The 133,455-nt window shown below is 39.9% G+C and overlaps 5 protein-coding genes and 1 pseudogene across 9 annotated transcripts; all 6 read left to right on the plus strand.

Moving 5' to 3' along the window:
- Window positions 1-7,809: 7,809 nt before the first annotated feature.
- LOC115665582 (uncharacterized) lies at window positions 7,810-20,579 on the plus strand. Its single transcript, XM_056313123.1, has 19 exons — window positions 7,810-8,416; window positions 8,816-8,926; window positions 9,085-9,141; window positions 9,294-9,370; window positions 9,470-9,569; window positions 9,823-9,896; window positions 11,076-11,176; window positions 11,245-11,348; window positions 12,771-12,824; window positions 12,916-12,971; window positions 13,065-13,103; window positions 14,909-15,050; window positions 15,240-15,424; window positions 15,786-15,853; window positions 16,084-16,156; window positions 17,442-17,503; window positions 17,639-18,899; window positions 19,963-20,344; window positions 20,397-20,579. The coding sequence occupies exons 1-18, from the start codon at window positions 8,336-8,338 to the stop codon at window positions 20,222-20,224; spliced, it is 2,907 nt and encodes a 968-aa protein (XP_056169098.1). The 5' UTR covers window positions 7,810-8,335; the 3' UTR covers window positions 20,225-20,344; window positions 20,397-20,579.
- Window positions 20,580-26,326: 5,747 nt separating this feature from the next.
- Window positions 26,327-41,299, plus strand: LOC115680928 (glutathione reductase, cytosolic). Its single transcript, XM_030604773.2, has 17 exons — window positions 26,327-26,460; window positions 26,764-26,902; window positions 27,719-27,783; window positions 28,692-28,761; window positions 29,801-29,872; window positions 31,616-31,819; window positions 32,424-32,497; window positions 32,589-32,672; window positions 32,964-33,051; window positions 33,177-33,258; window positions 34,516-34,589; window positions 35,261-35,368; window positions 35,520-35,584; window positions 38,134-38,247; window positions 39,185-39,284; window positions 40,463-40,516; window positions 40,937-41,299. The coding sequence occupies exons 2-17, from the start codon at window positions 26,771-26,773 to the stop codon at window positions 41,024-41,026; spliced, it is 1,476 nt and encodes a 491-aa protein (XP_030460633.1). The 5' UTR covers window positions 26,327-26,460; window positions 26,764-26,770; the 3' UTR covers window positions 41,027-41,299.
- A 23,273-nt stretch (window positions 41,300-64,572) lies between these two features.
- On the plus strand, window positions 64,573-71,394 carry LOC115683114 (uncharacterized WD repeat-containing protein C17D11.16-like; annotated as a pseudogene).
- Window positions 71,395-73,780: 2,386 nt separating this feature from the next.
- On the plus strand, window positions 73,781-82,685 carry LOC115679078 (beta-glucosidase 18-like). Its single transcript, XM_030602631.2, has 12 exons — window positions 73,781-73,992; window positions 78,039-78,105; window positions 79,304-79,362; window positions 79,627-79,702; window positions 79,814-79,888; window positions 80,084-80,171; window positions 80,272-80,524; window positions 80,907-81,022; window positions 81,163-81,412; window positions 81,718-81,820; window positions 81,944-82,043; window positions 82,254-82,685. The coding sequence occupies exons 1-12, from the start codon at window positions 73,840-73,842 to the stop codon at window positions 82,462-82,464; spliced, it is 1,551 nt and encodes a 516-aa protein (XP_030458491.1). The 5' UTR covers window positions 73,781-73,839; the 3' UTR covers window positions 82,465-82,685.
- Window positions 82,686-106,588: 23,903 nt separating this feature from the next.
- Window positions 106,589-115,087, plus strand: LOC115680054 (glutathione gamma-glutamylcysteinyltransferase 1-like). Of its 3 annotated transcripts, none has more exons than XM_056319115.1 (9): window positions 106,589-106,729; window positions 107,658-107,814; window positions 108,646-108,884; window positions 110,744-110,907; window positions 111,392-111,443; window positions 113,184-113,411; window positions 113,519-114,025; window positions 114,482-114,594; window positions 114,664-115,087. In XM_056319115.1, exons 1-8 carry the CDS (start codon window positions 106,655-106,657, stop codon window positions 114,566-114,568), a joined length of 1,509 nt encoding a protein of 502 aa, XP_056175090.1. In that variant the 5' UTR covers window positions 106,589-106,654; the 3' UTR covers window positions 114,569-114,594; window positions 114,664-115,087. The 3 variants fall into 3 exon arrangements, with proteins under 3 accessions (XP_056175090.1, XP_056175100.1, XP_056175087.1); XM_056319125.1 differs by having other exon boundaries at window positions 114,482-114,535; XM_056319112.1 differs by having other exon boundaries at window positions 114,482-115,087.
- A 2,605-nt stretch (window positions 115,088-117,692) lies between these two features.
- LOC115680074 (glutathione gamma-glutamylcysteinyltransferase 1-like) lies at window positions 117,693-125,984 on the plus strand. Of its 3 annotated transcripts, none has more exons than XM_030603822.2 (9): window positions 117,693-117,958; window positions 118,374-118,530; window positions 119,436-119,674; window positions 121,642-121,805; window positions 122,327-122,378; window positions 124,111-124,338; window positions 124,437-124,943; window positions 125,405-125,458; window positions 125,576-125,984. In XM_030603822.2, exons 1-9 carry the CDS (start codon window positions 117,884-117,886, stop codon window positions 125,615-125,617), a joined length of 1,518 nt encoding a protein of 505 aa, XP_030459682.1. In that variant the 5' UTR covers window positions 117,693-117,883; the 3' UTR covers window positions 125,618-125,984. The 3 variants fall into 3 exon arrangements, with proteins under 3 accessions (XP_030459682.1, XP_056170369.1, XP_056170374.1); XM_056314394.1 differs by having other exon boundaries at window positions 125,586-125,984; XM_056314399.1 differs by having other exon boundaries at window positions 125,405-125,984.
- Window positions 125,985-133,455: the final 7,471 nt, after the last annotated feature.

The raw sequence follows: 133,455 nt of genomic DNA on the forward strand, positions 1-133,455 counted from the left end.
CGAGTCTGTGATCTGGTTGTCGCCCAAGTGGCATTTGACGGAATCCCAATGGCGAGTTAACTCACACCGCTCGAGGGCGGGCCGATGACAGGGATGATGCAGAATGGTATAGGCATTTTGGAGGGAAGAGGAGAGTCCAAGAGCTTCCATCTTTCATATTTTTGGATTGAAGAAAGGGGGAGAGATGCTTAGAGAGAGTTGACGCAAGGAAGAATGAGAACGGTTAATTACTAATTTTGTTGGGGGCGAAGAATGCGCACAATGCATGAAACTCAAAGCTTGGAAATATAAAGGAAATTGTGAAGAGTAAGTTACGTTTGACGATCATTTCTTTAGAAGCTCCTCATGGACCGACACATGGCTTCATAAATTAATTCAATACAGGCCAATCTTAATATACTTAGCACTATTCTTATCGGTTAATCTCATACAGATGATCTCTCTCAAGTTGCTCTAGATTTTGTAGCAAGTTATAAATATCGTCGAGTTCATGCGAAGTGAATAATTTATTTCTCTAATTGCATTTGTGATATCAATGAGGTACACGGTTTTCATTGATGCCTTTATTATTTTTCCTCAACGCTCGCACACGGTTGAGCCACATTACTCAACCACTTGCAAGTAATACCTCTCTTTTTTTTATAAGGGTTAATACCACGAAAAACCTCAAACTGGTACACCTGTGACAATTTTACCTTAAACTATTTTTTTTATCACAAAAAATCCCAAACCAGTACACCTGTGACAAATTTACCCCAAACTAATATTTTGACCACTAAAAACCCAAAACTGGTACATTTGTGACAAATCTACCCTCCTTTAGTTTCCGTTAAATTGAATTAATACCATAAAAAATCACAAACTAGTACACATATAACTAATGAAGGGTAAAACATAAAACTGATACATCAGTTAACTGTCGCGTATCATTTAACAAAGCAATTTGACAGTAAAATTTAACGGAAACAAATTGAGGGTAAATTTGTCACAAGTATACCGGTTTGGGGTTTTTGGTGGTAAAAAAATTAGTTTTGGGTAAAATTGTCATAAGTGTACTAGTTTGGTGTTTTTCGTGGTATTAACCCTTTTTATAATATAGTTGTTTTATCGATAGTGTCGGGCCAAATACCAATATGAATAAAACGTAAGTGCTTTTTCAATTGACTAATATACTAGGAATCAAACTTGCAAAAAACATTTTGTAATAGATCCTCTACTTCGCATGGTGCATCCCTTGATGTTTCCATAAATCTAGTTGGCATAAATCAACAGTCGAGATTTATTGAGACATCAAAGAAAGTACTGTCCTAAATAGAGAATTCCCGTTAGATATGAATGGACATTTAGTATATGTTCAGCTATAATTAGGAAAATAGAGTTTAAGAGTAGAGAAGGACATAAAAAGGAGAGAAATGAGGGGAGGGTGTGATCTGGAACTAACAAAGAATAAAAATGGAATTAAATAAAAAGGCATTTGTTGCTCAAGATATAGCTAAGAGTTGTCATCGTACATGGCACATGTAATATTTGTGTATTATTAGGCGGATTCATTTATAACTCATACACGATTAAATATAACCATGAGCATTCTTAACCGCATGTCCGGTAAGTGGGGAAAATTACCCAGTTGGTCATAAAATTTTAATTTTGCTAATTTAGTCCTAAAATTTTGCGCGAAATTCCAATGCAATCCTTCCAATCAATTTTTACCGAAAATTGCTGATGTGAGACGGTTCAGTAATTGCCAGCCACGTTAGTTATTTTCGACAAAATTGACTGAAAGGACTATATTAGGATTTCACGCAAATATTTAGGATCAAATTGATAAAATTGAAAATTTTATAACTGAAATAGCATCCGTACAATATGTTTAGAACTGATTGGATAATTTTCCCCGGTAAGCGCCTCATAAATAGTCATTTATATGAAGCAATTATATGAAACACAGTTAAAAGTTCGTAATGTACTGAGTGGCTTGAGAGAGAGACTATTTGACTAATTTTCGGTATAAAACTGCCAAAGGAATCAATCAGGCTTACCGGAGACAATGCACATTCAAGATGAGCAAATAGCTCAGCATTCCTCACAATTGTATATCCATTGATTTGGGTTCCTTCTCCGCTCACATATGTCCACCTTTGCTCTGATGGAGGTTGAATGGATGACGGTGATTCTTGTTTGCAACAGTTGGTGGTAGCTGAGAACAACAAAAATGAAGATTGAAGTCGCACCTGCACACAACGGCAGAGATCGACATTGCAATGGCTAGCACAAGCGTTGCACTTCAAACCCTTGGTTTGCTCGAAGTAATCAAGGCAGTGCTCGTGGAATGGATTCTTTATGGTTGGTTTCCGCGAGACACAGGAAGAGTGCGATCTGAATTCACATTTCCGGCACGCGAACATCGGGGTTTCACCACTTCTCTTTGACAGGCACCGCGAGCTTCGCCGGTGTGACGTCCAAAACAAAGAATGAGAGGGTGTTGGGCCTGCATTTGGATCGCTTCAAGAAATGAGTCAATGGAGAATATTTCTATATTCAACGAAAAACCTATATTAAACTAGACTACAGAACTCGGGCTTGGGTCGACCGAAGCCGGGATAGGGATCTCGGCGCCATGCCCCGAACCCAATTGTCGGGACCAGGTGCCTGGCTCGTGCGTGCTCACTTAGTCCTCCAAGGCTGGGTCGAGGCGCTCAGAGCCCAAGTTCGGGTTCTGGGGTTGTGCTTGTGACTTTTTCTTAAACATATGTTTCTTAATTTTTGCTACGACACACATTAGATAATAACTTCCATATTTTTTTACAGAATACAGCCAAACATATTCATTTGAAAATATTTTCCAACAAGCTCCACATTTGCATTTTTATGGAGCTTATGGGTTTGTTTGCGAGGCCAGGAAGTTCTTTGAGGATATGCCCTACCGGAATTTCGTTTCCTGGACTTCTTCGATGGTTGGTTATCTGAACAAGTGGGGAAAATTACCAAAAAAGTCCTAAACCTTTTGTAGTTGTGCCAATTCAGTCCTAAACCTTTTTTTTTTTTGTCAATTCAGTTCTAAACCTTTTGCAATTATGCCAATTCAGTCCATCTGGCCACTTTTGGCTGGCCGGCACTGACGTGGACGCCGGCCGGCTGACGTGGCAAATTTTAATAATTTTTTTTTATATTTTCTCTTTCTTTTTTTTTTCACCTATCTTCTTCCCCGGTCGCCGGTTCGGCTACCGGCGAGAGGCTGAGGCCAGCGAGGTCCACATCACCGGCCATGGGCGAGGTTGACCTTGCCTAGCGACGGCGAGGCCTTGCCCAGTCATGGCGAGGTCGGCCTCGCCCGGCGATGGCGAGGCCGCCCAGATCTGGCGAGACCTCGCCGTCACCATGGCCGGGCGAGGTCGAGCTCGCCAGGCCACGGCGACGGCGAGGTCTCGCCAGATCTGGGCAGCCTCGCTGTCGCTGGGCTCGGCCTCGCCCCGATCTGGCGAGGTCGACCTCGCCGTCGCCGGGCGAGGTTGACCTCGCCATGGCCGGGCGAGGTCGACCTCGCCATCGCCAGGGCGAGGTCGACCTCGCCCGGCGATGGCGAGGCCTTGCCCACATCTGGCGAGGCTGGCCCTCGCCAGTGCCGACAAGGGCCAGACCGGCGACCAGAGAAGAAGATAGGCAAAAAAAAAAAAGAAATCGAAAAAAATTATTAAAAATTGTCACGTCAGTCGGCCGGTGCCGGCCGGCGTCCACGTCAGTGCCGGCCGGCCAAAAGTGGCCGGATAGATTGAATTGACACAATTACAAAAGGTTTAGAACTGAATTGGCAAAAAAAAAGGTTTATGACTGAATTGGCACAATTGCAAAAAGGTTTAGGACTTTTTTGGTAATTTTCCCGAATAAGTGTGATATGTTGAAATAGTGATCCAATTTCTAGAAGTTTCCAGCATGCTCAAGATCCTTGGAGAATAGATACTTAGATGAATAGTCTAGAAAGTTGTGAGAAATATCTTAGATATTTCTAGAAGAGTACTAATGTGATATGTGTAGAAAACTCGAGAGAAATATCTATGTAACTTGCTCTAAATTTTTCCTTAATGGCGGTGAAAGAGCGCTACAAATAGCCAACCCCTCTCCACTTGAAGTATACGCCTACACCCATAAGAAGAAAAACCAAGTCCCGTGTACAAATCTTCTTGATATAAAACTTCTCGTCTTCTTTGCTCCCTACTTGTCTTCTACTATCAAAAGTTCTTGTTCTATTGTTGCTCCAAGTCCACGTACCAACACTTGCACTCACTGAATCACTCACTGACTTACAAAACCAACTCACGCTTCTTCCGCAAACCCCAATCAGTGGTATCAGAGCCACGTTTTTGGTTGGTATTGGGTGTTTGTCCGACCCACCCGCTCCTAAAACTACCCATTCAACTATCCAACAAATAAACTATGGCCAACTCTACATCATCCTCATTTCCCATTCCTATTTTCGATGGGAATAACTGCGACTATTGGAGCATTAAAATGACTACTTTCTTGATAGCCCGAGATTTATGGGACATCGTAGAAAAGGGTTATGAGGCTCCACAAGAATATGAGGCTCCACAAGAAGGTGCAAGCGTTCCAAAAGATCAACTACAAAAGGATGCATGGGCACTATGTGTTATTTAGCAAGCACTCTCGGAAACCGTATTTCCGAGGATAATTGGATCGAAGACGACAAAGAAGGCATGTGAAACACTACGAGAAGAATTCCAAGGATAAAAAAAGGTATGCACTATTCGGCTTCAAATTCTGAGAAGAGAATTTCAGAATTCTAAAATGAAAGTAAATGAGACCGTTCAAGAATACTGTGGAAAATTAAAAGAACTAGTTAATCAAATGAGAGCCTATGGACATGAAATCACTGATCAAAGGGGCGTAGGAAAAATACTAATGTCACTTACTAGAAAGTACAATCCTATTGTGATAACTATAGAAGCAACTAAAGATTTAACGACCTGTCAATAAGTAAATTAATTGGCTCTCTAGAAGCACGTGAGAAAAGACTCATGGCATAGGATGAATATCAGTTGAAAGTTCCTTTCAGGGCCCGTTTGGTAACGTGCCAAATAGTGAAAATTTCTGTTCTTTTGTTTCCATAAATAGTTTGGGAACAGAAATGCGTTTGGTAAACTTTTTGTTCTCGGGCACATTTTTGCAATAATTTGTGCTCAGAAACAGTTTTGGAAGAGAAACGAGAAGTAAAAAAAAGTTGCTTCTTGTTTCTCGGCACAATTTTGAGAATGAGTTCTTTTTCTTTTTCTTCTTTTCTTCTTTGTGTTGTTCTTCCCTAGGCTGTGGCCGGTCGCCGGCGACCGGCCATAGCCCAGGGCCGACGAGGGCGTCACGGCCCTCGCCGGCCGTCGGCGGAGGCGAGGGCCGGACCCTCGCCGCCTGGGCGAGGCGGCTCGCCGTCGATCAGATCGAGCGAGGCCGGCGGTGAGGCAGGCGGCTAGGGCGGCAGCGAGGGCTGCGACGCCCTGGCCTGTGGCCGGTCGCCGGCGCCGGCGACCAGCCATGGCCAAAGAAGGGAAGGGTAGAAAGAAAAAAAAAAGAAAAAAAATATTAAACAATTTAAAATATTATTAAAATATTATTAATAAAAAGAAATTTTGTGTAGTTACCAAACATATTTCTATTCTTTTCTATCCTAGGAATAGAAATTTTAGACGGTTACCAAACGCCTTCAAATGCTCAAAAATTATTTCCGAGCACAGAATAAAAAAGAATCATTTCTAAGTAGAAATAGTTCCCGGGCACAGAATGATTGTCATGCACACTCTCAGTCTAAAACGAACATACGGTCTCATCAATTTAAAAATGGTGGAAGGAGCTCATGGAAAAGTAAAAGAGGAGGAGAAACTATCCGAAAGGAAAAATATCCACCTTGTGGTATTTGCAAGAATACTAATCATATGGAGAAAGATTGCTGGTTTAGAAATAAACCACAATGCCGTTTTTGTAAAAGATATGGCCACATAGAAAATTATTGTCGCTTGAAAACAAATAATCGAGCAAACTATATTGAAGAAAAAGAAACTAAAGACAACACATTCTATGCAAGCCAAGCGACAAATGATAAGAAAAATGATACATGGTACATTAATAGTGGGTCTAGCAATCATATGACGGGGGATGAATCCATATTCACCGATATTGATACATCGATGAAATCCCTAGTGAAATTGAGCAACGACACATTGGTCGAAGTGAAAGGAAAAGGCACTATTGCTGTTGAAACAAATAAAGGCCCAAAACATATTCATAATGTATATCTAGTCCCTAGTCTTGCTCAAAATCTATTCAACGTGAGCCAAATAATACAAAGTGGTTATTCTCTATACTTTAGAGAAGATGCCTGCATTATCCATGATAAATATAAAAATATCATTGCCTCTGTGAAAATGGAGAATAAGAATTATCCTATTCGATGGAAATATATTAGAGATATAGCCATGAAGGCTCAACTTGATGATTCATGGCTTTGGCATCGAAGATTTGGCCACTTTAACTACGCTGGGTTAAAAGTTCTCCATCAAAAAAATATGATGAGAGATTTTCCAGCTATTTCAGAAATTTCAAATGTTTGTGAATGCTGTCTGCTTGGAAAACAACAAAGACAGTCGGTCCCATCTGGAGGTACGTGGAGAGCTAAGAAGCCATTGGAGCTAGTGCATATGGATTTGTGTGGTCCAATGAGGACCCCCACACCCAGTTAGAATAAATATTTCATCCTATTCATCGATGACTACACAAGAATGATGTGGGTCTACTTTCTTCGAGAAAGATCAAAGGTCTTCTCTATTTTCAGAAAATTCAAGAACCACATCGAAAATCAAAGTGGCTGTAGAATCAAAGTCCTAAGGAGCGACATAGGCACAAAATACAACTCAAGGGAGTTCAATAAATTCTGTGAAGACGAAGGAGTCCATCATCAACTAATTGTTGGCTACGCCCCAGAGCAAAATGGAGTAGCAGAAAGGAAGAATAGAACCGTCATAGAAATGGTAAGGTCTATGCTAAAGGAGAAAGGCCTTCTCAACACGTTTTGGGCATAAACAGTCTATACGGCGGTATACATCTTAAACTGATGTCCAACAAAAGCAATCCAAAATAAAACTCTGGTTGAAGCATGGAGTGGATGGAAGCCTTCAGCGAAGCATCTCAAGGTGTTTGGCTGCATATGTTACGTCCACATTCCTGCTCAAAAGAGGAGCAAGCTCGATGAGAAGACAGAAAAGGGAATCTTCCTCGGCTACAGTGACCAAGCTATTACGTCTACAACCTAAGAACTAGGAAGCTCATGATCAGTCGAGAAGTCAAGTTTGATGAGAATGCCGCCCGGAACTAGGAGGACGAGAAGATCGAGAAGAAGTATGCCACCTTGCCGGACATACCACCTGCTCGAGAGGATTCAACAACACAAGAAGAAGGTAAAGTGCCAGGCTTTTGATATCACAACAAAAAATTCATGATAAATGTGTTAACGTGAAGCAGAATTCGGGGTTTTTTTTTTGGTCGCTTTATCTCAAATTATTTTGTCCGAGATTAGTTCAAAGATCACACGCATTGCAACTTGGGAACGAAATTGAGCACGGGGGCAAAATCATTTCTTGCAACCTCATCAATAAAAAAAAAAAAAACTCACAATAAAAAAAGATAAAATCATTTTCGTAATCCTCAATTTTTCCAAAGTGGAAAAAGAATATTCTTGCCATTTAAATCATCTTCCCACTCGAGTCTCTTCACCACCTGGCAACGATTTGCGTAACATCTTGTCACACGAGACACCTCCACAGAGAGAGAGAGAGAGAGAGAGAGAGAGAGAGACCCCACCGCTCTTCGGGTGGTGACGGGCGATCCTCCGCTGGCGATACCGCCGTAGCGCCTCCGCGAAGCCGCCACCTCCCTCTCGATTCCAGCGACGCGACCACCGTCACTGTTCTCGATTCGCTCGAATTTCAACACCCCCTTTTCTCCCCCATCGAATTTCCTTTCCGAGGATAGTGGCTTGGAGTGGGGGACACGTGTAGCGGGAGTTTGATTGCGGTTCAACGTCCTTCGAGACCCCGATTGTTCATGTGGAGTGGACGTCTCTGGTCGCTTCGCTTTCGTTGCACGCGCTAGCTTGGGATGCGGAGGATGCTGCGCGTGACGAAATTTGAGGGTCTGGGCTCTCCTGCTGCTGCTGCTGCTGCTGCTTCATCGATTCGTGGGCGTGTCGCGGGGGAGGAGCGCTCAGCGGGTTCGTTTTGCTTTGGTTGTTGCGTGGTGAGGTCGCCGTTGAAGTGAGAGAGATAGCTTAGTCGGGATGGTGGGGAGCAATTTGTTCCAGCGGAGGAAGCATTCGTGGCCACCTGAGGAATATATCAGCAGGGCTACTTTGCAGCTGGTGGGTTTTCTCGTTTGATCTTGCGGGTGTTGGTTCTCTCGTGAAATTGGGGTTTGCTATTGATTGCTGAGCTGGGGCTGACGATGTTTTGTTTGTTATTCCTCCATTGGAGCTGAATTCTTTTCGATGTCTTCGTTAGGTATTCGATTCTTGCTGTCTAGTTTCTGATCGATTTATACGCCAAAGGCCTGTTTACTTCTATATGTGAAGAGAAAAGTTTGAAACTTTTCTCATCACCAGCTATTCTTGCTAATGAAGTTGTCAATTCAGCGGCTTATTCCTTCAAATTATAACATTGCTAAACTAACGTGTTTGTAGCTTTGAGTTGGTGTCCTCATCGAAGTAGCTTGCTGGTTTTTGAATGTTCATCTTAGACTGATTACCCTGACTTTTATGCAGTTTGATTTTGATAGTGCCGCGCCACCAGAATACGCATGGAGAAGAAGACTAGACAGTCATGCAAATATTCTCAAGGAATTCAGTGTAACATTTAGGGAGGCAATAAAGATGGTATGACTTTTGTTGTGTTCATATGTACCTTCAAGTAATCATAAGTACCTTCAAGTAAACTTTAAGGGAAAGCCATGCACATCCTTGACAATTCCTTTTGTTTTCTATTCTTTTGGTGACTATTCTTGTTCTTACGATTTAAAGTTTCAAATTTCTAGGTTCGACTAGGTATTCGCCTATGGTCTTACATCAGGAAGGAGGCAGCTTATGGGAGGGTATCTCTCTGTCTCTCTCACTAACTTCCCTTAGCATGCTACCGGCTGCCTAGACCTTCAGAGCTCATATGAAGGAAAATACAAATTTTTCTGGATACTTTTAACATCAAAGCTTCTGCAACTTTCTCACTATACTTCTGCTGTATATGTAGAAAGCACCTATCGATCCTTTTACTCGAGAAAGTTGCAAACCATCAGCATCTCAAGGTGTTCCTCTTGGAGGGATGGGGTAAGTTTGGGTCAATGCACCTGCGCCCTCCCTTCCTTAAGATTATGATATGATGCACCTTTTCATGCAAAATGGAGTAAACTCATGTAAATGCCACAGAAGCGGCAGTATATCGAGAGGATTCAGAGGGGAGTTCAGGCAATGGCAAATTATTCCCAGTATACGCGAAGCCTCACCTGTCATGGCTAATCAATTCTCTGTAAAGCTCTTCCCTTAACGTTATGGTGTAATTGCTACAGGATTTTGATTTATTACTTGACAGTAGCAAATTTACCCTGTTTATAGTGTTCTTCTAATTGTCATATTGTTGGCATCTGGACGTATCTTTAAATGATACTTCCAGGAACACAGTGAAGGTTGATTGAAGGATGCCTTAGATTGAATGAGTTTCATTTGTGTAGAACTTGCAATTTGAATGTTTCCGGTATTCTGACGATTAGTTGATCGTGCAGATTTTTGTATCTCGCGATGGGGGAAACAAAAAATATGCATCAGTTTTGGCTCCAGGCCAACATGAAGGATTAGGGTAAGACCTTAGAGTGCCTTCTAATTGTATTTGTGCTGGAAATTATACTTTACTTTTGTAGTTCAGCTGAAATGTTGGAATAGCACAATGAGACAGTGAGGAATATTGTAAACAGCAGTGGTTTATAGTTACTTCATCTTGTTAACAATCTTCATATCATTGATAGTACGGGAGATGAGGAAGTAGAATCTTTGAGGAATTGTGAGCATAACTTGTGGGTGGCATTTGGTTACCCATTTATGGATTTATATCAAAGTGGTTTAATAGTTGAATCTTATTTGACACTGGTTGACCGACTGTTTTTGGGGTTTTAAATCCATGTAGAGAATAAGATTGGCCGGACAAGTCCAGGTAGAATAGGATAAAAGGGGAAACGGGAAAAGACAAGGGAAAAGAGAGCGGGTGGTGGGGGGGCAGATAATGGTAGATCAATGAGAGAGAAGTCGAGGAGGGAGAAAGGAGCTGTCATAGTGAGAGATGTCAGTATTTTAATGGATGTTGTTGGCCATCATCATTATTTGTCGGTGATGTTCACCAACCGCGCCTCCCTCCCTCTCCTCCTCTCAGCTCATGACCCACTATGGCCACCTGTTGGCCGCCGATTAACCACTTGTCAATAACCAGCGATAATGATCCTAGGGACGGCTTCCTTAAAAGATCTATCATAGCTGTCTATTACCTTCTTCAATTTCTTTTTCTTTTTTCTGCAACTTGCAAGGAAAGTTGTTCCCACATAACCATACTCCTGTGGTCCTAAAGGTTACCTAGGCCTTTTGGAACTGGCGTCTGGGCTTTATAAATGAGCTTCTCTATCTTTTCTATTGTCGTGCGTTAGCAAGAAATAGGAAAAAAAAAAAAGCTTCCTGTCCTTGCATATAAAAAACCGAATCATGTTAGTATACATATTCAATTGTAGATTCAATTGTTGTGCAAACAGGATGAATGGTCTAGGAGTAGCTCCATATTCATTGAAGAACTGAAATTTATCTTGGCTGATTTTATGCAAGCAACTTAAAGATCTGTTAATTTCCTGTCTTTTGGATCTTCTTGGAAACTTGAATGACATGGACTTAAGATGTCGTTATTGAAAGTATGGTATAGCTTTTTGGTGCTTCCAAGTTTGGATCCTTATTGGAGGTACTCAAATTGTTATTTTTACTTTTGTTTTTAATCTCGCAGGAAACAAGACGATTATGGAATATCATCTTGGGGTTGGAACCTCAGTGGCCAGAATTCTACATATCATGCTTTATTTCCAAGGGCGTGGACAATTTATGATGGTACTTATGTTTTGGAATCTTCATTCGACTTTTCGTAACTTGTTACACTGACAATAGTCAATTGTCAGGCGAACCGGATCCAGATCTGAAGGTGTCTTGTCGTCAGATATCACCTTTTATACCACATAATTACAAAGATAGCAGTCTCCCTACAGCAGTTTTTGTTTACACGGTATTTCTCTTGTGAACTCATTACCATCACACATCGAATTTTTTAGCAATGTAGTTTTTGGGATATCCAATCCAACGGCTTAAACATTTGGGTGGAGAAAGACTACACATACAAGGCCCAGTCAAACTTCATAGACAAGTGATGGGGAATAATCCTTTGACACCTCTTCTCACATGAAAATTGGACTAAGCACAGCACTTGAATTGATGAATGGGGGTATAGGAAAAACAAGAACCACACCCGAAATAATATATTTAATACAGGTGTGAAGAATGACTCTGATATAATGATGGCATACCCAACTCAAAAGCTTAAGCCATTGGGTGCAGGGAGGCGATTTATAAATTGAAATTTCACGGTCAAGGGATAGGAGATATTTTAACATCTCTTCACGTGAGTAAACTAGACTGAGAACATGTGAAATTGACGAAGGGGTAGCTGCAAAACTTGGGGTTGAACTTGGGTCTGGTATCATTAAGTTCAATTTAAAAGCTTAGGCTATTTGGTAGGGGATGACTACATACATTTAAGGGCCAAACAAACTTAATAGAAAAGCAATGTGGGATAATACTTCCACAGTAGTCATCATGCATACTTACTCTCTTAAAGCATCTAAGGTTGAGATTATTGATTGCTTGAGTGGACTAGATTGGTGTGCATTTTTGGAATAGCTTCTTTATAGCAGTTCCTAGGTTCGTAGCCACCTCTAAAACGACATTGATTTCGATTTTTGTTGATTTAACAAATGTGCTGTTAGAGGGATACAAGACACTTACCGTATTTTTTTGTGACTTATTGTTGCAATTGATTCTCACTTCATCTATAGGAAGTGTTTAGGTTGCTTGCAGAGGATCGCAACTCTGTAGTGTCTCTTCACTTGAACCCTCAAAAGCTGTTACCTCCGGATTGTGAGTTATTAGTTATACTGCAAATACTGGTGTCACTTCCACGAGGAGTTCTTATCGTTTTTCCGTTTTGGTCGAGCAGAGAATTATTTGGTTCACTTACACTTTCTATATACCCTGTTTTATTATGTTGAAGTTGTAACGAATTAATCATCCAATCCTATTTTGGGGAGTTTTTCTAATCTAATTTTGGAACATTCCACACCATGCAATTTTAGATTCATTTAGGTTTTATTTGGTTCTCTAACCTGTGTCAGTGGGATGAACTTATCTTTAAAATTAGTGGATCCGTGAACATAGTTTTAAGTGAACTTGATTCTTGGTCACGGCTTTTGTTGGTTGGAAAGAGATTTGGTTCTGACAGCTATAAGGAATAGTTGCTGTTCGGAGGAAGATTTAAGATATGATTACTAATGGTTTAAGCGCATGCTGGTTCTACTGACTGTTTTAGCTATTTAAATGTCACTTCGAATTATTTGGTTTCATTCCATTATCTATTTTTGTTATTTGTCTGTAGTTGGTGAACACTGGAAAGGAAAGAGCGAAAGTGAGTCTTCTCTTTACATGGGCGGTATGATCATTTTCCTCTGTCTCCATCAATTTAACATATACATAGCGAGTATTCAGAAATTCAGTTAGATCATGATTATTTGCTTGTGCAGAATTCAGTTGGTGGCATATCACACTTGTCAGGAGACCATGTAAATGAACCATTCATGTGAGTGAATGTGGCATATGCCTTTCAGTCTTTTACCTGTAAATGGATTCTGATGTATGTCTGACCTTTTCCTTTGATCTTTTCACATGATAGTGGTGAAGATGGAGTCTCTGGTGTACTACTGCATCACAAGCAAGTGACCAAACCCTGTAGCTTTATTTGACGGTTGGTTTGCAGATTTCTCTTTTTCATTTCATTGTCTTTGAGAGGTCGAACTTGAGGTCTTGAGGTGAATCTTCCATCATTCCTTCCCTCTTCCCTCCCTGCACCACCCAAGCATATGCCCACAATCAAATCCCCAAAATCAAATGTAAATTGGTTAAAAAAAAGAGAAAAAAATAAAGTCCATTCTGTAAGATTACTTGCGTAATATTTGAATGAAGTTTGCAATACACGGATCCATAGGATGCAGTGTGAAGTATGTCAATATGCTACTTCTCTGAGGAGGAAATGCAGACTCCTCATGTACAAAAAATGTGATGAAAGTATGAAAAGATGTTTGACTACTAGTAACATTGCTTCTACCAATGCTTTTGAAGACTCATGAAATACACAGCTATCCCCATGGACCAAGTAAGATGCAAGTGAAAGCTGTGGTGGCTCAAATCTGGCTTGTCTGCACTTGGTGGTGTGGAGAATTGAACCCATGCCATGCGTTTAATTTACACATGCATTAATTCTTTAGCCACTAAGTTCTTTCTTTGCTGGTTTAGCTCATTTGTTGAGAAGAGACCAACAAATTGACTCTTAGTTTTCGAATCCCAGTATTAGCTTGTTCAATTTGCAGAACCTTCTAATTTAATGCTTCCCCTCATCCATTTCATAGCTTGGGGTTTTCTTTTTCTTAGGATTTTTCCTTGTCTTCATTTCCAGCTCATCTAATATCTACGAATGGAAAAGTTTGACTGCTTATCTTCAAATCCCTGCACTAACTCATTTAATAAGAAACCATTGAACATTTCGAAGTCTTTTGTATTATGCTGTTATAGCTCAGACTATTCCCCTTTTTCATGCAAAGCGTAGCTCTTCTGACCAAAGAGTTAACTTTTCCAGTTCTCAGCTCCGTGAGTTCTGTTCCAGTGTTAAATATGCAGCTGACTGAAACTTCAGCCCTCTCTAGCAATTTTCTGCCATTGGCTTCTGATGAAAAGAAAAGAGAAGAAATCTTTAAAAATCACGTGCACAAAATGTTGAAGAGCTTAATTTGGCTAAATTACATGGGACAGCTTGGGATTTCGGAGACTTTTTGCTCTGCCCCCATCCCTATCCACGTCTCTCTCCCTCTCTCTCTCTCTCTCTCTCCTGAAGATGATGGCAAAGGTTCGTGAAAGTGGGAGCACATAAAAGCACAAGTTATTGGTGCATTAGAAACGAAATATACTCCCTGAAAATAACTTGAAAGGAAAATGAGCAAAGGCTACTGTCTGAAAATGACCGGAAGCTCGTTACAACTAGGATGAAGATATCACAATTTGGGATCCTTATGAATCTTGCTGCATTTAAGACACTCTAGCTGATTTGATGTTTTCCTATGGGAGATAGATTTTTTCTTTTTTAGGTTGAATCTAATCTTCCATAGCACCAGTTAATATTGTTTCATGTCACCCAGATACTTTGTGTTTTTTGTTGCCTATACTCTATGCCTATATTCTAGCTACATGCGTGAGTCATATATGCCTCGCTATTGGTCTGATTATGGGTAGGATATATGTGTCAGTGCTTCTACTTGTCTTTGTCAGCCAGATCCACTATTCAAGAAGCATATTTTTACTCCTCAAAACTCATCTCATCCCTAAATTGCCAATGTGTATATGATCCACTGAAACGTGCAATGATGAAATTTGGGTGCCAGCTGCAAGCATGGTTGTTTTTCGGTTTACTACCCGAGTCAGTAACAGTAAATTCTAGTGTTTCTGAGAGATACTGCATGGGTGCAGGACAGCAAAAGGGAATCCTCCTGTTACTTTTGCAATAGCTTCTTGTGAAACTCAGAACGTAAATGTTACTGTCTTGCCTTCTTTTGGGCTTTCTCAAGAGAGCTGCATTACGGCAAAGGACATGTGGGGCACCATGGTTCGGGTAATTTTTTTTCCAGAATCTGTAGGATGGTCATGCTTTGTTTCTCTCCTGCATAAGAATCTAATCTTGGGGAAGAATAACTTAATTTGACTTTGCTATCACACAATATAGCTACATGTCAAATTTCAAGATTCCATTGAACGATGTCAGGCATTCTCATGACTTTGTTAATTATTTTCCACAACCTAGGATGGTCAGTTCGATCGGGGGAATTTCAGTAGTGGGCCTACTATGCCTTCCTCGGTAGGAGAAACGCTCTGCGCTGCGGTATCAGCTTCTGCATGGGTGGAACCACATGGGAAATGCACTGTTGCATTTGCTCTTGCATGGTCCTCTCCAAAAGTGAAATTTTCGAAGGGAAGCTTGTACTATAGGTAACCTTGTTGCCACGAAACCTTTCTTGAGTTACCTGCGCAATTATACTTGTGGGGTCAGTTTGTGCCCATATTCTGTCATATTACAGCGCATGCTTGTATGTTTATCATGCGTAGCTGAGATAGAACTTTTCAACAATATCTATGTTTTCTCTTGCTGTCCCAGGAGAATGAAAAATGAGCTTTATAAATTGCACCAATGTTAGGCATCATGGATTTTATTTGAATTAATTTGAACATGCTCTTGGAATGCTTTGCTTGAGATTAACTATTTGAAAATTCATTTATTCTTTGGCCTGCCTACATGCTGATAATAAAGAATCATATTTTCTGATTTGAGGTTCTTTTCTGTCACTCGCAGGAGGTACACCAAATATTATGGCACCTGTGAAAGAGCAGCTCATAAGTTGGTTCATGATGCATTGAAAAGTATGCTCTATTTCACCGTATTATGTTCCATTCCTTTTTATTATTTGGATTTTCTCATAATACTTTCCTTAGTTTATTTCTGTTCCATTGGATCTTATCATGCATTTGTCCCATAGGACCTTTACAGACACTGTTTCAATGGGGTGGGAGTTACATCACATTTCCCTTTCTGGATCACGACATCATTACTGGTCCAAAACCATACCTGACATCATGTTGTCTTTTGTTAGATTACAAGCAATGGGAAGAGGAAATTGAGAAATGGCAAAATCCTATCCTTCATGACGAAAGGCTTCCAGAGTGGTAATTTTCATTCTTTTCCCTATTATGTTATAGGGAAAAAACCACCAAAAACCCCAAACTTTGCCACCTGTGACACATTTACCCCGAACTTTTTTCTATGACACCAAAAACCCCAAACTATGCTATTTGTGACACATTTACCCCAATGTATTTAGTCCATGGGCATTTTCGTCTTTTTTTCTTTTTCTTTTTTTTTTCTCTTTTTTTTTCCTTTCCGGCGAGGGGGGCCCTCGCCGGGCGAGGGTCGCCCTCGCCTGGGCGAGCGAGGGCGGCCCTCGCCTGACTCAGGCGAGGTCGACCCTCGCCGGCGTCGGGCGAGGTTGCCCTCGCCCGATCTGGGCGAGGGCCGCCTCGCTCGCCCGGGCGAGGCGACCCTAGCCCGACACCGGCGAGGGTCGCCCTCGCGGATCCGGGCGAGGGCCGCCCTCGCTCGACGCCGGCGAGGGTCGCCCTCGCCTGAGTCGGGCAAGGGCCGCCCTCGCTTGCCCAGGCAGGGCGACCCTCGCCCGATGCCGGCGAGGGGGGCCCTCGCCCGATGCCGGCGAGGGGGGCCCTCGCCCGACGCCAGCGAGGGGGGCCATCGCCCAACGCCGGCGAGGGTGGCCCTCGCCGGAAAGGAAAAAAAAAGAAAAAGATAAAAAGACGAAAATGCCCATGGACTAAATACATTGGGGTAAATGTGTCACAAATAGCACAGTTTGGGGTTTTTGGTGTCACAGAAAAAAGTTCGGGGTAAATGTGTCACAGGTGGCAAAGTTTGGGGTTTTTGGTGGTTTTTTCCCTATATTATATTGATTGTCTTTTTTTTTTTTTTTCGAATGTTCCCGTGTAACTATATTTTGGCTGGTTTGAGTACCTTCCAGTGCATAAGTGTGGATAGTTTAAAGCTCTCGAATTTAGAGATTATTGGGCACGGAGCCTACACTCTTGTCTTATTTACAAATGAACTTGTCTAACAAATTATGGAAATTCATATCAACCGACTTTTAATTAAAATGGCTAGAGCAAATGTGGGTTGAGAAGCTTGTTGCTAGTATTGTTTGTGCTTCAGCTTCAGAGCAGTTGTTGCATAAAGATGAAAAGGTTTTATTGTAAGAATCTCAATTTAAGTTTTCTGCAGTATTATATTTTGACTCGATCCTACCCATGACAAATGTAGGTTTAATGCAGATTGAAGGTTTTTGTAGTTTTGGATTTCTTTAGATGTGTATATATTTGTTCGATTCTACTATATGTTTCCTTTTGTGTTTCCTCTTTGATCTCGTATTCTGTTGGACCTTTGCAGGTACAAGTTCACACTGTTCAATGAGCTCTATTTTTTAGTTGCTGGCGGAACTGTTTGGATAGGTAGTAAACCGTGTCTTTATACTATGTGTCATATCTTCTTAAAGGGATCCATCACCCTGAATTTTTTTTTCTTTTTACTTGGCATTTGCGTCATTTTCGGAAGTATATGAATGGATGTATTTATTACACATGCAGACTCTCAGTCGCCAGATGAATGCACAGTAAGTCTTCCACATACAATGAGAAAGCTAGACGAGAAAAATGTGAGAGTAAAAGGAAGAAAAGTGGATAACACAGAGCACGAAGAGCATTTTGCTACTGTTGGATCAAATCAAAGTGATAGAGCAGTACCTGCTGGTTTACCCTGCAAAGACGAGTCAGCGAGCACTGAGGATGATCCTATGGATTTTTCTCATTCCTTATCATTTTTGGACCCGCAAAACGAGGAAGATGATGTTGGCAGGTTCTTGTATTTGGAAGGAGTAGAATATATTATGTGGTGCACGTATGATGTTCACTTTTATGCATCTTTTGCACTTCTCGAGCTTTTTCCCAAAATTGAACTCAGTATTCAGCGTGATTTTGCAAAAGCTGTCTTATCTGAAGATGGAAGGAAAGTAAGATTTCTCGCAGAAGGAAATTGGGGAATTCGTAAGGTTAGAGGAGCTGTGCCTCACGATCTGGGAACACATGACCCATGGAATGAAATGAATGGATATAACATTCATGATACGAGTAAGTGGAAGGATTTGAACCCAAAGTTTGTGCTGCAGGTGTATAGAGATTTTTCTGCCACTGGGGATTTGGCTTTTGGAGTTGATGTTTGGCCATCAGTTCGTGCTGCCATGGAGTATATGGAACAATTTGATGGGGACAATGATGGTCTTATAGAAAATGATGGATTTCCAGACCAAACATATGATACTTGGACAGTTCACGGTGTCAGTGCCTACTGTGGTTGCTTGTGGCTTGCTGCACTTCAAGCTGCAGCTGCAATGGCCCTTCAGATAGGTGACGGAGACTTTGCTGAATGGTGCAAAGCCACTTTTTTGAAGGCAAAGCCAGTATTTGAAGCAAAATTGTGGAATGGTTCTTATTTCAATTATGACAGTGGTGCAAGTAGTAACAGTAAGTCTATACAAGCAGATCAGCTTGCTGGGCAATGGTATACTGCATCATCCGGCTTGCCTCCTCTTTTTGATGATGGTAAAATAAGAAGTTCCCTTCAGAAGATCTATGATTTCAATGTAATGAAAGTAAGGGGTGGCAGGATGGGTGCCGTAAATGGGATGCATCCCAATGGGAAGGTTGATGAGACCTGCATGCAATCACGTGAAATATGGACAGGGGTGACTTATGCAGTGGCAGCAAATATGATACTTGCTGGGATGGAAGAACAGGCATTTACCGCTGCTGAAGGCATTTTTGTTGCTGGCTGGTCAGAAGAAGGATATGGGTAAGTTTCAGAAGCATTTTCATCAGTGACAGATGATTCGCTCTATGCTCACCATTTGTTTTATGATTATTTCCATTTTCATTGCCAATGAGGCATAATAGGCGGTTAAATTCCTCCTCCTGTTATTCTTTCTTGCAGTAAACCTGTAGCTAATCCTGTTTGTTCAGATGTCTGTTGCTTAGAGTTGTCTCAGCAGTAATTTTTGATGTGTTGACGTCTTTCTAGTCTCTGTAAGCAGAAGTAGTTGTCAGAAACACCTGCTTCAATTTGTTTTGCTTGTGAAACTTCCAGTGGCTTCTTCTGATGAAGATGCGGAATATGACCGGCTTTTCACTTTATAATAGGTAGTGCAAGATTAGATTGCTGCTGCTGCTGCTGATTATACTCATGACTAGGGCTTCTTCCATTCTGTGGTTTGGTTTTATCTTTTGGTTGTTTTTGGTCCATACAGAAATACTTAACGGATTTGGTGCATGAAAAATAAGTTTTGGCCTCTACAAATATAAAAGAAGTAAAAGAGGGAAAAATAAAAACAAAGAGGCTGAGTATTGTTGTCTTTATGGTTTTGAAATAGTCTCGAGTTAAAACTCTGTAATGAGGTATTGTGAGTCACAATTCATATCTATCAAGCACTAATTTAAGATGCAAGGTCACTCAAAGGCCCCCAAACTCACTGCCAAACTCTGTAGAATGGCAGCATTGTGGCTTTGTTAATCTCGTCAGTTGTTCCTGACCCTTGAAAAGTTTTTATTCTTGGTTTGATCGTAATTCTCATGCTAGCTAAGCATTGGCCAGTTCGACACTGAAGCATGGATATTGTACCATGCTTGAGATGTGATAAACACCGCGTCCAACTGTACTGTCTTACATGAAAATTGAGCCTCTCAAATCACATGATTTTGGAAACTCCTGGGCTTGATTGCATGATTTGGGAAACTCCCGAACGTCATTTTGTTATTACCCCTTTCTTCCCCATGAGAGAACAGCAGGATCTATTCCTCGATGGAGATCATCTTAATCTTGGATAACACTTTCTCTACGGTATTTCTTTTTCTGCATGCAGTTACTGGTTCCAGACACCTGAGGCTTGGACCATCGATGGACACTTTCGGTCTTTAATATACATGCGACCGCTCTCGATTTGGGGCATGCAATGGGCGCTGTCCCTACCTAAGGCAATTATGGAGGCCCCTCAGATCAACATGATGGACAGGATTCACTCGTCACCTATGATGTCGCGGCCCTCTGGCAACGAATCAGGCGTCCGGATAGTTGCTCACAGAGCAGGTTGCTTTGGTAATTCTTCATTCCGCTGTACATGTTAATACTCACACGAACATGTTATTCGTAATCTGTAAAGAAATGTCATTCTACTTCCTTCGAGACCTCTTTTGGCTGTAGTAAAATGCCGACCCGGGGTTTCTAGGGAAGAAAGTCATGGGGAGGTTTGAAGGAGACTTACTCCTTGGGGTTTCTAGGGAAGAAAGTCATGGGGAGGTTTGAAGGAGACTTACTCCTTGTAACCGGGTAATGAACGAGTAGGGGATGTGGCACAGCATCTGGAATGAGTCATACATGCTTGTCCTCACCATTTCGCTGTATATTCCATCTTTTCTTAGGAAAAAAACTCACCCTATTCGGTACGCTTTGAAGTTGTACAGTCTACTGTGATGTTCGGTCTGTTTACTTGTCAAGATGCAGGAGGCCAGATGTGATGCTGTTAACCTCGCCATTCCAGGATTTTACAGGAATGCAAAAAATTGTCAAGATGAACACGTGAGTCGTGTTAGGAAAGTCTCACATCGGAAAATTGGTGTGGTGTGGAGCAGTTAACGTATCCAGTTGGACTCATTAACTACTCCACATCACACTAGTTTTTTGATGCGAGACTTCTCTAACACAACTTACACGTGCATCTTAATAATATTTTCTCCTCTTTTCGGTGATTGATAGTAGGAAGCAGAACACGTGTGCCTCGGAAGAATCTGGTTTTGTTTTCCTACCATTTCTTTCTCACCTTAGATGGTATTCGGCGCAGTTGCCGGATAACTTAACGAAGCAACTAATTAGTATAAAAATATAAGTTTTGCAAGCATAATATAAAAATATTATATTATAGTGTTTCTGATATGTATATAAACAATAAAAAAATTTGTCTACTAATCGATTTGGGAAATACTTCAAATTATGTTATTATGCTAAAATAAGAATATTTCTTAAATCCAAGCAAGTGACAACAATCTAATAGTAAAATAACGTAGAGTGGAGAAAGATGATAAGCAATAAGTTTGAGGAGAAAGACGAGGGTCTATGTTTTGCTACTTTGGCGGAGAAAACGCACAAAAATCATTTCTCACGATGAGGAAAGTCCATGATCTAACGATGCACAATCCTCGGTGGCAAACTTAGAGACAAAACAAATTTTGTTATAATGTATTTATATAGATGATATAGTTTGCATGGTTGATAGCAGTAATTGCTTTGTGGTCCTCAATATGACTCGGGTTGTCTTTTGTTGCGTCTTTCGAGCTTTTAAGGGTGGGTTTGTTTTGTGGAAAATGAATGATTTTGAATATATTTTCCTAAAAATAATTGTTCACATCGCATAGAAAAGTCACTGAATGAAAATTATTTTTATCATTCATGAAAAATATTTTTCATCATTGATAATAATGTATGTCTGAACGTTTTCGTGGACGGAGAAAATATTTGTTGCTCATTCCCTTTTGTATGCGACACGAGCTATTATTTTTTTTTATAAAGATGTTGTAATTTTCATTTTTCACAAAAACAAACAGATCAAATTTGCATAAATTTAGCAATTTGTCACTTTCCTGTTTTTTTCGGTGGATTTGATGATCCCTTTCTTGTCGAAGTGTCCAAACAGGAGAAAATGTTGTAATTTTCACTTTTCACAAAAACAAACGGATCAAATTTACATAAGTTTAGCAATTTGTCACTTTCCTATTTTTTTGTGTGGATTTGATGATCCCTTTCTTGTCGAAGTGTCCAAACGGAAGAAAATGTTGTAATTTTCATTTTTTGCAAAAGCAAATGGATCAAATTTGCATAAATTTAGCAATTTGTCACTTTCCTATTTTTTTCTGGGCCCAATTCCCTAAAAAACCCCTAACTTTACCCTTTGTCCCAATTATATCCCAAACTTTTTTTTGTCTTATAAAAAATCTCAAACTTTTACTTTTGTCCCAAATCTACCCAATTCACTTTTCGTCCAATTTTTTAATATTATTTTTTATTTTTTCGAATTTTTTTTTATTTTTCTTTTCTTTTCTTTTTCCTTTCCTTTTCTTTTTTTTTTTGTTTCACCTTCTGGCCGGTCGCCGATCCGGCGACCGGCCAGAGGCGGGGGCCGACGAGGTCGGCCCCGCTTGCCGCTGGCGAGGCTTGGCCTCGTCGGCCACCGGGCGAGGCCGACCTCGCTAATAGCCGCGGGCCGAGCCTCCCCGTGGGCGGGCGAGGCTCGGCGCCGCCGGCCATTGGTGAGGCTCGGCCTCGTAGTTCTTGCCGGGCGAGCCGACCTCGCCCGGTTCACGGCGGGCCGAGCCTCGCCCGGCCGGCCGGCGAGGCTCGGCTCGCCGGCGCCGGCGTGGCCGAGCCTCGCCCGGTGGCGAGGCTCGGCCCCGCCGGCTGGCGAGGTCGGCCTCGCCCGGAATCCGGCGAGGTTCGGCCTCGGCCCGGGCCTCGCCGTTCCGGGCGAGGCCAACCTCGTCCGATTCTGCGGCGGGCCGAGCCTCGCCAGATCTGGCGAGAACTCGGCCACGCCGGCCATTAGCGAGGCCGACCTCGCCAATAGCCGGTGGGGCCGAGCCTCTTTGTGGTCGGGCGAGGTCGGCCCCGCCGAAGAATCGGGCGAGGTCGGCCTCGCCCAAGAACGGCGAGGCCGAGCCTCGTCGACCACGGCGAGGCTCGACCTCGCCCAACGCCGCGGGACCGAGCCTCGCCCCGCCGGCCCGCCTTGCGGTCCGGTCGCCACGGCCCAAATGACCGGCCCAAAGGTGAAACAAAAAAAAAAGAAAAGGAAAGGAAAAAGAAAAGAAAAGAAAAAATAAAAAAATTCGAAAAAATAAAAAATAATATTAAAAAATTGGACGAAAAGTGAATTGGGTAGATTTGGGACAAAAGTAAAAGTTTGAGATTTTTTATAAGACAAAAAAAGTTTGGGATATAATTGGGACAAAGAGTAAAGTTGGAGGTTTTTTAGGGAATTGGGCCTTTTTTTCTGTGGATTTAATGATCCCTTTTTTGTCGAAGTGTCCAAACGGGAGAAAATGTTGTAATTTTCATTTTTCACAAAAGCAAACGGATCAAATTTGCATAAATTTAGCAATTTGTCAATTTCCTTTTCTTTTTCTATGGATTTTTTTTTTTGGTCGAATTTGATGATCCCTTTCTTGTCGAAGTGTCCAAACAGGAGAAAATGTTGTAATTTTCATTTTTCGCAAAAGCAAATGGATCAAATTTGCATAAATTTAGCAATTTGTCACTTTCCTATGTTTTTCTGTGGATTTAATGATCCCTTTCTTGTCGAAGTGTCCAAACGGGAGAAAATGTTGTAATTTTCATTTTTCACAAAAGCAAACGGATCAAATTTGCATAAATTTAGCAATTTGTCACTTTCCTTTTTTTTTTCTGTGGATTTGATGATCCCTTTCTTGTCGAAGTGTCCAAACAGGAGAAAATGTTGTAATTTTCATATTTCGCAAAAGCAAACTGATCAAATTTGCGTTTGTCACTTTCCTTTTTTTTTTCTATGGATTTGATGATCCCTTTCTTGTCGAAGTGTCCAAACCAGAAAAAAATGTTGTAATTTTCATTTTTCGCAAAAGCAAACGGACCAAATTTGCATATATTTAGCAATTTGTCACTTTCCTATTTTTTTGTGTGGATTTGATGATCCCTTTCTTGTCGAAGTGTCCAAACGGGAGAAAATGTTGTAATTTTCATTTTTTACAAAAATAGACGGATCAAATTTACGTAAATTTAGCAATTTGTCACTTTCCTGTTTTTTTTTTTCTGTGGATTTGATGATCTCTTTCTTGTCGAAGTGTCCAAACCGGAGAAGTCGGCGTTGCTGGCAACTTGGTCGAATGCGTAAATCATGCGTGGCCCCAAAAGAAAAGGTCCCCCATCGCACGCTGTATAAACCCCACAACATGAGATGCATCAGTTGTCCCCGAAAACGTGCACAGTTACTGAATTATATCACAGCATGAATTATGTCTCCCCATCTTTCTACAATGCAAAACATCGACCACTTTTTCTTTATTGGAATGAAACAACAGCCTTCGAGGTCACCCCTCCAAAAAAAAACACTTGATCTTTCGATCGAAAGGAGAAGACGGTCGGTGCGTGATGGCCCGCGGTGGGTGGAGAGTGATCAGAGCTGGGTGAAATCCGTCGCCGCTACCCCGCCTAAATTGTTGGTTTGCCCGAAACTGAGAAAGTCAGAACACGCGGGATATGCCGAGATTAGACGGCACGGCACGAGCCGTTCGAAGTTTCGTTCCTGGCACGAACCGAATTTGTGATCTGGTGGAAGACGACCGGCATTTCACCACCGAGCCAATCGCTTCGGTCGTATCTCGACTAAGCCGCGAGTCGTCAGCGTTACAGGTGTCGGTACCACAAATTCGAGATTCAAGAGACTTTCTCATGGAAGTCGAGAAAGCGCGGATTGGTGTCGATGTCCCTGTTGCTTCTTTGATCGGAGAAGAATACCTTCTTTCCTTGATTAACCCACAAATTTGGACAATCTATTAGAGAGATTTTTTGCAAATTTCATGTCTTAACTGCCCAGGGCTAGGAGTGGTCCAATAACTCAACCTAGTCCCTCTTTAATGTGCAAAGGCCAAGTGGGGCCCACTATTGTTTTTTTCTTTTTTTTTTGTGTGTAAATTTTTTCAGCATTAGACTATAATAGTACACTTGCATCTAACAAAGTTCTGAATTGGAGTCGATTTGGTGTTTTATTTCAAACTACTCATGTGCCTCTCTGTCCTCATTAAGATCACACCTTTCTTCATATAATAGTACGTTTGTCTCCTTCAGATTGAGTCAATGAGGTCCCCCCCCATCATGAATAGGTTGGTCTTACGAGGCTTACACGTTAGTTAGAGGCGGCTATAGAACCGACGGCAACCTCGGCTCGGCCCGTCCCTATCCCGGGAGGCCTGAATATCTAGCGGGTCGGTTCGGGCAACATCCTAGATGGGAATGTAGTGCGGAAAATAGAAATATGAAATTTGTGTGTAATTCGATATATTATAATGAAGAGTGTATCGGCTTGTTTATAAAGCTTATGGCATGGCTATATAAGGTAGTATATATCAATCGAGATATACACAATCAGTGGACATACACGCACAATCTCGAGAGATACAGAAAACTAAGAGAATTATTCTAATTATCTCTAATATATGATAGACAATTATCCTGATTATCTCTGACAATCCTTACGTGGAAAAAAAAACACTTCCAGCCTTTGCAATTTCAGCTCGGGCCCGACCCGAACATTGCAATGCAAAATTTGAAGATTGGAGCGAGCACGAAAAAATGTCAAGCCAATCTCGCAAAGTTAGAAATGTTAGTTTGTTGAGGGTAAGGCACTCGAGAGACACCGCACGAAAAGAGTCGTGCCACCCAAATTGAGAGATCACAGCTTGTTGAAACTTGAAATTGAGTACATCTTGAAATTAAGGTAGGAATCAAGCTAGACCGATCGTTCTCAAAGAGAGCCAACAAAAGAAGAAAAAAAACTACCCTTTTGGGTCGTGGCGTCGCGCGTTTCATTTTCGGGAGAATCGATAACAAAATTGTTCCGGAATCGAATTCAACGGTTTATAAATCGACACGAAGGTGTACTTCGGCTACATCATCAGTAGATCCAACACGGCATCACGCAGGTACACGATCTCCGCAAGAATCGTTCGGTTTAGGATCGCTCAACGATGGCTCGGTCCAGGATTCCGAGGCCATTGCGACTCGCCATCGGGAGGGGGGGGGGGTCCCACATACATTTTTGTACGATCAATGTCTTATGACTCTCATCACATTTCTTTCTTCGGCCACATGGTTTTAGATCAAATTGACCATATATATATATATACACTACAGCAGTCAACATCAACCTACCACAAAAAAAAAAAAAAAATAAGAGAGAGAGAGAGAGAGAGAGAGAGAGGAGAAGGTCCTCACTTCACGGCACCTAAATGTCAAAATGTTACAAAACCAGGCTGAACTTCCGGCACCCACCGCCCCATGCGAGACCCCAAAAAACGACCCGCAGAAACGACGACGTCGTACCGCCCCCCCTTCCCCGCCCCCCCTCATCCTCCTTTCAAAGAAGAATCCAATTCAATCTCTCTCTCTCTCTCTCTCCAATTTGGTTCCGGTATAAAAGGCCGCCATCGTCCGCCGGTCGTCCTCTTCCGCGTCCAGCTCCGTGTGGCCTCTTCCTCGCCGTCTTCCTCTCCCGATCGCGAAACCCTAGCGCCTCCCCCTCTCCCTCCCTCTCTCTCTGCAACGAGCTGCTTCGCCCGAGGTAACTCCTTCGCAGCTCCATCTCGCGCCCCCGGTTTTCCCCGGGCGAGCGGCAGCTTCGTCGTTCGTCCCCGTTTTCTTTGTTGGATTTCGAGGTTGCCCATTTCGGACGCTGGGGTTGTCGCGTGCGGAGTTTTTTTTTTTTTTTGAGTGGTCTGGGCGAGTTTTTAGGGGGATCGTTTCTTTGCTCGAGCTTTTGCTGCTTCGGTCATTATGGTCCTCTGAAAGGTTTGGTTTTTTTCTTTTGTTGTGTGTTGTGTTTGGTTTTCTTTGGCGCCGGCGGTCGGGTTTGTGATTTGTATAGGAAAATCATGGCGAGGAAGATGCTTATCCACGGGGAGCTGGATGGGGCGGGCGTGCATTACGATTTTGATCTCTTCGTGATCGGCGCGGGGAGCGGCGGCGTCCGTGCTGCCCGGTTTTCTGCTAACTATGGAGCCAAGGTAAGATGGCTTCGGATTTCCGGCGAAGGAGAGAGCTGGTTGGCGGGGATCTGGAGTTCCTCCATGATGATTCTCATGTGTGCCCAGTTCTGTATTTATTTAATTTTTTCGTTTGCTCGAGTTATTTCTTTTGTTGGGCCTATTCTGGTGCTAGAATCAGGAATGGGTTCAGAAACTATTTCCTGGTGGGGCAACTTAATAAGTTATCAGATGTTCGTAAGCTTAATTGTTTAAATAACTGGCATCTAGCTTTTTGTAATTAAATAATAAGATAGATAAGAAAGAATTTCACGTCTTCTTAAATAAATTTTATTAGAATAGCAATGATATAGTGGAAACATTACAATTGTCTATTCTGTTTCTTAAATTTGTGGGCAAGGCGAAGTAGATATGTGGAATAGTAACTTCACTAATTACTTTTTTTAAGAAATTTTATGGGGGCAAAGCGGCAAAATTGAACGTTTTCAAAAACATGAGGTACATTTATGTATCATAAAAAATTTAGTGGGGGCAACTGCCACCCTTCTCACGAGCCAAGTCCGTCCCTGACTATAATGCTTTGAATCTGGTTTTAGTAGCTGTAGGCATTCATTGAGTTATCTTTCCAAATGAGGAGCTCATCCTCTGGAGTCTTTCATATAGTTGCTTCTCATTTGGGTAGTGAACTAGTAGCTTTCTCTATTTCTATGATGGGATGAATGTATACGACCTGTCGGACTTCTTTTTGTCCTAAAACACACTTTTTGTCCTTTGGAAAATTGATTAGCCTTCAGTTTTTTTCTGCGTTCTAATGATTTATTAGTTCTGTCATTGTAGGTTGGAATCTGTGAACTTCCCTTTAATCCAATAAGCTCGGAAGTAGTTGGAGGAGTTGGTGGAACGTAAGTCTGCTAAAGTTTGGTTCGAGTGGCTTTTTACAACTATTTTCCTTGACATCTGCTCTCTTCACATAATTAAATCGTTCCTGGATTGATTTATGGTTAAAATTATATCCGAGAGGCTTTTAGACTAATTGGTCTAAAATCATTAAGACATGTCATTAACTTTTAGCTCAGAATTTAATTTCATTTTATAAGTAATCAAAGTTTTGGAACCAACAATTGACAATAATTTTTGGTTATCTCTGAGTCTGAACCATACAGTTCGTTTCTTGGCTGATTTGGGAATAACAGAGGAAAAGATCCTTTGAATTAGGAGTCATCTTTTTTTCTGTAATTATTGAAAGCTGTTTCAAAATATTGCAATTTTGGTATAGCGGAATGGTATTCGTGGCTGTAGATGCATCGATCAGCATTGTAGCTGTTCTGTCTTATAATTGAGCTGTTTTCAGTGTATGGGTTTCCACCCCCTGGGTGCCCTATATCTCCTTACCTATGAGAAAAAAGCCTCTGAATTAAGATGATTGAGGTAATTGCTTTGAGTAGATGTGAATCCTTGATGCTGTACTAAGACTCAGTGTAGTACTAGATCGTACGAGAAATATGTACTATGGAACTTGCACATTGGTTGGACCTTTTGAATTTTGTAATATCAGTAGCAAATGTTTCATTGCTGTGCATAATGGCGACATCATCGTTGGATTTCATGCTTCAAATATTAGGTAAGGGGCATGAGGACTTTATTGCTATCAACTATCTGGGTGCATGTCAAATGTGACTTATTTTTGACTGATATGGATCAGACTATGCTTTCAGTTTGTTTGCTTCCAAATGAATTTTATGTGTCTCCTCTTTGAATGTGGACAACCTGGTCTCGATGAATAACATTATTGAGAAGTTTTGGTTTGCAGCTGTGTGCTTCGTGGTTGTGTTCCCAAGAAAATATTGGTGTATGGGGCAGCTTTTGGGGGTGAATTGGAGGTGAGTTTATCTTCATCAGATGAGAGATTACTTTTCCAGCTTATTATTCTACTGTTCGGGTTAAAAGTTAAAAACTAGGTCAGCTTGCTTAGGATATTCCCTTTCAAGTGTAATAGGCTGTGGTGCTAATGAAAAGAAGGTCTGTGGAAAATGTTTTTGAAGTTGGGCATGTTGCCAACTTAAGTAGGATCTTTTGGAGGTCTTTGAGGATCAAGATAAAGGATCTGATTGAGGATTGTAAGTTCCTTGAAATTTACGGATTGAGACCTTAAATGTAAAAATGTCGATAAAAATTTATGTTTTAAGTTCGAAGCTTGATGAGTGCGTCATGAAGGAGAAAAAGACGTTAGGCGGGAATCTTCACTCTATACAGAGCCTTCACTTCAGACCAGCCCTAGATTCGTTGGCCCTAGTTTGCTAATGAGCCAAGTAATATGTTCCCAAGAGGGAATGGGTCTCGGACTCTCGGGCTAGTTGCAAGACCCAAATTCTGTTTCCTTCAGCTGAAAGAATGAATTTTCTGTCCTGGCAAAAATCGTTAGGATTGTAGGTAGGATCAGAATCCCACGATCTTAATGCGATCTCACCTCTTTGTGATTTTTGTTGTGATCTGGATCTATTTCCCAGCGATCCTATGATCTGGATCGCGATCCGAACAATTATATTGCCAATTTGTTGTCTTTGACTTTCCGGAATGCTTAAAAATCTTTTGGCTTTAAGCCATTCTAGGAGTTAGTGAATTTGAGTTTATCTGATGGAAATGAAACTCAAGTTGCAAAACTTCATATTCGACATTAAATGTCAGACATTAGCATGTCTTGAACTGAAGCCTGGAAGTTATTGCATTCGACTGGGACATTGGCTTTTACGGCTTCAGACTAAAAGTAATTATGCATTCCCATGCTTAATGGTTCCATCCTATCATTCCTTAATTGGTGTCTGTTTTGTGTAAACTACTGCATGTTATTGGGGATTGTAGATATCTGCTTTCATTCTCATTGGTAAGATCTCAAACTAATGTTGATGATTGCTTCTGTAGGATGCAAGGAATTATGGATGGGAATTGAATGAGAAAGTTGACTTTAACTGGAAAAAACTTCTGCACAAGAAGGTAACGAGTTATGGCTCCTCTTAAGTTATCAATTGGAGCGCATGAACATCATAGCTTTTTTAGCAGTTTGCTGATGAGAGATCCTAGTGATCATGGGCAAGTGAATTCCAATGATTTGTCTTTTATTCATACTTTTGTGAGACTACTGGTATAGGATACACTTACATTAAAAAATGGATTAAATACTCTGAAATCTGTGCATCTTAAGGGGTGTTCAATTCGGTTCCAGATATATTATTTTTTAGATTATACTGAACTTTGATGTATTCTTTTTCCAAACCTATCCCATTATAAGTTCACCTAAAAGCAACTAATTATATGTCACATACTCGAATGTTTATTTGTATCTTACATAGATGAAGTTGACCAAACATGGGTCATTTTAATTGCCAGTAACTGTATATCAAGCCACACCTCTTCACTTTGCTTTTCGTTTATCCCGTTGATTGATGTAGCATTTCCTTGACCATTTTGATTAGATAATTAAGGTCTTATCTCTTGAAGAAGTCTGTGTCACATCAGTGTCTTGGTGAACCTTGTTAGTCGTCACATCTGCTGTAATTGATCTGTGTTGTGTTAATATTATTGTGAAGGGACTTGGTATAGGTAGAATTTCATAAGAAGGTCTAACTACTTGAAAAACTCCTTTCTTGAAGCCTTGTCAATTCTACCTGGTCTTCAAGGACGTTCTCCTGAACTTCAGTCTTTAAATCTAACTGATAATTAGCACATGCAAGCACCTACCTTGAGTTTCCAGTATCTGAACATGTTGTGCGTCATTTGGCATTGATGAGCATTTGGGCAGATATTGATTGCCAGGGACCCGTAGCAAGCCAGTGCCCTTGTGTCTTTACTGGTTTTTTTCCCTTGTTGATGTGCTATTTCTTGCTAATTTGACATTTTATGGTTAAAAGTTTTATTGGTTTGAAAAGTTCTGTGTCACATTAGTGCCTCAATGATACCTTGTCAGTTCCGCATCTGCAAATAGTGGCAAACTGCTGAGCACTTTAGTGGGATAGATACCGAAATTGATAATGAAGCTCATGGTTGAAAGGAAAGCCTATAAAGATGGAATTGTAAAATCCTTGAAGCACGGGGGCTTCTTTATGTGGTTAGACCTTAGAATAGCTTTAGTTGAGATTTGTGGTAGGTGGTGTTAATTCAATGTCAAGCACTCTGACAGGAGCATGTTTGACTAGCGGAAGGTCGCTGACTATTAAAATAAGTTTTTTCCAGTGCAAATGTTTTAGGGTTTTAGAGGGCAGATGGAAATAGCTTTTCTCTCTCTGCATGATTAATCTGTGATATTGTAAAATTTGACTGCTTGAAGCTTGGATTTTTGGTGGAGGAATCTTTTGAAGTATGCTGATGTGAAGCTTTTTGGGTCTCAATTATTGCAAGTATATTATTTAGTTCACGTTAATATCATTAACTATTAATGCTTATTGGTATTCTTCTGGCTGTTACCATGACACCAAATTGCTCTTTTGTTGCTTTTATTTTTTCTATTCCTGTATTTAATTCAAGTTGAATATTCATGTAGAAACGCTGTGTTGATATTAATCATGCAGTGCCCAATCTGAACACTCTCTTGAGCTTTATATACATTTAACAATATAATTGATCTAGTCACTGGTTGCTCTTCTTCTCTCTCCATTCTGTAGATCATCTATGATGCAAGTGAAGAATTTTGTATGTTTTAGGGCCCACAGTGACATGGATTTTTTTCTTTGAGATATACAGACAGAGGAAATCACCAGATTAAATGGAATTTACAAGCGATTGTTGTCAAATGCTGGTGTCAAATTATTCGAAGGAGAGGGAAAGCTAGTTGGTCCTAATGAAGTTGAGGTCACACAGCTAGATGGAACGAAGTTGTGCTACTCTGCAAAGCACATACTTATTGCGACTGGAAGCAGAGCTCAACGTCCTAATATCCCAGGGCAGGTAGGGATTTTGTTTTTTCTTCATGTTTCTTGTAATACATATGTCAAACAACTGGTCTTCTGAAGCACTCTGCAAGAATCACGTAATCAATGGACTGTTTTTGCTGAAGAAGTCTGGTCTGTTGGTGAAAAATGATCTTGTTATTCACTGCATTTGGCCCGAGTTTGCGCATTCATTTGCATACTTTAGGCTTTTAGAGCTTTTTGTTAGTTGGCAAGGAATGGATAGGAGGCTGTGGGCTCGTTGGCCATAGGAAAGCTATCCCAAGCTGGGGTGACCCACTGGTTAATTTACATTTTATTCATAGATTGGACAGAATGAATGAAACTAACCTTGTTAGACAACCAAAATTAGAGTTTGCATCTAGGAATTGTGGTTGTCGATGTCTATGCCATTTTTGGTTATGTATTCATATAAATTTCAAGTATTAGTTGGTATTAGCTGATATTTGTATTTTATCCGTTGGCATTTCATGGATCCTGCATGTGCACTTTAAGTTGGAAATGACTGATTTGGTTGTCGAAGCTGGAATACGCGTATGTCTGTAAGATTGTCTTCACCATTATCATTAAACATCTCTCTTGTATCGATTTTCTTTTTCTAGGAGTTGGGTATAACCTCTGATGAAGCATTGAGCTTGGAGGACTTACCGAAGCGTGCTGTGGTGCTTGGAGGAGGGTCTGTCTTAATATCTAAAATTTCTTGTTACATGATATTCAGTCTATTAGTATTTTAAATGTTTGGAACTGTTCTTTCTCTGGTTATTCAGGTACATTGCAGTAGAATTTGCTTCAATATGGCGTGGGATGGGTGCCACTGTGGATATGTTTTTTAGAAAAGAGCTCCCACTGAGGTTCAAATACTGACTTTGCTTCTCAAAAATTGCAGGCTTTTCTTTTTCTTGTGTGCTGCTGTTTAACTTTGTCATGGATATGGAGGATTGCACTTTGGAACCAAATTTGCAGTGTTGTTTACTTGGACGCCATGAGCAACTTATAATACCAAACTGCCATTTTAGTTATCGTGCCTGCTACATCTTCTGAACATGATGAAATGGATGTTCAGTGTTTAGCCAGTTATCGTCAATATCCTCTGATAGATAGCTACTCTGTTACGCTAATAGTCTCACTTGGCAAATTTTTAGAGGTTTTGACGACGAAATGAGGGCAGTTGTTGCAAGAAATCTCGAAGGCAGGGGAATTAATTTGCATCCAAGGACAAACTTAACAGAGGTACTTCATCCTGCTTTTTAGGTCATGAAGTTGTAGATTGTTACTGTAGCTTTTAGTCCTCTTCCATTGGCGTGTTGCCTTTCATTAATTGGATTATTGCACTAAATATGAATCTACAATTGCAGTTGATTAAGACAGAGGATGGCATAAAAGTTATCACAGACCATGGGGAAGAGCTGCATGCAGATCTTGTACTCTTTGCCACTGGTAATTAAGATTTAATATATACTTAATGTTCGTTTGTGCTTATTCGAATTATATTTTGGGCTAAAAGTATTATCAGCACTTTTTTCTGATCAGTATGATAAACAACTCATTAGAGAGGCAACAGGGATTCTTTTATTTTTGTGGGATCTGGTTCTGTTATTTGAAGCATTAAATGTGATTGTCGGTGTATTAGGTGCGTGGGGTTATTGCTCTGAATCGATACCTTTTTCTTCCCCATTTCATCGAACTAGTTTCGAGTGTTTAATATTACCCAATTTATTATGTAGTGGTTAGATGGGCCAATTATAGTAACCTGTGTCCTTAGTATTTCCATTGCCCGTATAAGAAGATTCAGTATACTTGTAAATTGGAGTCTGGTTGCCACTCAATAATTTTGGGGTTATTACACTGAATGGCTGCATTTATACCAACGCTTATCGCCAAATTGGAACTGGCCAATATACTTAGATTCCCTTTTCTTCTAATTCAAACATGATCTGAATGGCTGTAGTGTATGCATCATCATGATGACTACGTTTCCCAAAATTTATGTGAAATCAATTCTCTTCTGTACCATAGAGGTGTCTCCTGCATATGGCTTGCATACACACTTTTGCGGTTTCAACATCTTGGACTAATTAGTAGAGCCTAAGCTGCTGCAATATAACCCGAATTCCATGCTTTGGATAAGTCATGTGCCTAGCATGTTAGTGGTGACAAAGTTACTGATTCAGGTTATTGACAGATTCACAATTTGTTAAGATATGCACCAGTTGAATAATTACATGCAATTTAACTGATTGGTGACATAGCCACTGATTCAAGGTCTTCGTTGTTTCACTTTCCTTGGGAGTGGAATCAGCAAAAGAAGTCAGTTTCGAAATTTGTTAAGATTTGATCCATTTCATTAGTTACATGCAATTTAACTGATTGGGTGTATCCATGGTAAACTACTTTTGTAGACATCTCACTTCGGTCATATTTTCGTGTTAGCCATTGTTCAAGCCACTTAACTTTGATTTCACTTTTAAATTGTAATTAGGTCACTTTGTTGGATTTTGAACAAAGAACCACTAAACTTGCCATTTTGCCTTGTCAATTTATAATGGTTTGTACCAGAAGTGACTTGATTGGAAGTGAAATCAAAGTTGAGTTTGAAAAGTAAAAAGTACAATGACTGAGGTGAATTGGTAGTACTACCAGAAAGTTGTTCATGGCGGTGAATAATTGATGGCTGTCTTCATTTGATGTTTGCAGGTCGAATTCCCAATACAAAGAGGTTGAATTTGGCTTCTGTGGGCGTTGAAACTGATGCACTGGGTGCTGTGAAGGTCGTTAGATCTTTTAATGTTTCAATTCTGCTGTTATGTTTTGCCATCAAGTTAAACTTGTTTTGATGAGCATGAACACTGGGCATATCATAAATATCTAGTGGTTAAATTTTAATAAGCATGACATGGCTTCTCCTCATTTATATCTATCCATGTTCTTAGATATGCTGTTACTTTTTTAAGTAGGCTTTTGATGTATTTTCTCTTTTTCCATGCTATTCTAGCTATCTATATATTAATTCTTGTTTAGTTTCCTGCAATCTTTTGGATTATTGAGGACATGGGTTGTATGATTAATTACATTCATGTTTGCTGATGCTACTCAATGGGTAGTGAAATAGCACATCAGTCTTGACCTATCCACTTGTATGACATACCCTTTTGGTAGGGATTTTCTTCTTCTTCTAACTTCTACGTATGACTTTTTTTTCAAAATTTGAAAATGAAAGATGTTTTAGTCTTGAAGTATTGTATACGATTCTATTTGTATTTGTAATTTAGAACTTTGAAGTCTTTTCATGTTAAATAAAAGTGTATAAGAGTTGCAAGATTTGCAAAGTAGTTGAAAGTTGAACTCATCCCAGACAGACCAACTGTCATGCTTATCATACATTGAGCTTGACCTTATCAGTTGTCCAGTAAAAATCATGCGCTTTAGTTTCTTCTTCCAGGTTGATGATAACTCCCGCACAAATGTTCCTAGCATATGGGCCGTTGGTGATGTTACCAATCGGATGAATCTCACCCCTGTTGCTCTGATGGAGGGAACATGCTTCGCTGTATGTTGTAGAACTTTTTGTCCTTCCTTTTACTGTATTCACATCATCTTAGCCAGCTTTATATTTGCTCTTTTTTACAATTTCTTTTTCATATTTACAATTCTGTCCTGTTTTCACTTTCGTATGCTCATTTATTTCTCCATTCTTCCAGAAAACTGTTTTTGGTGGTCAGCCTACCAAACCAGACTACATCAATGTACCTTGCGCGGTGTTCTGGTAATAACCTCTTTGCTTTTGGAACAATGAGATCGACATACTTTTTTTAACGTTCTTGCTGAAGTAGTGTTAGTCATTTGTGGTAGTTACTCAGTAGCTAATTCCAAAAAACTGAACATGATGATTTTCGTGGCTGTCACCCTTCTAGATACTGTATTTGAAGTAAGACTACATGTTGACCTTGGAGTTGGGTTGGGAAGATTGCTAGCCAAAAGACTAAAAGAATAGAGACGATTTAAGCTTTGTTGAATACAGTTAGACTTAATGACTATGAGAGGAATTATTACTGGTAGTGCAACGGAGCAGCTATTCTGATGTAGTAGAAGAATTGAAAGACAAAAGATGCAAATATCCAGAGAGTTGGCTCTTCAAGTGATAAATCATGGTAGTAAGAGATTAAAAAGATGTGGGCAGTTAAATGTGAAACATAAATCCATCGAGTATAATAAGTCATTAATTACCATTAGACAATCCAATGTAAAACCTTCAAGCTATTAGACGGAAGGAGACTACATGTTTATGAGACCTGTTGAAGTCAAATAATTAAGGGATGTGGAATGCTAAATAACGTTGTTGAGGCATGTGAAATAGAAGGATGAGGGTGTAATCTTTGACATGTGATATGAGTTATTGGAAGGATGCCAAGAAATTGGATCGGGCAACAGGATAGACATCCAATTAAAATCTTAAACTATTAGAGGGTGGAAAATATATTTGATGCTTTAAATCTATAAATCCCAGGGTTTGGGACGCTTAACAATTATATTAGATTGGCTCAGATGAGTTAAAAGTGTACTGATTGACCTCAAGGTTGGGTGTCATTAAAATTACTTAAGGAAAATCCTCTGCTTTATTTGTGCCAATGATATAGCTGCACTGCGCTGTGTGCAGAAAAAGGAATCAATTACTAAATTGAATTGCTACCTAAAAATTGTACCTCTTCAGTACTCATAGACCATCCAACCGAAAATTAGAAGAAAATGCAGCCAAAAATCGAATTTTCTGGTTGTAAAACAACATAAATGGGATTTTTAGCAAACTCATCTGCATACATGTATACTTAAAATAACCAAATTAAAGTTCTCTAAATTTGATAATAAAGATGAAAAAGGGAGGCTATTTCTGTTTTTTGTTCACAATAGGAAAAAAAGGGGTGGCTGAGTAGGCAAAGATGTAAATTGTTTAATGTCATGCACACAAACCACCATTTGCTTCCATTAAGACCTTGGTTTATATCACTGTAAGATTTCACCTCTGCACTAATATTCCTTCTCATTACTATAGATACCAAATAAAGGATGATATCCTTTTGCTGCGTACGTGTCACGAACTTAATACCCCATATTAGAACTTGGGCTGCAGAATAATTTCTTGGTATACGCATAATGACTTCTTCGTGTTGGTTTTAATATTCATCAAGAGTCTAAGACTGCAAATTTGATTAGGATGTCCAATTAGGTGTTATGGGAATCTAGAAGATACCACCTAACATTTCTATCCATAGTATTGCTAACGTGTTAGCTGAACTTTTGATGTTTAGGAGTATTATAAGATAATTTCAAAAGGAATAGATTTCTTACTAGGTTTTGATTAAGAGATGAAGCATGTTTTACTGGTCATGTATCCACCACCTCTGTCCAATTGTCAGGCACTGTGATTGATAGATTGTAAGCTGCATCTTTGTGTTCTCCTTCCTGTTATTGATCATTATTTTAGTTTCAGTCAATCCGTGTCCTTCTTTCCTCATTGAAGGACTATTCAGCCAGTCCGAGTGACATTTGCCTCTATGGTGCAGTTGACTCGATCTTTTGCAAGTTCTGCTGATATAATGATACTTATGTGTAACCACCTTGGTGGTTGGCTTAGTGGTGTTGGGACTACTTGCAAGTGGTTTGAGGCCCCTTGGTTACGGGTTCGAAACCTCAAGTTGCTACTTGGCCTCAAGAAGCCTTGGTTTGTCTGCGGTGTAGGTTCAACTGTGTCATAATATAGGATATCCCGGGCTTTACTCCCACCACCATTATGATAGGGTGGCGGTTATAGGCTTGCTCAAAATAAGCCCAACCGCCCCCCTGCCTCAAGAAGTCTTGGTTTGTATGCAATGTAGGTTCGACTGTGTCATGGTGTAGGATATCCGTGGCTCTACTCTCACTATAATTGTGGTGGGGCAGTGGTAATGGGCTCGCTCAAAATGAGTAGTAGCTATGGCTTAAACCGAACAATTTGTAGGAGTGTGGAACTCTGTGGTAACACCTAGCGGGGTCACCGAAGCTGGTCACCCCTTCCTCGCCCTCTTAGCCTTTAAAAGAATCCGTAGAATTTAACCACAGGATTTCTATAGTATTCATTGTGTGAATATTTCTAGGGATGTTCATTCTCGATACTTTGTTTGCTAAGTGAAAGCACCTTCTGTAAGTACTACAACCACTGCAATTTTTTTTTTCCAATAATTACTAGGAAAGATATCTTGTTGTTAACGAGTGACATGTATACTAGTCTGGCCCAATAGATAATGTCAATTTATTGCTTTCCTGTTTTATTGCACACAGCATACCCCCTCTATCTGTGGTTGGACTGAGTGAAGAGCAGGCAGTAGAGCAAGCTAATGGAGATGTTTTGGTTTTCACATCTACATTCAACCCAATGAAGAACACAGTCTCTGGGTACGTATTGGCATGAGATTTGAGCGTTGAAAATAGTTCATAACCTCCGAGTAGACTGACGGACCTGGTCGTTAAAATGTTGCAACCTGTTGGGTTGACAGTTGGAAGGTCACATTAATTTCTTGCTGACAAAACAAGTCTACTGTGTGTATTATGATTAGTATGTGGGATACTATGTGTGCAAGGTGTTTGATGCAGGAAAGCAGTTGTTTTATAAAACACTACAAACTCCAAGGATTATGAGAAAAACCAAGCATTTTATGAAGCTAATATTGAAGTGACTATGTAGTATGAAGCTACCTTACTATGGTATCTTTATTCGGACATTAGCCACTTATTGTAGATTTTTCTGGTAGAAGTTTATTGTCAATTGAGATATAGCATGTGTGAGATTGACAGAGGTTCAAGTTTCAAATATGTTAAGCACTAATAGTGAAAGAAAAAAAACCCCTTTTTATGTTTCAAGATCACAAGATGTGTGAATGGGTGTTGCAAAGTTCAACTCAAAAGGCTGGTCAAATTACATGACACGTGCTCTTTGCAAAATGGATAATTGCACCATTATACTATATATGAGGCTTTTTTGTTTTTTCTTCTGCTAGAATAATTAAATATTAAATCACACTTTCATCTAACAGCTTAACCTTTTAGAATAGTTGACAGTGGTCCCACAAAATCTTTCATGGTCTTAGAGTTGAAGGTCCTGAGTTCGAATTTTTCCAGGCCCCGTTTACCTCCCCAATTAAATGTATCCACGCTTAGTACTAGGCAAAAAGACCAGACTAAGTGTGAGGAGGAGTGTTAGAATAATTAAATATTAACCACACTTTCATCTAACAGCTTAAGCTTTTAGAACAGTTGGCAGTGGTCCTACAAAATCTTCCATCTTCCAATTATTATGTTCTAGCATGTATCTAACTTGAATTGTTGGCTCCAGGCGGCAAGAAAAAACGGCCATGAAGTTGGTTGTTGATGCAGAGACAGATAAAGTTCTTGGTGCTTCCATGTGTGGGCCAGATGCACCTGAAATTATGCAGGTATCAATCTGATTTAGTTCTTTATTAGTTGAGACCTCAATACTTTATTTTTATATGTTCATGCTGTATTTTCTATACCAGTGAACTTTTAACTGCTTGGCATATTGCGTATGGACGAACTGAACATTGTGAAAATCTGTTCTTCCTTTGGCGATGCCTCTTACTGATTCATAATAATAACAAAAAGCTACATTGTTGGGAAATAATTTGCTTCCAAGTTTGTGCCTGTGAACTAGCTGTTTGTGCATTCAATATCGTGCCTTGTCCACATTAGAATTTGAGAAATTTATCAGAATGAGAGAATAAGACTTAATACAGAATAAAATGCAATATCATAAATTCATATAGCCCGGGCCACTTTTATAGCTCACCCAACTTATTTGGGTAAGGTTTATTTGGTCATTATCGCACTCATTTGTCAGAATGAGCTGTACCAAATAATCTTTCCTTCAATTTTATGGAAGTAATTGGAGTTGCTGTAGTGTCAACTATACTAGCAATCTTGCTGCTGGGAAACCCAAAAGGAAAAAAAAGTACATACATATACCTGTATATCTATATCATATCTATATCTACACACACACACATATTGCTATAGATTATCTTTTTGGGATTTTGGGGCATTTATGTATGAACATAAACGTTTTTGCACACTTCAACTGATGCATATAGGAGCTAATTCCCTGCCAATATTAGGAACACGGTACTCATTTTCATGAATTTTTATGTTTGTCCTGGAAAAACATAAGTTGTAGTATGAACCTTTTCACTTGTACCTTCTTTTCAACAAAACACTCCACAAACAGTATTGGGAGGTGCTTATTCTCTACTGTGTGCCATTGGAGGTGCTATGCAGATATACTAAGAGTCTGCAATTGATATAATGTCTCACAGCACTTTACAATAGAAAGCATTGTTTTTCCTGGTATATGTCTAAATAATACTTTCTTACCTTCAGACAGTGAAGAATTTTTTGTTGGCATAATCTTTGGCAATGTAAACTGGCAGAATGCTTTGTACTTGCTAATTTTGTGTTGGCGCTGATGAGGAGCAGGAATATTGGGTATTTTGAGGCAAAAGCCCATGAGTACCCTTAGTTCCAGCCTCACCGACTTTAATGAAATCTTCTTCCTCTTCTGTTCTTTTGTCCATTTGTATGATGTCTACTTGCATTACAGGGCATTGGCGTTGCACTTAAGTGTGGTGCTACAAAGGCCCAATTTGACAGCACGGTAAGATTTATCATCTCTCTACCTACTTTGGAAAATCTTTAGTTACGATTTAATGTTTACCTTAGGTTTTGAACTTTGCCACGGCATCATCTACTAATGTACCCAAATACCCGCTACAACACTCTCAAACATGGACGTTTAAGTTGCCCATATGAGACGGACCAAAAAAAAAAGTTGCCCATATGTGAGAGAGAGAGAGAGAGAGGTTTACAACATATGCTTGGGAATGGGAATTATTACGATAGCATGCACAAACACACTCAGGTAGGTGAGCAAGCACGTCTATACAAAAGTACATGGAAACGTCTGCAGATGTTTTACGTGTACTGGGTACTTTGTGATATATCTAAGTGGGCTTGGTCAGGCGACTCTCATTTTAGTGACTCGACACCTGTGGCTCATCTTAATTTTCATTTTCAGGTGGGAATCCATCCTTCTGCTGCCGAGGAATTTGTAACCATGAGGTCAACCACTAGACGGGTTAGTGCCAAGCCCAAGACCAATCTGTAAATTACAGACTCTTACAAAGCAATACACGCAGCTACAAATAGTCGATTGGCACGCTTTCATTGTGCACATGGTAAACCAGCGACGTAGGGAATCATCGTATATTTTTCTGCATCCAATAAGGGCTTTTTGAGAGTTAAATAGTTTGCTAGTGACATGAATTATCTATATAGCAACGCTGGGTACCAAAAGTCGACAGTATTTTGAGTCTAAATGACTGCTTTATTCTTATTTGATGCATTACATCGGGCATACATGTCGTTTCATTGGATTGAACTCCGTGGCCATCAGCTTTATTCTCAAGTATCTCGAAGTGGGTATTGTTGTATGGTAATGTTACAGAACCATTTTCAAACTCTCATCGACCCTCTTTTGCTGATCTTAAGGCTAGAATTTAGATAGATGCGGCAAATTGGCAAGGCGGGTAAAGGTCGGGCCTGGATGGGTCGTAAATGAGTTAGGACCAAATTGACTGTTAACTCATGTTCATCCATTTTCATGCAGTAGAACTTTTACGATCCATACCCTCCTTAATAGGCACTCTAACCTGCGTTAACTCAAAGAGCTCGTATATTTTTGCGGATTGATAAGTCGAATCAAAAGAAACAACTTGTATGTGAAAATTTTACTTGTCTGGCCAATGAAAAAGTTGACAAATCAAAGAAATAGCAAGTTCAACCAAAAGAAGACCTCGAACGGATTTAGCAAATTAAAAGACAAAAATTAGAAAACAGAGGGAAATTTGCACGCCGCGATGATTGCCGATTTGGATTTGGGAAAGGTGCTGTTGCTACAGGCAATGTTGCCGGTAGTGGTGAGCGGCCTCTGAATCGATGGTGGCTCTCTCTCTCTCTCTCTGTAGATAGATTTTTTGCGTTGCAGCTGCCATTAATTACTCATGGCGAACACCTTCGCGAGATGAATCAAGTCATGGCAGTACTGTAGAGAGAATCGAAAGAAGAGAGACTAAATCACCATGATTGTTCAAGCTTGAGGGTGACTCTCTGTGTCTTGCTCGAGTGCAACCGCATAGTCTCATTGTCAACGAGGTCGAGACCAATCAAATCTAAAGAGAACACAAGTGGATCGAGAGGGAGAGATCTGGTGTCGGAGGTCACTGAGGAACAGCTGCCCGCGGCTTCGAGCAACATTGCACGAGAGATCTGGCACCGTGGGCAATGTTGCCGACAGCCATGGTCATAACTAGTGCCGGCCCCTCCTCCGTCCACCCTCTCTCTCTCTCTCAAATTCTTTTTGCTTCAGTCTAAAATGGGATGAAAATGGATAACATGTCCCAAACCTATTTAACACCTTAATCTAGTTGTGCTTTAATTTTTCTCAACTCATTTCAACTCGGCTTTACTAATTTATGTAACTCGTAAATCACCTAATTCATTACACACGAGTTAAAAAGTTGGTTATGCATCGAAACCTCCTATTTTAGATTATAGGTAAGGCCTACACTTCACAGCTTCCGAAAGATTAAACGGCTATAATTCTTCATCATTCGAAGAGCAATCTCTCCATAACTCCATACTCGTCATTTCTAGCATTAGAATTAGATAAAAAAGCTTGGTGGAGGCTTTTGCCTTACACTTGTGGAGTTCTCTCGATCGATTTTGATGAACTCCTACAGCATTCAAACATGTGCTCCAAGTGATGGTAAATGAATAATGGTAAGTTAGAAAACTTTGAGATTATTGTTGATAGGCATTGTGACTTACATAATCTTTCTACACTCGGTATGACAATAACTAGACAGGATCTACAAAAAATTGTTTTCCTCCATATAGGAATAGAGAAAACCTTTTCAAACCAGTGTACATTAGTCTGAAGAAAAAGGCATACAACGAACACACAACAGGTTTTTTCTCCAAATCTGTAGATCGAGGTGTGTATCACGAACTGAAAGTTTTGAATGTATGAATCGAGAATCGAGCTGATGAATATCGACAATAATAGCATAAAATATGACCTGTTAGCGAGATTCATCTGAGTGAAATGGAAATCCTAATTTTCCTGTCCATGTGATGATTCCTGTTGCATAGGAAGATGTAGTTTCCCGTTGTTCTACTAAACACAAAGATTACATTCGAGAATGTAAGCCACGAATATGTATATTTCATTCCATCTATTATTGTATCCTAAAGTGCAAAGTTTGCTTCCAACTACTTTGGAATCATCACATACGGAATATAAGGGTTATCAATTGAGTCGAACTAAGACGGAGTATATTGTATGTAAGTTTAGTAAGGGCAGAAGAAGTTCAAATGACCTCTTGGTAAAAACTGGAGATAAAAAGTGTCGATGAGTGAAAGTTTTCGATATCTTGAATCCATTCTACAAAGAGACAGGAAAAATTAGAAGGAGATCTCACCCAAAAAGTATGATAGAATATTTAAATATCAAATCACGCCATCATTTAACAATTTAAACTTTTAGAAAAGTTGGTAATGATTTCCACAAAATCTCACAGAGTATGTGCCACATGGATGAAGTAGAGAAGTGCATCTAGGGTTTTGTGCACCCATCAAACACCATTTGAGCTTAAGAAAATTTTACAAGACGGCTATTACTGAAAAATGCAAGTGTTACTCTCTAATTGGGAATAAAACGAGAGTTCATCTGAGATGATTTGGCCACGTTGAACAAAAGGCCTTCAGACGTCCTAGTGAGGTGATGTGAACAAGGATTTGATACATTGGTCTTAAGGAGTAGAGGAAGGGTAGAAGGACGTGAAATGAGATGCGAAGGAAGAGCATGGAACGTCTAAAGCTCAAAGAAAATCTAATAAAGTATCAAGCATAATGACGTGATATATATGATACATACAACCGATCCCACTCAGTGAATCAAGGCTTGGTGGTTGTTATTGATGTGTTGAGATGTGACCTACATCATAAAATATGATAAACGGCACATAATTTGATAGATAAACATACGGAAGATTGAATATCTTCAATTGATAGGAACATTATGAATTTGGTATTGACAAGCGAATCGATGGATTTGATGATACCGATTCATTTAACAAATAGGGATTACTTAGACTTTGGATTGAATCGAGTCGTAGGATGTGATTTGACAATTGGCCGGTGGTGATAAGTATGTCTTATCCTTTTGTACAAAGGGAACATCCTTTACTAAAAAAGGGTTACTTCAAGATTGGACAATGAATTGACTCGAGAGTCCGGTTCCCATCTCATCATCCTTTGGTTTTCAATCAATTATAAAAAGGTTTCATAAATGGAAAAAATCACAAAAAAAAATCTAAATTATGTCAACTGACGCATTTATGCGGAACTTTTTTTATAACATCAAAAACTTCAAATTATATCCACTGTGGCACATTTACTCTAAACTTTTTATTGTGACATAAAAAATCCCAAAACTTATACTTATGTGACATATTTACCTTCTATCAAAATTCAGGATAGATGATTTTCAGTCAAAGCAACATTGCCTTGTAAGCGCCATATCAACATTGTTCGCTTTCTAGCGTTCATGTAGGTGGATTTTTAATGGTTCCCGTTGATAAAATTCTGACGGAAGGTAAATGAGACACATATGTACAAGCTTGAGATATTTGGCGTGATAGAAAAAAATTTAGGGTAACTGTGACACGGTGGGCGTCGTTTAGGATTTTTGGTGATTTTACCCTTTCGTAAAACTATTTTAAATAGTCCAAAAGTAATGAGAATTGAGTCGGGATACAACGAAGGACTCGCTTATTCTACTCCATCAAATCAAATAGATGTGGCCATGCTGTCGAATTTGTATTGTAACATCACATATTGCGATTGAACATCTCTGAAACGGCGGTGTGGTGAGTCGAAGGTGAGTCGGGATGTTTATCCAGAGCGAGTTAGGCTGAGTTACAGGATCATCCCCGCTCGGCTGACTCAGTCTCAATGTTGCATCTTTAAAGCTTCGATTTATCAGGATAAGGAGAGACCGACTGCCACAAACTAAAGTACGTGAAATCTCTAAACACAGCAACTAGGTATTGGCTTGAACTGTGAGGGAGCTTTTGCTAATGTGATCTTCGATTTAATCTTTGTTGGCAGCACTTCAAGAATGAAATTGTGAATGTGCTAAGCCGATCCGGGGTTACAAACTGTTCGATTGGTCCTAAACCTATTGTATGGATATCGATTTAGTTATAAACTTTTCAATTTTGTCAATTCAATCTTAAAACTCTGCGCGAAATTTCAATGTGATCTTTTCGGTCAATTATCGCTGGAGATCGCTGACATGGCGGCGTGCCCGTAGGACATCCAGCGATGACTGGACCGCCACGTCAGCGAACTCAGGTGAAAATTGATAAGAAGGACTACATTGAAAATTCGCGTATATATTTAGAACTGAATTGGTATCTTTTACAATAGATACGTGATTGATTGGGTAATATTCCCCATCCTTAAGATTGTTTAAGAAAGTAGACTAGTCGAGATAGTTAAATTGGTTCCGACACCACATGACCGACAAAAAAAAATCGTCAAATGCCCACGTTTTGACACTATCCTAATTAATTAGGTGCTATATATGGATGAGAGCGGTCATACAAATATCATAGTCATAGCTTCGTCCATATAGGAAAATCGTTCTTATCCATCAGTTCCATGTACGATGTTCGGCACTCAAAAGGGATATCTCAGTGTCGTGGTCAAATGCTATTTCGGATTATTCTTTTGCATATCGACGACCAAGCCCGCCGTATCGAGTCGGTTAAAAGCAGGTCGTTCACGTCGAGCGTAGGCGATTGACGAGGTCCTAATGTTCTAGTGATACCACCCGAGGGAGCTTGATTCTCTAAAATACCATTTCAGGAATGATAGTTTGGAAATTCTATGAGTGCATGTCATCGTCGAACAGGAAGACCTTTTTATCCACTTGACCATTTTTCCTTAGAATTTTCCATTTTACCAGCTGAAGAAAACAGCAACAAATGCGGGGAGAAAAATTTGTGACAGCAACTGTTTTGTTCTTTTCTTTTCTTTTTTTTTTGGTCCTCTTGGAGAATTTAAATATGCAAATTTCAAGAAACTAGTTCTAATTTTGAATATTCATCTCCTTTCTCCTCCTTTGCTTTATCCTAAATTTTCAGTATATGTTTTGGAGAGGGAAAAGTGCCAAAAAAGTCCTAAACCTTTTGCATTAGTGCCAATTTAGTCCTAAACCTTTTTTTGGTGCCAATTCAGTCCTAAACCTTTTGCATTTGTGCCAATTTAGTCCTAAACCTTTTTTTGGTGCCAATTAAGTTCTAAACCTTTTAAATTGGTGCCAATTCAGTCCTAAACCTTTTATTTTTGTGCCAATTTAGTCCTTCCGGTCAATTTTGACCGGAATTTGCCGACGTGGACGCCTGCTAGCCGGTCGGTCACCGGCGCCAACGTGGCGCTGACGTGGACACCTTTAATAATATTTTTTTGAATTTTTTTTTTTCCACTTTTTTTTTGTCCCCCCTCCTTCCTCTGGCCGGTCGCCGGTCCAGCGACCTGCCAGAGGTCAGAGGCCAGTGAGCTCGACCTCGTCGGCCACTGGGGAGGGCGGCGGCCTCGCCCTTGGTCGGGCGAGCCTCGCCTTGGTCGGGCGAGGCTCGACCTCGCCAGATCCGGCGAGGGCGAGCCTCACCATGGTCGGGCGAGGCCCAACCTCGCCGGATCTGGCGAGGTCAAGCCTCGCCCGACCAAGGCGAGGCTAGCCCTCGCCGGATCTGGCGAGGTCGAGCCTCGCTCGACCAAGGCGAGGCTAGCCCTCGCCGGCCTCTGGCCGGTCGCCGGACCGGCGACCGGCCAGAGGAAGGAGGGGGGGCCCAAAAAAAAGTGGAAAAAAAAGAAAAAAAAAGGAAAAAAATAAAAATTCAAAAAAAATATTAAAATATTATTAAACTTGTCCACGTCAGCGCCGGTGACCGGCCAGCAGGCCTCCACGTCAGCAAATTCCGGTCAAAATTGACCGGAAGGACTAAATTAGCACAAAAACAAAAGGTTTAGGACTGAATTAACACCAATTTAAAAGGTTTATGACTTACTTGGCACCAAAAAAAGGTTTAGGACTAAATTGGCACCAATGCAAAAGGTTTAGGATTGAATTGGCACCAAAAAAAGGTTTAGGACTAAATTGGCACTAATGCAAAAGGTTTAGGACTTTTTTGGCACTTTTCCCGTTTTGGAGATGTCTTGTTAACGTCCCCAGAAATGATTAAGTGACAGTCTTTAATCTATTGTGTGAATAACAGTCTGTTTGGAGCAAAAAAAAAAACAAATAATTATAAATTATAGTGGGGTCCGCTCCTTCGAAAATTTGTGGCTCACGATATACCGTTACTCTCATAGTGGCCCGAAGATTGTTACTCTAGCAAAGTCCTATAATGTATTACTTCCAATAAAATTAAAAGCTCGGTTTGGATGTTCACATCCTAGGATCAAGAGAGAAATTTACAATGCTGGAGTCAGAAATAGGAAAATGGGCCAATCCCTTTATTCGAGGTTTGCTTGGACCAAAATTCATTGTTCACATTCTTTGCTCTGGCAGAATTATTAGTCTATATTTATTGTATGGAAACCAATCGAATTTTAAACCTTTTTACTTGAACCAAATGCAGTCTTAAACATTTGAGAAAAGATGCAATTAAGTCCTCTTGGCCAAGTCTTGCAGAATATCTCTGAGATATTCAAAATCGACGCGGCAACTGTCTTCTACATGGGCACAACACAAAGGGTTGTAAGATTTCTGAGGCACCAAGGGAAAAGAAAAATGTCAGTGTACTAGTTTGTCATGTTATATTGCATGTGATAATCCTTTTCCTCAAGTTTTTAAATTGAAACTGTCATTGTAACGTTGCATATGAATATTACCGTATTATGTCATTTTCCCTATCATGTTTGCATCTGAATTTGTGACGTCATGTTACACGCGAATATTATCATGACATGTCATCTTTGACATCAGTTTTGAGTCCAACTTCGCGTGCATATTTAAATTGCGTGTCTAAATGAATTTTGCATACACACTTGCAAACACAAATGGAATCACGCAACTACACACAAAAAACGGTGTCCTTAATTGATAACCACATCATATGAGCATTTCTGCGACATTTTACATTTTCAAAACAAAACATCATGCATACTTAGAAAATTAATTGATAAATTACTTTCTATTTAATAAAAAATAGAGCTACGATATCGAAAAGGGTATTGCGGGATGGTAATCCGTTCCATGCGTAGCTGCACTCCCAAACCTAATATATTAATGCTTTCATTTGACCAATTCCTTCACACCTGCACTTAAGTAGCTTGATTTTGGCTTATCTATATTGATTGGTGGCAACTTTAGTCTAGTTTATAAGTTTATGATCATATCGCATATCGTGGATTATCGAAACCTAAAATTTGAGAAGATCGTAGGAAAGGCACTAGTAGCTAAGGACCCCCAATTTGCAAAGTTCTGGGTGCTACAAATAATTATTAAGTATAGATTCTATCACTTATGAAAGTTCAAGATAATTCATCATGTAAGTGATTAATCGTGAAGTGTTACTATTCTCACATTAAGTCTTATATCTAAATTTAAGGGGTCGTCTGATAAAATCGAACCTTCCCATAAAACATCGTATTTCTAACATTCTCAATACTTTCAGGGGTTTGTTTTATGTAAATACTAATTTGAAATTTAAGCAATAAATTTTAAGTAAAAATAAAGAAGTTTCCTTGATAATAACTAGTTACTAAATGTTATTAATTTCGGGTCTGTTTGTTTGAAGGAAAAATACTTATGGGAAATTTTTCTCCCACTTTCCAATGTTTGAATGACGGAAAACTAATTGATTTATGGAAAACATTTTCCATGGACTTGAAACAAGAGGCATAAATTGGGGGAAAACAACTTCATCTTCTGGTAAGAAGGAAATAACTTTTTCTAAACCACTAAACAAACGAAAAGTAACCATATTTCATGGAAAATATTTTCTTTTATCACGAAACTTTTAGGATGCGTTTGTTTTGGGGAAAACTGCATGATAAAGGAAAATGTTTTTTGAGAAATCAATTTCCATAATATATTTTTCTTTTTTTCAAGTTAGGGAGTTCATTTTCCTAATTTTAAGCATTCTTATTTTCTTTGACCGTAAATGGTTTTCCATTGAATGATCATTTTCAGCTAACTAAATGCACGAAAGTTAGAAAACTAATACGCGCGAGGTCAAGCTCAAGCCTTGCTTGATCTGGCGAGGTCGAGCTCGCCCGAGGCCGGCAAGCTGGGCAAGGCTCGAGCCTCACCCAAGGTTGCCAGAGTCTCACCGACGTCTGACGACCTCGGGCAAGGAGCCTCACCCGACCAGCCTTGGGCGAGCTTGGGCCTCGCCGGATCTGGCCAGCTGGGCGAGGCTCGAGCTCGCTTGTGGCCAGCCGCCGCCGTGGCCAGCAACCGGCCAAGGAAGAAGAAAAAAAAGAAAGAAATGGAAAAAAATAAAAAAATAAAAATATTTTAATAATTAAAAATTTCAAATTTTTTTGGTAATTTTCCCTTGAAAATCAAATTGGATACCGAACGGCAAAAAATATTTTTAGTTCATTTCCAGGTTTCAGCCAAACACCAGAAAATATTATCATTTTCCTGAAAAATGGGTTTGTAAAAAATATTTTTCAGAAACGTCACATTTTTCTCGAAACGAATGGAACCTAAGAATACAATCAAGTCTTAAACCTTTGATAAATAATTCAATCTATAGCTAAAACATAACCAATCTTCTATTTCCACGTTGGAGAATCTTATTAAAGAAGAGCAACAAAGTCATAATTCTTTTAATTTATACTATCAAGTCAACAACGTATAGTAAACAATCGAGTCTTAGACCTTATAATTTGTGCAATCAAGTCCACATCTTTCATAAAAAGAGATTGCATCTTTAACCTTTATTGAAAGTGCAATATAATGTGATCATCGTAAACAAATCCCGATTTGACATATAGGCAATTTCAGACGCTACTGATTGCAAGAACTTGTTTGTACTTTTTCAAAAAAGGGTCAAGTCTGAATAAAGATATGCCTTCATTCCAAAGAAGATACAAATCGAAAAAACAGCGTAAACATTAATGGGGAAAAGTTGAGTTAGGATAACACAACCACCCAACCTCCTCCGAGCTTGATAAAAATTACTACCATGTGGCTTGAACCCATTTCATCACGAGTCAAAATCCTCCAATCACTCCTCGATCTCAGAAATTTGATTCATCTTAAGCGTAGGTCCGGCTTGTACACAAGGCATATGAATACTGTTTAATAAAGTTTCGCTAGAAGCATATAAGAACTAAAATGCGCCTCCCCATGGGTGTCTGATAACCATGTATGTAAGGGTATAACCAATAATTTAACAGCAAAAGCAATAAGAATCTATCAAGAATACTATTTCCAATGCCACGGGAGACAATTTATTAGCTAATGTTTCCAAATTTAATGTTGGTTCATTGGAACCCAATAAATTAATACGAAGCTTTATTACAACTTGCATCTACTAGTGTGATGGTGACCGGCTCGCATTAACTATGATTCAAACCGAACATTCCAAGTGCGAGCATGGAACTCCTATGATGATGCTCATACAAGGAATTGCTAACGCTGGTCTCCCTTTCATCCATTAGCCTAAAGAAGCATAGGAGTGTAAAGACTCAAAACTGGGGAACAGTTGTAAGTCTGCATAAAAGATGATACCAAAAGAGATCAGCACTTCCTCGTGGAATCATACTAATTACTAGCTAGAGTGCAAAGACATTTCGACAAGTCTGTGATTGATTATTCATTCCAAGATGATGCCAACAATTGATATTGCTGGTCCAATAGTATGGGAACCAACCTTTCTAGTGTGATCCAACCTTGATCGACAATATCATAATTAGAGCGACCAATTTCTTAAACAAAAGTTCATGGGATGAGTACGAAGACTACCATATATAGTGGCAATGGAGTCAAACTTGACCTGAATATCAATGCCTATCCTTCTATGGATAGGTGTAAAAATCATTACCCTCGCTAATAAAATACTAATTACGGGAAATAAGATAGTTTCCACGCTATGTGTCAGAAGAATCAATTCTTAGCATGGAATAAGACCCGGAACGACAAACACAACATGTCTTTCAGTTTTGGACATTGCCCATCTTCATAATGGTCCAATTATGCATCTTCAATATGCTTAATCAAGTGCCAAATTTATTTTCCTCCTACAATATGTAACCTGTGTTTTCCTCCTTAAATGGTGAGCATCTTCCACTCTTTGCTATTCACATTTCAAGCCAAGATCGAACCCAAAACACGACCTTGTCCATGAGACTTTTCGCCCTTTTAGCGGCCATCTCGCTTTCTTACAAACGAGTTGCGATGCATTCATCATTTCCCGGAAAGCTGATGTCCAAATCACGAATAATTTGCTAGGAAGAGCAATGCTCATGGTTCATTGCAAGTCTAGGGACGACGACCTCGGCTTTCACTATGTCGCCCCTGCCAATTACTGACGTGTCGAGTTCCAACCGAATTTCTTTCTTGAGATGCTCTTCTTCTGCATCATGGAATGGCCGGGTCAATTTCACTACTACGACATGTACAACTTCACCAGAGATAGTCCTAAGTGCAGGGATTGTCGATGGAGTATATTACCAGACGGTCGACGTATGTACAACTACGAAACACAGAGATATATTCTTTGTGATAAATGGAATCCCTAGACCAGCAATATCAACCCAATCTCTCTACACCTTTTTATCACGAGACCGAATAATTGAAAAACACATTATCTTTGATTTCAAATGTGTATTTGATAGATACATGACTTTTCCTCGATGAGAAGTTAGGCCCATTGTGTTAATCACAACTTAAGTGTCATCATAATTCATGGACATTTTGATAACGGCTGGAACTAATGTGATTTTTTCCTAATTAGAGTAGTCGAACAGGACCTCACTTTCAATTTATGCCCTAGGAGTTATACAAAAGTCCAAATGGAGGTAGGAGCACATCATTAGTCTTGAATAGTTTGATATTGCATAGTTTTCCCTTCTTCTTTTTCTAATACTGATCACTTCAAATTAGGCTTTAAAAATGATTAGTCACGTCTATTTTCTAGCAATTGGCCAAAGAAGCAATAGTTACAAACATTGTTGCTTATCCTTGTCTAACTCTGCAATAGGAAAAGTTATCTATATCGCACTTGCTTCATTAGAAAAAGAAGGTTAGGGTACACCCTACAAAAAAAAATTATGAGAAAACTGTTATCATCGACGATGTAGGCAAAATTTAACTCTTTAAAAGGCAACACGACAATGTTTAGTAGGCAAAATTCAACTCTTTAGAACGACATAGAGAGTTCAACCAAAAAAAGAAAAAAATCGATATAGAGTTATTGTTGATACTTCATATTCTCTGCACTTAGTAACGCACTTAAATTGATTTGCCATAAATAAGTAGAATTTGGAACACCAAGAACGAAGCAACCCTTTCAAATTCCTTGCTCTACTCTTCAGATCATTATTTACGTATATATATTTTATATTAATTAGAAAAGAATATTTAAAAATGAGAGTTTAATTAATTAATCGGACATCATTAATGTACACAAGCCCTCTCTTTACATAAGATATATCATAAGATAAGGTAGGGTGGGGCTAAATCCACACCCATATGGCCGGAAACAAAAAAAAAATTGTAGAATAGACACCATGTATCATTTTTCTAACACATCTCATTGACAAAATCTCTTATAATGAAAAAAGAATATTAATGATGTGAAAAAAAAAGAAATTCAATAACAAAATCACTCCCAGGCTATGATCTTCTTCATCATGTTCATTCATTCTGCAAACGCATTATCCCAATAATTATGATCTTAGACTATTCGTTCTAAATTCAAAATGTCATTTACTTAGGGCGCGAATGGTAACTATTCTGCTCCAGAAATCAAATTCTTGCCAGAAATTGATTTCCGGAATTCTTGCCAGAAATTGATTTTTGGAGGAGAAATATGTTTGATAAAACATGACTATTTTGATTTCTGGAGTAGAAATCAAATTCTGGAGCAGAAATCTATTTTGATTTGTTGATTTTTTTTGCACCTAAAAAAATTTAAATTTTACTCAAAGTGGGTGGTCACAGGTATTCTAAGCCATTTTGTGAAGTTTTAAAAATTTTTATTTTTTTTATTTTTTTGGGCACCTTAAAAAAAATAAATTTCACTCAAAGTGAGTGCCCAAAGGTATTCTAAGCTATTTTGTGAAGTTTTGAAATTTTTGATTTTTTGATTTTTTTTGGGCACCTCAAAAAAAATAAATTTCACTAAAGTGGGTGCCCAAAGGTATTCTAAACCATTTTGTGAAGTTTTAAAATTTTTGATTTTTTAATTTTTTTGGGCACCTCAAAAAAATTAAATTTCACTCAAAGTGGGTGCCCAAAGGTATTCTAAGCCATTTTGTGAAGTTTTGAAATTTTTGAATTTTTGATTTTTTTGGGCACCTCAAAAAAATTAAATTTCACTCAAAGTGGGTGCCCAAATGTATTCTAAGTCATTCTGTGAAGTTTTGAAATTTTGATTTTTTTATATTTTTGAAAAAAATTTACCAAATTTCCTATTTTCTCGAAATCTGACTTTTTTTTTTATTTTCTGGAAATTTTTATGAATTTTTCTAGAATTTTTCTATAATTATGCATTTTCTGAAAAAAAAAAAATTAGAGAGATGTCAAAATGTATTGTAAAGGCCACGAAAAAGAAAGAAAATAGAGAGAATGCATTCTGGAAGAGAGAAGCTACAAAAAGTAGCTTCTTTTTGTCTTGCCCAAAACTCAATCTGGAATAAAAAATGCATTCTGGAATCAAGAATACATTCTGGAATCAAGTATTTTTAACAAACGCATTTTTATTCCAGAATACAAAAATTGCTCCAGAATGCATTTCGGAAATTTTTTAACAAACGCATTTCTGTTCCGAAATGCATTCTGGAGCAGAATTTCTACTCCAGAATGGATTCCATGCGCGCCCTTACTTCCTCTAATACGTTATAATCATGAACTTGCTTCTTCCACGTATTCAAACTTTTTAGCGGTCTTTGATAAAAATTATATACAGTGGAATATTCCAAAATTCCCCAATGTAATTCAAAATGTCATTTAATAATGTTTATCCTGCCAATGGGCCCTCCATAAATGTTCATGATGGATAGAGAATGTTCGTTATAAATTAAGTCAAAAGGTTCTGCACCAAACGTAATACTTCACGGCAATGGAATCCCTAAGTCAATTCACCCTTATCCTTGTCCTATCACTTACCTTCACATCCTGTCTTCCACCGTCACAGGCCGCTCTGTTCAGGATGTACCATGTCCACATCGTCAACAACTTGCCCCGCGACTTCGTGCTCCATTGCAAATCCAAGGACAATGATCTCGGGGCCCGGACCCTCCAACCGGATCAGGAGCAATTGATCCGTTTTCGACTCAACATCTTCAAGAAGACCCTTTTCTTCTGCTCCGCTCAGTGGGAGACGCGGTTCAAGCAGTTCAACGCGTTCACAACGAATCGGGACGAAGACCGCTGTGATGCTGTCCAGTGCATTTGGTCTGTGCGAAATGACGGGTTTTACTTTACCAACGATAGCATCACGTATGACCGTGAGTATACGTGGGACTAAACCATGCCATCAAGTGTGATTGAAGATTGTTTTGATTGCCCAAAATAATATGATATAAAGTGGACACGACTCTCATATTTTTGGTCTTTCGCTCTCGCTTTCCATTGATGGCATTGTCATTGTGATAACCCGTTGTCTAATTTGTGGAGTGCCCTCATAGCTTAATCAAATCCAGGACTGTATTCGAAGGGATAATCAAAGACCAGTTGCATCGAGGTCAGATTAGATTCGTCAAAAAGCCGAGGATAGGATGCCAAAAAAAGTCGTAGACAATTTTTTATGTACTTTTAGAGTAATATTTCGTGGTGCCTTAAGCCGCTAAAAAATCAACCACCGTCTCGATGGTATTTCTTCCGCATATGATAATTATGATTACACTTAAAATACAAAAGAATGTTATCTAAAGAGTATTCAATACTTGCTCAGAATGTTAGGGCCAAAAGCCGAAGGTCTTTCAAGTCATGCCACTGGAGTAGAGTTTTCGTTTCTCCTCTAAGCTTATTTGTTGCAGAAAGACTGGTGCGACCACATTTCGTCTTGTACAGCAAATTTCTACATTGCAATGATATAACAATCAATCGGGCAATGCAAAACCTAGACACGAGATTCAACAACGTTGAACTTCTCTACTGCCCCTGTACATGCATATCTCCACCGTCCCCAGCTGCACCTGTTGAAGATTTCTTGACACTTCATATTCTCTGCACTTAGTAACGCACTTAAATTGACTGGCCATTAAATAAGTAGAAATTGGAACAACCCAAAACGAAGCAACCATTTCAAATTCCTCCCTCTACTCTTCACTTCATTTTACTTACATCTATTTTTCCATATTAGATTAGAAAAGAATCATCTAAAGATGAATTTTTTATTAATCAATTGGACATCATTAATGTATAAAAACCCTCTCTATATATAGGATAAGGTAGATTTGTGCCAAATCTGCACCCATATCAATATGGCTAGAAACACACACAAAATGTTGAACATACCAAATTGTCCTTAGTAACGTTTCCCCTCCCTCATTCAAAGCAAAGACCGCCAAAATCATATGATGGTGCCCACCATTTATTATTTTTCATAACAAAATCTCTTATCACGAAAAGGGATATTTAATGACGTGACAAAAAAAGAAATTCAATAACAAAGTCACTCCAATGCTATGACCCAAAAATTAAAGATAACGCCCCGATCACTTGGCACGATCATCTTCTTCATCATATCCAATTACTCTACAAATGCACACGCGTCCATTTCATGTTATCCACTCTCAGTTTCATTCCTATTCGACCACACCACACGGGCCTGACAATTAGGGCCGTCAAATGGGTGGGTTGATTCGGATCGAAAATGATCCGACCCAAATTGATTCATTTAACCCGTTTTGGCCGATTTATATGCAATACAAATTAAATGACCCGTATCCGATCCATACCTGACTCAATCCATATAGAAAAACATATTCATTTATTATTCCAACCTATGAAAACTCCCTCCTATTTAACCCACTTCAATCTCTTCATGTGTATATTTGACTCGTATAAAAATTTCATGTCAAATTAAAACAAGTAAATTCGCATAATAAAGAAGTGATAGTCAACGAGGTAAAAAACATAAAAAAAAAAAACCTATAAATTTTGATATACTTAAGAAGATTTCGACAGATCCCTTTATATAGCAATGTTACATGTAAGACATAACTTCTGGATCAAATCGATAGTAACTTTGCTTCGAAGATTTCGGCATCCCTCGAAGCAATGCTTAATAGTAAATCTAATAGTTCGAACAACACCATTTGCGAAGGAGCAGATCGAGTATGCAGAATAGAAATTCTTGATATCCAAAATCAAAGTCACCCGGATTCAATGAGAACAACTACAATCAAAGAAGAGTCTATGATAACAAAGCAACCGGAGAGAATGGCCGAAGCCTGCACAATCGCCTTCAAGGAAGCACCCCCAACAAGAAAACCATGAATATTTTCTTGCTTGGCAAACTCACTCGGGCAAGACAGAAACATAAAGCAATGCCCACAACTATGAGCCAATACATAGCTGCAGTCAGTCCCCGTGTTTCCAATCCCAGCTGAAGTATGAGGCCACTCCAATCCAATCCAGCTGAAGTATGAGGCTATCTAATCCCCATCATTTAAAAGTAATTTCTCCATAAGGAAATCAAACAATTGTATCAGCAGGATTTTAAGTAATAACTCAAGTTTCCATAGCAGAAATAGACGAAGGACGCCTAAGAAGTCATACAAGTGATATTTAAGTCTTATTCTCCACCTTGACCTACAAAAATATCATAACAAAAAAGTTCAAGCCACTGTTGCCAGTCAGAAAAAAGTAGTAGAATGAGACCATATTTCACCATAAGGCACAACTTCACATCCCAACAAATCAACACGGTTCAATTGGAAGAAACCAGAACCTTTTCAGAGCTGGATCCGAATAGCTGCCTGAGAAGTGCCATTATTAGGGTTTTCCTGCCGGAGCCAGGGGGGTCGTAGAAGAGCAAGTGGGTACAATCCTGTTAAGATACCTTCGCGCATGCAACAAAACGAATCGAGACCAAGATAATTAGAAAAAACTGACGATCGTTCGAAGCTCAAGAAGCGTAAAAGCGCCAAAATTCAGTACAGGCGAGGAATTCGAAGTACCGGTTTCTTGACAGTCTGTGCGACATCTTGGTGGACGATCACCTAGTCCAGCAGCGTCTTCAGGCGGTACTTGTCGACCCACGACATCTTCGGAGCTCGGTTGTGCACTGATCGATGTGGGCGACCGAGTGAAGACCGAGAGAGCGAGAAAGTTGCGGGAAAGAGCCAGAGGTTTCTATCAGATCGACCAGAAAGCAGGGAGATACGAGCGAGATGGGCAGCGGCAAGCCGGAGATAGGTGGTGGGGGTGCGTTGGTGACAGATTTTTGACGGCCCTACCGACAACCGCGTCTGTTGCGGTGCCAGCTCTGGGCTATCGGCGTATCGCGTTACCACGTCAGGAAGAATTCGTCCGCCCGCCGAGCGATCTGTGACTTCGCCGTCGCTGCCAGTGCCAGAGCATCACAAGACAAGCTGCGGCAAATACCGCCGCCCCTACCTTCAGCCATCCCAGCCCTCAACAGCGAAAACGATGATGCTGCTCAGCTCAACACCGGCATTTAAGGGTGCGAATGGTTACCATTCTGCACCAGAAATCAAATTCTCGCCAGAAATTAATTTCTGAAGGAGAAATCTGTTTGGTAAAATATGACTAATTCTGCTTCAGAAATTGATTTCTGGAACAGAAATCTATTTTGATTTGTTGATTTTTTTGCACCTAAAAAAATTTAAATTTTACTCAAAGTGGGTGGCCACATGTATTATAAGCCATTCGGTAAAGTTTTGAAATTTTTGATTTTTTTTAATTTTTTTTTGACACCTAAAAAAATTTAAATTTCACTCAAAGTGGATGGCCACAGGTATTCTAAGCCATTTTGTGAAGTTTTGATTTTTTTGATTTTTTTATTTTTTTAGGCACCTCAAAAAATTTAAATTTTACTCAAAGTGGGTGGCTACAGATATTCTAAGCCATTCTGTGAAATTTTGAAATTTTTTATTTATTTTTTAATTTTTTGGGCACCTCAAAAAAAATTAAATTTCACTCAAAGTGGGTGGCCACAGGTATTTTAAGCCATTTTGTGAAGTTTTGAAAATTTTTATTTTTTTATTATTTTTTTTGGGCACCTCAAAAAATTAAAATTTCACTCAAAGTAGGTGGCCACAGGTATTTTAAGCCATTTTGTGAAGTTTTACAATTTTTGATTTTTTTTGGGCACTTCAAAAAATTTAAATTTCACTCAAAGTGAGTGGCCACATGTATTTTAAGCTATTCTGTGAAGTTTTGAAATTTTTGATTTTTATTTATTTTTTTAAAAAAAAAATTCATCAAATTTCATATTTTTCCGAAATCTGACTTTTTTTTATTTTCTGGAAATTTTTATGAATTTTTCAATTTTTATGCATTTTCTGAAAAAAAAAAATTGTGAGAAAATAGGGAGAATGCATTCCGGAATCAAAAAGCTACAAAAACTAACTTCTTTTTTTTGGCCCAAAACACATTCTGGAAGCAAAAACTCATTCTGAAACCAAAAAAAGAATGTATTTTTACCAAACGCGTTTTTGCTCCAGAATGCAACAATTCCTCCGGAATGCATTCCGGAAATTTTTTAACAAACGCATTTCTGTTCCGGAATGCATTCTGGAGCAGAAATTTTGCTCCAGAATGGATTCCATGCGCGCCCTAACACGCGAATCATGGCGAAGTACTCGAGTGAGCGGCTTAACCGACACACGGACTCACAAGATCCCAAACCGAGAGGAGCATGACCCGTTCGTCTGCTTTCAAAGCGCCAGTCGCATCGCCGCTCCAGCCGCCACCGCCAGTCATTTAGGGTGTGGGTTTAGCCCCCACCCGATAACATACGATGTGTGTCATTTGAAAAAAAATATATGCGACTGTGTTAACCACCTTGAAGATCGCACGATGACGTGCGAAGGCAAGTGTGTCAAGCTCCAACTTTAATTGTTTATGATGACAGGTGTAGATACAAAAACCGTGCCCATGAGTAACTGCTTCGTACATTAATTTACGTAATGATGAGTTAAAGAAGCGTCGGTTGATGGAAGGATCTCGATCGGATGACTCCTTAAAAGAGTGGGTCTCTCCATTCTTTGCTATTCATATCTCAAGCCAAGAAAGACTCCCAACTATGGTCCCATCGGCAAGACTCCTTCTCGTGCTAGTGGCCATTATGGCTCTCCAGGAAGCTAACGCTGGCATAATTGATTTCTTCTTCGGACAAGATATCAGAATCACCAACAAATTGCCAGGACGAGTGACGCTCAGAATCCATTGCAAATCCAAAGACGATGATCTAGGGTTCCAAAACATCGGTCCCAATCAGACTTGGGGCTTTAGATTCGTCCCGACTCAGTGGACACTCTTCTTTTGCAGCATGCAGTGGCCGGGTCATTTCCACTATTTTGATATATACGATGGCCGACGAAACACCGGCCCCTCCCATAATTGGAAATATTGGACAATAAAACCGGGCGGTCCATGTGTGGAGAGGATTCTAAATGGGTATTGGGGAAATCGTTGCATGAAGTGGAACTCCTGATGACCAGCCCTATCAACCAAAAAATCTCTACGATTGCTACATAGCCCCATAACCCGGTGGCATTTTATATGACGTTTAATATTTGTGTGTAATCCCTCCCTTTAGTCGTAACAAAGATGGACGTTTTGTATTTACCACAAGCGCTCCTGCATATGGCAAAATAATAGTTCTTTTGCGTAATCAATTTATTTGTAAGAGTCATACATGTCGACCATCGACTTCTGCTCCTGATTTCCACCTCCGTGAGAATTGGATTACATCCCCAATCTTAGGTACACATCATAGAAATCGTTTACCTTAAACGATCGGGATCTCTCTATGTGAATCCCATTTCTCCGAAGTGTACAAGGAACTGCGTGGGACGAGTGTTGCCTTTCTTCGTTCCGGCGCCTCGTTCGGCATTTTCAGCATGTCCTCTAAACTCGTTAGGGTCGATTACGTAGACAGGTATCTGGTGAAGTTTTTGATTAGGACAGTCAACTTGTCGCAAACAGTTCTTGTCTTAAAAATGTTTCTAGAAAAATGTGACAATTCGTCGCAGACGAATCTTGCTTACTCTCCCTATCTCTCACTACAAAAAAATAAGGTTTTAGCCATGAAAAATTTGACAAAATTTATCGCTAAATGAATTTGCAACGAAAAAAATTTCGTCGCTAATACGGGCGTCGCAAAATTTAGCGACGAAAAAAAATTCTTGGCAAAATTCGTCGCTAATTATTCGTGGCAAAATTCGTCGCTAATTTGCTACGAATTGTATTCGTCGCTAATTATTCGTAGCAAAATTCATTGCTAATTATTCGTGGCTAATTTGTCACGAACTGTATTTGTCGCAAAATTCGTCGCTAATTTGCCCCGAAAAAACAAAAAAAAAATATTCTATTCTTTTTATAAAAAAATTTCGTTGCAAAATTCGTGGCTAATTTACCACGAACTGTATTCATCGCAAAATTCGTCGCTAATTTGCCCCTAAAAAACAAAAAAAAAACATTCTATTTTTTTTATAAAAAAAATTCGTGGCTAATTTGCCACGAATTTTATTCATTGCAAAATTCATCGCTAATTTGCCCCGGAAAAAAAAATATTCTATTTTTTTATTAAAAAAATTCGTGGCAAAATTCGTGGCTAATTTGCCACGAATTGTATTTGTCGCAAAATTCATCGCTAATTTGCCCCGAAAATACAAAAAAAAAATATTCTATTTTTTTATAAAAAAAATTCGTGGCAAAATTCGTGGCTAATTTGCCACGAAATGCATTCGTTGTAAAATTTATTGCTAATTTGCTCCGAAAAAACAAAAAAATATTCTATTTTTTTATATAAAAAATTCGTGGCTAATTTGCCCCTAAAAAAAATCCATTTTTTTATAAAAAATTCGTGGCTAATTTGCCTCGAATTTTATTCGTCGCAAAATTCATCGTTAATTTGCCCCAAAAAACAAAAAAAAAATATTCTATTTTTTTATAAAAAAAATTCGTGGCAAAATTCATGGCTAATTTTCCATGAATTGTATTCGTCGCTAATTTGCCCCGAAAAAACAAAAAAAAAATATTCTATTGTTTTTATAAAAAAAATTCGTGGCAAAATTCATGGCTAATTTACCACGAACTGTATTCGTCGCAAAATTCGTCACTAATTTGCCCCTAAAAAAATATTCTATTTTTTTATAAAAAAATTCGTGGCTGATTTGCCACGAATTGTATTTGTCGCAAAACCGAAAAAACAAAAAAAATATTCTTTTTTTTATAAAAAAATTCGTGGCAAAATTCGTTGCTAATTTGCCCCTAAAAAACAAAAAAAAATTCTATTTTTTTTATAAAAAAAATTAGTGGCTAATTTGCCCCAAAATACAAAAAAAAATATTCTATTTTTTTATAAAAAAAATTTGTGGCAAATTATCCACGAACTGTATTTGTCGCAAAATTCGTCACTAATTTACCTCGAAAAAACAAACTATTTTTTTTATAAAAAAAATTCGTGGCAAATTAGCCACAAACTGTATTCGTTGCAAAATTCGTCTCTCTTCTTCTTCTTTTTTATAAATAAGGAAGGGCCTTTCAATATTGGCAGCCCTACGACTGCATGATGCGTTCTTCCTTCAACCCTGCAAAAACAAGCAAGAACGTGCATGTATGCGATGGCAAATTGCTATGACAGACAAGTTGTGACTTGAAGTGCACGAAAGAGGCCATTTCCAGGTCGATGATTTTATTCATGTAAAGTATTTTACAGCCTCAACATTTCACCAAATTTAAATATTCCGGACCATCCACTTCTTCACAACATCAAGCTTGCCATACTTTGAAGCAAATTGCCCAAGGGGATCTCATGCAACGGGTAGCATCTTCCACAGAACCAATTCAATGGCATCAAATTGTCTAGGGCGGACTTTTCGGTTGAACGACCGCGCTATCCAATTCTGGTAACACTAACCATTGCACAGAGCTTTCAGTCTCTTTTCGTCGATCATGTTTATCTATTCAACCTCTCTGCCATATCCACTTTGCTTACTGTTAGCTTTGTCTCTGCTAGTATTCTTAATGATGATATTTCGACTTCTACCTGTAGGACAGCTTCCATACAATAAACCAACGAAAAGGGAGTTGCTCCGATCAAAGATGAAAGTTCGAAGGGAAGTCCTGTGCGCCATCGATGATTCATTGGGAGAGCTACTCGTGCCCATCTCGGTAGGTAACCATCATCTTCGACAGTATCCGCTTTATGTTTATACTTGCTTCCCGCCTCACTGCATTGTTCATTTGTGGACGATAAGGGGACGAATTCAGATGGGGATTTCAAATTTCGCGAGCACCTCGTCGACAATCAAGTTAGGTGTTAACAATCAATTTCAGTAACATTGAGGTGAGGCAAAATCTACCACCTCAGTAACTGAAAATCAAAGCTTTTTATAGAGTCGGACAAGTTTGCCAGTGAAATGAGTAATCATGGGACTAAAATTGGCCGATGTAAACCCCGCAACTAATTTCTGTAGAAAAATTAAGGGAAATAATAGCAAAAAACTCAAAATTATGCCTACTGTGACACATTTATCGTAATTTTTTTTTGTAACATAAAAAACTTAGAATTATGCCTACTGTGACATAATTATCCTGAATTTTTTCTTGTGAAAAAAAATCCTAAACTTATACATTTGTGACACATTTATACTCCGTCAAGGTTCCGTTATATGATTTTTTAGTCAAAGCAACGTCGTTTTTATTTCACTTAAGTCACGGGGTGGCATGTCATCACTATTTCCTTTATGGTGTCCATGTTGGTAGATTTCTAATATATAGTTCTCATTGATAGAACTTTGGAGGATAAATGTGTCGCATAGATACAAATTTGAGATTTTTTGTGTAACGGAAAAAAGGTTTAGATTTAATGTATCACGATGGGCATAATTTAGGGTTTTTGTCTATTTTTGCCAAAAAAATTAAATGCTCTCTCTCCCTCCAAATGCCACAATGACAACCTCTCTCTCTTATTTCCACTTTCCTCTCTCCTCGTAGAACCAAGCTCCATCAACGATGTTGCGACCCTCCCCGAAGGGGTCCTCGCCTTGAGAGGGAGCGGGTCTAACGGTTTGTTGAACAGGAATGTATGGTGCCTCTATTCGAGGTGCTCGCTTTTGTTTGGCACGGGTTGTCCCAAGCCCTAACTCATCGTAATGTTTGAGGGATTAAATCAATTAATGAAAATCTTCTATCTAATTAGAGTCGCCCCTAATCCATCTGATGCCGATCTCACTTCCTTTGGGGACTTTATTACGTTAATTGTCTAATTAACGCCATTTTGGTACCGCTTCTCGATCTTCCAAAAATGATTTTCGATAGATATTCGCCCATTTTATTATCTTACACTACTAAACAATGTCCATTCATGGGTGTGCAATTAATTAAGTAAACAATCACTATCAATGCAATAAAGGTAAAGTGCGAGGAAATAAACCCGATATGATGTCGGGTAAAGAAAACACATGACCTCGTCATTGAGCCCCAGGACATTAATCCCCTGTGAGCCAATTTTGAAGTTAAGTCTACATCTAATCCTAAACTAGAAAGACCTAGTCATTAAAATTCTGTTTATTTTGCTAAAAATGAATAATTTGAAAAATATATTTCTAAAAATGGATACTTGTATTGCTTACAAAAAAAAATGAACGAAAATATATTTTCATCGTGTACGAAAATATTTAGACACAAGTTGTTATCGATAATGAAAATATTTTCCGCTAGCTAATTATTTCAAGTGATATGAGCGATTATTTTTAAGAAACTATTTTTCAAAATATTTTTTTTCTCCAAACAAATGGTGTCTTCATTCCGAATATAGAATTATGAATTCTTTATTATCATCAGCAAATATCAGTACTATAAGAGGCATAATTCTAATCACTAATTGTTATTGAATAAACTAATCCTCCCTCACTCGATATGCCATGTTAATGTTCAACTTAATTGAACCTCGATGCTAATTAGGATTATCGAACTCAATCATGCTTAACCATACAAGTACTGATTATTTATTTATTTACTTACTTATTTTATTTTCAGCTTTATTAAACTAAAGACCCTAATTCCACCTCTGCCCAATTTTGCCCATTCTCTCCGGCGGGTCACTGCGGAACCGGTTTGCGCCTGGCCGGTTGAGCCGACAACAAGCGTACAGACCGGTTCGACTTCCGGTCGGTTTATGACAGCCTTCGCCCGCCGCACGAGCTAAAACCCTTGCGGCGGCGGCGGCGTTGGCGGTCCGAAGAAAGCAGAGCTAAAACCTCGCCTCTTCGGCTCTTCTTCTTCTTCTTCTTCTCCTCCTCTGAACTCCCACGTCAGGCTCTTCGGCGGCAGCATTCACGTCTTCTTCTTGCTGACCCCCGTTTGGTTTCTGTACTCATCTGCCGGTGCTTGCTGAAGCGTTGGAGGGGAGGCGATTTCGGAAGGTGGTCTGGGTATAGAATTCGGGTCATTTGTCTGTTTGAAGGGATGATAGCGGCGATATCCTGGGTCCCTAGAGGGGCTTCGAAGGCGGTCCCCGAGGTGGCCGAACCGCCTTCCAAGGAGGAAATCGAAGAGATTTTGAAGAGTGGAGTCCTGGAAAGAAGGTAGAGCGAAGTCTTCTCTTTTTAGCGTGTTTGGCCATGCGTTCGTTCCGTTTCTAGCGACCTGAATGACTTTTGATCAATTGGGCTCTCTTTTTATGATATTTGTGAGCTCAATGCGTGGTGTTGCTAATGACTAATGTGGAGTTTGGCCCCTGCGTGTCGGGTTAAGTTCTTGAGCTATCTGTTTAGGTCTATGATGTCCTTTGAGGTGGACTGATTCTGGGTTGTTTGTGGCGAAATGAAGTTGTATCAGTGACCAAGAAAAGTGCATTGGAATTGGAGTATTGGGATTTAGCAAGGAGTGCCCAAGAAAGCTGTTTATGTATATTATATTAGTGAATTAAGATAAAATAAGGGTCTGTCTATTTGGGCATGAAAGATCTGCATACATTTCCAAGAGCATCGAGGGAAAATTTACCATGATTAAGTTTATGGAGATTGTCTTTGCATTTTCTTTCCTTCTGGTTTGATGCTGCTGTACAATGTATTTTGAGGAGCTTATTAAGAGAGATACCTTTGTTTGCTTTGGTGAAATTGTCGAGAGAGAATCTGTGATTGCACATATTTTGTTGTTATGGCTTGTGCTTGATTTTCGTGCAGTGGAGATAGTGATGGCGAGGAGGATGATGAAAACATGGATGCGGTTGCTTCAGAAAAGGCTGATGAAATTTCCACTGCATTATCTGCGGCTGATGCACTCGGGAGAAGTTCCAAGGTGACAAAAGTTGGATCTGGTTTTGAGGATATAACTGATGGTTTGAGGGAGCTTGATATGGATACTTACGATGAAGAAGATGAAGGTATGTTCCTTTCTGCGGGTCCTCTGATCTTTTTTTCTTGTTACAAGTAAGTTTCTTAGTTCATCCAAAGGAAGCTGGATGGCTAATTCCCTACTTGGATCCCGAAAAAGCAGCATCGAAATGGATTATATGCAAATGCCCCACCTAATACACAAGGACTCATTGTAATGACATGTCAGTCTTCCTCTTAAAATCACTAACAGGAGCCAGCCAAACTTAACAGAACAAGTAATGGACATATCATGAACCTTCGTATAATGAGAAATCCAAACGTGGTCTAGATGTGCTTTCCAAGCCAACTTTTAGAGCAAAGAAGGAAGAGCTTTCCCTGTCAAAGTCCTTTTAAGCCAATTGAAGTCAACATTCTACTCCCCACTTATCATGCTTAATAAAGCCAATGGATGCTGCCGAATCTGCTTGCTAATAGGCAAGTAAAACATGTCGCTTGTTTCAAGAACACCACCACAGAAAACTAAAGAAGTAGAAATGAAATGACTAGGCTGTAGAATCCTACTGTTCTAGGCAATCCTATTTTGAATAGCTAGCCACAGAAAAGAAACTGTTAAAGAATATTTGATGGAAAACATGCTAATTTTATGCCAATCCATCTTATTACTCCTGTCCCCTTTAGGTTGTCAAGCTAACTTTACCGAAAAGTGTAATCTTGCACAAAATATAATCTGTAATTCCACAGTTAGGTATTATAGCTCCATGAATGGATACTTGTATAGCAACAAGATCATCAGCACAAGTGAGAGGCCTTCTCCATTTATTATCTTGAGGTGACTACAATAACTTCTTCTGGGAAAGACTGCACACTGTGTGAGAACTTGGCTCAATATTGCCTTTCCACTGGTTCTCCTATATCGCGAGAGATGCGGTACTAGCTAGCTAGCTTGGCTTATTAGAGAGCTTCTTCGGAAGTGAAGCACCTATAGTTAGATGGACATAAAAATTTAGTGCATGGTAGGATAGTTGAGAAGGGATGGTCAATTACATAGAAATTTAGATTTTTAAGGTTTTGAATGTACCTTTGATCTGCTGATCACGCTAAACCTGGAGGCAAACTATGAATGAAACTGGGTGCTGACCAGTTAATGGAAGGGTAAGAGAGGAGGACACTAGGAGGAAGTCAGGCCTCTGCCCAAAGCCGCATCTAAGAGGCTGTCCCATTAATTTGATTTTAATGATTGAAAATGCGGAGAGCTGTTCTGTTCCAAGCTTGCTTTCATATCTTCTGGACTGGTTGTAACATGATGACAAATTAAAGGGGAAGGGGATTATTTTTCCTTGAAAGTAAAGACTTGGCTTCAAACCATGCTGTATTAGTTATGTTATCATACATATCTTGTTAAACGTGGAACAATAAAAGAGATGCGCGTTTGCTTTGTTTTCATGACATGGGCTCATGTGAGTAGTAAACTAATTATGAGAACCAACCAAGCACCAAAACTCCTCTTGTCTTTTGAAAATCTGCAGGGGCCTAATCAGAATCAATTGGATTCACTTATTAATCAAATTTAATTGGAGGACCTTTGTGTGCATATTAATATCCAAAAAATTTAGAAATCTGACTTAGAAGGCTGCAATTCACGACTGTTCTGAGAGTCTTGTAACATGGATTCATGCCTTTCCAGTTCTTTAAGTTTATTTGAAATTAAAAAAGAGTGCACACTAATGGTGTGTTGAACATGAATTTCGTTCTGGTTTCTGCCAGATGTAGAGCTATTTAGCACTGGACTTGGTGACTTGTACTACCCAAGTAATGAAATGGATCCCTACCTCAAGGATAAGGATGTGAGTGTGTTCTGTTTGGTTCAACCTTGATATTGTGGCTACTTTAGTTGTTATTAATATGATTTTGTTTTGGTCAGGATGATGATGACTCTGAAGAGCTTGAGGACCTGTCTATTAAACCAATGGACTCTCTCATTGTTTGTGCACGTACAGATGACGAAGTCAATCTTCTTGAGGCATGTACATTAATGTGATAATGTATTTTTTCGCCGCACTTTCCCTGGCTGTACCGGGGTTCACATAAAAACAGCTACTAATTGGTCAATTCATTGCGTAAAGCAGGTCTATTTATTGGAGCCATCAGCTAATGATGAATCAAATATGTATGTTCACCATGAAGTAGTTATTTCAGAATTTCCCCTCTGCACAGCATGGCTTGACTGTCCGCTTAAAGGTGGCGACAAAGGTTTGATTTTGGCCCTTTGAAGAAAGATTAATTGAATTGGAAGCGCATTAAGGATTTCAAACGTACGTTAGGTTCCTAAATATAGACTAGGTTCTTGTATCAGTATGTTTTTGCTGATCAAGATGATTGCCTCATTGTTTTAATATTGGAAAATATTTTGGTTCCGTGTATTATTAACTTATTTTTGTTCATGTTACGCTATGCGATGGCAGGAAATTTTATTGCTGTTGGCTCAATGGAGCCTGCCATTGAGATTTGGGATCTTGATATTGTAAGTTAACTATAGATCACTTATTGTTTTTGCAATTGATTTGCTTAAGCTGTCTGTTTGAGTTTTCATCCATATTTTTGTAGATTGATGCTGTAGAACCATGTCTTGTATTAGGCGGTCAAGAAGAGTTGAAGAAGAAAAAGAAGAAAGGAAAGAAGGTCAGCTCCTACTATCTTATTGGAATGTCCAGCGTTTAATGCCAGTGCACATACTCTATCTTAATGAGGTTTCATTGACTAATATGAATATATATAAGAGAGCATGATTTATGCATGTCTCTATGTTATTGTGTCATGCACGTATCTATGTTTTTGAGATAAGCTTTTGGACAAGTCCTGTCATATAATGCTGGTTCCCTTTATGAATGCTGTCAATTTCAATTTATAGGCATCGATTAAGTACAAGGAGGGTAGTCACACGGATTCAGTGCTTGGCCTTGCTTGGAACAAGGAGTTCAGGTTGTTGAAAACTGTTACTTATTATTCTATTGATCATGGTAATTTTGTAGTTTCTTCTTCCATTTCCCCATGCTTAATGATATCCCTGACCGATATGCAAATGTTCAAACAGGAATATACTTGCTAGTGCAAGTGCTGACAGGCAAGTCAAAATTTGGGATGTTGCAGCTGGAAAATGCAATATTACCATGGAACACCACACTGACAAGGCAAGAAATCATTGCATCTAATGTATTGTTTTGATTCTTTTGTATGATGAATATGCAACTTCTGCTCATCTTAAGATCCAGTCTGTTCTGGCAGTTAAATTTCTGGTTCATTAGGAAAGGACCTTTTGCATGGTATAGATGAGGGTAATTACATGATGGTATTTCATAGAAAGAACCGGAGGATATGCATGTTACTTACGACCTGGTATTGAAGTGTTGAGGATTTGAGATGATGTTGATGATTGCTCTATTAAACAAAGCTTGAACGCACACAATGATGTGCATAAAATCTTGCAGTGAGTTCAATCACTAATTGAGAGACATTTGAGCAATGAATTATTTTGAGAAGCTTATTTGCGTTCCTTTTTTAGCTGTCTGTCTGTGTGTTCCTTTTTTAGCTGTTTAGGTATGTAAACTTATTTGCGTTCAGTCTTGATTTGACTTTTCTTCTGTAACATGGACAGGTTCAAGCAGTTGCATGGAATCATCATGCTCCGCAAGTTCTTCTTAGTGGATCTTTTGATCATTCAGTAGTCATGGTAATGAATTGTATTTACTCGGAGGCTCCCATCAGTTGCTATTGTGGCATTTCTGTTATTAATACTATTCAGTTTCATGTATTTTTGCCTACCTCAAACATTGGCTGATGACTTAGACTATTGAATGTTTATTCTTGAATCAAATTCGACTTAGACATCATTTAGGGTCTTATAGACTTTATCCCCTTTATTGCTAAATTTGTGGTTAGGAATATGTCTCTGGACTTCATTTTTCTTTTTTATCCTTTTTCTGTTTTAAAGTTTAGGACGATTGTGGAGCATTGGCATCAAACTTCTGTGTAAGGGCTTTATTCCTGTTGGCTCGTGCCATAGATTGTACGGCTATGGCATTGTTTCATGACAGGATCTTTGCATACTCTACTATACTGCTTATTAACATTGCACACTGTATGTCGATGAGATTTTGATATGTTTTTCATCATTAATAAATTGCAGAAGGATGGAAGAATACCTTCACATTCTGGATATAGATGGTCTGTAACGGCAGATGTCGAAAGTTTGGCGTGGGATCCGCATTCTGAACACTCCTTTGTGGTGTGTTATGAACCAGTGAAAGTCTTCATTGTTTTTTTGTCAAGTAAAAAGGCATTGGAAGGATGCTCCTTGTACATGTAGATTATGGATTTGGTGGAAAGCTTAAGCAATATTTAATTGTAAACCAATTGGATTTTTCAGGTGTCCCTTGACGATGGCACCATTAGAGGATTTGATATACGAGCTGCTACACCTAATTCTGCCTCTGAGTCACGACCAAGTTTTACTCTTCATGCACACGAAAAAGCTGTCAGCACAATTTCATACAATCCTTCAGCACCTAATGTACAAACCAGGACGTTCCTTCACCTTTGATTTTCCGTGCACATTCTGAACTTTATTCCTTAAACTAATTAGTGACTATTGCTTATGCATGTACTTCAGCTTCTTGCCACAGGGTCAACAGATAAGATGGTATCCTTTAGTTCCTCATGCAATGTTGTTTGGCTTGATCTTTCCTGGTGGATGGTACTTATATGTGTATGTTCACCGACCAAATGCAGGTAAAACTCTGGGATCTGTCCAAAAGCTGTAAGAGACCCTACGTTATTCCCCATATTGATTTTCTGAAGCATTATGCACATGCCAATTAACAGTTGTAGACAATCAGAATACTGAGCTTTGTCATTGTTCTAGGGTGCTGTCTTTTCTGTTTCCTTCTCGGAGGATAGTCCCTTTGTACTTGCTATTGGAGGTTCAAAGGGGAGACTTGAAGTAAGTGGAAATCTTCTCCATTTCCTCATCCAACATTGTACCTCCTTGCATTTTCCATTCATGGTTTATTAATGATTCCTATGTGGTTGGGAATCTGTAGGTGTGGGATACATTATCTGATGCAGCTGTATCCCGAAGATTTGGAAACCACAGCAAGCCGAAAATGGCAGAACCTGGTTCTTGATGCTGCCAAATGAGAACATGGTATAAATGTCTTAGATCCTCTCAATGTCGGCCTTGCTCAGTTCTTAGAGGGCACTGAAACGCCTGAAGTCAGGGTTAGCTCTGCGAGTCGAGTCCTGTTCTTGTAGCAGCATGTTTTTTAGCATTTTAAGTGTCTTCGTCTTATTTTTCGGTTTTGAGAAGGAAATAAGAAAGTGTTTTTTTTTCTTGGGTGGGCGGGGGTTTCGGTTCGGGGTTTCCACAAGTATTGGAGAGCATCACAAGGAAAAGCTCCCGGGGGAAAGTGTTATACATGATATATGAAGCTAATGCAATAGTGTCTTTTTGACTCAGAATCCTGTTCAACCAGTAGTTATGAGCATCAAATGTGAAATCCGGGTATCCAGTAGAGTGAAAATCATGTTAAATACACTTTGTCGAGATGGACAGTCATTCTTGCTTCCTTTCATCTGTGTTACTGCAAGCTCTTTGTAATTAATCATAATTAAGGCACTATATGGAAATTGTAGGGGAGCCCCAAGCTATCTTTTTTGGGGGGGTGGAGCGGAGGTGGTGGGTTTCTCTTTTGTTATGCAAATGCTCATGATTTGGTGTCGAACTTGATTAGGACTCAAAAAATCCAAGTACGGTGGACTTGAAACAAGATCATCAGGCTGTTGATAGTGCTTAATTTCCAAGTTTGGCTCCAAATTTGCCCCATTGTTGAAGCTGTGGGGCGATCAGGAGGGACATGGGTGTTGTGCATAAACCCTGGGGAGGTTTCAGTTTAGCTTTCCGCTAGATAGAGTGAATTTGTTAACAAAAACCCAATTCACCGGTCAACGCAATGCAATGGTTGGCAACATTTGGTCCGAGGCAAATCCCTTCATGGAAGGACAACTAAGTGATCATTGCCTGTGATGTTGCCAACACAAGGGCCATGGCAGGTGACTTTGATGACGTTTCTTTGTAGGAAGGAAGAATTAGGATCTTATCTTCAGTAACTAACCGAAGCATAAGATCTGATGATATCAGTGATTTACTTATTTGGTGATTTGGGATTCCAAAAAACGGCGATTCACTTGGTCCGGCTGTTGTTCGGGCACTAATCTAATCACGGAGCGCCTTGATATGGTGCTTGTAAATGAAGAATGGAGACTCTCCTAGTGATAGTGTTTCGATCTCGACCTTTTTAGTTCGAGCAACGTTACTTATAAACTGATCAAGGAATGTGGCAGGATTTGTACCGGAGAGTGTGGTCAGCTCATCCAAGAGCTTGCTCGGTGCTGGGCAGGCACGCTTCTGATAACAGAATGGCTGTGCAAAAAGCTCAGGCAGTCTTTCAATGTTAAAAGAAAAAAAGAACCAGACTCGCGGTGATCGATGTGGATTTAGACAAAGCATATGCGAGAAATATAAGTAGGCAATTATCAAGCACGTATACCCATGCACACACCGATGTCCTCTCTAGAATGGATTGCAACCAAATTGATCGGATGCTTTGGAAATTTTTCTGCCGGTATATTCGGGGTACTTCTAATATCTATATGCTCATCAAAGACACGATAGAAATTCTAAATCGAAGTACTTGGCGTCGCTCTAATTCGTCCCTTGGAATGCTTTGCATAATTTCCTGCAACCTGGGTTGTTGTCGAAACTAAAAATTTTTTATCGGAAAATTAAAACTAGTAGGTGAGATACATGCTATATGAGACATGTGCAGAGTAGTTAAGAAGGTGGTAGCTGAACTATAATTTAACTTCAACAAGGCGTTTCCTCCCTGTTGGAGGCTATCAAGGAAAAGCTTAAACTTTGAAAAATCCTGAAATAAGCTGAAAAAACGTGCCAAGAAAGCGCAAAAACAAGAAAAGCTCACCGTCCAAAAAGTTTTAGCAGCCATAGAGGATTTCTCTGTTACATGAAGTCTCCATGTTCAAACTACCAGTAAAAACTACCAGTCTCTCTCTCACTCTTTCTCTCTCTCTCTCTCTTAATACCATAGGGCCTGATTTCCCGTATTGATGGATACGTAAATTCAGAAGTCAAGAAAACAGGGCAGGAACATAAGGGAGTGATGGTCTCGTGTTCCAACTTCCTATGTTCAGGATCAACAGCAAATTTAGCGCTTTAATCTGATCTTTTGACCACTGATGATGTCGGAGTTAATCTGAACGTGCCCAGGATTTGGCCACACACGGAATGTCAAGATCGCCCTCTTCATTCTGCCTAAAACCGTAGGAGCACTCGCCCCGGTGTGCCCACTTCCCATAAAAGCCACAGAAAGTCAATGCTTTGAAAGCGACCCAAGTTTAAACTTTTTCTTCTTCTTTTTCGGCTTGAGAATCAGAGGTGTTTTAGACCCTTTTCGTGAATTTCGTCATGGAGGGTGATGATGGGTCGTTTCGGTTGTATTGCTGGGAACGCAACCTTGGGGACGTTGACAGTTTATTTCCAAGAGGAAAAATGACACAAATAGTCCATGAATTTTGATTCAATGTTCAATTTGATCCCTGAACTTTTATTCAATATAGTCTCTAAACTTTAGCCTAATGTTCAATTTGGTCCTTGAACTTTTAATCTGTTCAATATGGTATCCGAATTTTTAGTACATGTTCAATTTAGTCCCTGAATTATATGAAAATGTTCAATGTAGCCCTTCCATCAATTCAAGTTCAGGGATTACATTGAACATTTCCGTATAGTTTAGGGACTACAGTGAACATGTGTCAAAAGTCCAGGGACGACATTGAACAGATTAAAAGTTCAGGTTCCAAATTGAATATTAGGCTAAAATTCAGGGACTATATTGAACAAATTAAAAGTTCAGGGACCAAATTGCACATAATACCAAAGTTCAGGGACTGCTTGTGTCATTATCCCTTTTCCGAGACAGTCGCCTATATAATGCCCCACAAAGCCCTCCCACTTTTATTTACAGAGAAAAGCACAGCTCAAGAAAGAGAAAAAGGATGAGATCACGAGCTTGTTCTGTTCTGCTTCTCCTTCTCCGTCTGCTGTTGATTCAAGGTCTCTTCTTGCCGCTCGCGAGCTCAAGAACCACCGTCCACAGAGGCCAGTTCCCTCCCTCCTTCTTGTTTGGCACCGCCACCTCCTCTTTCCAGGTTCTCTCTCTCTCTCTCTCTCTCTCTCTCTCTCTCTCTCTCTCTCTCTCTAGATGGTCATTCAACCTTAAAGCATTCGCTGAGGTTTTAGAAGCATTGCTTGCTTGCTTTGGTGCTCACTAGTGGGGATGACAGTTTCTTTCTTGGGTTGTCGAAGTTCTGTCTAGGTTGTCCTTTCTTGTGTCAGTTCTGTTGTTTCTCCTTTATGGGTCGGCAGTGCTCTGGTGGCCCAGACCATTGCGCCTCGTGTCGAATCTCCTCGCGAATCGAAAGGAAAAGGACAACTTTTTCCTTCCGACAGAAAATATAACCTTTCTTTTTCTTTGTTTTTGGGTGAAATTCCTTAAAAGACCCCGAACTTTAAATCAAATTTCAAATCTGGCCTGAACTTTTTTTTTATCTCAAAAAACACCCTAAATTTTAAGTTGAATCCCAAATCTGCCCCAAATTTTTTTTATGTAAAAAAATCAGTAAATTTCAATTTATTTTAAAAAAATATGCCCCCGTGATCTAGTCTCAACTTGACATGACGATAACAAATACACATCAGCAAAGTAATGGGGCGATAGGTACAGACCGATGTCACATTTCCACTTCAATAACAAATCAAACCAAATAAAAATCTTTGAAATTCTCTAAAATAAAACTATTATAGGATATGAAAGTTAGGGACAATAACAAATTCATCCCAAAAAAAAATTTATTTTAAAAAAACTTAATTTTTAGGTTCAGTCTAAATTTGCTCTGAACTTTTTTTTGTCTAAAAAAAGCTCCATTACTTTGTTGATGTGAATTTGTTATCGACATGAAAGTGTCACATCAAGTTGGGACTGGATCACGGGAATATATTTTTTAAAATAAATTGAATTTTGGTGATTTTTTTTACACAAAACAAAATTCGGGACAGATTTCGGACTGGACTTAAAGTTTAGGGTTTTTTTTTCTGAGATAAGAAAAAGTTCGGGATAAATTTGAGTCTTGATATAAAGTTCGGGGTTTTTTAGGGAATTAGGGTTTTCTTTTTTTCCTATTGTCTAATCAATGAGGGCGTCCCCTTTGGTTTGATAAGTTTCATTTCTAGATTGATAGACGGCAACTTCCCTTTTTAATTTTATTCAAGTTAACATAAATGCTTCGTTTTTTTCAATTGAACAGTGGGATAACGAAAGAGAAAAGTCACCTACTCACGTGGAATTATCATAATCGCGAACCTCGTCGGACCTCTAACTAGCATACATCAATGAATCAGTCATTTGACCATTTGTTTTCTGACACTTCTTTTCTATTTTCATTAGTTTTATTCGAATTCCTAGATAAACGAAAAAACCGTCTATTGGTGTTAGGACAAACTCCACCAGTCTTGTTGTCCCAAAATGCTTTGCTTTCCCCAATATTCTCTTTTACCAAATCTACCATGAAGGAACAACAGGACGAGGAGAGTCCTTTCTGTTTGCACTGCCTCCAGAAAGGCTCGAACCTCTTTGTATTCTCGAACAATTTGGGACGTGTGGGTCCCCGAACATGTTCCCCAGTTGATCAAAACTCTCAATGCCTCGAATCTTGCCCCAACTTGACCTTCTTTTGTGCTGTCAAGTCTAATCTAGCGCGGATGCATCTCTGTAAATCTCAGTAGGTTTTTAATTAATCTAGGCAGGTGAAAAAGACGGTACAACTTTATATCATTGTAACAAATTTAAACCAACTTTCAAAATAGCACGCTGTCGTATTCCGTCCTTTCTCGACCTATCTCATCCATTTGTCAGCCCACGTGACTCTTATTATGTTGACAGCTAATAACGGTTGGTACAAAACATTATCAACCCTCCAATACAGTACACTTTCATCGTAACATCGATTTCGTGGTGTCTCCTGAACACTGAAAGTACATTATTTTTTCTAAACAAACGTCAAGATATTCTCTCTCCCTTAAACAAGTATCCATAACTTTCTTCCAGGATAGGTTTTTTTGGTTAAAGTTTCGGAACTTCGGACCATGGATGCAATACTCACATATATATTTTTGTCATGAGGGAAAGACATTTCTACGTTCTTTAAGTAAGTTTGATTGATAGGTCATGTTATTTGTCACGGTGGTACAGAGTTTTGCTCTCTTTATACGTTTAAAAGGCAAGGTTATTCTGATCAAAAAAAAAAAAAAAGGCAAGGTTATGTTTTTTTCTCACTATTTGACCTTTATCCAAGAGTTCCGCATTCTCTGGTCAACATATGGCTAGCATTCAAAGTACAATTTTTACTTTTTGGTTCTCAATTCATGTCACGTGCATTGAATCTTACATATGCATTCTTAATGTTTTAACTTTAAAACTCAGGCTCAACAACGTGTCGATTTTTTTTCAACATATAACACCGATTGAGACACACTAAGATAATGGACTTTAACCATCCCAAATTTAATCCATTTCTCTTGGTATTAATCCGAAAGAGGTCTTTCAGCTTGCACAATTGTTCTCAACATTGCTGATCATCATGTATTTATAGGGTGTTTTATTATCACCCTGGTACTTGAAATTTTTCCATGGGCCGGTTGGTAATAATAAAGTTAGGCAATTATTAGTACGGTATATAATATTTTAAGAAGGTTGATTTTATATATCATATCCGATCATGGTATAGGATGCTTGCAATTGCGTAAGTACATGGAATACGTCTGGTCTTAGGGAACATAACATTAATTGTAGATGGGATCATGGGAAAATGTGTGAATCATGTGGTATACTTCGCTTTCGAAACACTACTCGTCTTTTCTACCTACAAGATAGTAATGATTAAATGATGTGTATGAGCGCTTTCTTTCCTTTTTTTGGCCAACCAAATTTATTAGGGAAAAAATCGAAACGGGTTTAGAAAAAAGGAATTCGTTTAAAAGTCAATTAAAACATCAAGTTATTTAGCCGGGGATTAGGAAACTGCATATAATTATAAATCACATCAGTTGTTGCATGCGGACATCAAGTTTATTGATTTTGATATTGGATTCACGCCCGTTTGATTGGATGCTATTCTATTGTGATTGCATTCGTTCGCCTATCAAGGTCGGAATGGGATCGGGAGCTTTCACGTGAAAATAAGTATCTTGCTATTCCATAAGAACAGTTAGTCCAACCACAATTTTGCGTGAAGTATGTTGCTGACAACCTAGTGCCACTTCAATTTTCAATGAAAATCCCCTTCGTGACTGGGGAAAGGTCGTCCAGCTAAGACTTTTTTTTTTTGGTTTAGGAAGATCTAATTATTGAAGTGCAATATTGTTTTTTATTCGCTTGATTAGATGGGACATAGTACTGTGAACAATAGTTTTGTATTAAACCCTTACTTTCCCTTCTCCTCTTTTAATCAGCTGATCCCGCCATACCTCTCCCTCCACGTGAAATAGCTGAAAAATTGCACGTTTGACTTGCCCTCTCTCCTTCTTCTTGCGCGGCCATGGCTGAGCTCCGCAGCAAAGCTGTCATGGCCATGGCCAAGTTCTGCTGCGAATCTCGCATGGCTATTCATGGCCCTCGAAGTTTAAGTTTATAGGTAAAAGAAAATCACATGTGTGTGAAAAAATACACGTTGAACACCTTGTGTAAGGGGAATTAGAAATGACATGCGGGTGGCCGAGCACCCGAAAATAAACTGGGGTACAACGTGACTTAAATACAAAGTTTAAACCGTGGAATAGATAATCGCATGTACCGAAAAGATACCTTAATGTCTCGAATCAATCCATTAGAGCCGAGAGCAGAAGCCATGGTCCTAAACGTTGAAGGGTGGATGAAACTTAAAAGCAGTGGTGGGGGCTCGGCCTATCCTCTGGCCATTCTGCTTGGAAAGAGTCAATTGCCTTTGTCCATCCACAAGACAGTTCCGTATAATTCATGGCCACGATTGTTTGGCACGTCTTTGGATTGCTTTGAAAGGAAATCGAAAATGCATTTTTTTTCTTTTTATATATATTTATGATGGTTTTTTCTTGGAATTATATGTGAATTACCTCGACAAGTTTGTACTAAATAATTCTCTATTTTGTATGTTCTGCCCAGATCGAAGGGGCCTACCTGCAAGATAACAAAAGCCTCAGCAATTGGGATGTCTTCTCACACATGCCAGGTCCTCACTCTATTTTCTGTTTCTTCTTTATTTATTATATATTCGTTTTCTATGCAAATTAAGTAGGATTATAGGGTGAAGGGTCTAATGAAAGCAACACAAGAAAATAAATAATATCTCCCTCTCAAAGCAAACAAGGACACCTGAATTATTTTGTTTTTTTGGATCAAAATGAATTGAAAAAGAGAATTACTCTGTCCAGTCAAAACCAAGAAAATCGAAATATTGCTCTCTAATCACTTCCGAAATATGGGTTTTACCTACCATGCTACCGAATTATACGAAACATACATGTTTTTGGAACTTATTAAAATAAGTTTTTGTTTGTGAAGTTGTGCCCGTTAATATAAATGAATGCGACGGTTTATTCTCGATAGCATATGTTTAGACAAAAGAAGGAAAATAGGGATGTCCCATTGAGAAGCTTCTCGGATGTGACAAAATTGAAGTACTAGCGTAGTTACTAATTTAATCCAACACCATGTGCATATTTAACGGTCAATTCACCTTCTACGATAGTTAATTTCATCCTATTATATGATTATAGAAAAGCTAATAAGCTAGTAGATAAACGAAATATCTTAATAGGCCTAAATTTTTTGCAATGTAGTTTTCTTTTCAAAAATTTGACTAGGCTATGACTGAAAACAATTAAATACCAATTTACCTTAATAAAGAAAATTATAGAAAAATACAAATAAGAAGATGTTGTGTATTTATTCGAGCTCCTTTATTTATAGGATGACAATGACTTGCTACCGATCATCGGTCTCTTAAGTGGGTCAGACTATTATATTTGTAATGAATTTTGCATAATCTTTTTATGTAGTCTGTTTATGATAATTTTTTTATGGTTGTTGGTGAAGTCTTTTCTTTGTAATTGTCATTGAGCAAACATTGATTGACCAATAGTTTAACACAAAGAGATCGTCGGTGGGCAGCTAATAAAATTAGTTCATTTCATATGTTAGGAAAGATTGTATGATGTAACGATATCGGGGTATCAAAGTTGGTTGATGAAACCAATTTTCATTTAAAAAGATGGGGCCCTAAAGTGACAATTTAGTGTCAAAACACGCTCCAAGCTTATTGGGAATTTTTTTTTTTAAAGCTATGTCATCTCATATCCCTATTTGAAATTTTCTCAAAGAGAGAGCCTCGTCTTTCCGTATCTAAAGGACTTGCCTTTGATGATCAGGCAAAATAGCAGACGGAAGCAATGCCGACGTGGCAGATAATCACTATAATCTCTTTATGGTACTTGACTTTCTCTATGCTCTCATTACAGCCTCATCAAAAGCCCAAAATGTCATAATAAAATTGTTCATCTTCCTGCTTTTACACTAAATTGGTCTGATTGTAATTCTTAGCTAGCTTTTTGAAACTTTTAAGCTAGAAAGCTTTGATAATTAGCGGTGCCCATGTGTTATAAATTCAATTTGGGTACTCACAGAAAGATCAATTTCCTCTTACCAAAGCTTGATGTTTTTTTAATCTCCTGGATACATTAATGTGTAACAGGAAGATATAAAGTTGATGCATGATCTCGGGGTGGATGCATACAGATTCTCCATATCTTGGTCAAGAGTTCTTCCTAGTATGTAATTTTGTTATCTGCATATCTTCAGTTGTATCTTTTTATTGGCAATTCTACGATTATTCTATTTTATTCTATTTTTGTTCTTATTTTGGCTTTATATAACTTTAGAGGGAAGATTTGGGGAGGTCAATTCAGCAGGCATTGACTTCTACAACAATCTCATTGATGCCCTTTTGGTCAGAGGTACAAAAAAATGCACAAATCTATTTGGCATTCACATTGTAATAACTCAACTTTTTTCCATAATGTTTTTTTCAATGTAACAATTCCATAATCTTCATTGGATTGTTCTTCTTTCTCTTGCCTCATACAGTCATAAGTTTAGGAAGAAGATGAATTACCCATTCTGAGTATTTGTAATCTGTTCTTTTCGACAAGGTATAAAGCCGTTTGTGACGTTGAACCATTACGACATTCCTCAACTGCTAGAAGACCGGTATGGTGCGTGGCTGAGTTCCGAAATACAGTAAGCAAAATTGTCACCGCCGTCCTTTCTAATCTTCATCAATACGACGATCCGGTCATATCTCGGAATTTTACTTCACGTGTTCTGTAATGGCTTGTAGGCTGGATTTCGGCTACTTTGCACAAGTTTGTTTCGAAGCTTTTGGAGATAGAGTGGTGTATTGGACCTCATTCAATGAGCCTAACGTGTTCATCTATGATGGTTACCTCTCGGGGACTTACCCGCCCGGACGGTGCTCCTACCCATTTGGCAATTGCTCCTACGGCGACTATGCTATCGAACCCTACATTGCGACCCACAATCTGGTGTTGTCCCATGCCACGGCCGCTCAAATTTACCAGAAGTATTACCAGGTAAATTAAAGAGCTTGGAATTGATTCTTTTCAGTGCATTAACTGGCTTCATTACCAATTTTACCATCACCATCTTGCGTTCAAGGCATAAGAGAACAAGAAAGAGCAGAAATGAACCAATTGCCTCGTTCAGATGTGAAAGTGAAATCATCACTTTATCTCTGAAATACTTCAAAATTCATGAGAATGAACACAATGGAAGTTTGTCATCACTTGATTTTCTCATACATCTAGGCCAAGAAGCTCAGTTCATACTTTCATAGCTTCATTACAAATCTTACTTTCGACACTCTTCTTATACATACATTCTTCTTTTGTTTTGCGCGACGTACACATACATATATTATGCAATTATTGAACCTAAACAGAAAATTATAATCAGGAAAAGCAAGGAGGAATGATTGGTATAGTGATTTCTGCTGCGTGGTATGTGCCGTACGACGACACTCCGGCTGATCGTTTGGCTGTCCAACGAACTTTAGCTTTCGACTTTGCATGGTACATAGATTCTCTCTTGCTCAAATCCATGTTCTATGGTCCAAGAAAGAAATCCATGTTCAATGGTCCAAAAAAGAAATCCATGTTCTCTCCATCTTTGTTGCTCCTATAATTGTTCATAATTTCTCTATCAATTACAGGTTCGTAGACCCTTTAGTATACGGAGATTATCCGCCTGAGATGCGTCAAGTCGTGGGTTCGAGATTGCCGACATTTTCGGTGGAAGAGCAGAAGAAACTCGACGTGAAGTTGGATTTCATTGGAATAAATCACTACACGACTAAATACGTAAAGGACTGCATGTTCTCTCCATGCACTTCGGCCGTCTCTGTAGGGGAGGCGTCCGTGTATGTCACTGGAGAAAAAAATGGAGTTTACATCGGCGAAAGGGTAAGCGACATAAGCACATGTGCCTGGACATACATTTATAGAATGTTTGCGAAAATTAAAGATGTTGCTAAGCTCATCCTATTGTTCCGAGAGATAACGTCAGGTTAATTTGGCATAACTAGTCGAGCAACTACAATTACTGTAGCATATATAATGAAGCAGCTAATGATATACAATTTCATCGTTACAACCCGCTTGGAAAATGACTTTGAGACCAATTCGCAGCTTTCTTAGCCGTGATTTTGAGTCGATTTCCCAGTCAGGATTATATGTTTTGGGACTAATGGTTCATGATCACATTGCAGACCGCAATGTCAGATTTCTTTGTCGTTCCGAAGGGCATTGAAGGGATCGTTACCTACGTCAAAGAAAGATACAACAACACGCCCATGTTCATCACTGAGAATGGTATTGTATTGTGTCACTTAAACTAACTCCAAACTGGACCCTTTTTTCATCATCTAAGTTATAGCAAACAAGATGATCAGTTGATTCCATCAATAAAACGAAAGATTCATCGTTGTTTTATAGGGTATGCACAACCTACGGGTCCGATCGCTGATTCGCTGAATGACACGAAGAGAATAGCTTACCATGAGGGCTATCTCGCCGTCTTAAGTGAAGTTGTGAGGTATATGTGTAGCGTTTCGTCCAGTATTGAATGCCTGCACTATTCCTCAATTAACATCAATATTTCCTAGATTTGTTCATGGTCTTTTTCTTCTTTCTTTGTTTGATTAATAAAGAACGTCGATTTTCATAATATTAAATCCGTCCATACCGAGTCTATATAATTTGTATTGTTTGTTCGTGACTAAATTTTCGATTTTAATTATTTCAGAAAAGGAGCAGATGTGAGGGGATATTTCATCTGGTCTCTGCTAGACAACTTCGAATGGCTACACGGATATTTGATACGATTTGGGCTACATTATGTGGACTTCCAAACACTGCAGAGAACACCCAAATGGTCCGCGACGTGGTTTAAGGAGTTCCTCTCTGAAGACAATAAAATTCGAGCCATTCGAAAAACATCCATTTACAAAATATAGCATCGGCCGTCTTTGAAACAATTATTTTGTTTGTAATAATCGAATATCCGTGTGATATTGTATTAACTTGATCACATGGTAAGTCAAGTTGGGGTCCTAATTTTTTAGTTGCCCAGGTTGTGTTTGAGACAGTGAATTGCAAATGCTTGCGTACACAATACGTCTTTTACTTCTAAAATTTGGAAGTAAGCTGTATTTCTAGTCCTTCTGATTGCTGTGAACATGCATTTTGGATGTTTTTTGCACAAGAAATTAAGAGGGGTTGACCGGACTTAGTGTAATTGTTTGATCATAACTGTTGTTTTTTCAAAGAACAGAGGGAGAATTGACAGCAAAGGCTGTATTTTTTGCAGCAAAACTGTATTATGCAACAAGACAGAATGTATTGGAAGGGAACTTCTCTTCTTTATTCAGAAAACTGAAATTGCTTAAATACAGACTAAAGCTTTTCCATAAACACATGTTGCCCACTAACTAACAGCTTGCTTGGTCCACAAAACCAGCAACAAACTAACAGAACAGTCAAAAAACATGCAGCTAAACACTCTTACAAAATAAGACTGACCAAGTAAAAATAACGACTAATTAACTCCTAGAAAACAGGACATCAGCAAACTGATTTTACAGAAAATAGATAGTATGGCCTTGATACATCAACACTCTCCTCCTAGATCAAGTGCTGCACACTCCTAGCTTTGCCTTGAGAAGTTCAATTCGACTAACAAGAAATGACTTAGTGAATATATCTGCAATTTGGTTTTCTGAACTATAGTACACCAGCTTCACCTCTCCAGCCTTCTGTGTCACGCCCCGAACCTTACGACACGCGACAACCCTATCGAGGTCGAATTTAGTGCGACGTCCCAGGACGCGTCGCCGATCCAAAACCCAAAACAGAGAGCAAGGTACATGCGGAAGCAACATCACACCCGTACATATTAAAACATGACCAAGGATAGTAATACACAACATGAACACATACTTGCATTAATATGGAGAATTTACAATATCCATTACAAACAGAACTATACTTATAAATCAAAAAGGGTCAGCATCTACTAACGTCAAAAAGGGTATGTGGCTCGGGCGGTCAGGGTACTAAAACTAGGAAAGGCTCCTATCCAAAAAGTGTTGGCCCAACCTAATTATGGTCAAGGGTAAACCCTAGGGTAACCAGTTTGGGTCGGATCCCGAGGACTAGGACGAATCGTCAGACGACTCGGACTCGGAGTCCATAGAATCCGGCTCGGACTCGGCCTCCACTGGCTCCTCCTCGGAATCGCCCTTCGGCTCCGGCTCCAGCTACATCGGCTCCGGCTCGGGATCGGACTCTCACTCCATCAGCTCCTCTTCAGGGTCGGAATCCATCTCGAAGATAATGGGTCGGGGGTCGGAATCCTCCTCGGACACGGCCTCAGGACTAGCCACCTCCCCATCAATGTCCTGCGGGTCCCATTGGCTTACTCCGACGATCGGGACATCAAAGGTCCTAAGGGGTCCATAAACCCCGAACGGATCCCGAAAGCACCAACCCAGATACTGATGAGCCTGGAACTGTGGCTCGCCCACGTCGACCCAAACGGTAGTAAAATGTCTAACATAAGTCTCCCCGTTCCCTACGGGGTACTCGATCACCGACCGCTCTATGCAGTACGGGATCCCAAAACGAATCGGTACTCCTGCCATCTCAAGGTCGGGGGTCTAAAAAGTTGGAGTTTAAACAACAGTGAGAATAAATCTCAGCGAGTAGGCCCCCTAAACCTAAACTAGGCTAACATGCACCTCCCGACAAGTATTAATCAACACACATTTGAGAATACAAATGACTTAGGCCCTCGGGCCCAAATCCAATACACAGTTGACCCTGCAGGTTAGGCACATGATAATAGCAATAATAGCATGGAACCCAATCATTACGCATGCACAATATCACTTGGCCATTGCGTATGCCATGCACATACTTGCACTCGTGAATATACCCTTCGCACACGTGTCAATGCTATGCTCATACTTGCACACTTGCACACTTTCCAATTATCACCGACCCGCGTTAAACGCATCAGGTCCGACCTGCGCAAACGCATCAGGTCTATCATTTTGAGATGGATCTCCGGCCCGCGTAAAACGCATCAGGCTCATGACACAACCCGCGTAAAACGCATCAGGTTGGCCATCTTCCGGTAGTCCGGGCATCGTCCCGCGTAAAACGCATCAGGACGGGTTCAATACCCCGCGTAAAACGCATCAGGATTTTATGTGATCACACGTACACATCCACCAATTATTATCTGAAGCCCGCGTAAGACGCATCAGGGCGATTTAGATGATCACATGCTCATGTCATACGCGCATACTCGCATACTGCACATGCTATGTCAATGCTCAATATGCACAATCATGGCCACGTCATCCAACACTCGGGGTATCGATTAAATCCACGATAATCGTTCAATTTAACATATTCACATGCCCAATTAATCAATTAAACCAGTTCAGCCATGTCCATTGATTAGTGCACAAAATCAAGCCATTAGTCATTGAAATTATACATGTCAATGGCCCATCAAGCATCACATCGTTCGGCCACACCAAGCACACGACATGGCACCATACAATCAATCCCGAACCAAGCACCATTCGGCCATTACGTGGAACAACCAAGGTACACACGGCAAATCACAATTAAACCACAACTTAGCCACACAAAGACTAATTCGGCTCACCATGAGCAGCCACTAATCAGCCCACTCTAGGCCACTCATCCACCTTCAAATTATCACATTAGGCTCTCAAAATTCACCATCTAATCAGCCACTACATGGCCCACACATTACACCCATATTAATCCACATATTAGCCCAAATCAAGTCCATAGTGATCAACCACCAATCAGTCCACTCTTGGTCACCAAATCGCATTTAAATCATCATACTAAGCCCTCGAAATAGCCACAAGGTCAGCCCTAATCATCCGCCACTAAGTAACCCCTAAAACATCCTAATTAATCCCCAAAACTTGTCCAAAGTGCACATAATCTTAATTAGTGTTTAGGGTTTGTACTCACTAGGTTTTGAGCTCCAAATGTGGGCCGGACAAGGAGAGAAACGGGCCGAACAGTGGCTGGATCAAGCCGGTTCAGCGGCGGCGCCGGCGGCTCCCACGGAGGCATTTGGCGGCGGCGGCGAGGCCGGTGGTGTCTCGGCTGCGCTGGGCGGCGAAGGAGGGTGATGGTGGTAGTGGTGGGACGGCGAAATGATGAGGAAAAAGGGCTGAGGTGGCGGTGGTGACAGTGCGTGAGCGGCGGCGGTGGCATACGGACGGCGGTTCCGGCGAGCTAGTAGGCTGGTTGTGGCGACGGGATGAGAAGGAAGAGAGAGAATGATGGTCGAGTGGTGGTGGTGAGTCGGGACAGTGGCGTGGATGGCAGCGCACGGCCTGCGGCACCGGCGGGCGGCGGCGGCGACTCCTCACGCAGCCAAGGCGAAGAGAAAGGGAGAGAGGGAGTGGCCGGATGGTGATGGTGAAAATGAGAGGAGAGAGAGAGATTGCAAGAGGTTTAGAGAGAAATGGTGAGTGGGGTGGTTGAACCACTTCCTCCAAAAATGACCATCTTGTCCTCAATTCAAGGGCTATAATTGATTCAAGCTAAAATATCTAGGGGTAAAATGGTCCTTGATTTTCGGCATTATTGGGGGTTGATTAGTCCAAATTAAACCCCAAAAATTCGGAATTAACACTTAGGGGTCCAGGGGCAAATCGGTAATTTTCCATTTCCGGCTCGAAATTTCATTTTTCGACCAACCCGATCCCGAATATAATTGGCCACACTAATACGACGTCTTCCTTGCAAAATAGTAGCGTACATCCGTGAAATTCGACACTCAAGTCCGGATTCAATTCTACTATCAATTCCACTTAAATGCGATTTTAACGTCTCTCACTAACGGGCGGCTGTTTAGGGGTACGCGTATCGACTTAGGATTACTCGAGTCGTGACGGTCTCGATCTCCAAGAGAACGCGAGGATTTATCGCTAGCTCCAGGGGTCGCGATCGTTCGGAATTAGTTCCGAATTGTTCGCCATGCGTACTCTCGGTCGTGCGGAATCACCCGCGATCCGATTGTACGTCGTTGGCCAAACCAAATCCGTCACTCTCCTTGGATCGGCCCACATTGGTCCAATATATCCCCTCGTCGTTCCTCGGAATCGAGCTCGATTCACGGTCGAGTTCTTGGATCCACGTACCGTTTTTCTAGTTAGCCATTCCTTATTAGTCAATATCCCGATAATGATCAGTTCCGGGCGAGACTTACTAAAATGAAATGAGAAATAACCATCAATTTCATTGATCCTGGAAGTGGGTCGAATTCAGGATGTTACAACTCTTCTCCCCTTACAAAAATTTCGTCCTCGAAATTTACAACCCAAACCCGTCTATTCAAACAAATGGGGTGTTGACGTCGCATCTCCTCTTCACTCTCCCAGGTGGCACCTTCTGTTCCATGATGTTCCCAGACAACCTTGACCATCGGGATCGTCTTATTTCGTAGCACCTGATCTTTTCTATCTTCGATCTTCACTGGCCTTTCCACGTACGACACCCTGTCGTCCACGTCTATCTATTCGAATCTCAGCACGTGAGTCGGGTCCGGTTCGTACTTTCTCAACATTGACACATGGAACACATTATGAACTTGGGACAAATTAGGCGGTAAGGCGAGTCGATAAGCCAGATCCCCAATCTTCTCCAAAATCTTGCACGGATCGACATATCTCGGGTTTAGTTTTCCTTTCTTGCCAAATCGGGATAGTCCTTTCATTGGTGACACCTTGAGAAATACATGATCACCAACCTGAAACTCTAAGGGTCTCCGTCTCCGATCGGTATAACTCTTTTGACGACTCTGTGCTATTCTTAATCTTTCCCGGATAATCTCGACTGCCTCAACTGTTTGTTGTACTCATTCGGGGCCCGTTATGCTTCACTCTCCAACTTTATCCCAACACGTTGGCGTCCTACATGCTCTTCCATACAACGTCTCGAACGGTGCCATCTGAATGCTCTGTTCATAGCTGTTATTGTAGGCGAATTCGACCAAGTGCAACTGCTCTTCCTATTTACCCTGGAAATCCAATACACATGCATGCAACATATCTTTCAAGGTCTGGATCGTCCTTTCCGACTGGCCATCCGTCTGTGGATGATAAGTTGTATTGAACTGAAGCTTCGTCCCTAAGGCCGCTTGCAGACTTTTCCAAAAATTGACCGTAAATCTGGGATCATGGTCCGAAGTGATCGTCACCGGTACTCCATGTAGTCGGACAATCTGTCGCACATATAATTCCGCATACCTTTCCAACTCAAAGTCCTTTCGCACTGCTAGGAAGTGCGCTGACTTAGTCAGTCTGTCCACTATCACCCAAATAGAATCGTGTCCCTTCTAGCTCCTAGGTAATCCCGTGACGAAGTCCATCGTGATATGCTCACATTTCCATTCAAGGATATCCAATGGTCGCAGCAGTCCTCTAGGCTTACAATGCTGCGCCTTCACCTGCTGACAGGTTAGACATTTCGCCACATGCTTGGCCACATCTGTTTTCATTCCATTCCACCAGTAGTGTTGTCGCAGGTTCTGATACATTTTCGTACTGCCCGGGTGCATACTATAATTGCTCCTATGAGCTTCCGATAAAATCTCTTCTTTAAGCTCCGAATCGTCGGGCACGCACAAACGTCCTCGAAACTTCAGAATTCCCTCATCGGACACTTGGAAGTCCGATTTCTCTTAGTGCCATCCATCTCCAGAATCTTCTGAATCTCGGGGTCCGTAGATTGTAATGCCTTGACCTTGGTTTGGATTTCCGGCTCGATTCTCAATGCAGCTAGTAGATTCGACATGCGGCTCACCTCGAATTTAAATTCTGAATCTCTTAACCTTTCCAGCAAGGTCCACTCCTTGACCATCATATGCGCCATGCTTGATTTCCGACTTAGCGCATCCGCTACTCGGTTGGCCTTTCTAGGATGATACAAAATGTCACAGTCATAGTCCTTCAGCAACTCCATCCAACGACGATGTCTCATATTTAGCTCCTTTTGAGAAAACAAGTACTTGAGATTCTGGTGATCCGTGTAAATCTAGAACTTTTCCCCGCATAAATAGTGCCTCCAAATCTTGAGGACGAAGATGATCGCAGCCAATTCCAAATCATGCGTCGGATAATTCATCTCGTGCGGCCTTAACTGACGCGACGCATATGCAACTACCCTTCCGTTTTGCATCAATACACAGTCGAGTCCTCTCAACGAAGCATCACTGTAGACCTCAAATCCTCCTGGTCCGGACGGAATAGTTAATACTGGAGCAGTCGTCAGCCTATGCTTCAACTACTAAAAACTCCCTTCGCACTTATCATCCCATTCAAACTTCGTTTCCTTTTTGAGCAACCGCGTCAATGGCGTGGCTATCGACGGAAACCCTTCTACGAAACACCTGTAATATCCTGCCAAGCCTAAGAAACTCCGAATCTCTGTTACTGACGTCGGCCTTGGCCACTTAGTCATTGCCTCAATCTTCGTCAGGTCCACAGAAATTTCATCTCCAGAAATTATGTATCCAAGAAATGCCAATCGGTTGAGCCAGAACTCGCACTTGCTGAACTTGGCGTAGAGTGCGTGTTCCCTTAAGGTCCGTAGTACTTCTGTCATATGTACCTCATGCTCTTCCGGGCTCTTCGAGTATACTAATATATCGTCAATGAAGACTATCACAAACCGGTACAAAAATTCCTTAAACACCCGATTCATTAAATCCATGAAGGCAGCAGGGGCATTAGTCAAACCAAAAGGCATCACTGTGAACTCATAATACCCATACCTCGTCCTGAATGCCGCCTTCGGGATATCCTCCTTTTTGATCCTCAACTGATGATACCCCGTCCTTAAGTCAATCTTAGAAAATACCGAGGCTCCTTGTAATTGATCGAACAGGTCGTCAATCCTTGGCAGTGGGTACTTATTCTTGATAGTCACCTGATTCAATTGCCGGTAGTCGATACACAACCTCAAGGTTCCATCCTTCTTCCTTACAAACAGCACCGGCGCTCCCCATGGAGACGCACTTGGGCGGATAAAACTCTTGTCCAACAATTCCTGCATCTGGACTTTTAATTACTTCAGTTCCGACAGGGACATTCGGTACGGTGCCTTCGAGATCGGCTCAGTTCCTGGGGCCAACTCGATTACGAATTCTACTTCTCTTTCGGGTGGCAAACCCGGCAATTCTTACGGAAAGAGTTCGGGAAAATTGCACACCACGGGTATATCCTCTAATCTTGGTTCCGCAACCGTCGGATCAATCACATTCACCAAATACCCTTCACAACCCTCGTCTAACAACTTGGTGACCTCAAGCGAGGAAATCCAAGGAATCGAGATTCCTCCTCGGTTTCCCTGAAACTCAAATATAGGATGTCCAATCGGATTGAATTGGATCACCCTATTACCGCAATCCATCATGGCTTTTTGCTTAACCAGCCAATCCATTCCAATAATTACGTCAAAGTCGAACATGGCCAATACTGCCAAGTCTATCCTTTCTTCTCTACCCCCGATAACTATTTTACAGTCAGAACACCTTAACGAGACTAATACCTTATCTATTCAATGGGGTCGTCACACAAAGCATAATCTCAAGCATAACTAGTTCAATTCCAGTCAATCTCACAAACTGTTCCGATATGAATGAATGGGTAGCCCCCGGATCAAATAAGGCATACGCAGCATGATCACAGAGAGAGACCGTACCTGTGACCACGCCTGGCGTGTCCTCAGCCTCCCTTCGTGCCATCGCATACATCCTTCCTTGTGCTAGCGGTCTACCTTGAATAGCTAGCGGGGGATTTTCGGTCTGATTTCCAACCCGGGGCTGTTGTGGTTGCATCGGTGGTCCTACCGGGCGTTGTTGAGGGTAATTCCTTATCTGGTGGTCTAGACTGCAACACTTGAAACACACCCCAAATCTGTTCTGATGGTGGTTTGGCTTCCCAATGTTCTTCTTAATGGGAGGGACAAATCGCCTGTTTCCCGCCATTGGCTTCTTCCAGAAGCGGTGGTTGTCCCTAGCCGGGGCAAACCGCGATCCAGAAGCGGCTGCCCTGTCCACTTGATCTCGCTCTATAGCCTGTGCTCGCTCGTACATTTCCCCATAGTCCTTAATGTTCAGCGATATCATCTGGCTTTGAAGGTTCGGTTTCAGCCCATCCCGGAACCTTCGGACTTTATCCTGTGGGTCCTCAACCATCCTAGGCGCGAACTTCGACAGTCTTGCGAATTCCACCTCATACTGGTCCACGGTCATCTGCCCTTGACGGAGTCTCATAAACTCTGCTAGCTTCCTTTCTCTAGCGCTCTCTGAAAAATACTTCCCATAAAAATTCTCGGTAAACACGGCCCAAGTCTGGGCGGTACCCTCAGGAAATATTCTACCCCTAGTGGCCTTCCACCAGTCATTAGCATTATCTTGCAATTGATACACAGCCAAAGTCACCTTTTCAGCTTCGGTGCATCCCAGAACTTCGAATGCCTTCTCCAGCTCCTCAACCCAACGCAGCGCGGCCTCGGGGTCACCTCTTCCATTGAACTTCAACGGCTTTAACTTTAGGAACTATTCTACCAGTTGGTGCATCAGCCTATTTGCAACCACTGGGGCCTGTCCTTGATTGGCCTGGTTCCCATTCACAGCAGCAGTTGCTGCAGCCTCCGCAGCTTGGGCAATATTGACAGCCCTCTCTTGAGCTTGCATTCCCATCAGATTTCCTATTTCCTGAAGTGTCCGAATGACCTCATCAAGTCTTGGGTCTCTAGCCTCTTGGCCCATGTTACTCGACTGTCCTCGGGTTCCCGTTCCTCTTTTCATCCTCACAGATTTCCACAACTCACCTACCTGTTATAATTCCATTCAGGAATTAGAAACCTAGATCAAAACTATACTAGTCTATGATCCTAGGCAAAATCGCAACAATCAATCACTCAGCAGGCGGTCAAACACGAGCAGCATGAAGTCTCAATCATGGAGATATGCGTACTTACCTCAGGTCCTGCCACACCTGCACTTTACGGGTCAATCACAACAATCACTCAACCATGCCAATCAAACAGTCTGGAGGTACATGTAGCACACAAGTCTCCCTATCAGCTACCCAAGGTCATCGCTCCTTATCACTCCAGGTTTCGACCGAGTTGGATCGAGCTGACCTTGCTCTGATACCAAATCAATGGGGGATGTCACGCCCCGAACCCTACGACACGCGACAACCCTATCGAGGTCGAATTTAGTGCGACGTCCCAAGACACGTCGCCGACCCAAAATATAAAACAGAGAGCAAGGCGCATGCGGAAGCAACATCACACCCGTACATATTAAAACATGACCAAGGATAGTAATACACAACATGAACACATACTTGCATTAATATTGAGAATTTACGATATCCATTACAAACAGAACTATACTTATAAATCAAAAAGGGTCAACAGCCACTAACGTCAAAAAGGGTATGTGGCTCGGGCGGTCAGGGTACTAAAACTAGGAAGGGCTCCTATCCAAAAAGTGTCGGCCCAACCTAACTATGGTCAAGAGTAAACCTTAGGGTAACCAGTCCGGGTCGGATCCAAAGGACTCGAACGAATAGTCAGACGACTCGGACTCGGAGTTCATAGAATCCAGCTCGGACTCGGCCTTCACTGGCTCCTCCTCGGAATCGCCCTCCGGCTCAGGCTCCAGCTCCATCGGCTCCGGCTCGGGATTGGACTCCCACACCATCGGCTCCTCTTCAGGGTCGGAATCCATCTCGAAGATAACGGGTCGGGGGTCGGAATCCTCCTCGGGCACGGCCTCAGGACTAGCCACCTCCCCATCAATGTCCTGCGGGTCCCATTGGCTTACTCCGACGATCGGGACATCAAAGGTCCTAAGGGGTCCATAAACCCCGAACGGGTCCCAAAAGCACCAACCCAGATACTGATGAGCCTGGAACTGTGGCTCGTCCACGTCGACCCAAACGGTAGTGAAATGTCTAACATAAGTCTCCCCGTTCCCTACGGAGTACTTGATCACCGACCGTTCTATGCGGTACGGGATCCCAAAACGAATCGGTACTCCTGCCATCTCAAGGTCGGGGGTCTGAAAAGTTGGAGTTTAAACAACAGTGAGAATAAATCTCAGCGAGTAGGCCCCTTAAACTTAAACTAGGCTAACATGCACCTCCCGACAAGTATTAATCAACACACATTTGAGAATACAAATGACTTAGGCCCTCGGGTCCAAATCCAATACACAGTTGACCCTGCAGGTTAGGTACATGATAATAGCAATAATAGCATAGAACCCGATCATTACGCATGCACAATATCACTTGGCCATTGCGCATGCCATGCACATACTTGCACCCGTGAATGTACCCTTCGCACATGTGTCAATGCTATGCTCATACTTGCACACTTTCCAATTATCACCGACCCGCGTTAAACGCATCAGGTCCGATCCGCGTAGACGCATCAGGTCTATCATTTTGAGATCGATCTCTGGCCCGCGTGAAACGCATCGGGCTTATGACACAACCCGCGTAAAACGCATCAGGTTGGCCACCTTCCGGTAGTTCGGGCATCGTCTCGCGTAAAACGCATCAGGACGAGTTCAATACCCCGCGTAAAACGCAGTGATCACGCGTACACATCCACCAATTATTATCTGAACCCCGCATAAGACGCATCAGGGCGATTTAGGTGATCACATGCTCATGTCATACGCGCATACTCGCATACTGCACATGCTATGTCAATGCTCAATATGCACAATCATGGCCACGTCATCCAACACTCGGGGCATCGATTAAATCTACGATAATCGTTCAATTTAACATATTCACATGCCCAATTAATCAATTAAACCAGTTCAGCCATGTCCATTGATTAGTGCACAAAATCAAGCCATTAGTCATTGAAATTATACATGTCAATGGCCCATCAAGCATCACATCGTTCGGCCACACCAAGCACACGACATGGCACCATACAATCAATCCCGAACCAAGCACCATTCGGCCATTACGTGGAACAATCAAGGCACACATGGCAAATCACAATTAAACCACAACTTAGCCACACAAAGACTAATTCGGCTCACCATGAGCAGCCACTAATCAACCCACTCTAGGCCACTCATCCACCTTCAAATTATCACATTAGGATCTCAAAATTCACCATCTAATCAGCCACTACATGGCCCACACATTGCACCCATATTAATCCACATATTATCCCAAATCAAGTCCATAGTGATCAACCACCAATCAGTCCACTCTTGGTCACCAAATCGCATTTAAATCATCATACTAAGCCCTCGAAATAGCCACAAGGTCAGCCCTAATCATCCGCCACTAAGTAACCCCTAAAACACCCTAATTAACCCCCCAAAACTTGTCCAAAATGCACATAATCTTAATTAGGGTTTAGGATTTGTACTCACTAGGTTTTGAGCTCCAAATGTGGGCCGGATAAGGAGAGAAACGGGCCGAACGGCGGCTGGATCAAGCCGGTTCAGAGGCGGCGTCGACGGCTCCCACGGCGGTGTTCGGCGGCGGCGGCGAGGCCGGTGGTGTCTCGGCTGCGCTGGGCGGCGAAGGAGGGTGATGGTGGTAGTGGTGGGACGGCGAAATGATGAGGAAAAAGGGCTGAGGTGGCGGTGGTGACAGTGCGTGAGCGGCGGCGCGTGAGCGGCGGCGGTGGCACACGGACGGCGGTTCCGGCGAGCTAGTGGGCTGGTTGTGGCGACGGGATGAGAAGGAAGAGAGAGAATGATGGTTGAGTGGTGGTGGTGAGTCGGGACAGTGACGTGGATGGCAGCGCACGGCCTGCGGCACCGGCGGGCAGCGGCGTGAGCGGCGGCGGTTGCTCCGGCGACTCCTCACGCAACCAAGGCGAAGAGAAAGGGAGAGAGGGAGTGGCCGGATGGTGATGGTGAAAATGAGAGGAGAGAGAGAGATTGCAAGAGGTTTAGAGAGAAATGGTGAGTGGGGTGGTTGAACCACTTCCTCCAAAAATGACCATCTTGTCCTCAATTCAAGGGCTACGATTGATTCAAGCTAAAATATCTAGGGGTAAAATGGTCCTTGATTTTCGGCATTATTGGAGGCTGATTAGTCCAAATTAAACCCCAAAAATTCGGAATTAACACTTAGGGGTCCAGAGGCAAATCGGTAATTTTCCTTTTCCGACTCGAAATTTCATTTTTCGACCAACCCGATCCCCAATATAATTGGCCACACTAATACGACGTCTTCCTTGCAAAATAGTAGCGTACATCCGTGAAATTCGACACTCAAGTCCGGATTCAATTCCACGATCAATTCCACTCAAATACGATTTTAACGTCTCTTACTAACGGGCGGCTGTTTAGGGGTACGCGTATCGACTTAGGATTACTCGAGTCGTGACGGTCTCGATCTCCAAGAGAACGCGAGGATTTATCGCTAGCTCCGGGGGTCGCGATCGTTCGGAATTAGTTCTGGATTGTTCGCCACGCATACTCTCGGTCGTGCGGAATCACCCGCGATCCGATCGTACGTCGTTGGCCAAACCAAATCCGTCACTCTCCTTGGATCGGCCCTCATTGGCCCAAAATATCCCCTCGTCGTTCCTCGGAATCGAGCTCGATTCACGGTCGAGTTTTTGGATCCATGTACCGTTTTCCTAGTTAGCCATTCCCTATTGGTCAGTATCCCGAGAATGATCAGTTTCGGACGAGACTTACTAAAATGAAATGAGAAATAACCATCAATTTCATTGATCCCGGAAGTGGGTCGAATTCAGGATGTTACATTCTGCACTTCTCTCAAGAAGTAATACCTGACCTTAAAATGCTTTGTTCTTCAATGAAATACTGGATTATGTGAAATGGTCGGAGTAGCTTGATTATCCACAATACTTCTATGCCTTCTTCTTGCTCCAAATACAGATCATCCATCAGCTTCTTTAACCATAATGCTTGATTCACAGCTGCAGTAGCTGCAATGAACTCAGCTTCTACAATTGATTGAGCCACTATTTCCTACTTCTTTGAACACCAGAAAAAACATGCTGACCCAATTACAAAGCAATAACCTGAAGTGCTCCTCATATTATTCACTGATCGTGCCCAATCATTGTCAGAATACCCTTGCAACTTAAACTCTTGAATTTTGCAGAACTTAATTCCATATGAAAGAGTACCTTTCAAGTACCTCAACACCCTCTTTGCAGCTACCATATGCAACTCACTTGCACAATTAAGGAATCTAGACAAGACACTTACAGTAAACATGATGTCTGGCCTAATTGCAGTGAGATACATAAGACAGCCAATCAAACTTCTTTAAACTCTTTCATCTGATGGTTCTGATCCATCCTTCTTTTGAAGCTTTTCCTTCGGACCCATTGGAGTACTCACACTCTTGCACTCCTCGATGTTGAATCTCTTCAGGATCTCCTTCAAGTACTTCTTTTGACAGATAAAAACTTCATTCTGAGTCTGCCTAACCTCCATCCCCAGAAAATACGACATCTCACCAAGATCAGTCATTTCAAACATCTTCATCATCTCTTGCTTAAATGCAGTAATATGAGCATTATTACTCCCTGTCACCAGCACATCATCCACATAAAGAGACACCACCACTAAGTCAGTTCTTGACATATAGAGTGGATTCACTGAGGCTTTTCTTGAAACCCAGGCCCAGCAAGTGCTCATCCATCTTACTGTAACATGCTCTGGGAGCTTGCCTCAAGCCATAGAGAGCCTTTCTCAGCAAATAAACTTTCTCCTCCTGGCCTGGTGTGACAAAGCCTTCTGGCTGCTCAACATAAATCTCCTCCTGCAACACTCCATTCAAAAATCCAGATTTCAGATCTAACTGATACACCTTCCATCCTTGTTGAGCTGCAAAAGCAAGAGTCATTCTAATTGTATATAGTCTTGCCACAAGAGCAAAGGTTTCTAAGAAATCAACTCCTCAAACCTATGCATATCCCTTCACCACCAACCTGGTCTTATGCTTATTCACTGAGCCATCAGGATTGAGTTTGGTCCTGAAAACCCATTTTACTCCAATTACTTTCCTGTCTTCATGCCTTTCCACTAGCTCCCATGTCTGGTTCTTTTCTATCATAGCCAACTCTTTTTTCATTGCATTCATCCACCTCTGATCACTTTTAGCTTCCTCATAACCTGCAGGTTCCAAAACAGCCATGCTGCACCTCTGATATATATCAGTCAGAGATTTGGTACCTCTAACTGGAACATCATCCACTAGCTCGTTAGGTTCCGATGAGACCTCCTTGTGCTTGCCTTGAGGCTCATCTGTCCAGTCCCATTGCTCATCTTCCGGGAACTGAACATCCTTGCTAGTGATCACCTTCCCTGTTTGTGGTTGATAGATCCTGTAGGTTTTTGACACTAAACTGTAGCCAACAAAGATCCCAGGTTCAGCTTTCTCTCCCAGCTTGTCTCTCTTGACCTGTGGAATATGAGAAAAACACAGACAACCAAACACCTTCAAATTTCTTAGAATTGGCTTGACACCAAACCAAGCTTCAAAGGATGTCTTCTTCTCCAATTCCCTTGTAGGCAGTCTATTTAGTAGAAAAACTACTGTGTTTGCTGCTTCTACCCAAAATTCTTTTAGTAGATTCTTCTCATGCAGCAGACACCTAGTCATCTCCATAATGGTTATATTCTTCCTCTCACTAACTCCATTTTGCTGTGGAGAGTAAGGAGCAGTAAGCTGATGCTCAATTCCAGCCTCTTCACAGAAAGAGTTAAACCTCTGTGAAGTGTATTTTGTTCCATTATCAGATCTAATGACTTGAATCTTGCAGACACTTTGGTTCTCAATGCATCTCTTAAACTTCAGAAATACCTCAGCAACTTCTGACTTTTGCTTCATGAAGTAAATCCAACACATTTCGGTATAATCGTTAATGAAAATAATGAAATACCTGCTACCATTTAGTGAAAGAGTCACTTGTGGACCATAGAGATCTGTATGAATTAGTTGCAGCTTCTCTATAGCTCTCCAAGTGGATTCCTTGAAGGGAAGTCTTGTCTGCCTGCCCAACAAACAAGCCTTGCACCTTGTGATCTGCTCCTCCAGGCTTGGTAACCCAGTTGCCATTTCATTCCTCTGCATGAACACTAAGCCTTTGTGATGAAAGTGCCCCAACCTCTTGTGCCATATCTCTGAATCACTAGCCTGACACTTGAATGCCACCTGCTCCTTCTCGAGAGGATTCAGAGAAAAATTCTTCTGTTGCATCTTTATCTTGAACAGCTCCTGACCACTGGAGTCAAAGATCAAACACTTCCCCTCTTCAAATATCACCTTAAATCCCTTTTCTACCAACTGCCCCACACTCAGCAAATTTTGATCAATCTCAGGCACATACATCACATCAGAAACTAGCTTAGTTCCAGCACAACTCTCTATTGCTACAGTCCCTTTACCTTTCACTTTTAAGTACTCCCCATTCCTAATCCTTACTCTTGACTTCAATGACTTGTCAAGGTCTATAAATAGCTTTTCATCACTTGTCATGTAGTTTGTGCAACCACTATCAACAGGCCAACTGTCACATGGAGTACTTGAGGAGAAACAAGAGGCAACAAACAGTTGATCTATCTCTTGCTAGACTGCAGTATGTGCCTCACCTTGCTGCCGATCTCCCTTCTCTTTGCAGAACTTCTCAATGTGTCCAAGCTTATGACATTTTCTGCACCATACATCTGGCCTCTTCCAACACATAAAGTGTGGATGATTCTGTTTTCCATAGTGCTGACATGAGGAATTCCTTCTCCAATTGTTCTTGGAGTTGCCTGCACTGTTCTCTCCTGCAGCAGCTTCTAAACCACCCTGCACTGTTCTCTCCTGCAGCAGCTTCTAAACCACTACTGCCATTCCCTTTCTTCTCTTTTCACTTCTTGCTTTTCCCTCATATATTCTACTATTCTTTGGCCTGTAAAGCTCCTTCTGTACTTCCTTCCAACCTCATTAACCTCTTCTGCTCTTGTGCTTGCAAAGCACTTAGCAATTCTGCCAACTTGATCTGAGATAAATCCTTAGTATTCTCCAAAGAGGCAATAGTTGCCTCAAACCTTTCGGGTAAGGAGACAAGAATCTTCTGCACTAGCCTATTATCAAAAAGGTTAGTGCCTAGAACTCTTGCCTGATTTGGAATGCTTATCAACTTATCAGAATACTCCTTAATTGTCTCAGACTCCTTCATCTGCAGTCTCTTGAATTATGTGATCAGATTTAGCCCCTTCATGCTTTTGATCCTCTTATCTCCTTGATACTCAACTTTGAGGAAGTCCCAGATAGCTTTGGCTGATTCACAAGCCATAATTCTGCTGAAAATGGCAAGTGAGACAACAACATATAAACAAGACTTTGCCTTTGCTTTCCTTTCCTTGTTGTCCTCTCCTTGTGATACTTGATCCAACTAATGGTTGGATTGTCAGGAAGGGGAGCAACTTCATAATCTTGTTCCACAGCTTTTCAAAAATCACAACCCTCTAGATAGGCTCGCATTCTCACTGCCCAAGCTTGATAATTTTCTCCATCAAACACTGGTGAAGCCATTGCTGAAAAACCACTCGATCCTGCCTCCATCTTGCCTTCGGCTTCTATGGATGCAGACACACCTCTCAATCAATCTCACAAGTCACTCATAGCCCCTTAAGATCAAGAAGGCTCTGATACCAATGTTGTTTTTTCAAAGAACAAAAAGAGAATTGACAGCAAAGGCTCTAGTTTTTTGCAGCAAAACTGTATTATGCAACAAGACATAATGTATTGGAAGGGAACTTCTCTTTTTTATTCAGAAAACTGAAATTGCTTAAATACAGACTAAAGCTTTTCCATAAACACACATTGCCCACTAACTAACAGCTTGCTTGGTCCACAGAACCAGCAACAAACTAACACAATAGTAAAAAAAAATGCAGCTAAACACTCTTACAAAATAGGACTGACCAAGTAAAAACAACGACTAATTAACTCCTAGAAAACAGGACGTCAACAAACTGACTTAACAGAAAATAGATAGTGCGGCCTTGAAACATCAACAATAACTCACTATTCATAGATGACTATCTCTTAGTCCAACATGCTTGAGAAGATCATAACGGCCGACGATGCATTAGGGTTCTCAATATATATGAGGGAAGTGTTCAACCAAAGAATAGAAAATGAGTTATCGGGGTTGTCTCAATCTTTCCCAGGCATATATCCTGTCTATGCCTTCGAAAGAACTTCCCCAGTTAGCTAAAGTGCTGCTAAAATGGGAAATCGTATAGACAAGAATGATTTTTGAGATACTAGGATTAGTATATGAAATTGGTTTACAAAATGAAGTGTTAACCTATTGTTAGGCGCTTAAATATGGCACGCTTACTTCCAATGCACCTGTTACTTTGTAGACCAAATTTGCAACACTGTCAAAGTTACCTACCATTCCTTGCAAAAAAGTGATGCCCAAGACTCCAAATATGGTGGTCATCGGAAGGCTCATATAACGGGCCAACTAGCGTTATACCTGTGACAAAGGTATGCATGTTTGGATTAACATAGAAGTTTTTGTTAGCCTCCTCTTGAGCCAATGTATTCCTGAATACAGTTTCTCTAGGGTTTAGATTCTGAAAGTAAAGGTCTGTACATGGGAAATGTGTGTGAAATGCTTTGCCTCAAAGGAAAATCTTGCGAATTCGCCAACATGATGCGTCTCCAAGACATCAACACGATCTCTAGGCCTTGCACACTCTGAACTGCGACGACCATTTATTGCAAAGATGTTTCATCTTCAATTATATCCGAAAGTCCTCGGATTTCCTATTTGCTACCAATTGTTGAGCGATGGTTCATATGCTTTAGCATCACATGCAGCTGTGACCTATGTATGTTCCTGTCAAAGTGTGTTAGATATGAGGTGTCTTCGCTTGAACATAGCCTTGTGTTTTGGCACCAATTCGCACATTCACCGTTTTGCATGTAAACCTGATTGCATGTCCTTCGATGCTTGCGGGGTAGTTCAGTGGAACAGTAGCTCCAAATTGAGCCCCATAACTGAGTGGCTGAAGGTTGATAAGGGCTGTTCATATAGAGCATCAATGGTTGTCTTCTTGCAGCAACGAAGACTGGTACGATGTATGATTCGTTGCATTGCAAGGCGAGTCATTATCCATATTATCATTTCAAATCCAAGTAATCGAGAATGGCCTCGGCTAGTTGCATTTTTTGTGTGCACAGCAAATTGCACAAATTTCGAAAGCATAATATGTTACAAATTAAACCAAATTTATTGGAAGTTGCCAATTCATTAAACAACTTTCCAAAGGTCGTTCAACTTTCAAGAGTGGTGCACGCATTAAAGAAGAGTCCTTATTGCGGTTTTGTTTTTTCAAAGAGTTTGTTAGAGTTTCCATATCTAGTTAATGTTTTATAAATTCCCATGAATCTATCTACTCGGAACGATAGAGTTCATTTATGAGTCATTTAAGAGTAAGTCTAAGAGTCATGTAACAAGCTTATAACTGGGCGTGTCTTGTAATTATTTTGATAAGGTGAAACCGATAAGAAGTTACCGATAAAGGTGAATAAAGCCTCTTTGTCTCCTCCTCCTTGAATTTGTGTGAGTTGTGAGTGTTTCACCTTCGAATTTATCCCAGCATAATAGACTGGACATTACTGCTTGTAGATAAGACTGTGTGCCACATCAAAACAGAAATCTTTGTATTAATGGGAGAAATGTAGTATTAGAGAAGAATCGGAGGTACGACAGAAAAAAAAAACAAACTACAAAACGATCAAGCCAAGATTGTAGTTAGGATCACATTTATATGATGGGCATCGAAGAGCCCGTAATGTCTAACGACGATCATGTACGACACGAACAATGAAGACATGAATAATAATTGCATTTCTAATAACTCTAAGGTAATCCAAAAATCTTCTGGATCGAAAAGCAGCCCATCAGCTATGGCCGACCAGGACTAGGAGGAGCCAGGAACGCATGAGAAAGGGGTTCCCATGTAACATAATTGAATAGAGATTGCATGGCGCGTATAAATAAGTCTGGCTTTGGAAGATTAAATATGTTAAATTTTTCTCGAGTTTGAGCCCGCGAATGAAACCCGATCCGAGATGAATTGTAAATAAGCCCGATCAACTAAAGGAAAGTTTGAAAGTTGGATTTTTTGGGGACGTCTGAAATCGAGCAAAGCCGAATGTGGCAACTTTCCTTTTCTTGGCATTGGAGTCCTAATTAGAGAAGGAATAGAATTCCCTGTTTTGTTTGGAGATATATTCAAGGAGGGTGATCGATTCAAAGGTGGGTAGGTTCTAGACTTGAAATCTAAAACCTACCATTTTAGAACCTTTATGAGTTTTAGAACGTACAACTTACCATGTTTGTCATGAAACTGACCTTGGAACCTATCTTGTTTGTCTAGTCCTATTCCAAGGTCTACCCAGGAACCCATTTCCCTTTTTGGCTTCATTTTTTTTAGAAAACCAAGACAAATAACATTACACAGAATAGTATGAGCATCAAAACGGCTCAAAAATAAAATATTGGTAGAAAAACAAAAAGAAATATAAAGCAATAGAAAAGTATAGCTCATTTAAGAAGAATTAATCATCTTCTTACAACTCAATAAAATAGGTTTCTAAGAGGTTCCCAAGTGAGTGGGTAAATTCAGTACCTAGAATCTAGAACTTACCCACATAATACCGGTTCCAAATTTTGGAACCGAGAATAGGACTCATTTCTATGGGCGGTTTGGTTTGGTTCATGGGTAGAACCGAACCAGCTATACAACCTAATATTCAATTCATGAATTCTTCTTTTGCTAGGCAGAGTATATATATACTCATGGACTTTATTTTGTTACCATAGTTGGAGTCGAGTAAATTGCCTTGAGCGAATTGCGGCCATGCATTATTCTTTGGTGTGCAATCCAACACATGACGTACTCGTGAATCGCATCAAGAGACACTTGTTGGAGCCGATTAAATCTTGTAGTAAGATTCGTGAATTTCTTTATGAGATCGAAAGATTGATGCATAGGAATTTGAGGGCTATACATCGTGAGTTTGTGGTGTAATTGGGGGCTTGAAATACTGAGAGTATTTGAGTACCATTATATTACTTGATTTATAGTGAAATTATGAGTTGCTTTTCCTATAGATGTAGGTCACAATAACCGAATAACGTAAATCTAGTATCCGATTTATTTTCTTATTCTATTAATTTTATTATTCGATCGTTTTAATGTGCAGCAATTAGTATCGGTTTCAGGCTTGACCGAGTTAAAGCGAATCGATGGTGATAAAAGAAAAAAAAGTAAAAATTGACATGATGGGAAGGATTTTGATTTCTGCAAGATGATGATTGACTGTACCAGAAGAATTTGCACTAACTCTTATCTGGGGAGAAACTAAAGTCGATGGAGCAAGCCGATTGTGAATTGCTGGATAAACAAATGTTACCGGCATGGGACACATCCCTGAAGCCAAATGGCAGATCAGCCGGTTTCGTCGACATCCAGCAGCATTCTGGCAAGACACCTCTTGCGACTGGCTCAGGGATGGCTTGAGGAGCATTGGTACGATGGAAGCTCGTTGGGCAATGGCCGACGACCGGCTGGCAAGGGCAGCGAAGAAGGCTAGCCGAGAGAGAGATTGGGAGAGGGAGAGGGAGAGAGAATATAGGTTTTTGGGATTTTTTTTTAACAGAGAATCAAAGCAAAGCAAACATCAAACCAAAATCAAAGATAGCATCCCAAGATATCATCCATATATATTTAAATTTGGAAAATAAATTGACAAATCGTATCTCGGACATGAGGATTGGATTGGCCAATTTTCCGTGCAGTCGCAAATCATATTTAAGGCATGAGATCAAATTGACGACCAATTTTCTCTGCAATCGCAAGTTGTATCTCGGGCAGAAGATCGGATTGACGATTTTTCATGCGATCTCAACTCGTATTTCGAGCATGAAATCGGGCTAGCGATCATATGCATGTTGTGAAACTAGGAAAATATTCCAATTCACAGATTTTGAAAAAGATTTTTGGATTTAACAATTTCGACACAACATCTAATTGAGATCATAATACACTCAAATTAAGCAACTTAATATATCAAAATTGAATTGGATAATGTATTACCTAATTCGAAATATTGCACGGATGACATTTCCGAATTTGAGCGATGGATGGCTCGAGCTCAGTGATCGGTGGCGGTGGCTCACGGCAGTGGATGCTCGTGGTGGCTTCTCAGTGGCCGTCCCAGGTATAAGATCACTGACCGTGAAGCTGTATCAGCCAAGGATTCTCCGTTCACGGCCAGCAATGGACTGGGTGGGGCTCGTGGCTTGAAGCGGTGAAGCTCGCGATTTGAGGAAGTAGGCGTCGGGACCTGCAAAGACAAATCACCGCGCTCGACGTTATCTATCGTGCTTCTTGAAGGGTTTGCATGCTGCCACACGCCCACAACTCCTCACGGTCTCCTTCATCAAAAAGAATATTCTTATGCATGCATGAAGTTCAATCACAAAGACCGACAACATTATCGTCAAAACTGTGAAAAATCCGAGAGAAAACCAATCCACCGCTTGGACTTGTGACTTTGACCAAAGATCAGCCCCTTCTTCTCGCTCGCAACAAAGTTGGTTTTTACTTTTTACAAGATAGGACACGCCAAGGAACCTGCAAAACATAGTAATTCGAGCACGACAAGGACGACCACCGGCGATCTTTTGCTGCTGTGATTCGTTGTCCGCAACTGAATTCAACCGTGGGCGGAGGCCGATGCCGTCAAACACTTAAGTTTAGTTCACATTTTATTAATTTTTATCAATAAATTTATGTGAATGAAGTTCACTTGTGGTAACATTTTACTAATTTTTATCAATGAATTTATGTAAATGAAGTTCACTTGTGGTAACATTTTACTAATTTTTATCAATGAATTTATGTGAATGAAGTTCACTTATGGTAACATTTTACTAATTTTTATCAATGAATTTATGTCGATGAAATTCACTTAAAATTTAGTTCACATTTAATAATTTCAAAAAATTAAAATATATACAGTCGGTTCGGCCGGTCCGGTTCCCCCTTGGAATCGAGAACCAGACCACCAGGAACCGGACCGCCCGGACACTGATTCCACTTTTAAGAACTGAGAACCGGACTGATACTCTCGGGAATCGGACCAAACCGGCCGGTCCGGTCCGAGCAGTCCGTTTTGCACACCCCTAATTTGCACCGAGCCTTCACAGTTGAGGACAGCGTGAAGGCGTAGTGAAGTGAGACCCAAGTAAGTCACGTGTGGATGCCGTCTCTCTCAATCTCAATATGTGCAATGCTACTCTCCTCTCTCTTTCACCCTCTCTTGTCTCCATTGTGGCTCTCTATATCGTGGCCGTGTACTCAATATGCGTGGCCTCCCGAATACTGTGAACGAGGCCCCCTCCTTTTACATGCAAAGCAGTGGATACCCCTCAAGGAAAGAGGCAATATCTCCTTCCTCCTATATCACACGGCCAATGATACAGTTTCCCTTCTTTTTATTACCTTCCATTGACCGAATCTCGCCTAACCTCATGAACAGATATTGAAAGAATAATACCGATCTTTTCCTTATTGCCATCGGACTAAACTTCTCAAGATTAATTTTAGTAAACTAATTTTCCAATTAGACATTCCCCTGTCCTTGTAATCTCGGCCATGTAAAACTGAGTGGGCTTGGGCAAATTTTAATCCATGGGGTCACCTCCCTCACTGGTCTATTCAGTTTAATGCAATTATATGGGCCTATTACTATTAATGCAAATGCTCCTAAACTATATGTAATTTAACTAATATTTTTGTTTAGAGATTGCTAATTTTCTATGCAATAAATAACTATATGGATCGTCAAAATTTAGGTGTCAATAAAGATCAAATAAATGAAAATCAAGATATATTTCCCTCAAAAAGAGAGATGAAAATAGATTGTTTCTTCTTAAAAGTCATATGCATTATACACTTAAGGACAGTAACAAAATGAAAGTTTGAGGGGGCAACATGTAAGAATTGAAAATGTAGGGGTAAATATGTACTATACGGGATATTTTGGGTAACTTTTCCAAAGTAGCTACAGAAGCTACTTTGATCCTCTCACAAAAGTAATCGTTTTCTCTACTTGTGTTTTTTTTTTTTGGATAAATATACTAAAAATTCTAAAAGTGTAATTGAGTCCTAAATTTTTTTGAAAAGTGCAATCAGGTCCTAAAACTTGTCATAAAAGTACAATTAAGTCCTAAAACTTGTCATAAAAGTGTAATTAAGTCCTAAAACTTTCATCAAGTCCTAAAACTTGTCACGAAAGTGCAATCGAGTCCTAAAAATTTCAAAAAAATACAATAAATGAAAAGACTTGATTGGACCAATTTGCCAAATTTTATGATTTAATTGCACTTTTTAAAAATTTTAAGACTCAATTGCACTTCCTAACAAATTTTAGGATTTAATTGCACTTTTTGAAAGTTTTATAATTTAATTGTACTTTTACGACAAATTTTAAGGCTTTCAATGCACTTATTTTGACATAAAAAATTTGCACTTATTTTTTTTGAGTTAATACCTCGAAAACTCTAAACTGGTACATCCGTGATAATTTTATCCCAAATTAATTTTTTTACTACCAGAAATCCCAAACAGAAACATATGTGATAAATATATCCCAAACTAATTTTTTACCACAAAAATTCTAAATTAGTATATCTATGACAAATTTACCTCCGTTAAATTTTATCATTAAATTTTATTATAGGCGCACCAGTTTAATTTAACAAAAAATAACGGAGGTAAATTTTTCATAAATATACTAGCTTGGGGTTATTATTGGTCAAAAAATTAATTTGAGATAAATTTGTAAGAGGTGTATTAATTAGAGTTTTTGGTGATAAAAAAATTAATTTTAGGTAAATTTCTAATGGAAATGCAGTTTGAGGTTTTTCGTGTGGCTTTCTCTCCTTGTCCGAAACTCCCACAAAAGTCAGTCAAACTGACGTCGCCGAGACAGAGAGAAGGGGAAGCGAAGCGGGGAAATGGCGACGGCGGGTCTTTACCGGCGAGTCCTCCCTTCTCCTCCGGCGACCGATTTCGCCTCCGATGAAGGGAAGGTACTTCCTCTTCATTCCGCATTTTGACTGGTTCGGTTCTTAACGATGCCGGTGATCAGTGCTTCGACTATGCCCAAGTTTCATGTGTCGCTGCATCATGTTGTTTTGGCCTCTGTTAGAGTTCTAGCCCTGAAGTTTGTAGACGGGAGTTGATCCGATCGAGATTATGTGCCATATGACTGTTTTAGTTTTATGGGTCAGGCCCTTTGTGTGAGATGATTGATTCTCGTAGAGAAAGCATCACCGGCTGTTTGAAAACATTGCTCACTTCGACTGGCGCATGAAGAAATTGGAGGACTTTCTGAAATAAGACGGGCTTTTAACACGAATAGAAAGATGACTCATGACTATGAATCATTCTCGGAACATGCTTAGAGGATGCTATACTTTCATTTTGCTGTTCTCGTGAATAGTTGATGAACGAAACGGTTTCAATTCGCGTGTTTTGCCTCCAATGAAGGAAAGGCACTTCTTCTACATTCCGCATTTTGACTGGTTCGGTTCTTAACGATGCTAGCAATCAATGCTTTGACTATGCCCAAGTTTCATGTGTCGCTGCATCATGTTGTTTTGGTCTCTGTTAGAATTCTAGCCCTGAAGTTTGTAGACGGGAGTTGATCCGATCGAGATTATGCGCCATATGACTGTTTTAGTTTTGTGGGTCAGGCCCGTTGTGTGAGATGATTGAGTCTTGTAGAGAAAGCATCACCGGCTGTTTGAAAACGTTGCTCACTTCGACTGGCGAATGAAGAAATTGGAGGACTTTCTGAAATAAGATGGGCTTTTAAAAGGAATAGAAAGATGACTCATGACTTTGAATCATTCTTGGGACATGCTTAGAGGATGCTATTGCTATGCTTTCATATTTCTGTTCTCGTGAATAGTCAATAATGAAATGGTCTCAACTTGCATGTTTTGCCATCGACAGAAGCTCTTCGTTGAAGCCATCCAAGCTGGGACGATGGAAGGATTTTATAAGTTGATCTCTTACTTTCAAACGCAATCAGAGCCTGCATATTGTGGATTGGCTAGCCTCTCAATGGTCCTGAATGCCCTTGCCATCGACCCTGGAAGGAAATGGAAAGGTGGACCTTTTTACCGTTCGACATTGTTTTGAACTCTGTTCGCTTTGCATTTGCAAGAGAGTGGCTCTCCTTAAGAAGAACGGAACGCTAAGTTAGTTAAGCATATAATGCACGTTGACAAAAGGAGGTGTAAAATGCGAATGTATTGGGTTAACGAGGAGAATTGATTGTATGGACTTAGATAGTGTTCATGTTCAACATATACATCTTTTTAAAGTTCTTGGCCTAGTCTTGGGATCGGTGATCAACATACCCCATGATTCTTTTCGATTCTAACTTGTATTTCCTTATTACTAAAATGTACTTAATGGAGGCTGTACTGTCTTGTAGCATGGAAAGTTGAGAGTTAACATCTCAGCTTGCGTCTGAAGTTAGTTGTTAGTAGCGTCATGAATGGAGTTAGCTTCCTTGGAGCGTTAGTTGTTGTGAATATGTCTCCATAATATCTTTTTCTTCTTAGGTTTGAAAAATTTGAGAATTAGATAATTTTCCCGTGCAAGCAATTGCCATTTATTAGAGATGTAAAGCTGTTCATTTGCATGCCTTTGTTTCTTTGACTGGCTAAAGACGCGTGCTTTTGGTTATGCGGTGCTTGGTTTGTTGGTGCATGGACTAGAGAATGTTTAGGACTTATATGAATGTTCAAAATGGGAGGAAGAAACCATTCGAAAGTTTCTTGTTTCAAGAGATAAAAGCCTTGTGGGATCCAACCTTTCTTTTCCCATTTTTTGAGAAGATCGAGCATTTTGGGATTCTTACAGCAAATATCAGCTGAGTGTTTTGCGTATGCGTGTGCATTTGTATAATATAAAATTGTTCTTCAAATTGCAGGTCCTTGGAGATGGTTTGATGAGTCTATGTTAGACTGTTGTGAGCCTCTGGAAAAAGTTAAAGCTGAAGGCATATCGTTTGGGAAACTAGTATGTCTGGGTCAATGTGCTGGAGCTGAAGTTGAAGCATTTCGGACTAGTCAAACCACTGTAGATCACTTCCGTCAGTTTGTTAAAAGATGTTCTGTTTCAGATAATTGTCACGTGGTCTCATCATATCACAGAGGTGCTTTTAAACAGGTAGGAATATCGGAACAAAAACATTGTGCTCATTTGTGTGTTGGGATGGGGGCATTGCATCTCTTAAGAAAATTGGTTGATTATTAATTCTTTGCCTTCTAAGGCGTAAGGAGTGAGCTAAGGCTTAAGAGTTAAGAGGGTGATGAAGATGAGAAAACTCTCAACGTAAGTACTTTTTATGGCAAGGAATATGGTGGTTCGGTGAAGATGGGGCGGATACAACTAGTTTTGCCACCATTATTGGTTGTTGATCCATTTGAATGATTAAATTCAGACAATGAAGATCAGTGGGAATGCATCTTTGTAGAGAGCAGAACATTGCTATGGATGCTTGGTCATTTTGAGCATGTGCAAATCAAAAATTAGGTGAATGGGATTTAATTGGAGACTGAGGTTAGGGCACCAAGGGAATGTCAACCCATGTACAAGATGTTGGAACCCATAACAAAGCTCATTTATATGACAAAGAATCAAAATTGGTGATGAAGCATTTACATCCCTAAATAGCATGCTACTATACTGGAACTGTAAGGCTTTGAACTTACTTTCAATAATTACTGGAACTAGGGGCTATTTTTTAGCTTTCAATAATTCCAAGTCTTGTGCAAACAAGATTTTACTAGCTCATGTACGTATAGCCGGATGCTTTGATGATTGTTTCTTGTGCTTTAATAGGGCTACAATACTAATGTTGGAGAAGAGCTAAATGGTTAATTTGAGTTGTTGGGCTTAATGAGGGTGTTTCCTCTTGAAGTGGGATGGCATTGGAGATAACTGATATTTCCTCAGGGAATGTCTACCAGGTTTTTAGCAAGCTCTTGCTTAGCTGGGTTGATGTAGGAAGATAGTCTGGAATAGTGAGCTAAATTTGGATTATGCATTGAGAGGGAACTTGTAGATAGTAACTCGTAAGGATTGAAGATCTTTGGCGTGGCTGAAGCTCCTAAGAATAATAATGGGGTATTCTTAAGCATTAAACTAAAAACTAGAATAGCATCACATAGTTCTAGAGCAACAATTGTTTAAAGTAAAATTTCAGTCATTCTATTTCTAACTTCCCAATCTGAAGAACATCATCTTATTAAACTCCACTAATATCCTACTTCAAGAAGAAATGTGAAACTTGAGAAACCCACTTCATGTAGAATTAATAAACTTATTAAAATCCTTGGCATCTCTAATCCTAAAAATAATGATTGCTAGGAGTCTATATGGACTTTGTCTCTCAAGACTGTGAACAAGTCTCACTGACTCCTTCGGACTTGTTCCTAGTTTATCACTTATCCAAAAAAAAAAAGAGGAGAAGAATCTTATTCCTATTAGGATTTTCAGATTAGTGATGGATGAATGGAGCTGTCCATCTTCAGCAAAACTTTGTGAAGTAATTATTTTGTCTACCATCAATTTGTTTCATATCTTGTGAGTTACATAGTTTTCTCCCAGGTGGAAAAACTTGTCCTTGGCAACAATGCAGAGAGGTTTGAACTGAATAGAGACTTTGGAAGTTTCTGGAGTTGATTTCTACATTGGAGGCATTATAGCTAGTGTCAAATATAGAACAGAAAACTCGAGCTCTGGTATAGAAGGGTGAGATAAGTAACTTATGTCAGCATTTACAGGAACTGGTCATCAGAAATATCTTGTAGGCCACATCTTAAGTGCAAATCTCTTCTTTGATTAGTTTCCAAGTGCATATCCTGAGCATTGTATTTATTATATGGGAAATGTACCTTGAACTGTGGTTTAATGAGGGATGTTATCTTGATTGTTGTCTGTCACATCGGCTGATGCTCAATTTTTAATGGGAGGATGATGCTTAAGTTGATGACAGCATAAAATTGAAAAGACTTTCTTTGCAGACAGGAACTGGCCATTTTTCACCTATTGGTGGTTATCATGCGGGAAGTGACATGGTACTGATATTGGATGTTGCGCGTTTCAAGTATCCTCCTCATTGGGTTCCACTTACTCTCCTCTGGGAAGCCATGGATACTGTTGACAAGACAACTGGAGAAAAAAGAGGGTATGTGAAGAATTGACATTATGTAATCTACTTTGTTCAGAGTAGCGGAACTTGTCTCCTCGGAGGGTAATTACCAATATAACATGGGTTTTGTGGGTATTTGAGCATGTCTATGCATTTGTGCCTGTTAACCGAGACACTCTTAGTTTCCAAGATGTCACGCTGCAAAGATACATTGAAATAGTAAATAAATAATTAGCATACCTGATGCTATTTCGTGTCCTATTAGAAGTTGAGGGAACTTTTGTGAGATCCTTGCAATTTAGGTTTAGTGTCGCTTATATGTTCCTCAATAACTTGAAAGAACCAAACTAGTTTTGCTTTTACAAGTTAGAAATGGAGAGTATAAAACTGGCTTAATATTCCTTAACCTGCAAATCATATAGACACTAAATTCCAGAATGTCATAGACTAAGGATATGTATAATATACACCTTTAACCTAGTAAGTTTGTCATCTGAAATATAATTATTGAATTTTCCAGGTTCATGCTTATATCCAGGCCAAAGAGAGACCCTGGGCTGCTTTATACCCTGGTATGGGCCATGTCATGTTAATTTATAAGCATTGTTAATCAATAAATGTAGTGCCGTTAGTGCAAGGTGTGCTATAATAGCATAACTTGTGTTTATCTTCATTTCGCTTTTTTCCAAATTGATTTTTTCAGTCCCATTTTTGAAAATTTTTAGCACTATTTCAGCAGTTTCTGTGATAGATGCCTTCATTACAATACCAAACAGCTCAATATGTTAATTTAAGGTATATGTGTAGAGGAGCCAAACATGGTAAATTTGGTGGCTTTGATATACTATAAGCACTGACTTGTGTGTCACTGAAGTGTCATCAGAGTCCTGTTGTTGAGAACTGTATTTATTCTGTTGTCCCCAATCCAATTTCTTTCCTCCCTGCTGCTACAGACTAAATCTTGCTGGGCATAATCTCTTTTAGCAGTAGATAGTTTACTTCATTTTTCGTTAAACTTTGTTGATAAGCTTCGGAGTATTACTTTATATTAATTTCGTGATAATAAAGGGCTGCTTCAGATTTTAGTCAATTTAGTTGATGGTATTTAAATTATCTATAACATGATACGATCCGAATTTTCCATATTTTCCTTTGTGTTTGAGGACTTGATTTTCAGAAAACAGTACAGAGTAGTCTCTCTTTCAGTCTTTGTGTATTTTAGTGTACCATGTCTTCGGATTTGGAGAGACAGCTTATACATATCTCATCTCCGATTGGAGGGATTGTTTTCTTCAACTTCTAGAAAGTGTATGTATGCACATCTGCTCTTTGACCGAAACAATGATCTTTGTTTTCAATAATTCTACGTGACTTCATTTTCTTGAATGTCAATATTAGTATTGGATATCCTAGTTTGTGCAGACTTGACAAATGAGTAAAAATAGCATGATAAATGGCATTGTAGACCTAAAACTTGCAGGTTGCCTGTAAAGACTTGAAAAGTTTGACTTTGACAGAGTTAATGGACGTCATAGTTAGTTACATTAATCCGTAATTATGTATTTTATTTTCTTGTAGTGATCAAATGCACCTGTAACTGCCAATCATACTGACATGATCTCAAGTTATTTTCTGGTTCCAGTAAGATTTAAGACTGACAATTATTTTGTGTTATCATGAATGTTAATTCATGTCAATATCATTGATATTGTTAAAATAGTACTAATTTTCGTCAATGTGATGAAACATTGGGTTTTATAAGAAAGAGTTAAAATGGGTCAAGTTGTGTTAATTAAGATTGATTGTCTTCATATCATTTTAGGTTTGAGTTTCTAATGGTAACTTCTCTTTTATTCACGTTGTGAATGACTCAGGTTCTTGTATGACCCATCACACACATTGTTGGATGATGGTTATTAGGCTCTTGTGGCATGTTGTTGGTATTTATTTGTTTCTCCCTGCAAATTATTAGTCCCTGAACTATAGACTGTGGATATTACTTAAATGTAAAAGTTTCCTTTTTAGTGAAGGTCCTGGCTGGGGACATTGTGGATGATTTGTCACTGAGATTCAAGGTAGACAAAAGGTCAAGGGAACAGACCAGGAAGTGCTAGTTTAGACGAAGGGAAAATATAATCGGCATTTTTTTTGTTCCCCTTGTGCTATGCACACCCTCATTTGTAATGTAAACGACTGGCGCAAGATATACTGTGCCTTTCTGCTCTCATCTGCTAATTGGAATTTTTGTTCCTTGTCTTTAATGCATTTTACTGCTTTTGTAAGTTTAACATTTAATGTTAAAATGTATGCAGAGCTGCAAACATGAAAGTTGGGTTGGTGTTGCAAAGTACTTAATGGATGATGTTCCTCATCTGTTAAAGTCCAAGGATGTGAAAGATATCAATGGCATTCTCAGTATTCTTTTGGCATCACTCCCGTCTGATTTTGGGAAATTTATCCAGTGGATTGCTGAAGTTCGGAGGGAACGAGATGGTGGTATAGGGATAAGCGAAGAAGAGAAACGAAGACTTGCGATCAGGGTATGGTGCGGCATGTTCATGTCCTTTTGTTGTTATGTGAGCTTGAAATGGACTCTTGTTCATCTAATTAGACACTGACTGAGAGGTCTGTTCTTTTTCTTTTGCAGGAAGAGCTGTTAAAGCAAGTTCAGGATACTGGTTTTTTCAAGCACATAGTTAATTTTTTGTCATCAACTTCATGCTGCAGAAGAGTACCGGCTTTCGGTGGCAATGAAAATCTTCATGAAATCGCAGCCAGCGTTTGTTGCCAGGGGGCAGAAATTTTAAGCGGAAAATCTGGCACCTCAAGCTGCTCTTGCTGTCGTGAAACTTGTTTTGAATTCGTGAATGCCGATGGTCACAAAACTGTGATGGTGCTAAGTGCAACAATTGTGAATGGTAAAAACGAGGAAAAGGTCGACATGCTGGTCCCGCAATCTCTGATGGAACTCTGTTGTGGTGCCCCTGATCCCAATCACTGTATCAGCACTCAACCTGTTGGAAGTGATATCTTAACTTTACTTCTGTTGATGTTGCCACCTCAAACCTGGTGTGGTATTAAAGATGAGAAACTTCTGGAGGAAGTACAGAGCCTTGTTTCCAAGGATAATCTTCCTGCCATGCTTCAAGAAGAGGTATTGATATCTTATTTCAGAAATGTTATCTGCAATTTCATTGCCCTTTCTGCTTTTGTTTTATTGCCAATGGTGAGTGTCTTTTGAAGAAGAGCTCCACGTCATTTCGTCATGAATAAGACTCATCTTCACGCTTTTTTCTCCTCTATTTCGCTTGCTTTTTATCTTCTTGGGTTAGCGTGGGCTAGGCTTGAACTGATTTAATGTCTCAAATCATTATTTACTCTCAATTTTGCTAGTTGATAATTTCATATGCTTTAGTAAAGATAACTGTTTGGTGAAATGTCATGCTGGCAAAGTATGGTGTGAATTTAATCAATGTCAAAAGGGCCATTTCTTTTAGAATATTCATTTTTGGGGTCTCCAGCAAGTTTTTTCCTTTTATGACAGAAACACTTATCGATAGTTTTCTGGCGAGATTTTAGAGTAGTGTCCTAATCAACCTTGACATGGCAGGTTTTGCACTTGCGGAGACAGCTTTATCTTCTGAACAAGCGTCAAGAGAACAAGGTGGACGAGGATCTCTCTGCCCCTCGCACTTAGGCCTCTCAGAGTTGGATGAGTGTTGCGTATGTATTTTGAAGTCTGTTTGATCCTCTCGGCAGTTCTAATTTTGCCCTTTGTTTTTGGAAGGACAGTGCATCAAGCAAGAACCACTTACAGTATGTTAAGCAGGGAAGCAGTTTCCACTTCCGGAGTTGTCTTCTCAAAGTAAGAACCTAATTGTGACAGTACGATGGAAGTCGCGCAGACAGCATACAAGCTGTATAGGAGTAAATTTCGCTTTAGACCACAAAATATTTTTGCAGGTCACATCCTGGAATTTGAGGCCAATACTAATGTTGGCAAAAGAAGATTTAGAAGTGTACGTCAAGGCATGTTGCCGAGTCATACAATGCAGTAACTCCATTCAACTAGCTCTGATGGAATTCTCCTGTTGATATATATTAACACGGTCTGTTTTGACATGGGAATGTATTGAGACTTTGAATTATATATTCTTTTGCTAAAAAGTGAAATCTGCTTCAGTACAAGGTGTGGGAAGAGCATTGCCAAGGTAAACCTTTTGTGGAATAGAACCAGTGCTAGCTTTTCTCTTTATCTTTTTTAACTTGTTCAGAAATAGGCTAGCTTGCTTTTTCCTGCTTAACATGTCATGGTTACCGCGGCTGTTAATAGTATGATTTGTTCAACTTGTGCTTTGCCAAAACTTTGGTTAATACCACAAAAAATTCTAAACTGGTACACCTGTTACTCCAAATTTATTTTTTGATCATCAAAAATCTCAAACTAATACACTTGTGATAAATTTATCCAAAATTAATTTTTTTACCATAAAAAATTCAAAACCTGTACATTTGTGACAAATATACCATTCATTAAATTGGATTAGTACAAAAAAAAAATCACAAACTTGTGCACCTAGGGTAAAATCTCATACCGATAAATTTGTTAATCGCTATGTGGCACTTAACTTAATAATTTGACGGTAAAATTTAACAAAAATTAATAGAGAGTAAATTTATCGCAAATGTATTAATTTGGAGTTTTTCATGATATTCATCCTAGAGCTTTTGCTTTTACTCTATGACAATGTGGTGCTTTAGAGAAGAAAAAAAAGAAAATCCGAAAGGGGCAGATGAAGATGGGAGAAATCACCCAGAATTCAGTCTCCATGGATCCAATCAGAGGTTTCCATTAAGAAATTATCTAGTAGTGGTCAATTTAAGGAGTTAACAAGAAAAATAAATTAAAGTTGTTAAACTTAAGAGAATATTTTTTATGAAGAGTATTTTTTTAAAGAAAATAATGAAGTTGGTAATATTAAAAAGAGAAAATACCACCAAAAATCCCAAACTATGCCACCTATAACAAATTTACCCTGAATTTTTTTTTTGCAATACGAAAAACCCCAAACTATGTCACTCGTGACACATTTACCCCACAATACTTTTTACAAGGGCATTTTCGTCTTTTTCCTTTTTTATTTTTTTTTTCGTTTTCTTCTCTCTTCCCTTCGCCGGCCATGGCGGAGGGAAGCTAGCTAGGGCGGCCCTCGCTGGCATTGGGTTTGGTCAAGGGCGACCCTCGCCAGTGTCGGGCGAGGGCTACCCTTGCCCGCCCAAGTGAGGGCCGCCCTTGCCGACTTCGCTTCGCCATGGTCGGCGGAGGGAGAAGAGAAGAAAGAAAAAAAAGGAAAAAAAAAACAAAAAAAGAAAAAAGACGAAAATGCCATTGGGCAAAAGTATTGGGGGTAAATGTGTCACAAGTAGCATAGTTTTGGGTTTTTCGTGTCACAAAAAAAAAGTTCAGGGTAAATTTGTCACAAATGGCATAGTTTGGGATTTTTGGTGGTGTTTTCCCTATTAAAAAACCAAAAAAAAACACTGGTAATTGCTTCAAATAAGTGTGCATAATGCAAAACTAGTTGATAAAAAAAAGTAAGAAAAGTACAAAAAAAAATTTAAATCTATTGCATTCGTATCAATTCAATCTTAAACATTTTTATTAGACTAATTTAGTCCTAAACCTTTTTACATTGGTACCAATGAGTCCATCCGGTCAATTTAGATTGAAAATTTCAGATGTGGACTCTGGCTATTCTATGTGACATGGTTGGCGTCGACGTTGACAAATTTTTTAATAGTTTTGAATTTTTCTGAAATTTTAATTTTTTTTCTTTTCATTTCTTCTCTTTTTCTTTTTTTCTTTTTTTTTTCCGTTGTGGCCAGCAAGGGTAGTTGGAGCTCACTCGCCACTAGGCGAGGGCCGCGAAGCCCTCACTGCCCGCCGGTGAGGATCGCGGCCCTCGCCTGACCTTGCCCAAATATGGGTGAGGTGCAGGCAGCCAAGGCCAACCTCGCCATGGCCTAGCTTGCCGTGGGCAAAGGCAGCCTCGCTCGCAGCCCTCGCCTGACCTTGCCCAAATATGGGTGAGGTCATGGCGGCTTTTCACCGGCGGCTGGCGAGGCCTTGGTGCTCCTCGATGTCACGAAGTATAAAGGATTCCTCATAGGCGTAGGGACTAAGGGTTTTGTCAAGTTAGACGTCCTCATGGGGGAATTCTTCTTCAAGGGGCGGTTTCGAGGTCTATTGTGGCGGTGCAAAGGCTTGGTGCTTCAATGGGTGTGTCGCCTAGGAAGGATGCTGGCTTGTGTGAGGTCGTTCCCAGATCTGGGCAAGGGTTGTGACCCTCGTCAATTGTTGGCGAGGGCTTCGCAGCCTTTGCCTAGTGACCGGCAAGCTCCGGCGATGCCGGCCACAGTGAAAAAGAAGATGAAGAAGGAAACGAGAAGAAAATAAAAAGGATTAAAAATTTCGGGAAAAATTTTAAAAAATTGGGATAGATTAGAAATTTTTTTTTTCCTTCGTTTATTTTTAGTTTCTCACTCTTACAGAAACTGGGAGAGATTCTCTAAAAAGAAGAAGAGGAGATGAAAATACATCTTCTCCCTTAAAAGTCAGGCTGCATTACACACATTAATTAATAACCACCGTGAAAGAAAAGAAAAAAAAAAGAAGAAAAAATCAAAGTTGTAGGGGCATGTGTAAATATGTGAAAAGTTTGGGGGCGAATGCGAAAAATCCGCAAAGTTACGGGGGGGAGTTTTGTAATAAATCATTCCAAGATGAATAGCCGAACGCAGAAACTTCCTGCAGTAAAAGCGAAGAAATTCTCCGTACAATCTCCGATCCCTCCCTCCCACGGAAGTCGAAGCGATCGTCTCCTTCGTCTCGCCGGAATCTCCTCTCTCCCCCTCTCCGGCGTCGGAATCTGAATTCCGTCTCGTCTTTCGGTCCGGCGAGAGCCCGAGCCGGAGATCGCTCGGAGGACGGAGGAGGAGGGGAAGCCGGGGAATGGCGATGGCGGGCCTGTACAGGCGCCTCCTCCCTTCTCCTCCCGCCATCGATTTCGCTTCCAGCGAAGGGAAGGTACTTCCTTTACTTCGTCTCGCGATTCCGACCCCTGTTCGGTTGTGCTTCCGGCTGTGCCCGTGTGGGTTTTCGAATGTTTTGCTGCGGTGTTGCGTTTGTTTTTTAAGTGGCTCCGGTTGGAGCTTTAGAGGTTACTCCGATCGAGTTTCTGTTGCAATTTTGACTGCTTTAGCTGCGTGGGGTCGCGTTCGCGTGCTTCGTGCGAGATGATCGAGTGGTGTGGAGAAGCATTGCCAATTGTGAAGAAATGAAAGGACTTTCTGAAATAGTATGAGATTTTATAAAAAGGGGGGAAAGAATTATGGGGAATGGTTTTGAAGGATCCTCAGAATAGGAATGGTTACTGTCCTTTTGGTATTTTCTGTTCTCTGTCAATGATCTGGTTTCGACCCGCGCATCTTGCCGTGAACAGAAGCTCTTCATCGACGCCATCCAAGCTGGGACGATGGAAGGATTTTATAAGTTGATCTCTTACTTTCAAACGCAATCGGAGCCTGCGTATTGTGGATTGGCTAGCCTCTCAATGGTCTTGAATGCCCTTGCCATCGACCCCGGAAGGAAATGGAAAGGTGAACTTTTTTTTTTTTTTTTTCTTTTCCAATTCGACATCTTTCTTTAACTCCGTTCGCCTGTGCGAGAGAAAGGCTCTCTTTAAGAAGAGAAGGATCAATTAGTTGGTTAAGCAAATATGCACATTGACAAAAATAGATGCAGATGCGCAAATGCGAATGGAATATTGGGTTAACGAGGAGAAGTGAGTATATGGACTTAAATAGTGCATGTGTTCGACATATACATCTCCTCAATGTTCTTGGCCTTGTCTTGAGAGGGATCGGTGGTTAAATTCTTTGATTCTAACATGTGTTTCCTCATTACTGGAATGTGCTTCATGGAGGCTGTACCGTCTTGTAGCATAGAATGTTGAGAGTTAACATTTCAGCTTGTGTATAGAAGTTGGTTGTTAGTAGCTTCATGATTGGAGTTAGCTTCCTTGGAGCATTAGTTGATGTGAATATATCTCCATAATATCTTTTTTTCTTCTTAGGCCTTTAAATTTTGAGTATTTTATAATTTTTCCTGTACAAACCTAATATCCTTTTATTTTGGAGATGTAAAGCTGTTCATTTCCATGTGTTCGTTACTTTGACAGCATAAGGGCGCATGCTTTTAGTTATACGGTGCTTGGTTTGTTGGCGTGTGCACTAGAGAATGTTTAGGACTTTTATGAGTGTTCAAAATGGCAGGAAGAAACTGTTGGAGTGTTTCATATTGCAAGGGATAAACGCATTGTAGGATCACCACAACCTATTCAATGTAGGATTCAACCTTTCTTTTCCCATTTTTTGAGAAGATTGAGCCTTTTAGGATTTTTTCAACGAATATCTGGAAACTAAATATAGATAATAAGCTGCCGAGTGTTTTGTGTGCGTGTGTGTGCATTTGTATAATTATAAAATTGTTCTTGATATTGCAGGTCCTTGGAGATGGTTCGATGAATCTATGTTAGACTGTTGTGAGCCTTTGGAAAAAGTTAAAGCTGAGGGCATATCATTTGGGAAGGTAGTATGTCTGGCTCAATGTGCTGGAGCTGAAGTTGAAGCATTTCGGACTAGTCAAACCACCATAGATCACTTCCGTCAGTTTGTTAAAAGATGTTCTGTTTCAGATCATTGTCATGTGGTCTCATCATATCACAGAGGCACTTTCAAACAGGTAGGAATGTACAAACAAAACCATTGTGCTGATCTGTGTGTTGGGATGGGGGCATTGCATCTCTTAAGAGAATTGTTTGATTGATTTATTCTTTTCCTTCCAAGGTCTAAGGAGTGAGCTAAGGCTTAAGAGATAAAGAGGGTGATGAAGATGAGAACAGTCTTAATGTAAGTACTTTTATGGCAAAGAATATGGTGGTTCGGTGAAGATGGGGTAGATACAACTAGTTTTGCCCCCCATTATTGGTCGTTGATCCCTTTGAATGATTAAATTCAGACAGTGAAAATCAGTGGGAACTCATCTTTGTAGAGAGCAGAACATTGCTATGGATGCTTTGTCATCATGAGCATGTCAAAATCGAAGGTTAGGGGAATGGGATTTAATCGGAGACTGTGGTTAGGGCACCAAGGGGATGCCAACCCACGCACAAGAAGAAATCAGAACCCATTACAAAGCTCATTTACTTGACAAAGAATCAACATTTGTGATGAAGCATTTGCATCCCTGAATAGTATGCTACTATACCGGAAGTGCAAGGCTTTGAACATGCCTTTAACAATTGCTAAAATAAGGGGCTACGTTTTAGTCTTGAAACTGTGATTGGAGCGCTGACTCTCAGTCTTGTGCACCAAAATTAAGGTTTTACGAGCTCATATATGTATAGTCGAATGCCTTGATGATTGTTTCTTGTGCTTTACAATGCTAATTTTTGGGGAAGAGACGGATGGCGAATTTGAGTTCTTGGGCTTAAATGATGGTGTTTCCCCTTGAAGCGGGACTGCAGTGGGGACCAGTGATACTGCTTAATGGAATGCCTACTAGGTTCTTGGCAAACTTTTGCTTAGCTAGGTTGATGTAGGAAGATAGTCTGGAGTAGTGATCAATATTGGGCTTTGAGAGGGAACTTGTACATAGTAACTTGTAAAGATTGAAGATTTTTGATGTGGCTGAAGATCCTAAGAATCATAATGGGGTATTACAATAGCATCACACAATTCTAAAGCAACAGTTGTTTAAAGTTCAACGGGATTCAGTCATTCTTTTTCTAACTTCCCAATAGAAAGAACCCCATCATTACAAACTCCACCGACATCCTAATCCAAGAAGAAAGGTGAGACTTGAGGACCTCACTTCATGTAGAATTTAGAAACTCGTTAAAATCTTTTGCATCTCCAATTATAAAAATTACGATTGCTAATTTAACTAAGTGTATATGCACTTTGTCCCTCAAGACTGTGAGCTAGTCCCACTGATTCTTAGGACTTGTTCCTAGTTTTCAGATTATGTCCATCTTCAGTGGAACTTTGTAAAGTAATTTCATTATTTTCTCTACAATCAACTTGTTTGATCTCTTGTGGGTTACATAGTTCTCTCCCAGGTGGAATAAACTTGTCCTTGGCAACATTTCAGAGGGGGGCTACGCTGAGTAGAGACTTTGGAAGTTTCTGGAGTTGATTTCTTCGTTGGAGGCAATGTAGCTAGTCTCAAATATAGAACAGAAAAATCGAGTTCTGGTATAGAAGGGTGACATGTAACTTGTGTTAGCATTTACAAAAGTTGGTCAATAGAAATATCTGGTAGGCCGCATCATAAGTGCAAGTCTCTTCTTTGATAAATTTCTGTTTGTATAGTGGATATCCCGGGTAGTTTTTTGAGTAAGTGTATTAAAAAGCACCAAGGGGTTGCCTCCCATTTACAATTTAGGAGTTAGAAAATATTTGAGAAATTCAAAAAAGACTCAGTATCCTAGTGTATATCCTGAGGATTGCATTTATTACACCGGAAATGTACCTTGAATTGCAATTTAATGTGGAATGTTATCTTGATTTTGTTTTTTTCGCATCAGCTGATGCTCAATTTTAATGGGAACATGATGCTTGGAAAATTTTATTTTTTTTATTTTTTTATTTTTTATGATTCTTGGAGAAGTTGATGACTACTCAACATTGAAAAAACTTTGTTTGCAGACAGGAACCGGCCATTTTTCACCTATTGGCGGTTATCATGCGGGAAGTGACATGGTACTGATATTGGATGTTGCACGTTTCAAGTATCCTCCTCATTGGGTTCCACTTACTCTCCTCTGGGAAGCCATGGATACTCTTGATGAGACAACTGGACACAGAAGGGGGTATGTGAACAATTTGACATTTTGTAATCTAATTTGTTCAGTGGAGTGGAACCTGTCTTTTCGGAGGGTTATTACTGATATAACATGGGTTCTTGTGGGTATTTGAGCGTGTCTATGCATTTGTGTTTATTGACCTAACAGCTCTTAGTTTCTAAGATGACATGCTACAAAGATAAATGGACAAAGTAATAAGTAGCATACTTGATGCTATCTCATGGCTTACTAGAAGTTGAGTGAACTTTTGTGAGATCCTTGCAATTTAGGTTTAGTATCATTGATATCTTTCTCAATATATTGAAAGAACCCATCTAGTTTTGCTTTGACAAGTTACAAATGGGAGTTAACTGCTCTAGCACAGGTTATCTAGACAAGAGAGTGTATAAGACTAGCTTAATATTCCTTAACCTGCAAATCATATAGACACTAAATTCCAAAATGTCAAAGACAAAGAAAATGTCTAATATACACCTTTAATGTTGTAAGTTTGTCATCTGATATACAATTATTGAATTTTCCCCCAGGTTCATGCTTATATCCCAGCCACAGAGAGACCCCGGGCTGCTTTATACCCTGGTATGGGCAATGTCATGTTAATTTATAACGCAGTGGTTTTTAAATAAATTTAGTGCAGTAGTGCAAGATGTGCTATATTTGCATAAGTTGTGTATATCTTTGTTTCTCTTTTTTCCCAAAATATTTTTTCAGTCCCATATTTTGAAAATATTTAGCACCACTTCCGCAGTTACTATGATAGATGCCTTCACTACAGTTCCAGACAGTTCAATATGTTATCATGAGGTATATGCATAAAGGAGTCAAACTTGGTAAATTTGGTGGCTTTGATATACTATAAGCACGGACTTGCGTGTCGCTGATATGTTATTAGAGTCCCTGGTGCAATATATACTTATCCTGTTGTCCCGGATCCAATTTTTTTCCTCCCTGCTGCTACAGACCAAATTTTGATGGGCATAATCTCTTTTAGCAGTAGATAATTTACTTATTTTTGTGGAACTTTGTTGATAAGCTTTGGGGTATTACTTTATATTAATCTGGGCCTAAAAAGGTGCAGATTCAGATTTTAGTGATGATTTAGTGGATGGGATTGTTTTGATCATCTATAAAAAAAAAATACGACCAGAAATTTCCATATTTGTGTTTGAGGACATGATTTTGAGAAAGCAGTAGAGAGTAGTCTCTCTCAGTCTTTCTGTATTTTAGTGTACCTTGTGTTCGGACTCCCAGAGATGGCTTATACATCTCATCTCCAATTGGAAAGATTGTTTGTTTCAACTTCTAGAAAGTGTATGTATCTGCGTCTGCTTTTCGACCATAATGATTACTTTTTTTAAAAACTTTTCCATGACTTCATTGTCTTGAACTTCAACAATAGTATTTGGACGCCTTAGTTTGTGCAGACTGAAAAAGTGAGAAAAAATAGATAGTGGTAGATGGCATTGTACACCTAAAACTTGCAGGTTGCATGTAAAAACTTGAAAAGTTCAACTTTGATAGAATTAATGGACTTCATAATTAGTTACATAAATCCATGATTATGTGTTTTTTTTCTAGTAGTGATCAATTGTGCCCGTGAACTGCCAATCATATAACTGACATGATCTCAAGTTATTTTCTGGTTCCAGTAAGATTTAGGACTGACAATATATGTTGTGTTATCATGAATGTTAATTCGTGTCAATATTATTGTCATTGTTAAAATAGTGTGAATGTTTGTTAATGTGATCAAACATCGGTTTTTATAGGAAGAAGTTAGAGCACGTCAAGTTGTATAAATTGGAATTGATTGTGTCCATCTCATGTTAGGTTTGGGTTTCTATTGGTAACTTCTCTTTTATTGGTACTGTGAATGACACGGTTCTTGTATGGCCATCACACCCATTGGCAGATGACAGTTATTAGGCTTTTGGCATGTGTATTTATTTATTAATCCACTGCAAATTATTAGTCTCTGAAATCTAGATTGCAAATATTACTTCGATGTAAAAGTTTCCTTTTTAGCGAAGGTCCTGGGTAGGGAAATTGTGGACGATTTGTCACTGTAGATTCAAGGAGGACAAAATGTCAGTGGAAAAGACCACGAAATGCTAGTTTAAGCGAAGGGAAAATATAATCAGCATTTCTTTTGTTCCCCTTCTGCTATGCATACCCACGTTTGTAGTTTAAATGACTAGCGCAAGATTTACTTTTCCTTCTGCTCTCATCCATTAATTGGATTTTTGTTCCTTGTCTTGAATGCATTTTACTGCCTTTGTGAGTTTAATATTTAATGTTAAAATGTATGCAGAGCTGCAAACATGAAAGTTGGGTCAATGTTGCAAAGTACTTGATGGATGATGTTCCTCATCTGTTGAAGTCTGAGGATGTGAAAGATATGGATGGCGTTCTTAGTATTCTTTGTGCATCACTCCCATCTGATTTCGGGAAATTTATCCAGTGGGTTGCTGAAGTTAGGAGGGAACAGGATGGCGGTATAGGGATAAGTGAAGAAGAAAAAGGAAGACTTGCGATTAAGGTATGGTACGGCGTGTTCATTTTCTTTTGTTGTTTCGTGAGCTGGAAATGGACTCTTGTTGTACTAATGACTGAGAGTCGGTTCTTTTTCTTTTGCAGGAAGAGCTGTTAAAGCAAGTTCAGGATACTGGTCTTTTCATGAACATAGTTAATTTTTTGTCTTCCACTTCATGCTGCAGAAGAGTATTGGCTTTTGGTGGCAACAAAAATTTTCATGAAATCGCAGCCAGCGTCTGTTGCCAGGGCGCAGAAATATTAAGCGGAAGATCTGGCACCTCAGGCTGCTCTTGCTGTCGTGAAACTTGCCTTAAATGCGTGAATGGCAGTGGTGACAAACCTGTGACTGTGCTAAGTGCAACAATTGTGAATGGTAAAAACGAGGAAAAGGTCAACATGCTGGTCCCGCAATCTATGATGAAACTCTGTTGTGGTGCCCCTGATCCCAATAACTGTATTAGAACTCAACCAGCTGGAAGTAATATCTTAACTGCTCTTATGTTGGCATTGCCACCTGAAACCTGGTGCGGTATCAAAGATGAGAAACTTCTGGAGGAAGTGCAGAGCCTTGTTTCGACGGGTAATCTTCCCGCCATGCTTCAAGAAGAGGTATTGATATCTCTTTTCGAAATCTTATCTGTAATGCCATTGCCCGTTTTCGCTATCGTTTATCGCCAATGGAAAGTGCCCTTGGGAGAAGATGTCCTTATATTTCTTCATGAGTAAGACCCGTCTTCATGTTTTCTTCTCCTCTATCTTGCTTGCTTTGTTTATTTTCTTGGGTTAGGGGTGGGCTAGGGCTTGAACTGATGAGATGCGCTAGAAGATCATACAAAATACGGCTAGTTGATATTTTCATATGCTTTAGTAAGGTGAACTGTTCAGTGAAATGTCATGCTGTTTAAGTATGGTGTGAATTTAATCAATGTCAAAAAGGCCAAATCTACTAACTGAAGAATATAAATTTTGGGGTCTCCAGTAAGTTGTTTTTTTTCCCTTGAGAGACATTTTTCAACAATGTCTTTTGGCAAGATTTTTTAGCAGTGTCCTAATCAGCCTTGATATGGCAGGTTTTGCACTTGCGGAGACAGCTTTACCTTTTGAAGAAGTGTCAAGAAAACAAGGTGGACGAGGATCTCTCTACCCCTTGCACATAGGGTTCCCTATGGGAGTTGCATGAGTATTGTGTATGTATTTCTAAGTCTGATAAGCACGGCATTTCTAATTTTGCCCTGTTTTAGGGAAGGGCAGTGCATCAAGCAAGAACCACTTCAATACGTTAAGCAGGGAAGCAGTTTCCACTTTCCAGAGTTGTCTCCCTCGTCGTAAGACAACCTAATCGTGACATTGCGATGAAAGTCGCTTCAGATGGCGTACAAGCTGTACAGGTGAAAATTTAGGCTACGAAGTTTTTTGTCAGGTCAAAACCCTGGAATATTAGGCCGCTACTATTGTAGGGAAAAGGAGATTTAAAGTATTCAACGGGGCATGTATCTGAGGCATAAAATGCAGTAACTCCACTTAGCTAGCTCTTATATAATTCTTCCGTCGATATATGTCAACACGCCTAGCGTGTTGACAAGGTTATGTACGAGGCTTGACATTATATATTCTTTTGCTAAAATGTGAGAGTTGCTTCAGTTTAAGGTATGGGAAAGGCATTGCAAATGCAATTTTTGGTGGAAGAAAACCTGTGATAGCTTTTTCTTAATTTCTTCATGTTCACAGAATAGGCTATAGCTTGTTTCTTCCTGCTTATCATGTCGTGTTTTCTTCAACTTGTGCTTTGCCAGAACTTTTGCTTTTAGTAATAATCAGAGGCTTCCAAAAAGTGAATAATAATTCTTCGAATGTTTTAGCAATTGTGTGATTGGTAGATTACTTATGTGCTGAACGACTCAGTGGATTACTTGTTATTGAGTTACCAAGTTATGCTCGAATTTATCCAATGGATCAAAGAAAATTACAACTGAGAGTAACATGTAAATCGAAGTGTATTAGCGGTTATGAACACGTATTGGTTTGGAAATTACCCAACCTCGCATAATGGACATCCTACCATCGCAATGGTCGAACTTGTAAATGTCTTGAAAATGGCTCTATTACTGGTTGGGGGTATACCTCTCTGATCGGTGGGATACCATGTGCGGATACCATGTGCAAACTTAGCTAAATTAAAATCGTGCGACTTTAATATGCGTAATCTACCAATCGAAACCGAGAGATTTCGTTCATCCTAATCGTGGCCTGCAAATCCAACTGACCAACTTGCATGGAGGCTCTCCAAATTCAATTGAACATGTACAACTTGTCTTCTTGCTTCAAAGTTCAGCATGCACAAATAATCATGAACACCAACATAAACAATAATGCAGAAAAAGCACGGATAAATCCATGCAATCCTAATGCTTCCAAAAGCTTGTGGGACTATCTATCATTGGGCACATCCTTACTTGAATTCGTTCATTGGTCGTACGTTGATTGGTCAAATTTTGCTGCCGCCGGATGTAAACTATTTCAACAGCACCGAAAACAGCACTGCACTTCCCGCCAAACAATGCCCTTTTCGCAGAAGAAATTATAAAAGTTCATGTGTTCCTTGCCCTACACATGTATAGGCCTACTAAGCAGAACAGGTCCACGACATATATTTAGATTTTTCCCTGTAGATATCATACAAAACTTTCCAGCTGACATTCTGCTGGGGCTTTAGGAGACAAAGATGATTGTTGAAACTTTTTTCTTAAACAAGTAATAATACGTAAAATGTCGTTTCTAAACTTTAACAAAGCAAGTGTTGGAGAGTGTTGCTTTGAGAAGAATGATGGGTTTTAGCTTGAATCACTCGTCGCAAAGAAGTCCTTTCACTATAGAAATTATGTAGATCTTCCTCTCTAACAATATGGCAATATGAGAACTCAATTATTTTGTCCGAGATTTTTAAGGTATGTTCGAAGTGTTATGATTCCATTATGCCCTCACGTGCAAAAAGGTTCAATATTTAGGAAGAAATTAGAAAAGAAATCACTACGCTTAACGAGTAGAATTCACTTGGGTAGACAACTTGTATCCATGTGACACATTTACCCCAAACTTAAATTCGCACCACACAGTTATCCATACCGTGGCCATCGTCACTGTCCTCACTGTCACCAAACCAAGGAAGAAAATGAAGGAGGAAGTTAAAAAAAAAAGAAGGAAAAAGTAAACGAGAAAAGAAAAAACATATAATGAATTGACATATTTTTGTCACGTGAGCATCACATCAGCACCGTTTGCTTTCCTTAATCCATGTAAATAGCCACATAATATTTTTAGCAGCGTTAAGGGTAAATGTGTCACACGAGTACAAGTTTGTGGTTTTTATATCACAGAAAAAAGTTTGAAGTAAATGTGTCACACAGTTACAAGTTTGGGGTTTATAGTGTCACGAAAAAATTAGGGTAAAAGTGTTATAATAGACATAGTTTATAGTTTTTTATACATTTTTTTCTATTTTTAATCGTTAAAAAAAATAGAGACAAAAATATCAAGACTGGTGCACAACTTGCACTCCTACGGAATTCAAATTAGTGGATTTCGCAATCTTTCGAAAACTTTAATGGAGTCCACGTGTAATTTATCTTGGACTGCTTCCACAGCCCATCAAGAATCAAATTTCGGTAGTGAAATAATTTTGGAACGTCATATCACACTAGTTAAGTACAAGTCAAGGAGTAGTTCAGCATTGTCTTTTGTAGAAGCTAACATGTCAAAAGATTTGAATTTCTTGGTGTGCGTTTACCTAACCGTTTTTTTTCTAAAAGTTTAAACTGTCGAATTCACATACGTACTTACGACTATCATTTCACATCAATAAGTTCAACATTGAGTCCCTCCCCAGCAAAACAAAGTTCGAGTTTTACTCTCATATCAATATACATCTCAATACATAGTCCTGAATCGAAATTATCTTCTTCAGTTTCTCGATATAATTCTTTGATGAATTGAAAATTTCTCCTTTTTTGCAAATGCTACAATTATGGTAGTTGCATTTTTGGGAGCATTGAATTTTACGGGAGATATCATAAAAAGTTGATCATTGTTCTAGACTTGATCAATGGTACGGAAATGGGTGCGATGACAAATTTTTATAGACTTGGGAAATGACATTTGATTCGATAGCCCGTACCAAGTTCACATAGCCTAATCATATAGATAGCATATTTTAAGAATTAATGTCGCGAAAAATCTTAAATCAATGCTACTTGAACACTTTTACCATAAACTCTTTTTTGACCCACATGAAACCTAAAGTGGCACCAGTGCTCCAATTATGTCGCTTGGCAGGATTCCGTCCGACGAGAACGTTAACTTTCCTACGTGTGGTCCGATGCGGCAAACTCGGCGAATCTGACGTGGCAAATCCACACGACAAGAAGTAATAAGCTAGTGGATGAAATTTTCGGCGGGCAAAACATGGCATTTTTCACACGCAACAAGAACTTGTTCCGACCGTCAAGATTTGGGAGTCTTGTTACCTGCACTTTCTTGGGCAAAAAGTGGGTGAAATGGCTAGTCCTAGTCTAAAGTGACACACAATCATTTGGATATAGAATCTCTCGTCTTTTTTTAACAATAGAGTTTGCAAGTTCAATTATTTTACTTTGAAGAAAAAATCATTCATGGGTTCGTGGCAGGTCCTCCGCTCAAAAAGTTAATAAGGCTATCGAAAATGTCATAATCAATAGATTTGTGCTTAAGTATTTGGATTAATTTATTGGGTTTATGGCCGGAAATTCATTAGACTATTGACTTATATGTAGAAAAAAGTTTTTGAAGTGCATTTAATTATGCACCAATCCACAGCCACCATTTGAACAGTGCTTGAAGGAAAATTAACTCATATAATTATGCTCTTTAGAAAACACCATCCACTTAGTCCAAGTCAAGCAAAAGATTTGGGAGTTGTGGCATATGATATTGTGATATGGCCACTCTTAATTAATTAAGTAGTAGAAGAATTCAACTTGTAGCATGATGAATCAATTGAATGGTCACACTGATAATCTCAGTTCACATATTGGAGAAAGATTTAGCATATACCATCGAGACTTCACATGATTTCGTCTGAAAAGTATAATCGCAGTTATTTGCTTTTGTGTTCACCAACACGAAACTCTACATAAAAATGAGGATCGCATGAGATGAACTATCTTTTAATAATGCCATCATGGGAAGCGTGTCCCAAACACAGGAAGATCCAGTAGACATTATTGAGACTTTACATGATTTCACATGAAAAGTTATAATCGCCATTGTTTGGTTCTGTGTTCGCCAACGCGAAACTATATATAAAAAAGTGAAAAACTGAGGGAGATGAACTCTTTTAATAGTGATCACATGGGAAGCATTGTCCTAAACAAATCATGGATGTGACCTTTGCCATCATATTTAAGCTAATTAATGATCTCTCAATTTTAATAATGATTGACAAGAATCCCAGTGAAAGTTGGAGAGTGTGAAGTCACGTTAAGGTGCTGGCGATGAATCTTATTTCTCCTGGGGTTCCCCAGATTTGGGAGGATCAGTTGGCCGGGGATTGATTGGTGAATTATTGGGTATGCAACTTCATTTTTTAAAGTATTAACTATATCTTTTTTTTGGGTCAAAATCGATCATATTGTCCCGGGTTTCCAAATAAAGAAAGGAAAGAAAACCAACACTCAACCCTACCATTGGCAACGTCCGATCCGACTTGATCTGCCATAACCTAGTTGAATCGCAACGGCTAAACATATGTGACCATGAGTCGGAAACTTGAGAAATGGGTGCAAATAGTATTCACAGATTCTAGATGACCATTGTTCGGCATTGGAGTGGATAGTATTGTATTGGCGACGATTTTGAGCCAAACTGCAATCGATGATATGAGGATCCGGAAGGGATGTTTGGCCTCACCCATATTTGGGCTATTGAGCTGGTGTCAAATTTGAGTAAGGCTGCCTACAGAGATCATAAGGTTAGCTCCGAAATTCTTCCAAGTAAAAGTGTAAATAAATTTGTCAATAACCCAAAGGCACGGTGTGGAGGCCTGGTTATCTGGAGACTCATGAAATATCTCGTAAGCCCCATGAATCAGTTAAGTTTAGGCCTTTAATCTGTGCAGATCTATGCATGTAGCCATGACCTAGAGTAGTTTGCTCGCAATTGGTGGAATTCGAACAGTTGACCTCTAGTTCTTGAGCTAGAAATCCTCTAATGCTCCAAGCAATGGCAACAACCCTAGGAGGTCCAAAGTATATAAAGAAAAAAAAATTCTAATATACACCTATGTAGCAACAAAAAAAAAAGAAGTCATTCCTAAACATATTGCAATTGTGCCAATTCAGCACTAAACCTTTCAATTTGGCTAATTTAGTCATAAACCTTTTGAAAACTTGCCAATGTAGTCCATCTGGACAATTTTAGCCGTCCAGTCATTGCCGGTCGTTCTAAATTGGCCGAATGACTACATTGGAATTTTACGCCAAAGTCTAAGACTAAATTGAAAAATTTAGAACTAAATTGGCATTCGTTCAATAGGGTTAGAACTTTTTGGATAACTTTTCCACTTTAAAGTGTCATATTAGAAGGAATCAACTTTCACATTAACTTTCATCCGAGGGACATTTTTGGCCAAGATATACGTGTTGACATCTGAACTGGCAAATGAACACTGACATAACCAACAACGAGTGTTTTGTCAATAGACAATGCTTCCATAAACAATCAAAATGACTTAATCTTCCACATAAAATGAAGATGAGGTCTTTTCGAACCAAATATCAGGGCTTCAAATCAGATTGACAGAGAAAGAGGAGGGTATGTGGATAAAGGCTCGAGGTTCTTCCCAAAATCATAGCACATTCACCAAATTTTCTCTAATTTCCCACCGTTAATCTAATTTTATAAAGAACCCTACCCTCGGCCCCAATTCCTATCTATCTCTCTCTCTCTCTCTCTCTCTCTCTCTCTCTCTCTCTCTCTCTCTCTCTCTCTCTCTCTCTCTCTCTCTCTCTCTCTCTCTCTCTCTCTCTCTCTCATATTTGAGACTCCATTAATTGGTTCAGAAAGACGACGTTCTGCTTGTTTAGTGGGAACAATGTGGTTTCACGCGACTCCAAGTTATCATCCATTTAGTTGAGAAAGATGTTTTCATCATATATGAAAAACAGTGACGTTTTTTCTACTTATGGAAGCCAAGTTTGCTGACGTGGCACTTGCCTCGCCATGTCAGCATTCGTTTGCCACCTCAAACGCCATGTATGTACATTTTGATGGAAATTTTAATGGTGGCCGAAATTGTCCCCCAGATAAAAGCCGATGCCTCGCAACTTTTGAAAGTTTAGACCAAAATTGTCTCCAATAGGAGTGAGCAAGATGGAACGCCCAAACCGCGACCGGACCGAACCGACCGGTTGGGTCCGGTTCTCAGGATTATTGGTCCGGTTCCCGGTTCCTAAAAGTGGAATCGATTTTCGGGCGGTCTGGTTCCCGGTGGGAACCGGACCGACCGGACTGGACCGATAAATATATTTTTCTAATTTTTTCATATATATAATAGTTAATATATATATATATATATATGAAAAATATTTGATATTGGTCCCATTGGAACCGATTGTTCAATTTTTTCATATATTATATATATTTTTCCAATTTTTTCCATGGCCTTATGGGATCAAATCAGAACTACAAAGGAAAGAACGGAACAATCGGTTCCCGGTTCACAATCTGGTCCGATCCACGGTCCCAAGACTAGCCAGTCCAGTCCCTGATCCTAGCAACTGGGAACCGGTCATCATGGTCTGGTTTCTGGTTCTTGGGTTGGACCGGACCAGACCAGGAACTACTCATCCATAGTCTCCAAGATGAAAATTGATGCCTTGTTATGCGACACTTAATAGTTGGGCCCGTAATTCTCCATTTTTCATATAGTCGCATACAAGCCTTTTTCAACTCCGATTTTCTTCGCGACTTTGCTCTTTGATTCAAAGCAAGATTGAGAGCAGAAGATCCAATAAATCTGCCTACCCCTCTGAGAGCAACGTTGATGAATGCGACCACCCAAGAGGCGAGGCGAGGCAATGTCTCGTAACAGGACACGCCCAAAACACGACCTTTCTGCAATATCACGTGATCATGACTTTCCTCTCATGGCCCCATTCTCCTTTAACCCCTCTGACCTTGACCAATCATCGCAGCAACGATGGCAACGATGTCTACAGTCAAAGGACAGAGAGAAGAGAGAGAGAGAGAGAGAGAGAGAGAGAGAGAGAGAGAGAGAGAGAGAGAGAGAGAGAGAGATTGATTTCATGTGAAACATTCTCGTGATATATATGGTCGGTTGTGATAAGTAGTTATACCTCGCATGCGGCGCAGTCCGACTCCGTAAACAAATTCGGTCCATTTTTCACCATAGTATATGAAAGGAATACCAAAGTTTTACAAAAACCATTTTAAATGATTGACATGTGGTAGATAAAATCTGCATGGTGGCCCATTTTCTATATTCTCTAATGCAAATGTCAATCTCCCCGTACCATTTGTAAAACAAGTTTTGGTTTCTTCCCACTTAATTTCTACCATGGGCATCCAATTTCAACATTGGACATTAGTCGCAATGTAAGAGATTCTAGTCCAAGAAAGAGGGAGATATTATCTATAAAGGGCTCATTTAAACCTCACATTTAAGCGATGCCGAATATATTTCAACACCTTCTTTTGCTCCAATGTCATTCTAGAAAGTCCGATTCACAAATTTAAGTTATTAAGTATATGAATATGGGGGGAAATTGTCCAATTCGGTCATAAACTTGTTGTACGGACGTTAATCAAATCCAATTCAGTCCTAAACAAATTTAAGTTATTGTACGGTTGTTAATTTAGTCCTAAACATATTCTACGGATGTCAATTCGGTTCAATCCTAAACTTTTCAATTTTGCACAGTGAGTCTGAAACCTTTGTGAGAAATTCCAATGTAGTCCGGCCAATTATTGCCGGAAATAGCTGACGTGACAGTTCAGTCATTTCCGGCCATCCTACATGGTACACCGTCACATTAGCGATTTCCAGTGAAAAGTGGCTAAAAAGACTACA

Source organism: Syzygium oleosum, unplaced genomic scaffold (genome assembly GCF_021117445.2).
Source record: "Syzygium oleosum isolate NSW1041296 unplaced genomic scaffold, Sole_v2.1 Sole_v2.01, whole genome shotgun sequence".
NCBI lineage: Eukaryota > Viridiplantae > Streptophyta > Magnoliopsida > Myrtales > Myrtaceae > Syzygium > Syzygium oleosum.

Bases quoted from the DNA above. Each gene is read 5' to 3' on its own strand.
- LOC115680054 (XM_056319112.1), top strand. From the start codon at position 106,655: ATGGCGACGGCGGGTCTTTACCGGCGAGTCCTCCCTTCTCCTCCGGCG. The intron at 113,412-113,518 runs GTATGGTGCGGC...TTTCTTTTGCAG, and splicing joins AACGAAGACTTGCGATCAGG to GAAGAGCTGTTAAAGCAAGT. The intron at 114,026-114,481 runs GTATTGATATCT...TTGACATGGCAG, and splicing joins CTGCCATGCTTCAAGAAGAG to GTTTTGCACTTGCGGAGACA.
- LOC115680928 (XM_030604773.2), top strand. From the start codon at position 26,771: ATGGCGAGGAAGATGCTTATCCACGGGGAGCTGGATGGGGCGGGCGTG. The intron at 28,762-29,800 runs GTGAGTTTATCT...TTGCTTCTGTAG, and splicing joins CTTTTGGGGGTGAATTGGAG to GATGCAAGGAATTATGGATG. The intron at 32,673-32,963 runs GTTCAAATACTG...GCAAATTTTTAG, and splicing joins AGAAAAGAGCTCCCACTGAG to AGGTTTTGACGACGAAATGA.
- LOC115679078 (XM_030602631.2), top strand. From the start codon at position 73,840: ATGAGATCACGAGCTTGTTCTGTTCTGCTTCTCCTTCTCCGTCTGCTG. The intron at 80,172-80,271 runs GTAAGCAAAATT...AATGGCTTGTAG, and splicing joins TGGCTGAGTTCCGAAATACA to GCTGGATTTCGGCTACTTTG. The intron at 80,525-80,906 runs GTAAATTAAAGA...AATTATAATCAG, and splicing joins TTTACCAGAAGTATTACCAG to GAAAAGCAAGGAGGAATGAT.
- LOC115665582 (XM_056313123.1), top strand. From the start codon at position 8,336: ATGGTGGGGAGCAATTTGTTCCAGCGGAGGAAGCATTCGTGGCCACCT. The intron at 11,177-11,244 runs GTACTTATGTTT...GTCAATTGTCAG, and splicing joins GGCGTGGACAATTTATGATG to GCGAACCGGATCCAGATCTG. The intron at 12,972-13,064 runs GTGAGTGAATGT...TTCACATGATAG, and splicing joins CATGTAAATGAACCATTCAT to TGGTGAAGATGGAGTCTCTG.
- LOC115680074 (XM_056314394.1), top strand. From the start codon at position 117,884: ATGGCGATGGCGGGCCTGTACAGGCGCCTCCTCCCTTCTCCTCCCGCC. The intron at 117,959-118,373 runs GTACTTCCTTTA...TGCCGTGAACAG, and splicing joins TCGCTTCCAGCGAAGGGAAG to AAGCTCTTCATCGACGCCAT. The intron at 119,675-121,641 runs GTAGGAATGTAC...CTTTGTTTGCAG, and splicing joins ACAGAGGCACTTTCAAACAG to ACAGGAACCGGCCATTTTTC.